The 144,179-nt window shown below is 37.6% G+C and overlaps 2 protein-coding genes, 2 long non-coding RNA genes and 1 other non-coding gene across 15 annotated transcripts; 3 read left to right on the top strand and 2 right to left on the bottom strand.

The window, feature by feature from the left end:
• Positions 1–4,815: 4,815 nt before the first annotated feature.
• Positions 4,816–19,927, top strand: ERCC4 (ERCC excision repair 4, endonuclease catalytic subunit). Of its 3 annotated transcripts, XM_035339656.1 has the most exons (11): positions 4,816–5,136; positions 5,640–5,820; positions 8,605–8,800; positions 10,103–10,310; positions 11,298–11,478; positions 11,820–11,960; positions 12,560–12,670; positions 13,910–14,498; positions 15,227–15,319; positions 16,003–16,115; positions 17,182–19,927. In XM_035339656.1, the coding sequence occupies exons 1-11, from the start codon at positions 4,816–4,818 to the stop codon at positions 17,913–17,915; spliced, it is 2,868 nt and encodes a 955-aa protein (XP_035195547.1). In that variant the 3' UTR covers positions 17,916–19,927. The 3 variants fall into 3 exon arrangements, with proteins under 3 accessions (XP_035195547.1, XP_035195549.1, XP_035195548.1); XM_035339658.1 differs by lacking the exon at positions 16,003–16,115 and having other exon boundaries at positions 17,182–17,388; XM_035339657.1 differs by lacking the exons at positions 8,605–8,800; positions 10,103–10,310 and having other exon boundaries at positions 5,640–5,777.
• On the bottom strand, positions 5,186–11,216 carry LOC118174366. The gene is made up of 3 exons (XR_004754630.1): positions 11,151–11,216; positions 9,815–9,886; positions 5,186–5,284 (listed from the first exon to the last, which is right to left on the bottom strand). It is a non-coding gene; the product is annotated as an uncharacterized LOC118174366 (long non-coding RNA).
• A 16,107-nt stretch (positions 19,928–36,034) lies between the features above and the next one.
• Positions 36,035–40,100, bottom strand: LOC118174367. The gene is made up of 3 exons (XR_004754631.1): positions 40,012–40,100; positions 37,933–38,036; positions 36,035–36,926 (listed from the first exon to the last, which is right to left on the bottom strand). It is a non-coding gene; the product is annotated as an uncharacterized LOC118174367 (long non-coding RNA).
• Positions 39,562–128,125, top strand: MRTFB (myocardin related transcription factor B). 9 transcript variants are annotated; one of them, XM_035339652.1, is made up of 18 exons: positions 39,563–39,681; positions 42,021–42,065; positions 47,079–47,218; positions 59,818–59,985; positions 88,902–88,967; positions 96,714–96,769; positions 97,338–97,413; positions 98,467–98,628; positions 99,141–99,325; positions 107,015–107,155; positions 108,705–108,952; positions 110,571–110,724; positions 112,846–113,853; positions 115,987–116,142; positions 118,981–119,139; positions 119,437–119,574; positions 120,673–120,733; positions 122,697–128,125. In XM_035339652.1, the coding sequence occupies exons 4-18, from the start codon at positions 59,832–59,834 to the stop codon at positions 123,233–123,235; spliced, it is 3,303 nt and encodes a 1,100-aa protein (XP_035195543.1). In that variant the 5' UTR covers positions 39,563–39,681; positions 42,021–42,065; positions 47,079–47,218; positions 59,818–59,831; the 3' UTR covers positions 123,236–128,125. The 9 variants fall into 9 exon arrangements, with proteins under 9 accessions (XP_035195544.1, XP_035195543.1, XP_035195542.1 ...); XM_035339651.1 differs by having other exon boundaries at positions 59,768–59,985; XM_035339653.1 differs by lacking the exon at positions 47,079–47,218 and having other exon boundaries at positions 39,562–39,681; positions 59,768–59,985; positions 99,144–99,325.
• A 5,666-nt stretch (positions 128,126–133,791) lies between these two features.
• On the top strand, positions 133,792–133,863 carry TRNAT-CGU. The gene has a single exon. It is a non-coding gene; the product is annotated as a tRNA-Thr (tRNA).
• Positions 133,864–144,179: the final 10,316 nt, after the last annotated feature.

Genomic DNA, 144,179 nt, shown 5'->3' with positions numbered 1-144,179 from the left:
GTCCTTCAAACCCTCTGTTTACACAAATTGCTGGACCCTTCATTTGCATGATACAAGAACTATGTACACTAATCACTCTGTTTTTCTTAAATGGAAGGTTATATTTCATCATGCGGCCCTAGCATTGTTCCATACTGACACAAATCAAATTAAGACATTTCACACTAAGGAGATGTTCCAGGTACCTTTTACTAATTAGAAGGTTCCTTTTCCTGATGTGTTTCTTGGAAATACAATTCATTCAAACTAGGATATAAAAGCCAACAATCACTGAAATAAAGGAAAGAGAGAGTAAAACAATCCCTGAACTTTTACCTTTGGAAAATAACACTGACAGGAGATAGCATTGTTTCTCACTTTTCAGCTGCCCCAAATGAAAACATTGTAAGAAAACAGTGATGTTGTACTGTCAAGGATCTATATCTCATGTTTTGAATTGGACACCTAGTTTTTCTTTCCTTAAGCTGTTAACCACCCTCCTTACTTCACTGGCATAGGACAGCTAGGCAGACAGCCATTCAATTTATTTATAAGTCCTGTTTTATGTGGCACAATCGAAGAAGGGATGAGCCTTTTTCTCTGACCAGTCTCTAATTTAAAAAGACTTAATACAGTTAATACAGAGTTTAGTTCATAGTTCCACGAGGAAAAAAAAAAAAAAGGGAACCTAACTTCCCTTACTAATGTGCCCTAACCATCAGACCATAGACAGATCAGTTCTTTAACTGGTGGTAATTTTTAAGCCAGCAAAGCAGCATGTCACATTTAATTTTTAAAATAGTTTCATTGGAAAAAAAATATATATATATTTTATGGGGGAAAGTTTTTTTGTGTTTTTGTTTGTTTGCTTGCTTTTAATCTGTAAGGAGTGTTCTGTATGTAGACTGCTGGAAAAAGATCTATTTCAGTCCATCACAAATTATAGAAAGTGCCCACCGTAGAAGTAAATGTTCTAAGAACATGAAGAGATGTGGCTACAAGATGGCTTATAATAAATCTCAAAAATACTTTTTTTTTTTTCCAATTTTGAATGTATTTTTATATGTACAGATAAACATAAGTATTTCTATTTTTATTGTTTTCCTCAGAAAATAAATTTGTTCATATTTTTAAAAAACTAAATATATTTCCTTGGTAACCTGGATAATAAAACCATGCATTGATTTAGAGAATTCTGCTTCATAGTCTTATCTTTATAATTGTATCTCCAGCAGATCATTGTTTTTACTAAAACATGAAGAAGAACAAAGATGTATTCGGTGAGGTAATGATGCAAGGTAACAAACACCAGAACTATGGCTGTTAACCTCTTAAAATTCATCAGCTAGTGAGTTTGGGGGGATAGCTGGTAAACTATCAAGTCTTGAAGAGAGGCTGAGGGAGCTGGGATTGTTCAGTCTGGAAAAGAGGAGGCTCAGGGGTGACCTTATCACACTCTACAGGTACCTTAAAGGAGGCTGTAGCGAGGTGGGGGTTGGTCTATTCTCCCACGTTCCTGGTGACACGACGAGGGGGAATGGGCTAAAGTTGTGCCACGGGAGGTTTAGGTTGGATAGTAGGGAGAACTTCTTTACTGAAAGGGTTGTTAGGCATTGGTTGTTAGGCTGGCCAGGGAAGTGGTTGTGTCACCATCCCTGGAGGTCTTTAAAAGATGTTTAGATGTAGAGTTTAGTGATATGGTTTAGTGGAGGATTTGTTAGTGTTAGGTCTGAGGTTGGACTAGATCATCTTGGAGGTCTCTTCCAACCTAGGTGATTCTGTGATTCTGTGAAACCTAATCAGAGATAATGCATCAAATTGTATGTAGAATTTTAGATAAATAAATATAGTAGATTTTATTTATGATGAAGTTGGTTCTGTGGGAAATTGTGAAATGCAAGAATTTTTAGGCCATTTCAAAGAAATTGGCTATAGTCTTGTTAGTTGGATAGCACAACTGAGGCTTAAAACACCCCCTAAACCAGATAGAGATTTTTCTCAGTTGATAAAGGGGTCAGTCAGGCTAAAATCCAAACTACAGACCAGGCCAAATATACACTAAAAAATCCACAAAATGGAAAATCTCACCATGTTTTCATGGCTGAAAATACTGAACTTTTCTTAAATACGAAAACAGGATGGAAGACAAAATGTCACTGTTTTAAAAAAAACATAAAGTAAGCTTCACAGAAGTTATCTAAATACAGGTTTTCTTCTCACAGGTACTTCTCCTCAGCTCTTTACATTATAAGTAACAAAAGTTTGTTAACATAATACACAAGAACAGTCAGTCATTTTCATACAAGGCTGTTGTCATTACACAGATGGATAGATTAATGACTTAGTCATGGCTTCTTGCATTTTCTTCTCTAGTAATGATTAATAATAACTTGTCAAAATTATAATTTTTAAAACAATTGGTGTCAAAAGCATAGCGTACCAAGAAGATTCATATTAATATCTTAATATATTATTATAATATATATTTTTAATATATTATAATATATTTTAATATGCTTTAATTAATTTTAATTAATTTATTTAATTATATTTTAATATATTTTAATATATTATTATAGTATATATATTATATTCATATTAATATTTTATTACATTCATGACTGAAACAAGTAATAAGCCTAAGTCCAATGATTTGTTGTATTGCTCTACCATAGAATTAATCTGCCTCTCATATAGCATTAATATTATGAAGTAAATAGGTCATTTGATGCATTGTTAAAATGTGCAAGTACATTTAATCCTTGTGAGGCTGGTAACAGGCTGTACCAACTATTTATCAGCATGAAAATAGCCTACAGTTTGTTTTTTATTTTTATAAATAAAATACAAACCATTTTATATGGTATGGCCCTCCTACAGTTATTCATGTTTACTGCAAATATAAGTTTTGTTTAAAATTAAAAATAAGCCTTCATTGTTGAATACAGAAATACATTGTTCTCCTAACCTGTTATTGCCAACTTAAAAGTTATACATCACTCCTAATTCTTAGCATTTTATTTATCCTGTACCTGTACAACTTATTTCTTGTGTTTTCATGGAGACTTTTTAAAATATTATTCTGTTTCATGAAGGAAGGGAGGAAGGGAGGAGGGACTGCAAGACTTTTTAAGTCTTAAATTCTGCTCTCCCAATATAACCCTGAGAAATGACAGCCCTCTACTGGTTAATGAATATATAAACACAAGTACATCTCACAACAATTGTACATTAGTATTATATTTAGCCAAAGTAAAAACATATATATATATATATATATATACATACAATATGAGGGGTAAGGGGGCAGGGGGGAAGGGCTACTAAACTGCCTGAATTATTACATTTTATTTGGACTGCTTAAAAATCACTATTTCTAATTCAGGTAAGAAACATTTGTTTAAGGAAATGGTTGGCTCCTAAATTATGTGGACATCTCAACAGAGTATTGTAATTCTTCAAAGTAGCAGCCTTCTTGGACAACAGCTTTTCATAAAATATCAAAAAATAGTAATAAATGTTAATAATAATAATAATAATGTTTTTGTGTAAATGTTTTGGCCAGTAAAATCATAGAACATCCTGAGCTGGAACAGGCCCATGAGGATCACCAAGTGCACCTCCTGACTGAAGGCATGGAAACAACAAAAATGAAACATTGCCCAAGTAAAAATACTATTTTTCTGACTTTTTTTACAGTCTAAAATAAGGTTAAATGTGAACATCAGAGAGCTGAGTACCAGCCAGCTAAAAATGAGAACCAAATTATGGTACTTGGCACAAGAATTGACAATGCCACCGAATTTATAAAGAAAAAATTGTTCAGGTATCAACATACCTGAAATGGTACAAGTGTGTGAAAAACAAACAAACAAACAAACAAACAAACACTCAAGAATAGTCCCAATAATTCATTAATTTATGTCCATTTTTAAACATTTTTCTGCTTTGCCCTGAATGTTTGCCTGTTAAAATGCAAATGACTTCTAAAATAATTTGAAAACGTCCTATATTAAATGACCACATTCAACAGCTAAATTTGCTAGCATGTGGCCCAACCAAAGCAGCACCCGTCTGCCCTGTGGCAGGCCCAGAAAACATCCAGGTTTATCGTTTTATTTTATATTTATGTATTGGCAGCCATTTTGGGAGCAGGACACTGCCAAGCTGAGATGCTGGTACCTCATGGTGGTGAGAGAGGGAGTTAGGAGAATCTTATCAAGTAGAAATAGAGCGCTGACACCATTAAACTAGGATGCTACTTAGTGGCTTTGCTAACTATGGTGCATTGTGCAAATTAACTAAAGCAAGAAGCCTTGGGCCCCTTACCAAGGTCAGTCTCTTAATAAGAGTATGAGCCTGTCTTAAGAAACTGGCAGAAACTGGTCCTGCAGATGGACAAGAGCCAAGGAGCAACTGAGTCTGTGCAAAGACAAGAGGTCAACTATCTGTGACAAGGAAGAGTCATCAACCTTCATCCCCACGACCCCCGACGACCACCACCAGGAGACACTGCACAAGCGCAGATGGGTGGAGTTTGTGGAAAGGACTCCGTGGAACTAATCTGAAGGGCGACATCTTATGAATAGGCGTATTGTAAACTTCATGCATATGTAACTCTTTACTGCATATAACCAAGGCAATTTGCAGCGTCAGGTGCACACAACTTTGGTGGGACTACCCCCCCGTGCTGCCCAGTGCTGAATAAACATACCTACTTTACAATCTTACTGATTGTGGAGTCCGTTTTCCGCAAGTCAGTGGAGCGCAGCCTGAGATCAGCCAGCTTCCTTGGTCTCTAGTCTGTGACTAAAAATGAACCTTTTGTAATAAAAAATGACCGCTGTACCTAACCCCTGCTCTCAGACCAACTACGAGTGGAGGCAGCGCCTCCAGCCGCCTGAGGGCGCTGCTCCCGCAGCCGCGGCGAGGCCGAGGCGGGCCGGGCGCAGGCGCCGCTGTGGCGGGCTGGGGCCGGCGGCAATGGCGGCGCTGCTGGAGCACGAGAGCCAGATCTTCCTGGACCTCTTCCACCAGGACGGGCTGGTGGTGTGCGCCCGCGGGCTCGGCATCGACCGCCTGCTGCTGCGCTTCCTCCGCCTCTACAGCGAGCCCGCCAGCCTGGTGCTGGTGCTGAACACGAGCCCCGCCGAGGAGGTGAGGGGAGGAGGAGGAGGAGGAAGGAGGGATGGAGGCGGCTGCCCGGGAGATGGGGTTTGGCGGCTGGGGGCTCTTCCGCGGCGGTTTGGCGGGCCGCCACGGGTCGTTGTCGCTTTTCGGGCCTTAAGTTAGTATTGCCTGCTCCCTGAAAAAAAGAGCTGTTAAAATACTGTGAAAAATGCAAGATAAAATTTTCAGGGTACTTAAGATCCATCGAGTGTCAGAGGCTTGTACTTTCTTAAATATTGTCTAACTGCTATTGAAAATACTAATGTTTCTAAGTCACCTGAAAGGGTTTGAAACTTAGCAAAGTAAAACATCAAAATAAAACATCACCATAATTCTGACTTCTTTACGTAGTATCTTACACTGACATGTTTTTATGTGGTTGTGGACAGCTCTGCAAAACTAATGAAATAGGATTGATTGCGATTCTTTTTGTATCCATTTCAACAGTTGTCAGAATGAAGTCTGTTGTGGTTTTACTGCATTTGTTTTAGGAGTATTTTATTGATGAACTGAGGTCAGACGGAGTTGTTCATCTTCCTCGACGTGTTACCAATGAGGTTGCAAGTAACACTCGCTATGAATTTTACATGCAAGGAGGAGTTCTCTTTGCAACAAGTCGAATCCTCGTGGTAGATTTCCTTACTGACAGAATTCCTGCAAACCTCATTACTGGTAAGAGCTTAATGACGTCAAGCCATGACTGAAAATAAATAACAAGTACTTTTGTTGAAAGAGTCCGACTGATGTTGAGGTTGAAGAATTATTATTATTATTATTATTTTTTACAAAGACTGAGGTAAAAGGAACAAATATGTCTTTTTTTTTTTTTTTAAAATGGTCATCTTTGCTCTAAACTTGTTTGCTTTATTTAACCACACAATTTGAAAACATCCACATTCTTTTTAGGTAGTGGATAATATCCCTGTATGGCTTTCTGATATCAATAATAAACTGGAAAACTATCAGCAGTTAAACTATGCCATGACATAAGAAACATGAAAATTCAGAGTGGCTGTGTTGCTTTCCAAGGAAAATAACTGATTATACTTGAGAAAATAGTGTCCAGAATACTCTCAGTAAATGGCCTGTGATTGAAACTGATTTTAGTTGCATATTTGTCAACCATGCACACTTGCTGGTTTTTGCATTATGATTTTTCCCATCAAATAACACAATGTCTTACTAATCTTGTAACATCTCAGATGCTGTCTAAATAGCAGTATTATGAAATAATGTTGTTAAAACTTCTCAAAGATTTTTGTCCATAGCTTGTGACTTTATTTGTTGTTGTATAGAAGTTACACATGAAAGATGTTCCAATTGTTTTGTTTTCTGATGTTCTGCTCCCCTTCTCCTCCTGACCTCAGTTGTTTTTATGTTCTTGTCTAAGCTGGAAACCCTCTTACAGCCTGGAGAGCAAGTTAAACAGATGCCTGAGAGTATAGGAATATTTTACTTGTATATAAATATTAACATCTTTATAATGTTTAAATGCAACAGAATACTAACTGTGTAGAAGAAAGTTTTTGCTTCATAAGCTGTATCTCCATCCTTTTAGTCAACTTTTAAAACCTCCAATCTGTGAAACATATTGAACAGCTTCATGCTGAGGCAAAAGGACGCTAGACTTGTTAATTCTGTTTTTTCCAACTTTTAAAAAAAAAAAAAAAAAAAAAGTAAACAGTTTCTGGGCACCTCCTTCAATTTCTGTTCTTCCCTTTGGCTCCTTCCTTTTCACCTTTCCCCCTTATCCTGAGGAAAAATACAAAACAAAATAAAACACATCTTTGGGGTTTGTGTGGATGAAAGGAATAAATGCACGAAGATTTTTTTAAAAATTACTGACCTGAAATGACAGAGTTGTTACACTTGTCATAATGCCACTGGAGGTCAGTGTGACAGCAGTTTTTACAGACATGGTGCTTCATTTAAAGCTTGAGTAACACGCGTTTCTATTGGAAACGTACCACATGTGTGTGAAATTGTACGACAAAACCAGCAAAAGCTTGTAATAGTGTTTCTTGAGGAACTGACATAGAAAAAATACAGTAAAGTGTTGGTAAGTGTTAGAAATGTTGTTTATAAAATCACTGAAGAATCACATGTGAATGAGCAGCTCATGAACTCATAAATTCAGCTGAATGAAAATAAGAAAGTATCACAGCAATACACAAGTACTCCTGGTGGTTTGGGCCAAATAGAAATGCTGTAGCAAATAGTATAGTCTCATTGGCCTGTAACAAACTCTGTGTCTCCTGTAATGTCCATTCAGTCACATCTTGAGAAACTTGACAATATTCAGAAATGAGTGCTATTGTTACTATATCCTGAAAAAAATGACTTTGTGAGAGAAATATATGAATGTTTTATCCATCTTTCAGTGGATTATTCCGTGACTTGATCATGAATGGTTAGCTGTTGAATGAAAATCCTTTTCATATAGATGCTTTCTAATTTGCAAAACCTATTCAGACATAGCAAAATCAATGGCTAGATGCTGAGTTGAAGAAACTTGCTGTAGAAATTAGATGCACTGTAAGTTTGTCAGCTTATCAAGGTACATAATGAAGCCTTTGTTTGATGTTTTTTGCTTCCATTTTCGAAAGGCATTTATTATTCCATTGAAGCTGTGAACAGATAAGTGTCACATAGGCCTTGTCACTGGGGGCAGAGTGGAAAAAATACAATGTGCTATTTTACACAGTTAAGTATGAGGAAGAGTAAGCCTTGGTTTTAAAAGGTTTTGGCTGAGTGAAGTGTAAATCCCAAAAGTGTTTACCTCAGCTTAATGTAGTTCAACTATTGTTTAATTTCTCTGTACTAAAATGTATACGATAAATCTTTATTTCCTAATACCCATAGCCATGAAGAAAAATATTGGTGTAATCACTCAATTTAAGGTCCCTTCTGTCCTCAAGTGGGAATATGTTCATAGAAGGGGGGAAAAAGCACCTGAAATGTTTTCAGAAGTTCTTTGAATATCACAAATACTTGACCTATTATCAAAAAAAGCATATTTGACAACTCTAACTACAGAACTTGTGTAATAAAAGAATTCAAAACTCACGGTCTTGAACTTATCAAACTTGCTTTGCAGAAATACTGTTACATCATGCATTCACTCTTCTCCCTTTCAAAAAGCATGAGTTCAAGTGTTCAAGTTTTTCTTTAAGAGTAAATAATTTTCGAAGCTGTTAGGTCCTGCCATTTCAGTGCAAGCTTTTTTTGGCTCAAGATGCATCATTAACCCATCTGTGTTACTGGGAGATTCCATGGTACTGAAACTGAGGAATCACTTGGTTTGAACCCTTAAAAGTTTGTTCAGTGTCATTTCAGAAGATTGAAATTCTTATTGTACTTTAACAAAAACAGAAGAGTAAGACAGACTTGGAAAATGTATACAGTATTCAAGTTCTCTTTACTACTTTGTAACTTGGAAACCTTTTATTTTGCCAGGCATTTTGGTATACAAGGCACACAGAATCATTGAGTCCTGTCAGGAAGCATTTATCTTGCGGCTTTATCGCCAGAAGAACAAGCAAGGCTTCATTAAAGCTTTTACAGATAATGCGGTTGCATTTAACACTGGCTTTTGCCATGTGGAAAGAGTGATGCGAAATCTTTTTGTCAGGAAACTTTACCTGTGGCCAAGGTAAGATACTTCTTTATTTAATTGAAATCTTATAATTATTAAGGTTGCTACCATGAATTCCTAACAAAATGAGGTTTATGTAGTCAAACTGCTTATCTCCGTTCCCTATTTGTATTCTGAAACTATTTTCATTCAATTTGTGACAGAATAAATGATCTTAAAGACGTAAATTTCTCTAAGTATTTTTGAAAATAGACTTGAATTAAATCTTTAAGAGTCTGAACCTTATGATATAGCTGTGCTTTTAGACAGTAGAAATCACAGCAAAAAGTGATAATCTAAATAGCTTAAGAAAAACACTATTGAACAGATAATTTAAACCACGAAGTAACAGGAACACAGTCTAACAAGTTTCACTGTTCATGGAAGTATTTTTTTTTTCGATTGTGATGAAACTCTATGGATATTTATTTCTTTGTGTCAGGTTGTGTTTTGTTTTGTTTTGTTTTAATTTTCCTTTTCATGTATGTGATATATAAAGAATATTTCTTGATGACTGATGGAAACCAAGCTGCCAAGTCTGTGGCATGCATTAAGTCTTCCAGGAGCAGAGCCTGAAATGGAACTGGGCAGGAGGTCTGCCTACTTTTTTTTCTGTCCAGTCTAGAATGAACATCTTGTGTACTCACACTGTGTTTATAAACTCTACCTTTTGGTATTACAAAGATGCAGAAATGAACAACACAAAGCTCTCTGAAATTTCTTTCTTGCTTTCTGAAAGACCTGGGGGTGCAGCACAAATTAAGGAAAATGCTCATTGAGTTTCAGAGTTCTTCAGACATAGTGTTCTTCTCTGTGCCTTATTCTGTTTGTAAAATCAGCTGGCACCTTTTTAACTGTGTGGTCAGATTGGCTTATAGAGGCTGTGTTGGAACAAGGACCTGCTGCTTATCCAAAGCTGGGGATGTTAAATTATCTGCCAGCAGATGCATGTGACTTCACGGGATTTGTGAGCCCATTACAGTTTCTTCCTTATGAAATTTTTGTTGTTGTTTATCTTTTGAGGTTTGTTACTTGTAATGATGATGTGAAATCTAGTGCAGTAGTTCTCCACGGATCAGTCATTAGAGCTACAGGCTCACATGCCTAGAATGGGAACAGTCATAATCGTGAAATCATCAGATGGTTTTATGAGACCATTCATAAGACTGCAGTCTTTCCATCTGTAGAAGTGGATTCATCTTGCATTTATCTTACTTTACATTTAAATCGTTTGTAACTTTAGTTTATATGAACTTCTTTATAATTACAGTATCAAGCAAAACATTCATGTGAATCCTAATAAGCTGTTTTTCCTCATAGATTTCATATAGCAGTGAACTCATTTTTAGAGAAGCATAAGCCTGAAGTGGTGGAAATACATGTGTCGATGACCCCTGCTATGCTTGCTATCCAGACTTCAATCCTGGACATTTTGAATGCATGTTTGAGAGAACTCAAACGCTACAATCCAGCTCTTGAAGTAGAAGATCTATCTTTAGAAAATGCTATTGGTAAACCTTTTGACAAGGTAACCATTTTGATTGTTTTGATATGCCTAATTATAAAGGGATGTAGATCTTCAAATTATCCATCATGCAAACAAAAATATTATTTATAAAATAAGTAACCAACAGGTGATATTACGGTTATTAGTTGGATTTTTCGTGAATTAGTATGATTGTTTGCCTTTCATTTGAAAAGTCTCTATATCAAGAACATCCTGATCTGTTGTTGTTGTAATAATATAATAATAATATTATTTAGAGATAGGTGTGTATTATTCCCTCCCCCCCTTCATTTGAATTTCATACCTGTATTTTCTATTTTCTTTGTTAGGAGAAGCACTGTAAAGCACATTTGTTGTATTTTTAACCATCGTATATGTCCATTAGCTGTGTGTGCAGTGTTATAATGGACAGATCTGCAACATGTTTAGCATGTATATGCTTTCTGTAGGGTAAAATCATAAATTTCAAGCCATCATAGCGAAACACTTATCTGATACTTACTGTTGATGTGAAGCCTTCTGTACTTGAAAAAATCTGGAGGCTTTTATTCTTCTGGCTTTCTACATTGTGTATCTGCATCATACTCATTTTAATTTGTAAATTAAATTGCATTTTGATGTTTTCTACTTTAGCTAAATAAAGAATGCTAAACACTAAAGGCATAGGCCAGTACCTGTAAAGATTTTTCCTTTTTTTTTTTTTTTCTTAATATAGAAAGGAAAATATGTACTGTAAGCATTAAATTATATATAGTTGCTAATTGTTGAATTGCATGTATTTGTTGAATTTAGGACTTTACATAATGCCATCTATATTGTAACTTTACAAAAAATGGTTACTCATCAAAATAAATGTCTCACCATCACATCTTGACTTGGCTATTTTTTATCCCAGTTGGGATTAAAAAGTGGCAAGTGGCATCTCCTATAAAGGAAAAAAAAGGCATTTCTATCTTGATTAGTATAATAGAAATCTGGCATCCTGAATTTTCCAATTTATATTTCTAGACAATACGTCACTACTTAGATCCTCTCTGGCATCAACTTGGAGCTAAGACAAAATCTTTGGTCCAGGATTTGAAAATACTGCGTACTTTGCTACAGTATCTAACCCAGTATGATTGCGTCACTTTCCTCAATCTCCTGGAGTCACTGAAAGCAAGCGAAAAAGCTTTTGGTGAGAATTCAGGTAAACACTGAATAACCATACAAGTTAATGCATGAAACAGAGAAATGATGATATTTTTAATTAACATTCCTAAACATATGAAGGTATCTAATTAGGTTTTATATAACCAGCCATACAGGCGTAGGTTTTTATTGACAGATAATGCTTTCATCTTCCCACTTAACTGCTGTTACTTAACAGCGTGAGATTTGCATCACATTTCTGTCTTTTATTAAGCTAGTAATTACATAGTAAGCAGGTAGCACAGGTAATCCAGATGGAGATGTGAGGCTATTATTGGAAATGTCTGAAGCATGTACACTTCAAATGTCAAACAATTAATGTTTTCTTTTTCTCTCTAGGTTGGCTGTTTCTTGACTCCAGTACTTCGATGTTTGTAAATGCTCGAGCAAGAGTTTATCGCATTGCAGATGAGAAACTGAATCAGAAACTGAATCAGAAAGGCAAAATCTCTGGAAACAGTGATGTAAAGAAGGAAAATGGTACTGATCACTCCTAATTTTAAGTTTGAGAGTGTAACATGATTTCAAACATTCTATATATTATTACTTGTGCTGTGGTTTGTTACAGGATCTTACACAGCTTTAGACCTCAGTCTGGTAGCTGGGATATATTAAGACATAATCTTTGTTCAAAAAGCATATAATAAACAACATAAAACAGTCACGAACAAGTAAGGCATTCTTCTCAGCATACTCAGCTGATCACTGGGAGAGCTTTTATGGATTGTTCTTGAATTACATAGATTTCAGATAGATGTTTTGCATTTTATATGAAGCAATAAGAAGCTGCCATTACTTTAAATATATATATATATATATATATATATATATATAATTCAAGAGTTTCAGAATTGAAGAACAAGTCAATACTTTAACTTTTTGCTTCATGAGAGCGTTTTTCCCCATTTCTAAATGATTCTGTAGGAGTGCTCTCCATCAGCAAAACAAATCACATATGTAGGCTATTGAATATTGTATTTGCCAACAACCATCACACTATTGACATGAACCACTAACTTAAAGTTCTGAAGGGTATTTTGGCTGTAAAATCTGCTATGTTTAATCTTACTTTGTTTCAGAACTGAAAAGGGAATTGGTTCTAGAAAGTAACCCAAAATGGGAAGCTTTGAGAGAAGTACTGAATGAGATTGAAAATGAGAATAAGAACAGTGAAGACTTCGGTGGTCCAGGTGAGAAAATAGTAAATGAAGTAAATTTTCACAGTACATCTGATTTTCTCTTCTATTTGACATTTGAGAGGGATAGCTCTAATTCTTTACTGTGATTATACTAAAGAGCTGGTTTTAAACAGTAACTTATAGACTTAAGACAAAGCATTTTATATATTCTCACCGGTAGGATAGATAGTTATAAGATAATTATCTATTCAGTTTATCCCAGTGCAAATCAAAAGATCTCATCTGCTGTGGTCTTTGTTCTAAATAACAAGGCAACTTGTATATGTTCCAGCATTCTACAGCAATTAAAGTAATGCAGAAATAGAACTGTTTCATAGCTTTACAAGCTGTATCAGTCTGTTATGCAGTCTTCCCTGAACTGTTCAGACATAGTCCCCTTGCTTGGATTGCAGAGGGGCATGGAGCTGCAGAGGGCTAGAACTATAGTAATTGAGGTATTGCTTGGTTCAGGTTCAAAGAAATAGAGGTTCCATCTTTTGCCCATTCTGTCTCATACGTTTTCTTGGGCACCTAAATATTGCTTCTCCAGGAGGTGCAGCTTCTTGGGAAGAGAGAAGAAGGTGAGTGTGTTTCTAAATAACTGTATGCTGCCTTTCCTAATTTAGGACTTTTCATCCCCTTAAATTTCACCAAGTTTTATTTTAGGAAATGGTAAGGGTAAAATAGTGCTCTTTTCTCCCACCCACAGTGTTCTGACTATGGATAAGAACTGTCTCTCTAACCTAGTGTTGTAGGAGTTTATCTGAGTCAGTTTGAAGAGAATTGTTATTCAAGGCCCACAAACGTCAATAATACTGTGTGAAACATGCATTTTTTGGACTCCTTAACAGAACTGACAAAGGCTGAAAACTAGAACAGTCTCAGTTGAGTTCTGTCTTATCCCACATTTAAAAAAAAATAAATAAAACAGAAAGCATCTGAGTATGTTTCAGCCCATGCTGTATCTGCTTCATTTCAAATGGTCAAAAGAAAAACCTTACTGTTTTAGATGGTGTAAGAATAAGGAATGCTGAACTTTTATTAACCTTCTCTAATCTTGGTTCAATACAAAATATGATGCAATTTATACTCCCTGGAAGTCCAGAACAACTGTGACCACCAAGTGTAAAAGGCATTTGGCAGGCACACTTCTAGGATCATTAAAAACAGTTTGCTCAAGATGTCTTGTAGCTGGATTAAAAGAAGTACATCATAACAGATCATAAAAATGATATTGTTTCTTGACTGCAGGGCAAGTGCTTATTTGTGCCAGTGATGACCGAGCTTGTGCACAGCTCAGGGAGTATATTACTGATGGAGCAGAAACCTTTTTAACAAGACTGTATAATAAAACCTTTGGAAAGGATGAGAAAGCTGGAGATGTGTGGATTAAGGACAGAAAAGCCATCAAGTCCAAAGGAAATGCCAGACAAGACACAGGGCCTCAAGCAAAAAAAAACAAACTCACAATTTCTCCAAAACAAAACAAACACAAGAAGCAGCAAGACCGGACTATAATCCAAATGATAGGGAAAACTGAGGAGGAAAATAAAGACTTGGATGTGGAAGATAACAAAGAGTTAAACAGTAGCCAAGAAGGCAGTATCAATGAGACCATTCCTGAAGATTTCCCTGTGAACTTACCTTCAGATGCTTACTACGGTATTTTCAAAAACCCACTCACAATTATTCATCCGTTGCAGGGTTGCAGTGATCCCTATGCTCTCACCAGGGTACTGCATGAAGTAGAACCAAGATATGTTGTGTTGTATGATGCAGAGCTAACTTTTGTTCGGCAGCTGGAAATCTACAAGGCAAGCAGGCCTGGAAAGCCTCTGAGGCAAGTGAACTTGGTGATAATCAAGACTGTTCTTGGTCTAATTTTAGTCTTAAAAGAAAAAAAAAATCTATTGTGCACTTCTGACAATCAAGGCACAAAATGCATCTAGTGATTTTCTTAAGCTACCTTTTAATTCCTGTTTAGCTTTCTTTTTAATTTTAAACAAAACTGACAAATGTAATTGCAAGATAATTTTTACTGCCCACTGGGTATTTAATCCCTTAATAACAAACACAGCTGTAATAAAATGTCCATTCTATAAAAGGCAGTTTGTTCTATGTAGAAGATAGATACACTAATACAAATGCACAATTTGAAGTCTTATATGTTTTGGTGTTTTGTGTGTTATTTTTTTTTTTTTTCCTAAATCACGACACTTGCAGATTGTAGTTTGTTATACAGAGTCTTCTGGGAAGATTTTAAAAATAGTAAGAAAGTACCTTCTCCATTATATTTGCTTTGTGTCTGACTAAAATCTGAGTCCACCCTGGTTGAATCCCTAAATTTCAGTAAGCCTATTTCTTCTTAAGAGGGGAAAATGGATATAAGTTTTTTTGTTGCTGATTCTGGAGTATCTTTGCAGAAAAAAAAGATGTTTTCAGCTTACCCTTTTAAGGCAAATATCAACTTTTCAGGCACCTACTGCTACTAATTTTAAATACCCTTTTTTGGTGTCTTTTTTAATTTTCTAAATAGTTTGGTGGATTTTTTCCCCTCTAAACATACAGGGTGTATTTCCTCATATATGGAAGCTCAACAGAAGAACAGCGCTATCTGACAGCTCTGAGAAAAGAGAAGGAAGCCTTTGAAAAACTCATTCGGTAACAAAATTAACCTTTGTTATTAATTTCTTACGTAATTCCCTTAAGTGCTCACATTTCAAATGGTGAAGTTCTTAACTGTGTGAAGGCTTTAAGTAAACTCCTAATTCAATTGCTTCTTAGATTCTTAAAGAGAATTTTCTTATCGATTGGAAAAAACCAAAACCTTTTCAGAGTACGTGATATTTTGGCTTTTTAATATGAAAGTTCAAAGACTACCCAGTATTACTGGTATTTTTACTTGATTGTTTAAGATTCTTCTTTTGAGAAACTTCAGAAAATGTGTTTTAGTCTGCAGGTAGTCTATGTTGTAAGGTATTTCGAAGGCTTTCATGACTTAAGTAGTTTTTAGGACCAAACCAATTATTTTCTTAGACTGCGTGAGATAATGTCTTCTCACCAGGTTATACTGCTGGTACTAGTCATTAGTTCTTTTGTTTTATGTGCTCTGTGAAATTCAAAAAATATAAAGAGATGCTCAGAAGTACTACAAATTGAAAATAAAAGTTCAGAATCTAGCCCAAACAATCTGGAAATCCTAATGAATTCTGTTTCTAGTCGGGTTTGCAATTAGTATTCAACTACATGTAATTTTACATCTCAGTGACAGTAAATTAGTGTTATGAAGTATTTGTCATACATAATTGCAACTTTTCAGTGATTCTTTGTTTGTGGTTCATTAGAGAAAGGGCCACTATGGTTGTTCCTGAAGAAAGAGAAGGAAGAGATGAAACAAACTTAGACCTTCTGAGAGATGCTAAAACTGCCTCTGTTTCCACTGACACACGCAAATCAGGTGAGTGGTTTCTGAAGCTGGGCTTGCAGCTCTGAGGTGAGGCTTGTAACCTATTTTGTTTAAATCCTGTCCAAAGCATCTGCGTGGTAGAGGCACGTGGATTCTGCAATCCTGATGGAAAAGAAGCATTATCTACAATAATGCATCTCTTGCTGTCATTCTGAAACAGCAGGAAAGTATGTTTTTCCCTGAAAAGAAATTATAGATTAAGGAAGTATTTTACCATTAAGACAGATACCATTTGGATTGTTTCTGGGCAGCCTGTTGCCTTTAGTGAGGTGAAAAGAAACTAAAACATTAAAACTGAAGTCTACAGATAGTCGTATGTGTTTTTTTCTTGAACTAGTCAATGTTTGGGACTACTTCTCATCTTGGCAAAACAGATTGCCTGAGTGAACAACTGCGCATCATGTATTTGTCTTTCTTTCCAATAAAGCATCTTTTTTTTTCTTTTGTTGCATTTCTGACCGTATTTTTGTTCCTTCTTCTGATGTGTACTGTCTTCATCTTTACAGCTCTGCCTCTATTTTTCTTAGCTGTCATTATTTGAAATCTTGCTCTTCTTTACCATATGCTCTCTAATCGTTGCTGTGACGTCTTCAGTCACCTAAATGTTGCGATCTTTTCGTGTGTCCTTTTACAGATAGATCTATAGAAGTTAAATATATCTTCTACAATGAAATGCCATATTTCTGTGGGAAACATCTGGAAATAAAAAGCAGCAGCTTCATTATCTGATTTTGCAGGAAACATTTTAGACATTTTCTTCACACGTTTAAGTAATTTTCTGCTACAGTTTAATATATCTCGTTGTCACTACACAGCGTGTAGAAGGTAACATGATAGTTCTATTAAACTGCAGAGTATACTCCATAAACTACAGTATATAATGTGGCAACTCATTTGTCTTTAACGTTTAAATAAAGTCTAGATTTATTATACTGCTGAATTTGAGGTATAATGTGAAAGGTGAAGTTCATCCATTATGGAAGTGTTGGCATCACATGGGATAGCTAGAGTTGGCGGTCATATGTTAGTTTGGTTAACTCTTTATTTTGCTCTTCAGGTGGACAGGAACAGAAGAGTATTCAACAAACTGTAATAGTAGACATGCGGGAATTCCGTAGTGAGCTTCCATCACTGATTCATCGTCGTGGTATTGACATTGAGCCTGTTACTTTGGAAGTTGGAGATTATATCTTAACTCCTGATGTCTGTGTAGAGCGGAAAAGTATCAGTGATCTTATTGGTTCCTTAAACAATGGAAGACTGTATACACAATGCATTTCGATGTCCCGTTACTATAAGCGACCAATTCTTCTGATTGAATTTGATCCTAACAAACCTTTCTCCTTGATTCCGCGAGGTTCTCTACATCAGGAGATTTCCAGTAGTGACGTTACTTCAAAACTAACTCTTCTTACACTCCATTTCCCAAAGTTACGTATCCTGTGGTGTCCTTCTCCCCATGCTACTGCTGAACTGTTTGAAGAGTTAAAACAAAACCATCCACAACCTGATGCAGAAATAGCAATGGCTGTAACAGCAGATTCTGAAACTCTTCCTGAGTCAGACAAGTATAACCCTGGCCCTCAGGACTTTCTACTAAAAATGCCAGGTATTAATGCAAAAAACTGCCGTGCCTTAATGAACCACGTAAAAAGCATTGCAGAACTAGTGACTCTGTCAAAGGATAAACTCTCTGAAATTTTGAGTAATACCATCAATGCCACACAACTCTATGACTTTATTCACGTGACCTACAAAGAGGCAATATCTAAAGAAAAACACAAAAGATGACTAAAGGAACTGAACAACGTTAAGTTATAGATGAGCTTTTCTCACACAGGACTTTGGCAAGGCACATGAAATATTTTAACAAATGCCCTCTAAGTTAACCAGCTATTTCCTGCTAATGCTGTTCCATCAGTTTTAATATTTAAGTTAATTATTACTGTAGGCAAGCTATATGAAGAAAATAAAGTTTTAATAGAGAAACACAAATACTTTTTATTCTTTCTATAGCACTTTAATAAATTCTATATTAGCACTGAATTAAATAAAATTCTTCATCAAGCCCATTAAAATTAAATGCTAAGACTAATTGACAGAGGTGTTTTCTTTTGAAAGCTATGTCTTGTTAAAGCAAAAAAATTACGTTTTGATTAATTGTGTCACCTTATGCATCATATATCACTTTGCTTTTGCCATTTTTATTATCAACATCTTGCTTTTTTGAAACTGCCAGTTTTCCTCTGACAGTGGTGGAGCTGTTTGAAACACATCATAATCACTTGCCAGGAGTTTAACTACTTTAGAAGAACATACTTGTAATTAGTCATGAGTTTTAGAACTTAATCATAAACATTCGTCACAAACTGTAATTGTATGGTATGTTGTCCATTATATTTGCTTACTTTACTAGAAGTTATAGTCATTTTTGACATTCCAAAATTGATACAGCTCTGTCTTACTACATCTTGTAAAGTGCATTCCTTTGGTCTTGATTGGACACTGTGGCATGTCCATGGTGGCACAATAACATTCTCAATGTGCCTTATTTATACTTATAATTTACTTTTCAGTCAGTTTTGATAGCTCTTTCACCGCATTGACTTGAAAGCAGAAATACAGGTATACAATTGGGACAATTCTTTTATACCAGAGAATATTTCCTCTTGTATAATGCAGTAGTTTTTTGAACGTATTAACAGTTCTTCCAATACTGTCTTATTCCTACGTCCTATTGCACTTGCATTTTAATATCTTAAATAGACCATCTGTCAATAAATTCAGTAAAGCTATTGTCACTAGGAAGATATCTTTTAGCATTCTATGTAGCATAAAGCAGGAAGAAAACATGATTTTTTTAAAATAGTTTGTGAATATGTATGTTGTTAAAAACGTATTATGCACTGAGCTTTGATTTGATGATTTGACAGCTATATAACAAACTGTGATTGCTAAAAGATGGGTCATTACCAATTTCTCTAATGTATTCTCATTGGCTGTTTACAAAATCTTTGTCTGTTATGACTTGCATATATATATATTTTTAAGATTCTAATTCTAATGACACATACGATTTCTATAGTTAAAGGAGAAAGCATTACTTTTTTGTATTCAAGTTCAGTAAAAACTGTATTGTGCACTTTAAGATTTAAAGTATGCTGTGCATTTTAAGTGGGAATTAGTCTTGAGGTGTGACAGATTTCTAAAGTGAACATTATTCTGCAGGTGCAAATTTCAGTATTAAATAGATCAATAACAAAATTTAAATTAATTACTTTAAACAAATGTAATTTAAAATTATGGTAATTGTACATACGTCTTGTTTCTGATTTGTTTGTATTGAGATCTGAACATGTTAATGTTTAATTTGTAGCTAAGATGAGGGTTTCTGTTGCCCTATATTCTAATTTATTTCATTTAATGTAGAAGGAAGTCTTTCCATGAGATTTTCTTATTCAAAGCAGTAAGCTCAGAAATGTTCGGTGTTGAGAATGCCATTAAAGTGGTGCTAAGAAAACAGAAAATGGTACTAAAAGCGTAACTATCTTGAATGCATGTCCTATAGAGCTTGGTACAAAAAAAGGTGCTGAACAACCTTTCCAAACATGTATTGTTCATTAAGATATTAACTGTTTGTTTTTGTTTTGTTTTGTTTTCCAGATGTATTGCATGTCAGCTTTGTCATGCAATGTTGTTTTTTTTCCCCTTGTATGTGAAGAGGTTAAAAATGTTGTAGCTTTGTTTTGTATGCTAGATCAAAGTCATATAAGGCAATCGAGAAATAATTAGATTAAATTTCATTTTGTTTGTGTAGAAATATTGTGATTTTTTTTTTCTGTTGCATGATTTTTTTCTTTAAAACATACTGCAATTATTGTGTGGCTTTATTACTTGTGAGTGGGTATCTTATGTTACAACGTTAGATTACAGTTTAGGTTATAGTAATCTCTAAATGCAAGTCAGTGGTTTGTCCTTCTGGGGCAGTGGGTACTAATTGTGAACAGATGGGGGAGATACCTTGTGTTGTGAAACTCCTTAATGCTGAAATAACCAAACTTCACCTATATGCAGACACAACAAAGTATTTTGGGTAAATGATGAAAATCCATATGATGTCTTCCCTGGCCTTACAGTGTTCTTTAGCTTGCTTTCATCAAAAGTAAAGAAATTTTGCATATGTTGTCATTGCTTGACTCTAAATTTGTGCTATCTAAAAACAAATAAACACTTAATACATGAAACTGGGGTGTTTTATGCACCATTTGGAAGTAAGTTAGCAAGCTATTTGTTTCTGAGCTTTCTCTTAGGCTTTGCTTGCTCAATGTTTCTTGTAACAATAAAAACAAAATCTCTTTGGAACAAATGCAGCTTATATTGGCAAACATTATTTTGCACAGTATAGGTTGTGTTGTAGTTCATACGTTTAAGTTATCTGGATACTATTTCCAGTAGTGGTGACACTTGCAGTTTCTAGCTACAACTGCCAAGAAGGCCTTTTGCTTGCCCTGTTGTCTGAGCAGTTCCCTAACCAAAACAAACTTTATCTTCAAAATGACTTTTTCTGCATGAACATGTAGGGCATTTCTAGTGCCAGCTATATTAATTGCTTTCAAATTTATGTTTGCAAAAGTTAAATATAAGCCAGCTGCAGAGAAATCCACGCTGCTTATAAAACATACAGCCATACTGTGGAAAAGCAGCGACCTCTGAAAGAAGTGCAAAAACTTGAATGTGTTTTTATGATTGTGAGGCTTTCTCATTTGCAGAGTGACAGCACAACTACAAATATTTTTTTAAAATAAAAACATCTGTCTCTGAAACTTTCCTTAGTCATCCAGAATCCCACTTCTGTGACTGCAGAATAGAATCCAAAAGCTGCCATAAAAGTTACTGAATTAATACATTTTTGTTGTGCCAAACAGCATAAAGAAATGTAACAGAGGATTGTTAAAGAAACTTGTCATGCATTGCTTAACCAAATGACAGTCTTTATTTCAGGCTCCATAAACTGTGTGCTACCAAGGTTTACGATCCTTTTGTAAGTGCTATTTTAGGGAGAAGTTCTCTTTAGCTCTTACACAAAGATAGTCTAAATTAAATTAATATTCAGTTGATCTGTTTTCTACAGTATGTGGTTTTAAGAAATGCACGTAGGGTTATAATCTTAAAAAAATGAGAAATTACTGCTACAGGACTTCCTAATACTTTGTAATTATATCACATTTACTCTTTCTGTATATAATAGCAAGAATCCCGGATGTTTGCAGAATCAACACAAGCATATACCCATTGTTTTGTCATTGTTGTTTTTGATATAAAGTCCTTAACATCTACTTGACTGATCTACCTTCTTAACTTGAAAATATAATCACTACCAATATATGCAGTAATTGTTCATATCTTTGCATACACTTTTTCCTCACAGTTGTTTTTTTTTCCTTTAAGTCATCCTCTCCAAAACTTATATTCTTGAATAGTATTTCTTAATATTCTGTTCCATGGTTGGCTAGCAACCTAGTCAAAAATAGGAAGGCTCTGCAGGAGGATCTGGATAGGCTGGACCAATGGGCCGAGGCCAACTGTATGAAGTTCAACAAGGCCAAGTGCCAGGTTCTGCACCTGGGGCACAACAACCCCAAACAGAGCTACAGGCTGGGAGATGTGTGGTTAGAAAGCTGCCTGTCAGAGAAGGACCTGGGAGTATTGGTTAATAGTCGGCTGAATATGAGCCTGAAGTATGCTCAGGCGGCCAAGAAGGCCAGCAGCATCCTGGCTTGCATAAGAAACAGCATGGCCAGCAGGTCCAGGGAAGTGATTGTCCCCCTGTACTCAGCTCTGGTGAGGCTGCACCTCGAGTACTGCGTTCAGTTTTGGGCCCCTGGCTACAAGAAGGACATGGAGGTGCTTGAGTGAGTCCAGAGAAGGGCTACAAAGCTGGTGAAGGGTCTGGAGAACAAGTCTTAGGAGGAGCGGCTGAGGGAGCTGGGACGGTTTAGCCTGGAGAAGAGGAGGCTCAGGGGTGACCTTATTGCACTCTACAGGTACCTGAAAGGAGGCTGTAGCGAGGTGGGGGTTGGTCTATTCTCCCACGTGCCTGGTGACAGGACGAGGGGGAATGGGCTAAAGTTGCGCCAGGGGAGGTTTAGGTTGGATATTAGGAAGAACTTCTTTACTGAAAGGGTTGTTAGTCACTGGAATAGGCTGGCCAGGGAAGTGGTTGAGTCCCCATCCCTGGAGGTCTTTAAAATATGTTTAGATGTAGAGCTTAGGGTATGGTTTAGTGGAAGATTTGTTAGCGTTAGGTCAGAGGTTGGACTCGGTGATCTTGGAGGTCTCTTCCAACCTAGATGATTCTGTGATTCTGTGATTCTTTGAAGAATAATCCATAAATGATGAATGCATTTGCCAGTCACGTTTCTCATTTCTGTTATTTTCTAGCTTGTTCTAAAGTTAGCATGAGAAATAATATCCCTCATCTACAAGATATGGGGGAAGAATTAAATACAAAGAATCTTAATGTTTATCGGTTAAAAATGACATAACTGCTAACAGTAAGTTTGGTGAGACTAGTAGAATCATAGAATCATAGAATATTCTGAGTTGGAAGGGACCCATAAGGATCATCAAGTCCAACTCCTTGCACTGCGCAGGTCTACCCAAAAGTTTAGACCATGTGACTTAGTGCACAGTCCAAACGTTTCTTAAATTCATACAGGCTTAGTGCAGTGGCTACTTCACTGGGAAGCCTGTTCCAGTGCGCAACCACCCCCTCAGTAAAAAATCTCCTGGTATCTAGTCTGAACTTCCCCTGCCTCAACTTCACCCCGTTCCCGTGGGTCCTATCACTGGTGTTTATGGAGAATAGGTCACCCGTCTCTCCACACCCCCTCGCGAGGAAGTTGTAGACTGCGATAAGGTCCCCCCTCAGCCTCCTCTCTAGGCTGAACAGGCCCAGTGACCTCAGCCGCTCTTCATACGTCATCCCCTCCAGGCCCTTCACCATCTTCGTCGCCCTCCTCTGGACACTCTCCAACAGTTGAATGTCCTTTTTGTACTGTGGTGCCCAGAACTGCACACAGTACCCAAGGTGAGGCTGCACTAGTGCAGAGTAGAGCGGGATGATCACTTCACTTGCCCTACTAGCGATGCCGTGCTTGATGCACCCCAGGATACGGTTGGCCCTCCTGGCTGCCAGGGCACACTGCTGGCTCATATTTAACTTGCTGTCAACCATGTCCCCCAGATACCTCTCTGCGGGGCTGCACTCTAGTGTCTCGTCGCCCAGTCTGTATGTACGGCCAGGATTGCCTCGTCCCAGGTGCAGGACCCGGCACTTGCTTTTGTAAAACTTCATGCGGTTGGTGATCGCCCAGTTCTCCAACCTGTCCAGATCTCTCTGCAAGGCCTTTCCACCCTCGTCCGAGTCTACAACTCCTCCAAGTTTGTTGTCATCAGCAAATTTGCTCAAAACACCCTCCAGCCTTACATCCAAATCATTTATAAAGACATTGAAGAGGACTGGCCTTAAGACAGAGCCTTGAGGGACGCCACTAGAGACCTTCCGCCAGCCTGATGTGGCCCCGTTCACCACAACCCTTTGAGCCCTGCCCATCAGCCAATTGCTCACCCATCCGGATCCTATGGGAAACCGTGTTGAAAGCCTTGCTGAAGTCCAAAAAGATCACATCAGCTGGTTTCCCTTGGTCAACTAGATGGGTGATATTATCATAAAAGGAAATCAAATTTGTTAGGCAGGACCTGCCCCTTACGAACCCATGTTGGCTGGGACCAATGACTGCATTGTCCCCCAGGTGCACTTCAATAGCCTCAAGAATCATCTTCTTCATAATTTTACCAGGCACTGACGTGAGACTGACAGGCCTGTAGTTGCCAGGGTCTTCTCTTACCCTTCTTGAAAATTGGCACAACATTTGCCAGCTTCCAGTCTACCGGGACCTCTCCAGATTCCCAAGATCCTTGAAAAATAATTGAGAGAGGCCCCGTGATGACATCAGCCAGCTCTTTAAGCACCCTGGGATGAATCCCATCCGGATCCATGGACTTGTAGGGATCCAGGTGGAGCAACAAATCCTGCACACGTTCAGGGTCGGTTGGGAGTTTGTTATTCCCACCATCAAGGTCCTCCAGCACAGGGCACCCAGGGTCCCAAAGCCCATCATCAGCATTGAAGACAGAGGCAAAGAAGGCATTAAACATCTCTGCTTTGCCTACGTCATTGTCTGTGAGTTGACCTTCCCCATCAAGCAGTGGACCTATGTTTTCTTTGGTTCTCCTTTTTCTGTTCACATATCTGAAAAAAACTTTCTAATTGTTTCCCACAGACATGGCCAGCTTCAACTCTAGTTGGGCTTTGGCCACACGAATTTTCTCCCTACAAACATGAACAGCATCCCTGTATTCCTTCCTTGTCGCCCGACCTTCCTTCCAGCAGCTACACTTTCTTTTTTCGCCTAAGCTCCAGTAGAAGATCCCTGGTCAGCCAGGCCGGCCTGCTGCCCCGCCTGCCTGACTTCCGATATTTTGGAATTGTCCGATCTTGTGCTTTTAGGAGGCAGTGCTTAAAGACTGACCAGCACTGATGGACACCCATGCCTTCAAATGTAGTTTCCCAGGGGACCTTGCCGACTAGTTCCCTGAGCAGCCTGAAGTCCGCTCTCCCCATATCCAGGGCTGAAGTTTTGGTGGCAGTTTTCCTTCTGTCACCATAAATTCTAAATTCAACCACTTCATGGTCACTATGACCGAGACAGCCGCCAATTGCCACATCTCCCACAAGACCCTCTCTGTTCTCCAGCAACAGATCCAAGAGGGCACCGTTCCTAGTTGGCTCCCTTAGCACCTGCACCAAGAAGTTACAATCAAGGTGCTTTATGAACCTCCTGGACTTGCTCGTGTCAGCAGTGTGGTGATCCCAGTTGACGTCTGGTAGGTTGAAGTCCCCCATAAGGACAAGGGGAGTTGATCTTGAGGCATCTCTCAGTTCTGCAAAGAATAATTCATCGGCATTGTTGTCCTGGCCAGGCAGTCTGTAATAGACTCCCACAACGACATCCCCTTTATTTGTTTGTCCCTTAATCCTTACCCAGAGGTCCTCAACTTTGCCATTGCCAACCTGAAGTTCCACACAAGCCAACCCATGCTTCACATATATCACCATCCCCCCACGTCGCCTACCCTGCCTGTCCCTCCTGAAGAGCCTGTAACCATCTATTTCAGCACACCAGCTACAGGACTCATCCCACCAGGTTTCAGTTATGCCGATGACGTCGTAGCTGTCGGACTGGGCCAAGACTTCTAGCTCATCCATTTTATTCCTCATACTGCATACATTTGTGTAGAAGCATTTCAGATGAGCCTCCCTATATGCAGCATCTTGTGGAGCTGACCAAAGGTCCTCAATGGCACACAGTCCCTCTGATTCTAGTGCACCATCCCTTAGTTCGTCACCGGCATGCCTGGTTTTATCCCCTTCCCCCTCTGACTCTAGTTTAAAGCCCTATCTATCAGCCCTGCCATCTCCTGACCAAAAATCCTCACCCCTCTCTGAAAGAGGCGCATCCCATCTGGTGCCAGCAGGCCTGGTGTAACACAGACCTTCCCGTGATCGAAGAACCCAAAGTTCTGCAGGTTACACCAGTCCCAAAGCCATGTGTTAATGTGATGAGGCTGCCTGTCAGCATTGAGCCCCCCTATCGGAAGGACATAGGCAAACACAACCTGTGCCCCTGATCCTTTAAGTAGTCGCCCCAAAGCCTCTTTTTTGATCTCTTTTGATCAAAAAAGAGGCTTGATCTTTTTTGGTCTCTTTTGATCGCTCTTGAACTTCTCGTTGTTACCTCGTCATTACCAGTCTGAAAGACCAGTACTGGTTAATAGTCACTGGGCCATACCAGGTGCTTCACTTTCTCAGCAAAGTCTCTCACCCGAGCCCCAGGGAGGCAACAGACTTCCCTGTGGGTTGGGTCCAGTCGGCACATCGGGCCCTCTGTCCCTTTCAGAAGGGAGTCCTCCAGGACAATAACCCTTCTTTCCTTTTTGACAGATGACGTAGTAGTGTGTAATTGTTAGGTAAATCTCTTGTAATCTGTAGTTGGTTTGGTCTGTTTATTTTAAATCAAGATGTAAGTTCTAAAGTATAAATTTGAAAGGTTGCCTGACATGTGGCACAGAAAAATAGCGAAAACTCTTAAAGATACTCTATTAGCAAATATTAAACCTTCCTGCTTCCCTCCACTGGCCATTAAAAATCATGTTCAGACACAGTCATGCTGAAATTTGACCCAGAAAGTAGTTGAGTGATAATTCAGAGCCACAGTTCTCTCTTTAGCTTCAATAGATGAAACATTGTGATTTGAGGTTGTTTGTTCCTTATCTTTAGCTTCTCTTCAGGCTCTTCAAGGGAAGCAGAAGACTAATTACTGAACATAAACAAACTCTTAGCTCTTTTCCCTACTAACGTGATGCAGCTCATTTTATGTATACATTGGAAAGCTCAGAAAAACAGATACTAAATAAAAAGGGACTAGGAGAATTCTCTAGAAAACAAACTTTCTAGAACCATTAACTTCCCTTTTATCCTTGAAATCAGCTAGTAGAGTCTGAGGGAGAAAAAAAGTTACTCCATTTGTAAAAAAGCCAGAGAGAGAGAGAATGTACATGACTAAACGTTTTGATGAGGTTGTACAAGGAAATATTCAAGTATGTTTTAAAGCTTCAGTGCCTCTTATTTTGAGTACAAAATGTTAAGAATTCATCTCCCAGATATTTCAATATGAGTAGGATAGTCATTTTTACTTTACTTTTTTGATCTGTTATTTACAATCTTCTCTGCAAGAGATGTTCTCAGCAGCACTGTCTTGAAAACCTGGAAGAAATGTTCAATAGCTTGGCTAGCCAACGGTTACCTAAGGGACGAGTTCTTTAGTTTTACAGAACTTAGTGAGTGTAACCAGGGCTACTGCACTGCTGTGGTGATTTGTTGTCTAAACAGAAGATGTTGCAGCAATACATCAAAATGGGCCTGCACGTGTACTAATCCTAGTGTGATTTTTAGAGCATGGCAAAATGATCTTAATCCACAACTGCTATAAAAGAGTATTCCCTGGAATATTAAATTATGGTTAAATAGATACTGGTTTTTGGCATTTACCAGTTCTGTTTGCAAAAGCTTCCCTCTGTAAATAAAAAGGTGATTTCATTTCATTAACTAGGTTAAAAGAAATTACTTGGTTCTGAACTAGATTTCAGAAATGACTAAGTTAGCAACCCCAACAGGGAATATTAATCAAAGGTTTTTAGATAGGAGCCTTACAGGAGGACTTTTGGAAATGCCAGAATAAAATGTATACTTTTTGATGGTAAACTTTTCAGAATAAGTACAAATATATAGTGCAAATGTAGTATAAATTTGTAAGTTTTATTTTAAAATCACTATTCCCAACTGCTTCACCTTCCCTTCGATAACTAGTTAACTGAATTCAAATTCCATAAGCCTGTACTCAGAAAGCTCACACATATGTGCTGGAATAATACATAATTGGATTAGTAAGAACAGAAATTTACAGAGTAGATTCAGTGAAACAAGTCTGTAATCTCTCTTCAGCAACAATTGCATGTTGTCCACAGAAACACACAGGAACTGGCTTTATGGCTTCCTTGAAACTTTTTTCTTACAATTGCTGTATTTGCATTATTCTCAGGTTCTCCATTTAACTTCTAAATTTCATACACTTTTCCTATGTTTTTTTTTTTTTTTTTTTTTTTAATGTTCTTTTATCCTAACTGTATTGTCCACTTGTTTGCCTTTCAGCAGTGCTGCTGCTGTACTGCTGCAGTTTGTGATGTGTACTGAGCAGAAGTAACACCGAGCTCTTTGTAAGACCGGCTGCACTGGAGCCTTGTCCAGTTCTGAACATCAAAGGGCTTGTATCAGAAATGTATTGTGCTTCGTTTTCATGTTGGTCTCAGACTCAAGGCATGTCACGCTTGGAAAATTGACATGTAGAGAAAACACAGAGCAGCCTCTTGGCAGTTCTTGCAAGATGCAACCTTTGTGTTTTGGATATTATTTTGTCTGGAAATGAACTAAAAAGACCAAATACAGATACAATTATAAAATTATAATCAGTTGATAGTATAAAATATTCTTAATCCTGGAAATAATGAAATGTTTAGCTGCGACAAAATTCTTAGAATTTTAGGCATAAATAGCAGAAGTTGCAAATTTTCTTGTGGCATTTATATCACAGGACCCTTTTAACAAATTACAGTAATATAATTGTCAAATATTCAGAGCCTGTGATAACTTGTATTCCGTGCATAATCATTTGTATCAGGACTTTGGAGATCTGCAACAGCTAAGAATATTAACGCTGACTACGTCTCCTGCTTCCATTTAATTTTTTTCCACCAAATCCCCCTACCTGGATCTTCTGGTTGCCAAGGTACACTTTGTTCTTGCTTCATCTTTAAAATCTGCAAATGTTCAGAGTTGGAAAAAACTACAGACTTAAAAATTCACTGTATGTTTCTGTTAAACTGTTATGTGAGTCTAACTGCTAAAGCATATGCATTCTCAAGTATATCGATCCACTTTTTTGTAACTTACAGAATGTTATACTGTATTTATAATTCTTGCAGTCTGAAAGTATTGTGCTATGGCTACTAGTTGGATGCCAAGAGATGCTCCTAATGGACATGTAAATGTTTCAGATCATCTTCAGCTACACCACAACAGCAAAAATTGAGAGATCCTTCAAGAAACCCATGCCAAATACAGAAAACACCTAGAAACATTTGAGGCATGTTCTACTGCAAATCTTGATGCATGAGATGCTGTCTATAAAGTCTTTCAGAAAGTGAAAATATTTCAACCAATGCCCTGAACTGCAGCAATAAATCTGCTGCATTATACTTCCTTTAACCATTACAGTAAACTATTATATATATATTTTTAATAATAGAAGGCATTATATTGTGCATCACCCACTGACAAGTCCAAAATCACGATTTTCTTTTTGACTTGTATTTACTTGATGGGAAGGTTTGAATGATCAAGTAATTGTGATCTTAATCTTCCACAAAGATTTACTACCACTAAAATGTGATTAATTTTTTCTTCTTTGGCTCCAGCAGCTTCTTAGGGATTCTTGCCATGTTTCTGGTGCTTTGAATAACATGTGCTACCCCTGACAGAGGAGTTTCAACTCACATCCACTGGGAATCTCTGACTTTCCTTCCTTCGTTATCAACTTCTCCAGTAGTGTGTAACTGCACACATATGCATTTGCACATGCACACACATGCAGATTGTGTGCTGTGTTGGGTAATACGAGCCTGCACATCTTCAGTGTCTGTCTCTGAAAATGGCCCTGAAAAAGTAAGCTAAGCCCATTCCTGTTTCTATATATAAAACTGTTTGTTTAATTGGTGGACTACATCAAGAATAAATAATGAGGTAATTCTGAAGATCATTCCCAGAACAGTCAGCTAGGATAGTTGCTGCAAATCAGAGCTATCTTCTATTCCTTTTTAATGGTTTCGTGGTCTGAAGACGAACAGCCTCTTATCTAAATGCAAGTTTATGAACAGCACAATGTTTCAAGAATGAAGTATTCATGCTCTTAAGTGGGGGGTTAGAGTGTTTGTTTACTGAATGTAAAAACTTAAATTGCAGGCCCTGACAACACTTCTATACTCCTCCCAAGAGGACAGGCCCTTTTTCCATATTTCATAGACTTTCTTCTTCCATTTGATCTTATCAATGAGCTCCTTGCACATCCAAGCAGGTTTCCTGGCCCCTTCTCCGATTTCCTACTCTTAGGGATGCACCAATCCTGAGCTTGGAAGAAGTGCTGTTTAAATGTTGCCCAGGCAAAAAAAGGCAAAGGGAAATGAGAAAGTTGATAAAGCAAGTCTATGATGAAGCATGAAACTGAAATTACAAAATGACTCATAGATGAGTTCATACCTTATTAGTCTTATTTTTTTATCCCTCTCTATGCTTCTTCAATTCTGAGATAGGGTTATTTATTACCACTTTCAGGTAAAAGTCTTAATATTCCTTTGACTAGCGTACACTGAAGAATTTCTCTTGATTCCTATCACTGCTGCATCAATTCACCTTGAGCGTGCCTCAGCCACAAAAGAAACATTCTGCCACCTCCAGTGTGGCAGCTAGCTGTGATACTGCTAGCTCACCAGGAAAACCTTTCCAGAGTCAGCCTCTTCTTACCTTCTGGGTAGTCTCTAACCATACCCCATAGAGAGAACTGACAGGTATTAAGTAGTGGCATGGAGTCAGGAGCCAAGACATTACTGTTCAGCTATAACAGCAGCAGTTCCAGCCCTTGTTCAAGGCCTCAGTTTCAAACACTACAGAGAAATTCAGGCTGGCAGGTGGGATCTAGCTCAGACCTAGAAAATCTACAGCTCTTAGCAACTGTAATTAACTTGGCCCTTATTGTTAGGGTTACAGTGCTTAAACCAGCAGATTCCAAAACAGGATCAAGGCCAAATCAGTTATGAAATGTTTTCATTTATCTAAAAAGCTCGTGTGGACTCAATTTGTTATTGTGTGTTAAGAAATAATAAGTACAAAGGATTACCAACATATGTTTGGCCTAGAGAAGAAGGAGAATGCAGTCAATGCTTCAATTTTGAAACGTCTTATTTCATCATAAGCTTAATTTTCAAAGCTGACACTGGGATTTTGGTAAATAAGGCCTCATTTTCAACTAATTGTGCCTTAACAAAACATCTAAACCTTCAATTTGGAAACTCAGATTAGCAGTCAGGTATATAATGTTTTTTTTCTTCACATATGCAGATGCCAACTAGGCATAAGTACTGCATAAAATAGATTGAAATAGAAATGAGAACTCTTTATTTAACATTAGCAAAAGAAAAAGGGAAAACATGGGGAAGAAGTGGTTATGCAACACAGGAAAGGAGAGAGTCTACCTCTCTTTTAGCAGAGAAGACGTGTCCTATCCCCTCTCCTTACTTAACACTTTTGCTTTATCACTCTGTATTTGAAAAACTTATGCTTCCTGCACTTGTGATCTAATATTCGTGATCACATCTCTCTGAATCACATCTTACACTAGGAAGGTGCTTACTATTAGCTCTTATGGGTCATTAGAGCTGGAGAAGCAATGGCTTTGTGCTTTTGGTAGGGCACACCTGAAGCCTAAAAGCCTAACAAATTGTTTTTCATTTAATAATAAAAATGCTCACCTGGAACCAGTGAGCTAACTGCTGACTTTAGATTGAGTATGGTTGTGAAAAACATACAGCCACCAGAAGAACTATATAGCAAAGCCTTTTGAACATTTTTACAGGCAGCATTTTTTTTTTTGTATTTTTGTAAGATTTCTTTACCTAAATTAATAATTTGTGGTAATGACAGAAACCTTAAATTTGCAAAAGCATAAATTGTAACTCGTGATCTAGTCCACCTTTACTTTTATTAGCTAATTAGGACATTGGAGAATTAATATATAAGTAACCACAAAAAAAAAAAAAAAAAAAAAGTCATTATTTAGCAGTTACTGTATTGTAACTTTTTAGGAGCCAAAAATAGTATCATATATCACTTTGCAAATGCACTTGTACATCAGACTTGTACATCAGAAGGTATTCCTATCAAGAGTACCCCAGATTTTACAGTTATAAATCCACCTTAGTTCCCAGTAAATGATATGCCAAGGTGGTCTAAAACTCTTAAGATGGACCTATATGATCTCCAAGACAAGAACATGGGGTTCCTTCCTCTACTGAACCAACAGTAGATCATGAACAGCTGACAACACCATACACCACTTGTCCACTTGAGTCTTGTTTCAGGGCTAAAAAGAAACTACGAAAATGGTAAATTAAAAAAAAAAAAAAAAAAAAAAAAAAAAAAAAAAAAAAAACCTCCTATGCTACATTGTGTCAAAACTACAATTTAAAGTTGAAATTCACCCGAGTAAATTTCTGTGAATTCCCCAATACAAGCATCCCTTTAAAGTATTTGAATTGAATGATTCGAATTTGAAGAATGAATTCTTCACTTGGGTATGAGGTACTTGTATTCTAAGCCTGGCAAAGTGATTACTGTAAGTCTTGATTCACATGGAAAGCGTCTGCAGATTAAAAAATCAAACACTAGCCAAATTATAACAGTGTATTTATGCCTTCCACTCTTGTGCATGCTGAATGATGGCTGTGGCAAGTGAATCAAAGGGGCACTTTACAGGTTCCCAAATGCCCCAATCAGAGAGTAACTAATTGGCAACATTTCTAAAATATTTTTTTCAACCTGAGGTCCAAATTATTTCCTAAAGAAAATCAAACCTAGAAACAAAAGCAACCTTGTGCTTTTGAAGTCCCACAAAAAGACACATGAAGCCAATGTGTTTGGACTTTGGTGTCCAAAAGGAGGTGTGAGAAGCTGCTGAGGAAGAGTTATAGCAAGGGGTGCTGAGTGCTCCTGGTTAGGACTAAGTATGTGCTTCATAGAACAGCCATCTATAGAAGCTGCAGTCTCTGGTCTCCATCCTCCTTAGGACCCATTTATGTCTTGGTCCATGAGGATAAGGACACGTGTGCAGCAGCATGGGACAGAGAAGAAAAGAAGCCTGAGCTGAATCACAGCTGCCTCGGCATGAGCATTTGTGACGGTAAGGCTGGGTTACACCCCTTCACCTGTTACATCGTTCCAATCCCAAGGAGCAAGCAGAACAGGAACATGCAAAGGATGGTGCTGGAAAGGTAGGATGAACATGAATAATTAATTTTCAGGGAGTGCAAGATGACGTGATCACCTTCAGATTTCCCCCCTTTGTTGCTAAGCAGCATTCCTTAGTCACAAGCTCTGACTTACAAAATGAACAGCAGCCTCCACACATTTTGCTATTTTTACATTTTAAACTGTTTTTTGCCAAGCTCTCATTATAACCATATTTCAAAATGCTCTATAATGAAATAAGATGGCACCGAGATATTTGCATCCCTTGGGAAAAGGTCTTAATTACTGCCTGGGACAAGTAGACCATGAACTCTCCAGTCTCCAATGAGGAATGAGCAGAGCCTTCATCTCCTGCGTACCATAGAAAGGGCTTTTTGCATCTCCAACCAGAGCTTTACATGAGAAACTGAACTCACATCAAACAAAAGGCAAGAGCATCATATGGTTGGTTCTGTATTTTCATCATCAGTTTCAATTTGCACTAAAAATATCCCAGCTTTTTCCTGTGGTGGTGGTGAACTAATTGTAATAATTCTTCCAATCTATATTAAGGATGTTGTTCCAATGATCAGACCCCATTCAATGGTCTGGGCATTCTGACAAAAATGAAAATTAAATTAACTACCTCTTTGTGCGAGGAATTCTCTCATTTAGACATAAACAGCTGGCTGCCAGTGTTCCAAAACTGAATAACAAACATCCCCTCTAAAATATCCTCTCCTCAAATGCTTTGGAGCACAACCAAGCATTTCAGAAATCCTAATTCTCAAAGACCAAGAGAAGCAATTGACAAAGAGTTCAGGATCTTTCAAGGGCAGAAGGTTCTTTCAAGGTCAGCTAAACGGGCACCAAGATGATAAATAATACTAATTCTTGGTAGACCCTTTACTGAAGACCAATAAATAAGTAATATCATTAGATTATTTTTTTTCCCATTGGCAAGAAGACTTAATGGAGATTCCACTACCTAAACAAAGAATCCATCATTAGCTCCATAGAAAACCATTTCCCCAAGGGATGCCCAGAAAGCTCCCCAAGTCTCCTCAGCTAACTGCAGCAGCCTTTCGAGAAACACAGCTAACAACCACTTCTCATACCACTGTCCTGACACCGCACACATCTGTCTACATCTTCTACACCTTTTTGTGCTCCTTCAGATGCTTCAGCACTCACAGAAGCAACAGTTGTGGCCGCACAGAGCACAGCCACCCCTCCACACTCCAAGCAACTGAATTGTTCTGCCACTGACCAGGCCATTGCTATTTAGGGTAGAAAGTATTGCCTGCTGAAGAAGTTTTTGGTTTCATATAACCTTTCAGATATTTCATAAGGTGCAAGATCACTTTAACAACATGGGCATTTATAGTCACCTGCTTCCTGGGAATAGCTGTGGGTCTATGCTTCACACCTACAGAGCAAGGATATGTCCCAAGCCAATTTTTTTACAGCAGTGAGAGTCAGCAGTGCCTGCCTCCCTGTTTTTTGGTATACCTGGAGGAAAGAGAAGCAGAGAATGTTTTATTTATCCCTTCTTCCCCACCAGCTGTAAGTAAAAGAACAAGAAGCAGGCAACAATAACTGCAGCCTACGGGTAGGCAACTCCAGTCTCATCCCTGCACGCTTCAAACTTCTGCAAATCTGCAGGACTAGGGCTGGGATGTGAAAGAACAGGGGGCTCTGGCATGCTTTCTGTTGCTCAAAGGAAGAGGCAGTGGAGGAGAGAAGAGGCATGAGGTGGCAGACGTGGAATATGCATGTGTTCTGAGGTGGGGCTGTACCCACACAAGAGGAAAAACAGGTAGAAAAGCCTAATGCAGACACAATGGGATGATATAGGGGATTCATGTACTGCATAGGAAGAAATTATGAAACAAGGAAGCTATGAATAGGATTAGAGGAAAGGAAAGAGTGGAAAGATCTAGATAAACTGTATTCAGACTACACGGACAGCTGGCACATTGTAACAAACCGTTTTTGTTGAGCCATACTTGATTCCTGGTTTCTGCTTTTTAGGAGATAACCTATAACATCCCATTTACATAGCAAATCAAAAACTCAGTTCAAAAAGAAGATATAACTGTGTACGGTACTAATTCAAACCATAAATACATGCCTGCATGTGCTACAGAAGAAGCTAGCTACAGGAAAAGTTTAGGCAACTTGGTTATAATCAATGACAACGACTGCTTCTTAAAGAAAACACTGTCATAACAACCTGTGCATCACTATTACTGCTGAAGGCATGCAACACGCAGAACTCAGTATTTTTCATATGTTAAGAAAAAGCTTAAGATGACTATTTATATCATATTTCTTGTAGTTGCATATATTTCTACTTTTAACTTTGAATTTCAAAAGGTTATAAATATTTTCATTTTTTTCAGAAACAAAACTATTTAGTGAAGGTTCTCGTGCTGGTTGGTTTGCTTGCTCTGTTATCTGGAGAAAATAGAAATGCTGAAGCTTTTAGTGTTTAGCATCATTAACATTCAACTGTCAAACAAATTAAAATATAGAATTTAAATAAATAAATATCTAATTCTATGACAGACTACTCCAGCTTCAGTGCAAGACTGAATTCACAGTTAATATCTGTAACTGCTGTGTTTGTTACTGCTACAACCTCAGGCATTAACATCCAACCTCTGCTTACTAATGTAACCAGTTATCTGCTGGGGGTTTCCTTTGCTTCACTCTTGACTATTCTGCTGACAAATGTTGTCTTTTTCTGTTTCAGTATCCTTATCATATAGAAATAAGCGCTGCTGCTGCAGCTTGGACCAGATCCACCCCTGGACTAACGTCCTCCCTCTGAGAGCAGCCACGGTAGGACACATCACAGAAACACCCCTGTCCTTTGTGTCCTGGTGAGAACCATCCATTTTTAACTATGCTTACTTTTTGTTACAGGCTTTGAATAAAACTGTTAAAAGCTTATTCAAGTCCAAACACTGTATCAACAAGTCATCTTATCCACCTTCCCCTCAATTATTTCAAATTACTCATAAAGGTATTAGACCTCTTACAAAAGCTCCGCTAACTCCTCTAAACTATATCCTATACTAATGTATGTACTATTTTTTTCATTCTTATCTTATCTCAGGCCTTTAAGGAATATTTTGGAATATAATAATTACTATTCATTTGAGAGTGACAGAAGACAGAGTTATTATCTGCCCCTTAAAGACCTAGCCAAATAAATGTGGATTTATTTCTCTGGAAAGTGAAAATAAAGTAACTACATCTGTGATGTGACCAGAAAGTTTCCTTCTAGCTTGGACACGATCAAAATTTCCTACCAAGCAGTTTCTGCAGACATACCCTGTATGTGAAGTACTCTTGGGCTTCAGTGGTCTTCCTTTTAGGACTGAGTATTCTCTGTAGATATGCTGGAGAAACTGGTCTTTCTGACAAAAATGCTTGCAGCAATGAAGAAGTATTATAAAATGTTTTTCTCATCTGATGGATTCTAATAACACATAATTAATCTCCTTACAGTTAATCATTCAATAAACGTTCAATTTGAGCCAAGATCTCAAACCCTATATACTAACTGAAACCAGAGCAGAAAAAAAATAAAAATGCTGTGGTTCAGTGGTGCTCCTGGGTAAAGACAGATTTACAGAAATACTCTGAAATGCATAGGTTTTCATCGTACATGCAGAAATTGATTTTATGGATGTGGATATATTGTTCCCAGTGCTTCAGTGGAGGTATATTTTCAACACGTTCTGCAACAGCATTTAAAGAAGTCCTAACAGCTTCAAGATACTCTTATGATGAGAAAAAAATGAGAAAACTATTTTTATGGTTAGCATAATTCATTTGTATGGCATTTCTGTTTGTAAAGAGGTGTAGCTGTATGATACACTTCATCTGGAGTGGGTGCTAATTGTGGTTGGCAAGGTAACCCATGAATAAAGCTTGTCTCTAAAGCAGCATAAATTTGGGTACGTTTTAAACCAAGTACTTCAGTTATTTGTGTTAGGAGATGCAGGCTTCAAGTGCTTTCTTGAGAGTGATGTTACAAATGAACATCACAATGCCTGAAGGAAAAAAAAATACTTGAAAATGTACACTAACATTTTTAAAAACTCCTTGCTAGAGTTTACAAAGAATGTGGTTTTATTGAGTGGTACACATGAATTTCCTTCCCAGAAAGCCAATGTGATTCTTCCATATATTTAAAAAATACTTATATGCAGATACAGAAAAATATAATTGAAGACCTGCTGGATACAGGTAAGACCATGTGTTTCGATAAACAGCAGTAGGAAGTTATTAATTTAATTAGTCAGTCAGATGCACTGGTTGCTGTATTGGCAGCAGTGAAATTCCACATTCATATTTAGACGAGGAATGACAGCAAGACATACTTAATATTTCAGGACAACTGAATATGCTTCTTCTCTATATCAACTCATATATGGATTTCTTGCCTGAAAGACCCATAATAAAACCACTCCTGTCTGGTATGCTTGAGAAAAGAACTGCATGGAAGCTTTTGGAAAAGACAGCACTCTGAGCGCCACGTTGCATGTAAGGTTTTTACAGGCACACCTCAGACAAATACACTGATAATTGTACTAGCACAGATTGTGTTTGATATGACTTTTAAATGTGTAAAATTACACAAAACTGTAGGAGTGAATTTGGTAATTTTGTGCTAATTTAACATTAATTACAGAATATATATATGGCGTGCTTTAATGAATTTTCTTTCATTAATAAAACTGATCAGTGTCTACATTTCTACAACAAATTTTTCACATAATGCTTGTACTAGAACTGAAAAGCATATATAGTTTCTGATTTTTTTTTTGCATTTTTCTTTAAATGCTATCCTCTAAAATATACAGCTTACAATCTCACAATGAAATAAATACTTGTTATAAATCATAACAAATACTGAATTTATGCCATATTTTGGATTTTGAAATACTGACATCATATAATTTGTCTGCTTTTTGTGTTTAGCAGTTTATAGCACAAGAACTCAAAAGCAGCACAGCAAAAATAGGCCCACCTTTCCTTTCAACAGCATTACTCTACCTGTTCAGATTGTTCCACCTCTGTTTACAAGCATTGCAAGTAAGGGCATACAGGGCTCATTGATAATCTTGGAGGCAAGTGCTGAGTTCTGTGGTTGAACTTTCCTGTACAGAGAAGGAAGTTTTGTAAAAGTTCATGCCTAAGACAGGAAAGGTGGTGCTCAAATAGAAGAGCTATTGTGTTGGACATTTCCAGCGAGCAATTATAAGTCAGAAATTGTTTTCAAGTAGTTATTTGCTTGTTTAAATGCATTTTCCTTTTCATGCACTGTCTAGTGTCACTCAGTTGTTTAAAAAAAGTCCAAATACCCTCAAGAGATACCTTTGTGCGTTAAACTCATCTTCAGTACCAGTTCCAGCCAAACTTCTTTACTAGAACATAAATACATCAGTTTCCTCTATTACTGTAGATTTTGTGTGCACTGTTGAATATGTAGGTGGGGATTTTTTAATTGTTGTTTAATTATCAGTTTTCCTAGAACTGCCTTGAGCAAGTTTTTACTCCAAAACAGTGAAAAAAAATAGATTTGAATATTTAGTCATTTTGAAGGATGATGTACATGTTCTAGGCATGGTCATTGGGATGACTTGATGAAGCCTCTTTTATTTGTCCATAGAAACTAAACGTTAGAGACAGAGATGTAGCCACGTTCAGCTGAATCCTTGGATTGTGTTAAAATGTAAATACTGTTGAATAAACGTCAGTTTGTAAACGTCTTTCCTTTATCATTACAAATTTCTGACGACATTAAAAGCATCTTTTCATGGAAAAAGGCATTGAAATAAAGGAACTGGAGTTTTTTTAACCACAAGTCTTCCTACTTCCCTGTTAGGCACACCACCTCTGCTACTCTTTGTGCTGTTTCTGTTAACGATAGCTGTTTGGTTGGATGTTATAACCAGCCCTGAGTTCAGCCTGTCATTTCTCTCAGTGTGAGATGGTAACATTTGGGCACAATGGACACTCACTTGAAATAATGGCTTTTATCATTTTCTCTGTTTTAGAAGTTTTAGGATCGTCTACAAATAGCATAATGGCAAAGCAGGAGTAAGATCTTAACCTCCGTGCCATTATACAGCCTTTTCCCCATTTTCTTAGAAATATGCAATTTGAGATACAAATTGATTTTGTTGAATTTCACCATAATTGCTCTGGAACCATAATTTGATTTATTAAATGTGTCACACTGAGTACTTAGCTGAAGTTGTTTGCAGCACTGCTTCTAACGGTGGCCACACATCTGAACTATTTTACTCAAAGGGTGGCAGAAATAAATCTGGAGTGAATCACAAGTTTTAACGAGATCTGCACACAGCTCACTGCTTAGTATCTGGGTCATTGCTGTTCTTACGTTGTTTCTGAAAGTGGTTAAAATCTGTTTAGCTAACTGTAATGTAGAGGAAGGTAAAAGATACATATCCTATTTTAAAAGGAACATAAGTAATACCACTTCTCAGCCCGCTAAACGAGCCAAAGAACTCCTTAAATGCCCAAGCGCCGACCCCCCCGCACCTCCAACCCGTTCTCATCCCTGCGCCGATCAACCGTCCCGCCGGAGTTGTGGGAGGGGCTGAGCTGCGCCATCCGGGCACTTACCGCCCCCTCCTTCCCCACGCGTGAGGCTGCTGAACAGCCCAGACGCGCGCGCACGCCGCCCTCCCCGCTCGCGGGCAACGGCCGGGGCGCGCGCCCGAGGGCGGTCTCAGCCGCAGAGCTCGCGAGAGGACATGGCAGCGGCCGCGAGCGGGGGTGAGCGGCGCTGAGGGGAGCCGGCGAGGCGAGGCTTGGGGGGGGAGGGGGCGAGAAGCTGCGGGGCCTGCGGGCTGAGGGCCCAGCTCAGCTCGGCCAGGCCCAGCCCGGCGGGGAGCGGGCTGCCGTTAGCGCCTCGCTTCTGCGTCAACCGGCGGGGCCCGGCCTGCACCGCCCGATGGTGCTCCGAGCTGGGGCGGGCTCTCGGTGGGTCGGGAGGGAGGCGGGTGTGTGCTCGTCGCTCTGGAGAGGAAGCTGCCTGCAGCAGCTGTACGGGCACGGGCGGAAAATAGTGGGGTGAGGCTCTGCAGAAGGGAGGGAGCAGTGTACCTGTGTGTGCCTTGGGTGCCATAAACGTCTGCCTTTATTCTGACCCTGGAGTTGGTGCTGTGTCCGAGTACAGAGAGGTGCTATTGGGGCTTCTGCAGCTGCAGCACAAAATCTTAAAGTGAACAATTTGTTAAATTAGGAAGTAAATGTTATAAAATCACCTTTTTTGTACATATTTGACAAACAGCACTTCACTGTCAGTGTCTAAAAGATCGAGACTGACTGTGCTCTGAGACTGCTGTATTCTAAAGTTCACCTTTATGGGAAGGTGATTGCACCCTTCCTCATGCCACTTCTTTCACCTTATGGTGGAAGAATGCCCAGGTTTTGAATTAATTGTTGTTTTAGATCTCTCAAAGGCACAGCTGGCATTTCAATAAGTTATTTTCTTAATGTTTGACATGTTATCTAGTTCCTTCCTGAAGTTTTCCTTCCCATGTAATTAGCTGCGGCTAATTATGATTTGGTGGTATAACTTGTGTTTAAAACTTGACGTTATCAGTGCTATCTGGTAATCACACTGTTTTTTAAGAAAATAAAAACACATGGAAGCTGAAAATTCATAGTATGTTACTGGAAGCTCAGGGCAACTTTCACAACTTTTTCACAATTTGGAGAAAAGTAAGAGATGGGACTTGGTGAATTTTTAGGAGCAGTTACGCAGTAACGTGAAAATCATGTAAAAATATGTACCATTTTTAATTTGTGGGATTCTGCTGAATTATTTTTTTTAAAAAAACAAACCTCTAAAGGTGGAGGTTAATACACAGATATTCAGCCAAATTTAATTTTTATACACATAAGCCATTGCTTGTCAGCCTAGAAATCAACATAGGTAATTCATAGATAATTAATTTGTTGTTGGATATGGAATGTAGTTGGCAGTATATGCTTTTTAAAAAATAAAAAGACATTTAGATTACTGAATAATTAATTATTGAAAGGAAAATGGGATACCTCTTAGTATTAGACTATTTCCCCCTGTCGTCCATTTTGGTATTTGTCTTTTAACCCCTTCCTCTTGCATGTATGTTTTTTTATGTGTTGTAACCTCTGTCATTGATATATATAGAAACCATAACGTCAGCTTCAGCCTTTGGGCATGCAAACCTTTACAAGAAGTAAAACCCTATCTATAGGACTCATCTCTCAGAACAAGAACCACTCTGCGAAGTTGAGTTGTCTGGGATATTTTGATACCAATGGGATCAAAGCCAAAATTGGAAGAACTCATTCATGTTGTATGAAATGGCATTTAATAAATGCCAACTCAGAAGATAACTATGATTTCTGAACTTTCCTAAATTCAGTACGCAGTAGGTTTCTGCTGACATAATCATATATGTGTGTAAAGAATCACAGAGTCATTCAGGTTGGAAAAGACCTCTAAGATCACCTATGTACAGACATATTCTAAAATGTACAAATAAATTAAGGGTTGATGATTGAGGAAATATGTCTGTGTTGTCATAGCAAAAAGACAAACTTTGTGAACAGTTTCCTTTTTCTTCATAAAGGTTCCTTCATATTGGAATCTATACATAACTAAATATATATTTTTGTTAGTAAATGAAGTTCAAGTGAATAGATACAAAGAGCATTTAAACTTTCAAGTGTGGAGACATTCCAGCTGTAAGTGCAAGTGGGACTTGAAGGAGCTAGAACTTGTCTTTTGTACTGCACTTGAGTTAAAAGGGGTGGGTAATGCACCTCTAGCACTGTTATTCTTGCCAGAGGTAACTAGAAAGACAAAATTAGCGTGTTAGTTTGAGCAGTAATGTGAAAGGTGCTAAAGAATGAGTCTAGAGCATATTGAAATTAGTTTACCTTCAGTGTTTTTAAACCAAGAAGATACTTCAACGTCAAAAGTGCAAAAGCTAAGAAAGAGCAACTTGTATTAATGTATTAATTTCCTAGCCAAAATAGCATATGTAATTTTTAAAATAAAGAATCTTTGTGACATTTTTTGTAACTTTTGTTTTTCTTATATTTACTTTCCCTTTGACCAGAAATGTGCTGAAACAGACACTATAAAAGGAGGATAAAAATACAAGGTAAGTGCTATATCTTAAACCTATTAAAACTTTTAAATTGTGTTTTTTATTATTATTATTTAATGAAACTATTATGTAGCTGTTATTTTTTTAATGAGCAGTGTATCACTTTAAATTATGCTGGTTTTATACTACTGTCAGAAAGGGAAGGTTTTCCAAGAGATATGTTCTCTTACAAGGAGGAATTTGGGGATACATATTACCCATGATATATAAGCTAAAAGCAAATAATTGTGATACTTCTGCTTAGTTGTTGGTTATGAGTGTTTTTTAATCATCTCTTAGAATTTTGCTTTAAATACTCTTATGCTGATTAAATCATATTTTCTATTTTTTAGAGGACTGTCATGCTTGCAAGCCTTTGCAGATTTTGTTAGACTTTTTCTAAATGTTAATTTTGATATTAGCAATTGAAACTTTGGCCAATACAGCATTCTGTTTATTTTAACAATTATTTTACAGCGACTCAGGCTAGTTCCAGCAGGGCATGTTACAGTACAGCACTTCCATAGTACTACCAGACCGATGCATTTTGATTAAATAAATCCAGTTATAAATGAGGAAACTTCTTTCTCAAAGGGAGTAATTAAGAATGTTTAATGGCTGCTGTTAGAATTGTACTTCAGTAAGCGTTAGGGTAAGACTAGGGGCTTATGTAGCTTCATAAAATAAGGATGTAAGTTATATCAACTTAAATGTTTGCAGTTTTGAAACAGCACGCTTCTGATGTCCAGCTACTACAGAATTGGTGAAAACTCTGATCCTGTCCCCTCCCTCCCCATTGTTTTGCATGGGAAGAAGAAAGGGCTTTGTTTTGGGGAACTAGGAAGGGATGCTTTTATTTTCAGAATTACCAAGGCAGAGCACCAAGCTTAAAGCCTCCTTGATAATTTCCACTGAGGCCCTTCTAAGATGTTACAGAGTATTGGCTCCACCTCTACTGAAAAAGCCAGACACTGCGCACAAGTTTGATGGCTAAGAACTGCTCCAGAGACTGGAAGAAGAGCAAGAAGTACAAAACCTTCTGGATGTATGCAGAAGGTACAATGTATCTGGAGCACTGATGTGTTCCAGCAAATCTGCTTACAAACTGAGACAGACCAGAATCTACAACCAGAGTATCCAGGCTAGGGAGTGTGATGTAGTAAAGATAAGCAAATGTACAGTCTGACTTTAAAAAACAAAGACAATTTCAGTTTTTAGTAAGAATTGTTAAGCAAGGCTCTAAGAGTGTGGTGATCAGCCTTCATGCAGAATTACCATATGTGTAAACATACTAACTAATGGGGTAAGTTTGACTTTCCTGGTTTTTAAACGTTACTGGATACTTCATCGACTCATTTATTCCATTGTCTTAAGATGCAGTGAATGCTACCAATAATGCACTTAGAAATGCTCAACATGTCATTTTTCTATGCTACACCTAATCACTTGTGAAAGACTACTGAAAAGCTGTTCCTTTGAAGAGCACCAAAGATGTGACTTGGATAGCTTCTAGATGGTTTTGAGTTGGGTGGCACTATCTGCTGCCTTGCTTATACATTGCCTTCTCTTGTAATTTTTGTAGAGGTCTTACACAAGTAGCTTTAATCACATTTCTAAGAAAATTATCTCAAACAACTAATTTCTTAATAATATTCACAAGGTTGAAGTTATTAGAGAAAGCCCCCAGCAGCCTCATCAGGGAAAGGCAGATGGAGTTCAGCAGTTATTTACTGTGGTTGGCAGCAGCTGGCTGGACTGTCAAAATACATTTACTCCGGACTACCCACATAGCACAAGTGAGGCACAGCTGGGAACTGGAGTTACAGATAAATATTTAGAAGACAGAGAACATAAGCTTATAGGAAACTAAACTTCATAATTTCCACTGTACTTGGAACAGATTTGTCGGTGTTTGACCTTACAAAACATTAATACATTCATCTCAGAGTTCAAAAAAAGTCCTGACAATTATTTGGTATTGTATGAAGAGTAATATAATATAAAATATAATAATATTTTTTCCAGTAAGACTTTTATATACTTTGGGTATATGTCAGTGACAAGAGAATCGATCAAGTAGTTGTTAGGGATGAATGAGATCGGAGTCTAAACTGTTGGAGGAAACAAGAGAAGAAATCATTCAATTGCATGTACTTGGAAGAAAATTGTGGAAGATTGAACTGTTAACAAATCACTGTTTTTCAAAGCCTAATTGTATTTGGTGATAAGCACTCACCTCTAAAATCAGTAAGAAATGAGGAAACAGACTAATTAAAAATAGTATTTCAGTTGCTGTTGTATCAGTATCATGTCAAATCACTTTTAAACTCTTAGCTGTTGTATTAAAAAAGGCAAATGTAGCATGAGAAATGAATAAATGATGTTCTTAGTAAACAGGAAGGTGCCAAAATGGAAATGTAATCATAGTCCACTTCAATATTCTATAATTACACTGCTGGATTTGTTAACTTACTGTCTCTTTCTAATCACAGTATAGTAAGTTGCAGTTTATCTGCATACTAAAGGTAAATATGAAAAGTCCTCTCAATTTTGTAGCTGTGCCAAATCTTGTTCTGTGTTGATTAATAATCATTCATTATAGATGTATTATTAATCTCTCATGATAACCAAAAATACAGACTTAGGTGGTATGTAGGAACAGCCAGTATGCCATTCTGCTGGCAGCGTGTGTGTGGGGGAGGGGCGGTTGAGGGGAGGATGACAATGACTTTTTCTGCTAAAGTAAATACAATACTTTGTAGGTTTCTGTTGCTGCTGAAAAAGAGTGGCCCAAGTGTTGCTATATCTGTGATCTTTTGATCTCTTTTCTATGCAGTGAGAGCCACATAGTGGGTCAGATTAAGGAGCTGATCTGATGGAAAATTAAATCCTGTTTCTAAAAAAAAATATATATATATATTTTTTTTGCAATTCTAGTCCTCGAAATTGGTAGTGGTATGTGAGTGCCAGTACCAGAAGCAAAACAGAGGGCAGAGCCAGAAACAGTATTGGTGAAACTGGGGGGAAGAAACATCTCACCTTAAGTCGGTTCAAATACTTGTAAATCAGCACCCTGCAACTGTAGTGTTAGGCAAAAAAATTAGCAACTGGAAACACTTAAAGATGGAGGAACTTGTTTTAATCTGAAGATTAGGTGTGGTTTTGGGATGCATTCAGGCTATTTGTAGAAGAGGAGGTTGATTGGCTTACATTTGGCAAACCACTTCATGTTCTGGTTTAGTGTATCTGCAGCCTTTGATTCTTACAGTGAATCTACCTGCTACTTTTTTAGCAGCATGCCTAAAAAGATCAAGAACTGAAATTAAGCCTATTTGCACATCACAACCATGAACATTTCATGTTTGCATCTTTAAATGAAATTATTCTCTGCTGCATTAAGCACAGTGAACCCGTCTTCCTGGCATGAATTTGTAAGCAGTATTCATCATCTGAAGTTCGAGAGCCTAAATTCCATAATAATTCACTTTGGAACAAAGCTTTTTCAAACTCTTCTTCTGTGGTAAAGATTGACAGCTGCTGTAAAACTACTCTTCAGTGTTGTTGAGGCTCTGTCTAAGCTACTACCACAAAGATCTTCCACATCCTGAATCTCCAAAGCAAATTCACTTCACAGAATTTATTAAACAGTGTTCAGATTACTTTTATTAAATCCAGGTGTTAATAGAATAGTTGTGCACTTGTGCAGTAAGCTGAATCTCTGTGATCGTTGACTCAGTATTTTAAGATTTCATATTTAGGTACTTGGCTAAAGTCATTATTTAAATGTTTGAAAACTGGCTTAAACCTGGGCATGATGCCAAAAGCAACAAAATGAGAGAGAAGTCATAGCTGAGCTCCTTCTTGATCTTCACAGTGAATGTAACACGAATGAACCAAACATTAAAAAAAAAATGAATAAAAAAAGACAACATCCCTGTTTTTCTTCCTTTAATAAACTATGAATTTATAAAGTAATCAGCCCTATATTATAGCCTTGAAAAGTGTGGGCAATGGCATTTTCATTTCTAGATTTTGTTTCTAATGTTAGAAGCCTACTAGAAGGCTAGTAAACATTTGATTTAAAAATTTGATTTAAAAAAATGTAAAAAGCAGGTTTGATTTTTATACGTAAGTAACTTTGCACATGTGAAAGCAAAGGGGTGTGTTTGTATTTTATTTATTTGGTGCTTATGCAGTGGAAAAGGGACTTGGAATGTGTGTATTTTGAAAATTGAGCTTGCCAAATATGCTAAAATGACAGAAATGAATGGGATCTTTACATTGATTACAGTTGAACTGTACTATTTGTGTATTATTTAAGGAGTTTTTGAATGGACTAATAAATCTCTTTGGCTATTTTGGAGCATTTGGTTATTCATTATGATATCATGTCACTTGGTAGGAGATACTTTTATAGCATATTTTTAGGGCAGCTTCTTTAAAAAATATCACAAAAACATATCTGTGGGAAATACAACTCAAAACAGGTAACCAAAAGGAATTCCCTAATGATTATCTACTTTTTTTTTTTTCATTATGTAAGCTGTACTCTTTGTATAGCTATCCTCTACATAAATATATTCAGTGTAAGATTTTTGTTAAAGATTTATATGCTATGTGACTTGGAAAATATAATTTTAGAAATCTTTTTGAAGCAGCTCTTGACACCATCGATTAGTGATGTTTGATTTTGTATTATTTCAAATCTGTACCATAATTTTCTTGGATGGCAATATGATTTTTTACACACTGTCACTCTTAGTTATCCTTGCGCTTACTTCAGCTCCTGTTTTATAGCTTTGTGTCCAACAACAGAAGGAAGTGTGTTCGCACCTATTAAGACGGTTCTAAAGACAGACAAATTCAGATAATCATTGACTTAATACTCCTGTGCAACAGCACCATTGAATGCAAAATTGACAATAATGTCTTTGCATGTTAGTTCTCTGTTTTAAAGTTTATCTTCACTTTTAAGAGTGTTTGTTTGTTTGTTTAGTAAAATTGTGGGTTTTAATGCTTTTATTCTAGGGCAGTAGTTGAATTTGTACTGATGAATGTATTCTTGAGAATTCTGCAGTAAGATATAAATAACTGCAAGTGGTGAGAGTGACAGCAATACTTGCTAACGTGTAATACCGGGGAACAGGACCAAAAGCAAAATTGATCAGGTCATTTGTTTGAGACTTGCTGTTATTTCTTTAAACAATTCCAATGTTTCTGGAGTTCGGCAATAGTTTAGGTAAATAATGAATATAATCACCACATCAGACAATTATGTGAATTTATAGGAATAATGGAAAACCTCGTTGATATCTGGTTAACATATGAAACACTACAATTTCATCTGGGGTTTCTGTACAGCAGAAAAAAATAAGTATCTTGTTTGAGTGTACTAGTCACCTTGCTTCTAGTAAATATTTGATTCAAGAGAAGTTGCTGCTTACACAGTCTTTCTTTTTTCTGAATTTGTATGGGTTATTTATATTAATGCTCCTTTGCGTCAATGTCAGTATAGCAGTACTTACTCTTTCACTTGGTGCGATATAAAGGTTTTAGCAAATGCTATCAGTTTGTGCAAAATGTAAACCAGACTTATTGCTACAGGAATTACAAATCTTCCAAGGTGAAACAAGCTTCAAATAATTCACTCTACGTCTGTAGACAGTTTAAACCAACTCTCTCTGCTTCAATTAATAACTGCGTAATGGGTGATTTCTCCTGGAATCAGATCAGCATGGTGAGGCAAACTGTTCTGGCTGCGGTAGTTCCTAGCTGAGTGGTTAATGACTCCCTCTTTCCTCTGCCAGATGTTCCACCCTTCCTCTGTTCTGCCAGCATAACCATTTGACTGCTCTCTTACCAGGTCCTGTAAAATGAGCCTAATCTTATAAAAGCATTGCATAAAACTGGGTAATACAGAAAGGTCGACTCTGGGAAGGGTTGAAATGCAGATGGTAGCAACCTACTTCAGTGCATCTTTTTCTGCCCTGAGGAAGCTTTGAGCAGAAGTAAACATGGACAATAAGGAGAGAAACTAGAAATCTGAAATGGAGGATAGAAAAGACAGTGTACAATACATACCATTCTTTCTTTTTTTTTTTTTTTTTTTTTTTTTTCAGACTAAGACAGATCAACTAACTGAAAGGAGACTTCTGAGCCTAGGCACAGTTCTAAATTTACAGTTTCTTAAATATTTGGGGGCAGTAGTAGGACCAGAAGATAATCCAAAAGATGGAGTTCTGTAGCAGTACGTGGATGTAGTCAAGAGAGTTGGTTTCCAGATAATCTCTCTCTCTCTCTGAGGCACGTGCTCATGAGAAGAAAAGATATAGCCAGGAAACACACAGAGCACTTTTGATGGGTAAAGTGGAATCTGAGATAGCTGTGATATGAGAGCTGATTTAGTGATACATGGAGGACAGAAGAAATAGCAAATACAGGAAGAGGAATTGAGAAGCAAAGCAGTTACTGAATTGATCAAGGGAAGCAAAGAATTGTGATCTGTTGCCAGAAAAAAAGTAATTAAATAAAGCCACAAGAAAAAAACTGGGGCTTAGAGATTATATGGTCTAGAGATTATCTTTAGCAGACAATGCTTGATAAATGAATTGTTTTGATCAGATCATCAGTAGTTTCCCAACAGGGTCTCAAACAAAGCTTTGTTTTTTTGCAAGAACAGTTTTAATGGGGTTCAAAACCATGTGTGTTTCAGGAAGGAGTGGCACTGGATACGTTTTTCAGCCTTTTTGACTGATATATTCATGATTAAATACTATGTTTCAGAGTTAGTAAATTGCACTAGCCAAAGTGTTCTAGAACATACCATGATAAATTACATTTGATGGCTATTACATGATGGAAATGTCTTACATGTCAGAAGGAATATTAAAGCAAGTACATTTTTTGTTGTGCTGCTGGAAGACCAACAATGTCTATTGCATGAATAAAATTTAAATTACTGTGTAGAAGAGAAATTATGGCTTGAAGTATTTTTCAGACTTAAGAGTTTGTAAATTGTCGCCCTAGTTTTGATGTCTTCTTGAAATGTTCAGTAAGAGCTTTTTCTCCATCATGCAGAAGGATACTAGTAAAATGTAATAATATTTTTTTTTGGTCTGTGTTTTAAGGGTTTTTCTGCTGACTCAGCAGTTCAGACAGGGTCATAATAACTAGAAATAGGATGGCGCATGTCATCTGACAAGTGGATAATTTGACCATCCAGCATAACTGCGGATGAACTTGGTGCTTCTAACAAAAATTACCTGTGTTTAGTCATCAGACCTACTTAGGCAATAACTATAGTTTAAATTATTCGAACATTTGAAGTAGATGTTCTCGTGGTAGCAGGCGTTCATTAGGAAATGACCTTTAGTAAGCTGTTTAAGTTTGGTAATAATAAGGCAGTGTTGCACTTTTTATATTAGTATAACAGAATTCATTAACAGTGATTTCCTTTTTTATTTTAGAAATACTCTGTTCTTTACTGGGGGACAGTTTACAGACAGTTTGTCTTTCACACTCATATGAGTGTTAAGTTGTTTCTTTGTGTTATCACTTTAATTGGTAAGTTTATAAATATTATTTTCCTTTGGAAGTAATCAGTCTTAATTGACTGAGTGAAATAATTTGTTGCAGTCAGGGTTTCTCAGTTTTCAGACTACACCTGTAAAATTTTTATCTTCAAGAGGCCTTCCTTCTGTGTTTATTAACTTGCTGTTGAATGGTTTTGAAGTATTTCTGAAGGCTGATATGTCCCTCTCTGTATCAGCTTATTCTTGGATATGGCCATTTCTGCATAAATGGAGGACCTTTTCTGCTTAATTTAAAATGGAAGGGCACGAGAATGATAATTGTTTTACAAGGAGAAGGTTGAAGGCTTTGCAAGGGGAATTGTTTTACACAGGAAAGGCTTTTCTCATTTGAAGTTCTAATCAGAGAAAATCCCAAGAAATAGAGAATTTAGATGTGTTACAGCTGCTAAGTGTAACAATTCATGCAGAAATCTATAGTAAACAGTTTTATAGTTACCATCTATTATTTATTTTAATCAAGCAGCTTTGTAAAGAATGAAATATTGGAACATACAATAGTTTAACAGATAAGACTTATTTTAAAGCGGCCTTAGGCAACATAAACTCTCCTGACCCAAAGTTTCTGCCCTATTAGTCTTTAGCTAATTTCAGTATGGAAAATGGAATTCCAGTTCATTTTAGTCTTGGAGATCGTGAGAAATTGCTTCTTAAAGCAGTAAGGGCATGGACTGTGGATTACAGCATTAAACTGTGTAGAACATCAGACTTTTCAGGCACCATACTAATAACATACTTCTTCTGGTTATTTTAGAGTATGGGTGTTGATCTGGGGATTAAGCTTGATCTACTCATAATCATTGTTCAGTACTTATAAAGAAACAATGTGATAGGATTTCCCTTCCTGTGGTCTTGCCTTGGTAGCAGGGAGTAGAGCAGAGGTCTTCTTAGATGCATTATAGATTAGAGAAGTAAAAAGGTTGGATTTATAAAAAGTATCGTTTTATTTTTAAAGCCAAAATACTCTTTCTGATATATCTTCATGCTTAATTTCCAGTGTTTAGTAAGTTCAGTAAGTTTAGTAAGTTGTGGTTTTGTTTTATTTTATTTTTTTTTACTTGAAAGCCTCTGATTATATATAGATTTATATAATCTGATTATACAGAGAGATTTAGTGTTCTCTTGGTATACTTCATGACTGTATCTATGGAAAAAAAGGACTTCAGGTCTTGGGAGGATGCTGTGAGGTCTAAATCTATTACAGCTGATATAATTGAATCCACATTCTGCTTTTTGTCTCTGCAGTGTAAAAAATGAGGTCACTTCATACGATGTGGGATGTGAGCTGTACACTGTTAAACTGTTCACTGTTCTGGTTCACTGTTACCAAATTTAATATGACACTTTGTACTGTTTGCTTCTAGGTAAGGTGTAATAATTGTTCTTTGGCTCTGCTGTATTAGTAGATAAAACTTGGAGAAAACAGGAGTTGAAGACTGGGGAGGAAAGAGGTTGTCTTCCTAAAGCCATGATCTAAATAACAGTTGATAAATGAGTGATGAAAACAGTGTGCTGTCTACCTTTTAATTGTGTTCTAAAGTTCGTAGTAGACTTGGTAAGCCCTGATTAATACTTCTAAGCCAAACAGATAGCCATATTTGTCCAGTTCCAGTAACAGTTTTGGCTAACTGGAGTAGGAAATGCAAGAAGTATATTGACTATTGATCTCATTCTGATTAATAATGGTAAATACAATGGAGAATAATTCACGTATTTAGTAGAAGAGTAGAAAATAGAATGAAGTGGGACCAGGACTGCCAAAACTTTGTGTCACTGCCTCAGGTTAGCTGAGAAAGATGTGCATTTATATCCACACAGCAATCATGTGATGAATACATGCATATAACGTATGTATCTGTGCGTTATCCTAGGGTAACAAACCCTGTGAGTCTTCAAAATCTTCCAGTTGTAGATCATTGAATGATTTTGTGTGATCAGGACTGCAGCACTATAAACATTATCTCTAAAAACTTATGGTTTAATTATCTTTGCTTGTACTTTTGTTGCTACTTAAAATGTTACATTGTCTATTGTAAACTAAGTTGTTAAAAAGAAGAGCTGATCCCTTGAACTTTTAAGTCAGATGTTAATCTTTTGGTACTAGGCCTCTATTTTATTTCTAGTTAAAAGAAACAGAATGGAGGAGATTAAATACTTCCAATAACTTTCAAAGAAAGCCCAGTTGTTTGGGACAATTAAAGACATAGAATGCTCTGCCATGCTTTTTACAGGGAGGTTATATGATCATAAATGAGAGGAGGCCAGAAAAGACATCCTTATTTTAGAAGAACTTTAAGCACTTAGCATAAATCATATGAAGAAATCATGGTAAATAGCTGCTACTTAGGTTTTACAGAATGTTGATTTTTTTCACGCATTTATCTGTCACTTTCTACGTTTTTCTTTTGTCCACTAGTGGGTTAAATTGGACACATTTTAGAAATTAAGAATAACAAGTTGACTAGTTTCCATGCTAATTCAAGTTATTGTTTGCATTGTTAATATCTGAAAGTAGTTATGGTGGCACAAGTTAACAGGCAACAATAGGTTTGTGAAAGAAATTTTCTGTGCTGTCTTCAGGTTATGAATAGGGATTGCTTAACGGCATCATCTGCCTATGTGCATTGAGTTGCAGTTCAGACATACTCGTTCTGATATGTGCAAAATCTCTTATATTAAAGTTGCTAACAAGCCCTAATTATGCAACATGATTTTGAATTCATGTCAAATTAGTATTTAGTTAATTGTTCAATGTAATAATAATTGAAGTTCTGTCCTGTAGAAGTTTAATGCATTTTTAAAGGTTAAATATTACTCTTTTGGTATTGAAATAGCGTATTTTGCTAATCTCTGTAACTGTGTAGAAATAAAAAGAAGCAAAGTATATCTTTTTCAAGGAATTTCATTTTACATAAATCATTCTGTGACATTCAGTCATGCTCGTGAAGGAAGGTAGAAAGTAGCATGTTTAACAGGAAACAGTCCTGCAGTTCCTTCCTCTTTGACTTGAACTGTAATGCTTTCCTTGCTTTGTTCAATTCAAGGGCTTGGATTACAGGCACTAAAGTAAACAGAACAGCACCTGCAGCTTAATCATAAATGGGAACATCTTGAAGTAACTAAGCAAACAAATGAAATCATGGAGTTGTTTAACCTTTTCTGAAATGCCTTGGAAGTTCTACCAACACTGTTTTTTAAAATTGAGCAACAGTTTGGCTATAAAAAGACTTAACATGGTAAAGAGTTTGATCCAATATATTGATAAGTGTTACTTTCTGAACTGTCAGAACTCTTCTTTTAAAAAGCTCTCTCTCTCAAATAAGTGCACACTTCTAGGACAGGACATGACACTAAAATATCTAGCAATCATATGATGTGTTCATATATATTTGACCCTTGCTCTGGACTTGAGCTATCAAGTGCTTTTATAGTACCAAAATGAACATTTGTGTTTTGATTTTTATAGGTTGTCAACTTCAATTACATAAATACATTCTGCTAGCTACATTATTTATGTTTCCTAGCCACAGAAAATCATGGGGCACATTATCTTATTAAGTCCTTCCACAGAGTTCTACCATAGTCCACAGGAACTGAACTTGCTTTTTGGCAGGTAAATTGGAGTTGATCTTGCAGTTACATTTTCTTGTTGTGCTAAGATATTAAAAAACTGACTTTGTGTAGTTTTCTAAGTTGAGTATAAATTTACTTGCCGCTTGCGTTAACACAGACATTTTAAATTTTGGTACAGTACTAAAGCAAATGCAAAGAAAATGGTGATCAACATTGTTGTCTTAGACTGACAAATAGGAATGTCACATCTGGATTTCTCTGACCATTTACATAGGGCATATTTCCATCCCCTGTACTATGTATGTGTGTGCATCTGTGTGTCATATCTAAACAAGATACTATTTCATGTTTTACCTGTCTATTTTAAGGTATTTTTATGAAGCTGATTGTTTTTGTAGAACTAGTGAAGGTGTGCTATAACAGCCTTACATGTATTTATAAAGTTGATTCAGCTGAATGACTTAGCCAACAATGCCCATATTGAGACAATACTAAGAATATCCACAAAAATGATAAGATGAAATTGTCTGTTCATAAGATGATCAAAAGTAATAAAATATGAAAGACTGTATCTGGATATCCTTTCCTAATGACAAGCCTTTAAAGTGTTGTTGCCGTAATTCTTGCTGTTACTGAATGCTTAGGTAGCAGCTGTTAGGAGGGATGGACTTACTAGTTGTAAATGAAATAACAAATCTTCATATCCTGATCTGGGGTGTTCAACGTGAGTTAAATCTTCATGAACTTACTGGATTTCTGCTACAAATAGTACTGTACTAGAAGTTAAGCATAGTGTAGCTTCTAGTTAAAAAGGACTGCCTCAGCAGAAGTTACATTAAAAGATGTTCTGGGTTATCAGAATGGGTTAATAGATGCTAGCATCGATGCTTAATTTTAAATAGCTTGCACAACTGCCTAGGTGACCATATCTCCCTTTCACACGATAGATAGACTAGCAAAGCAGTTCATACCCTTCTTTGAAGAAAGTTGTTAACTGTACGCTATCTTTGAGAGGCAGCTAATCCTAGACTCAGCTTTTTTGTTTGGTCTGTCAGACCATCTATTCATGGATTTTGGTGCACACTGCATTATTTTTGTAACTGTTTCTTGAAGGAAGTTCTGAAAAGTTCTATAGTCAGTAAGCAATTCAAACATCAATTCCATCTTGAGGGATTAGTTTGGTTTCAGTGACTTGTATGTTATGCATATTGAACCCTGTCTTGTTTTACTTGAAATATTTGTTAGAAGTTTAGGATCTTGGGAAAATTTTATTATTAATTACCATTTTAAAGTCCACTAATGGTAAACACAGACTTTTTTTTTGTAATAGACCTAATTACTTAAAAAAAATTTCATGAGACCTTGAAGTATTTAAATACTAAGCTTCACAACATTGCCGTGAACTACATCCTTTCTGCTGAAGGTTTATGGGAGACCTAGAAGGTTCTACCAAATGATATTCAAATAGATGAGTGTTGAGGGGTCAATAACGTGAAAAATCATCTGTGTTGCTCTACATGACAACTGGGTAAGCTACCAGCTTTGGGGTTAAGCGGAGCTGTGGGAGGCTGCCATTACAGCCTCAAGCTCTCTGCCTGATAATTAATTTACACTACTTAGAGCAAGCCACATCTCCCATTACATACCAGGTGCCTTTGGTCTGGAGATGGTTCAGGGAGGAATGCATCACCCAGTGTTCTGTTGACTCATTCCCTGCTTCTGTCCAGATACAAGTAACTTTCAGTTCCTTACACAGTTAGCTACTGTAGCACATTGATTTTCAGACTTCAATTGATCATAATACTTAAGATTTCAGGATTTCCATAAAGATAAACTCAGCTTAGCATTGTCATTGTAATATGCAAAAGTGGTGAAGTTTCTGGAGGTCTTGTAGTGTCTGTTCAGTTGTATTCATATAGGTAGAGTAGGCAGATATAAAAAACTAATCTCAATAATTTCCCATCCACTATGGAATTATGTGAAACGAGGGATATAAATCTTAACAGATAACAGAGTGAGCATTGTTCTTGCAACAGAGGCAAACTCAATTTGAAGCAATGTGTTCTCTAATCAGTAAAAGTATGAATGTTAAAAATTAATTAGATGAATCAGTTGATTTACTGATAATGGTTATTAATACCAAGTACTTTACATGTCTATGTTCATTTTGTACTCAGTCATGTACGTTCAGCTTTGCTGGTTCTAAAAGCTGTTTCATTAAGTGGATTTGAAACCTACAGGGAGAAGAGGGGGCAACTTTTCTGTAACAGTTTATTGTTAGAATTATAATGCCACATGCAAAAGGATTTGTTGTTTTTTGCTGTTAGTTTTTATTGTTTGGTTGGTTTACGTCTTCACTATTTTTAAAACACCAATATATTAGAATATGTATAAAAGATGCAGGCTAGTGATTTCACAGAATAGGTCTAAGTGTCTTTTAGATAAGTATTTCCAAAGGTTTTTTGTTATTGTTTATCTTTTGATTTTGTAAGTCTTCAGAATTTGGGGAAAAAAAACTGTATACACATGCAGAAAAAGGTATTCAGAATAAGTATAAAGGGAGGCCTAATAGCTTTTCATGTAGGAATTTAGTATCTCAGAAGCATAACAGGATGTAAGCACAGCTGAAATAAAATTGTACATAGAGGTGCTAATGTCTTCTAAATAGAACACATCATAGAACATTTTAGAGGTCATAGTGAAATCATTATGTAGTAGCCTGAAGAGCACTGCCATGTAAATGCATTATTTGTTTTGATAGTAGACACCTGGATCTTGTATTTCTTCAGAATCACATAATTGTAATGGTTGGAAGGAACCATGAGAGATCATCGGGTCCAACCGCTTGCCAAAGCAGGTTCCCTAGAGCAAATTACACAGGTAAACTGACTTGAGATGGATTTCAGCAGCCCAGCCTTACTTCTTTCTTAATTTTCTTTTCTTAAGGGGTGCCTTGCTGATAAGATAGCATGCCATGAGGAGTCATTTTTAAAAAAAATATTGCATCTTTTACTCTCCTTGAAGTGGGTAGTTAATCCCCAGCTCTTCTTTCTGGGAAATCACTCTTAGCTCACTGAACCCTATGGCAGACATTAGCTACAAATACTCCTCTGTATCTTGAATATTTATGTCAAAGTGCTGTCTGTATTGACTCTGTGGAAGAAGGGAGGTACTGAGAACCTTCCAAGAGTCCGACCGCTGGGACTCAGCTAATTTGAGGATTAGAGAGGAAATATATTGTAGGCAGATCTACACACTTGATAGGGCCAGCTGCATTGTGAAAGCATTGTTCTTGCCCATAAAAGAATGGAAAGAGGAATTGGCAAATTAGTCTTATATTGTGACTAAGCACATTATCACAGATACAAAATGATAATGCTTGCTGGACAAACTGAAATGATATTTGAAACTGTAGCTGTCCTCTAGATGCTTATTACCACCCTAGAATTAGAGACCATTGTCCTCAGTATGCAGATTTTTGATTCTTCCAAGGCGCAGACAAGGAGATCAGAGAGCATAATGGAAACAACCTGTGTTGGCAGTTGTTACACTAACCTCCTGGATATGGTGCTTGAGCTTTTAAGAGTCTTTTTTAGTGTTTCCTGAAATATTGAAAAACTAACAAAAAACCACACCCATTTGCAATTCTAGTATTTTTCCCACTGTGAATTCTGGTGTATTATAAACTGATAGCTGCATCATTTAAATTTTAAGTTTTATACATGGAGAAACTGGAAGTGACCTAAGTTCCTTGCCGGTGTAAATGAGTGAAACTGTTAAAAACCAGCCATTTGACTTAGCCAGTTAAAATGCACAGTGATTCTTGAGCTATTTTTTACAGCCAATTTTGTATAACGCAAGCTGACTTAACTACCTAATACCATCCACATTTCACAGGTTATGCTGAATAAAATACCAGCTCTGGTGACCCAAGAGTCAGAGAAGTATGCATTTTTCCCCCTTCTGAAGGTTTTTCTAAGGAAATATACTTTGTCTTTTTAAGATAAAATGTTTAAAAAGAAAAGAAGCGTTTGTCTTCGGCAGTTAAGAAAGATAGCAACCACCTACAATCTGCGGGAACTTGCATAAGATGGGTACACTGTACAGCGGCTCCTTGCCAACACTGGCACATTGCTTCTGCGTGGCTGTCACATAAATGGAAACTGAAGCCTTGCTTGCAGGGTTGGTGCATATTCTATTTTGATAATCTATTCTGAAGGTTAAGTAGGAAAATAATTTTGTTCTAGTTTTCACTTTACTACTCTTACCCATTTTGCCTAATTCTGTGGGGCATTTGCTCTTGCACGCTACAGCCTCTTTTGGTTTTGCTTCATAGAGTTCTGTTGCTGTGAAATTTTGTACTGTTAAAGGATGGTACACCAATAAATAGTTGATGTTTAGGCTTAGTGTTTATTTAATTATTTTTTAATTTTACTTTTAGTGGTTAAAATGGTGCACATTTTTAGCTAAGGTTTTTCCAAAGTTTTTAAGACAAGGAACCTGCAATATCTGAGGCTTTGCTTACCTTTCAAATTACGGTTAGAGTTCTGAATTGGAGAACTTTTGTTTTTAGAGGCTTCCTAATAATCTAACCGAGTATGGATACTGTATGAAACCATAGCAGTAACTCAGATTTGAGATGCACAAACAGCAGTATCATCCTGTGTTACAGCAAATCAGCAAGACACAGCAGTCATAGGTAGCAGCAGGAGAAGTTGTTTTCAAAGAGGGGGATGCAGTTGGAGAATTCTCGTGAGGTTCCCTGAAGGTTTCATTTTCAGAACTTAACAAGACAAGATAGTGAGCAGTTGGTAGCCCTGCTCTGGGGCAGAGGCTCATTAGGTGACATCCAAAAGGGCTGTTCTCAGCTGACTCAGTCAGATTCGAGCTGCTTTTGTGTAAGAAGTCACTTTGGGTTATAACATAGTGCAATGAGGGATATCATATGACATGGGTTGTAATTCAGGCCTGCCTTGTGCTCAGTTGAATCAGGGTAACTGAGCCACTTTTATACACAATCCTGGAACTAAAATTAATGAATGGACATTTAAGCTAATTTATCTGCGTGTTGTAGAAGTGATAAAAGTTATATTGGCTTAACTTAAAGCAAGATATTTAGTTATCTGTCATAGGGAATAGAGTTGAGAGCTAACATGCAGCATATAACAGATGTTAAACCTTTCATACAAGGTGTTTTATTAATTTTCATATGGATTTAAATTAATGAATACAGCTAATGTGGTTTGATCTCTTTGAAAAGTGACTCCAATATGTAACTCATAGCCAATACACCGTGGATAAAATGCCACGATTACAGGCAGATAAGCAGCTAAATTTTCACTTAAATTCTGCTCTGAAAAAACTTGCTTGGTTAATAATGTACTTAATTTGTACGTGTGAGTGGGAGTTTGAGGAGAGTGTAATGTCAGTAAATCAAGTGGGAGCTGGGTAAATTATTCTTCTAAAAGCTAAGAACAAAGAAAAAAATCTTGCGTAACAGTAAGTTAATGTGTCTTCATTTAATGTGAAAACACCAATTGGTAACTATGGAAAATAATGAAAAATATGCACTTAACTATCATAATTGTTCTACTGAAGTACATATCAAGCAGTACTGGTTATATTGCTTACTTTCAAATTGGTGCTTTCAGCAACAAGGTTTTTACCCCTTTCTGTAGTGTAGACCATTCTTTTTGTCATCTTTATTTTTTTTTTAAATGTCACTTGATATAAGAAGGTTGTGGTCATTGAAACATGGATTGCATGTTAAAAGCCTTTAAATGTACACCCGAACACATAAGGTATTTATATTGTGCAGACCTGAAGTTTGAAGTTTAAGGCTGAGTATGGGCAGCAGTGGTGATTCTGAAGAAAAATAACTATAACTAAACACAATAGTAAGACATTTCTTTGGCTTTATGTATCTTCATGAATTTTCCTTATTATGTATTGCGTATGTTTCCAAGAATCCAGGGATGAACTTTTTTGAAGTCCGTAGTGATTCTAATGATTTTTTAATGATTTGATAGAGTTCTGTGAGCTATGAAAAGCCTGTACCAGTAATCTTTGCTTCTGTATTTTCTCACTGCAGACTAAGTACTACATGAATGATAGAAAGGAAATAAATAATAAATTAGGACATATATTCCAGTCTGTAGATTATTTTACAATGAGTGACTAGTATGAAGTACAATTAATTTGAAAATTTTCATGGCAACAACCATTCCTTGTTAGAGGGATTAAATGTTAACAAATCCTTATATAGCTCTTTGGTGGTATCAAGTCCTGAATTAATACCAAAATTGATTATTAAACTTAAAGAAAGTTGTGGAGTGTCTTCTGTATAGCCAGCAGAGGAACTGTCCTCCTTCTCAGAACCAAAAGACTGTAGAATTGCATGTAAATACGTTGCTTAACTGCATTTCTGCAAACCTGTGATCTGTGTGGAAAAGTTTTAGATAATTTATTTATCATTTTAAAGAAGAATTGTGTGCAGAGGAACTGACCAGAAGCCAGCAGTAACATGTCTACATTATTATTTTTTTTCTTCATTAGTTTTTATCAACTGTAGCGTGATTGAGACCACTTGCTCTCCCTGTCTTCAGACCATTTTAACACAATGGATCACCTGGGGACAGCAGATGCTGAGGATGACTCTGGTTCCCTAACCCGGCTTGCTCCTAGTCCTCACAGCGAAGCAGTTGCGCATGAGTTCAAGGAACTCTCCTTGCAACCCAGTCAGTACTTACCTCCCCTCAATGAACGGAAGAATGGTGAGTGCAAAAGTGACTGTTCTCCTTTACTCTGGGGTGCTTAAATGTATGCAATGGGAATAATGCAGTTTGCTTTCTTTGAATAATGTTACTGCCTGCCTTCGCTTGCTTTTCCCAACCCACATTATATAAAGTGCTACAGTGATTGTTTGCTATAAAATCTGTCCTGATCGGCTTCACCTGTCATGAGTTTAAAACTCCATCTGGAGTACTTTGCTGAGGCATATAGAATAGAGAAGTTCGTATTTTTTAATATTTTTTTTAAGCCACAGATAGTATATAAGAGACATATTAATAGGATATTTTTGAAAGGAGTTGTGTTAATACCAGACAAAAAGGGAAAATTACCAAGAACAGATTTTTCTGCAAAAATAATACAGAATTTAAGTTTCACATTGTATCCTAGAAAGTTTGAGATTGAACCACATAGTTTGAGATGGAACAGTGAAAGAAAAATAACATTTACATTTTGGGAATCTTTCCAGTATCTGTTCTCATTGTTGATGTTGGCATGGCAACTTTGAAAAAAGGCATTACAGTAGGTATCGGTAAGAATTATCTAAATGTAGGCTCATTTTTATTGGGAAGAAGGCAGGAACCTTTTTTGTTGTGTTTGCTTTCTCAGACTAGTATCTTATGATGATGAAGATGTGTTTTGTAATATTTATAGTAAGTATTGGGAACGTTGAACATATGTAAATGCAGTATTTAGTTTTTTATTAAATCAGTTTAGCTACAGTAAGTTATTAAAGAATTTAGTTGTAATGGTACAAGCATTAGTTCATAAGAAGGACAGCTATCTGAATATCCCCACTCACTTTAAAGCAGAAAAAAATGGGATATATGTTAGAGGGCTGCATGTATATCGAATAGCTAGGGACAGGTATTCTCCATTTCAGAACGACACAGAATGGTCTGTGATCAAGATGCCTCTAATTATGCAAGTCTGTGGTGCTTTCTGTTGTCTTATTATTTGATGTCCAACTGATAAACTGTTTTTCTGTACCAAAAGCTTGTTATGAGGTGGCTCACAACCTTTTACCATTTTGTCAAGGAAGCACCACAAATACATATTTAAAGAAAGCTATTCCATAATGAGACTAAACATGCCAACATTTAATTCATAAACCTCATGAAGAAGAGAATGTAGTGGGTTTATGCATTCCCTGTGTGTAATTATAAACCTGGGAAATTTGTTTAGTTTTTCAAATTGCCTGTAAAATTGAAATGGATGACTCAAAGTGACATGATGGGTAGATGAGGGAAAGGCTGTGGATGTTGTCTCCCTTGACTTCAGTAAGGCTTTTGACACTGTTTCCCAGAGCATTCACATCAAGAAAGTGGCTGCTCTTGGCTTGGACTGGCGTACACTTCGTAGGGTTAGAAACTGGCTGGGTAGCTGGGCCCAAAGAGTCGTGGTGAATGGAGTTAAATCTAGCTGGAGGCTGGTCACTAGTGGAGTCCCCCAGGGCTCAGTACTGTGGCTAGCCCTCTTTAATATCTTTATCAATGATCTGGATGAGGGGATCGAGTGCACCCTCAGAAAGTTTGCAGACAACACCAAGTTAGGTGCTTGTTGATCTGCTTGAGGGTAGGAAGGCTCTGCAGGAAGGTCTGGATAGGCTGGACCAATGGGCTGAGACCAACTGTATGAAGTTCAACAAGGCCAAATGCCAGGTCCTGCACCTGGGGCACAACAACCCTAAGCAGCGCTACAGGTGGGAGATGTGTGGTTGGAAAGCTGCCTGTCAGAGAAGGACCTGGGAGTATTGGTTGATAGTTGGCTGAATATGAGCCAGAAGTATGCTGAGGCATCCAAGAAGGCCAACAGCATCCTGGCTTGTATAAGAAACAGCGTGGCCAGCAGGTCCAGGGAAGTGATTGTCCCCCTGTACTCGGCTCTGGTGAGGCCGCACCTCGAGTACTGCGTTCAGTTTTGGGCCCCTGGCTACAAGGACATGGAGGTGCTTGAGTGAGTCCAGAGAAGGGCAACGAAGCTGGTGAAGGGTCTGGAGAACAAGTCTTAGGAGGAGCGGCTGAGGGAGCTGGGACTATTTAGCCTGGAGAAGAGGAGGCTCAGGGGTGACCTTATTGCACTCTACAGGTACCTGAAAGGAGGCTGTAGCGAGGTGGGGGTTGGTCTATTCTCCCATGTGCCTGGTGACAGGACAAGGGGGAATGGGCTAAAATTGTGCTAGAGGAAGTTTAGGTTGGATATTAGGAAGAACTTCTTTACTGAAAGGGTTGTTAGTCACTGGAATAGGCTGGCCAGGGAAGCGGTTGAGTCCCCATCCCTGGAGGTCTTTAAAATATGTTTAGATGTAGAGCTTAGGGATATGGTTTAGTGGAGGACTTGTTAGGTCGGAGGTTGGAGTCAGTGATCATGGAGGTTTCTTCCAACCTAGATGATTCTGTGACTCAGATGTGTATATTGACTCTGAAGTCAAACCTTGTGTTTTCTGAAGGCTAATAATACAAGATTTCACCATTTGACCATTTTCAGGCTGACAGCTGTGGGGAATACTGAATTGCTGATTAAATTTGAGTTTCTCATTAGTCTGCATCTATTTCTGGATAATTAGTCAATACACACAACGCATTGATTGTGTAAACTTGTACTCAGTTGATTGCAGTGAATTATCATGCCTGTTCTCTGGAAGCCAGTTCTTGTTCAACTTGTCAGAAAGCAGCAAAAGTTACCTTTTCAGTGCTTCTGATTTTCATCCCTGGTGAGTGGACACTGAAGATGTACCTGTAATTCTGGCAGTCTTAACAGCAGCCACTGGCATATAGTCCATGGCTGTGGCATAGTAGTTGGACTGCTCACGTAAATGGAGAATGGGAAGCAGGGTGCTGTAGTCTTAAGAGGCTCCTGGTTTGCATTCCTGCCTGCAGGATACTTGATTGTGTACAGTTCACCTGTGCTTGAAGCTGGAAGGGCTCGTCTGTGTCAGGCTGCTATGTCCTTAGGAAGGCCAGTGGCTGAGGGAGGAGAAAAGTGACACAGATGAGGCTCTTTGGGAGTGGGAGGAAGAAAATTGATGACTAGGTGTTGTGTAGCTGGACTGCAGTGGAGGAAGAATTACAAAAGTGGCAGGCAGGCAGCATGGCACAGCTGAAGTACTAGTCAGAACAATGTGCTGCCCACACACTGTACCACACTTTCACAAGCATCTGTCTGAGAGCCAGGAGGTGGCAAGGGAGGGAAGGACAGGTTGTCTGCTCCTGACAGCAGGAGGGTGGATGGGGATGGTGCTGCATGCAGCCTTCCAACCTGCTGTTTGAGAGCCAAAGGGTGGGAAGGGATTGCACATATGGATACAATCAAAGTAAAGCAGCACTGCCAGAGCAAAGCCTTCTGCATGCTGAATTAGTACTTTTGCAGCACTGGTGAGCATGCCATTTGGGCTGGGAGAGGTAGGTGTGAAGGTCTTACTGTCAGGAGCTGTGCAATCAGAGTTGTTTGAAGGTTACCACCAGAGTTTCTAGCTTCTGCCTTTAATAGCAAACTCTCTTGGCTTTCCAGTGGCTTCCTAACCTATCCCATTGTGCCAGAATTGCCTTCATGTGACAATGGCTACTGGTTTCTGAAAGACAGTAAATTACTTTTGTGCAGTCATTATCTGCAGATGAGTACTCAGGTATGTTCTTGTAAAATGAGTAATTGGTTGGATCCTGTACAGGCCATTGACTATCCTTTACCACTTTATCGGCCCACTTTAGCTCTTGGTCTTGTCTATAAACAGGTTGTGCACATGCACATGTTCTCTCCCTTGCGTTGTGTGGCAAAAGAGTTTTGCCCCGTGTTGCTCATGGGTGTCTGCTTCTTGGAGTAGCTGCATACAGGGTTGCATGCGGTTCTGTGTCGAATTGTCTAGTTTGTACTGGAGGAGGGTAGAAGAGGTGGTGATGTGCCTACCATGTCTGTCTGCTAGATCTTGTGCATTAATCTTTAATGGCCAGCAGCTAATGTTTTACAGGAGAATTGAGCTAATTGAGAAGAGGTAAGAATGTTGGATAGTTTGTCAGGAAAAAAAGCCTTGAGGGACATTGAACATCTTTATGTAAAAGGCAAGACTGGAAAAATCCCTATTAAAAGAAATTAATCTTATGAAATTAGTGCCTTAGGCTGCATAAGAACAAGAGCATTCAGGAACCAAGACCTTAAGGTATTGAGTCACATTAGAATGACAGCTTCCTATAGGCCACTATAGCTCCAATAGGAATTGGGGGAACTGTAGTGAATTACTGTAAGAATAATAAAAAAATCCAAGTGGTGTGTATTGTATAGTCCTAAAAGATCAGTGGAGCCAGCTGTGATACAGACAGCTCTCAAAATAACTAAATGAAATCTATATTGCACTTAACCTAATGATACTGTTTAGATAAACTTGATGCACCAGGGGAAATTTTCTGGCATCTAAAAGAGTTGTGGGCATACTGTTTTTCCTGTTATCTCTTATCTTTCACTCCCTCGTTAAGTAACACTGGTGTCATACATTCTTGGCATAGCTTTACGGCTTCTGAGCAAATTCTTAATCCTCTCTGCACTTAATAGATTCAAGCTGCAAATTTAATGCTAGGGAATCAGGTCAAATTTAGGATATTCTCCTTGTGTTCATCTACGTCAGTTTTTCCCACTTTAAGTACTCTGATTATGCATGTTTTTTTTTTTCTCCTAATGGTACAGAGTAGGCTACTGTGCATAGAAGTTACTTTCTTGAGACAGTTTGGAGAGACAAAAGTAGAGAAAAATGGATAGTGGGAACAACAAATGGAAAACTTAGTTCTGATTAAAGTAATAGAGTGGCACAGAAAATAATTGGAAATGTTACCTTAAATTAAAAGCTTCACAGTCACTAAGCTGTAAGCAATGAGATCTGGAAAATAGCATACAGATGTGATTAAAGCCCTCCTGCAAAGAAAGTAAACAACAACAACAACAGAATGACGTGCATTGTGAAAAGACAAATCTAGATAAAGAAGTATACGATTTATGAAAGTACACTCTAGAGGTGTATGTATGTAATACCGTAGATTGTGTGTGCATATGTGTATGCTTCTGTATATAGTATGTACCAAATAGATGTATACAGTAAGTTATAAATGAAGAATGGTTGCCCAGGAAGCTTGTAGGATCCGTAAAAACCCGACTGGGCACAGGTCTGAGCAACCTGTTTCAGCTGACCCTGCTAGAACAGGGAGGTTGGATGAGTTGATCTCAAGATCTCAGGTGTTCTGTGATTTCTCTCTCCTTTAAGTTTTAATAGTCTATGAAATATCCAGTACAAATATTGTACTAAAGAATCTGTTGTAAGAACACACAATGTTGTAATTAATATATATTTGTATGTTTCTTTGTTTTTTTTTTAAAAGACGTGTCAGCAGAAAGAACAAATGATTTTGTGAGGATTCTGTTGCCTCCCCCTTCCCCCAATAAAATTTGAATGTTGTCTTATCTGAGAGAGCAAAATGAGTAGGTACTGATTTCCCAGTAAGTCTGTCTTTGTCATTGGTACTGCCAGTTCCCACAATCCTAGCATTCCCAGGGCATCAGTCACTGTCTACAAGGAACAATTTTCAAATATTAAAGCATGTGAAAAGACAAACTGGCCAAAACTCAGAGCTCCCTAGGGACTGTGACCTCTTAAATGGAATATATTCTGACATTTTCACAGGCCGCATGAAAGAATTCCAGCAGGGTCATTCCATTTGGTAAACTTCTAAACAAACATTCTGTCGTTTTAGCTTGATTTATAGATTTTTATTTTAATTGTCTGCTTATTGTGAAGAGATTAAGATGGGAGACATGACCTGTGACTGACTCAATTTAAGGCATCTGGTATATATGAAAAAAAATCCTGTTAGAGGGCTTGGCATTTGACTGATTACAGGAGATATGGAAAGTATGCTTTCTTTTAAAGAGATCTTTTGATCAAACTGACTTATTCTGACTTTTTTTTTTTCCTGAAATTCCTTGTGGATAACTACATGCATAGCTAGAAAATAATGTTAATTTTAAATTCTACTGTATAGTAGTTCTGGCAATGTAAAATTGCTAGAACTAAATCCTAGCTGCCTATGTTATCATTGAAATATTAGCTTGTGATATAGCCACTACAAGATGGTAAGGTGGTTCAAACAAACTGGTACGTGATGTGCAGAACTTGTTAAATGAGCCCTTAGCAAATCATAGATGGCATAGTGGGTGACTGAATATTGGCCTTAAAAAGTTATGTTATGTATAATATACTTTTATATAGGTATATAAATTTATATGCTGTTAAATGTGTATATGTGCAGTTAAAACTGCATATAAATGGCATTTATCTAAAAATAGTTATATTTTTATGTATTTTTTACATATATACTTTTATATATGTATTTATCTAGATGTATGTACATGGGTGCAAAATGGTGGGGAATCTTTCATTTAGACAGTGAACATTGCCAACCTTTTTTTTTTTTTTGTCCACTTCAAACCACTTCAAAATCTCATGGTAGTGAAATAGCTTAAATGCCTACCTCTGCTCTTACTTATTTATTTATTTGTCTAGAGTTTAAATTCATCTGTAGCGGGTTTTCCATGTTAATGCAGATGAATGAATTCCATATGATGTGACAACTTGGAATGTACTTTTAAAGCAGTTGTTGCTTAGTTTTTTGTTTAACGAGGTTAAAGTTGCACACTGTTAGTGCTTGGCTCACCAGGCCACTGATGCATAAAAAGGTACCAGGGCTATGCCAAGTGGCAGGCAGGCGCTGTGGGGAACCCGGTGTAGATGCATTGTTTCCTCCTGTACCTTGTGATTTTGGAGAACCTCAAGCAGGCAATTCCTCTTTCTAAAATAATGCTTTTTCTATAGGCTGAAGGTTGGGAGAGCACTTGCAAGTTTGTGTTGCAGGAGGATGGGAAGAAACAATACCACTTTGCTTAGATTAAAAGCAAACAAGTGTGTATGAAAACACTATGCAATACATTGTTATTAAATTAGATGTTGTTTGGTTTTCGTTTAACTGACAGAGACATTCCATTCTGAAGCCTTTATTCTTCATTTCACCCACGTATATGCAATCTATACAACTTAAATTGAAATTAAAAGGAGAGGTACTTCTACCCTCTGAATATAACGCAAATTCTAAGAGTTGTATTTTATATCAAAACAAAAAGCACCTCATGTATCTTTTACTTCAGCTTCCATTTGGATATTAGGAAGAACTTCTTTACTGAAAGGGTTGTTAGTCACTGGAATAGGCTGCCCAGAGAAGTGGTTGAGTCACCATCCCTGGAGGTCTTTAAAAGACATTTAGATGTAGAGCTTAGGGATATGGTTTAGTGGAAGATTTGTTAGCGTTAGGTCAGAGGTTGGACTCGGTGATCTTGGAGGTCTCTTCCAACCTAGACTATTCTGTGATTCTGTGATTTTTGATCCACTGATGTTCTTTGTACCCCAGTTTAAACCTGCAATTGATAGCTACAATACACATGGCTTAAGATCGTCTTTTAGCTGTAAGAGATGGTTGTGTTTTGGTGTTTGATAGAAACTGGTGTTTTAGCCACAGTGTTGTTTCTAGCTCGTTATGGTTTTTGTATGATCCTCAGTGAGATCCAGCTGTTTGTACTGCTGAAAATATTTCTTTTGAAACAAGTACGTGTTTAGATCAGAGAGGTTATATGCTCAACGTTTACTTTGGAAATGAGTAGTTCTCTTTCAGATATTACAAATCATTCTGTATTTAAGTACAGTCAGCAGCAAAAAGATGAGATGAAAATTTAGCTATTTGAAAAAGGGTTTTGGCTATTGAAATGTCAGTACAGAAGAAAATCTGTTAGTACTCATTTAGCTTGAAGCTACTTTACCGCTGTTACTGAAATGTGAGGATGGTCATTTGAAATGAAACTTAAAAACAGTTGATAGTTCCACAAAAAGTAGAGGTCCCTAATCTTACCTTCTTTTCCACTCCTCATTTGTTCAGTGCATTTATTTGATGGGCTTCTGTGTACATCCAGTTACAGGATTAGCCAATGCAACTGCTTAATGGCATAATTTCCTAGCAAGAAAATGAATGTGTTTTTGGTTTTGTTTTTTGGCAGGCCAACTATTTGAATTGGGTTATTGTGAGATTAGACCAGCGCCAGTACAAAGGAGGCGAGAGGATTGTGTGGTTAGAGCTGGGGGTGGAACACGGACAGAGAGGAGGGAGAAGGAGAAATGGAGAGAAGTTGGAAACGTCTCCTTTGGCAGTGGTAAAGGTGTAATTTGGCATTAGAATGAAACTACACTTTTGCATTATTCTTAAAAGCTGGGTTACCACTTGCATATAGAACACAATAAATATTCCAAGTAGTAGTCACTTTAGGAGATGACAATGTAATGAAGAATTTTTTAAAAAATAAAAATAAATGCCATCTGCAATGATTTAAGAATCAAAATGGGAAATGAAGGTAGTATCATAGAGCAGTAACAGTTTGTGGTATGTCCTTCCTGTAGATGAGCAGTAGGTTGTTTTTGGGACACTATCCACAGTCCTATATGAGTCTTTAGCTCTTTTGTACTCAAGAAGTTGGATATTGTCCTAGGTTATAATAATACAATATACAAAATAATAAGGTTGAGCTGGACCTGTGGAAATCATCTAATTAGACTCTCTAATGTACATGAACACAAATCAACTTGATGCAAATTAAAACAGCGTGTTTTTTTACTTAAAATACAGCATGTACAGGGAATAGTAGTAGTTCTTCCAAGCAAAACTGCTTCGCTTTTTTTTTTGTTATTGTTCATATGAGATTCCCTGAGATACAAAGGTATCGTGAAGTGTCTAGTTACCTTTTTTCTTCCAATCATTCTTTCCCCTTCACTCTTTTCTATTGGTAGCAGATTATTCTTCTGCCACTTTTGTGGCAAAAGAAATTTGCCACTTTAAGATTTGTTCCCTCTAGTCCGCTCAAACTTTCAGTTTCTATTGTGCTGTATAAAACACAACACATAAGATGTGTATCCACGTAAGCTGTTCTTCAGAGATAATCTGTGCATCTTTGCACTGTACTGTACCATGGAGATCCAGCCTGTGAATCTTTTTTTATTTTATTTACTCAGACTTCTTATTTACTTAGCCTCAAGGTTTCTCTATCTCTCTGTAAGCCAGGAATTTTCTGCACTAAGCCTCTGCTACTTGCAAACACAGGAAAAAATTGGTCTAGATACATCTGGATGTCTGCCCCTGCACAAATCTGTACAGCTATAAAAATGACTTGCATCTGTACCTGGTCTGGGGTTAGACTATAGCCATAGGAATAGATTTTTTTATTTTTTTTTAATGTATTGCTACTGTGTGAATCTGCAGTCTACTGGCATATCCTCCAAAATGTCTTTCTCTGCAGTTGTGTGGGTTGAGCCTTTCGAATAGAATGAATGGGAAACCTCTATCACCTTAATCACTTCTTAAATGTTATTTGGTATATAGTAGGACTAAATGACATTTGGCAATTTTGAACAGATATATAACATTTGGTAATTGTGTTATTCAGTGAATATTTAATAAAACAGCCTAATTATGTTTCCTTTTTGTAACTTCTCATTGGTAAGACTTGTAAGACTGTTTTGTAAGAAACAGGTGATAGTGGAAAATAAACACTGACCTTACGAAGAGATAGTGGGTGAATCCTGCATTCTCTGAACTCTGAAATTTACTAGGATTTCAACAAAAGCATTATTATCAAGTGGCACAGTCCTATATATATTTATTTTATTTTTAATATGACCAACCTTTTCAGATAGAACTTTTTTAAATTTGTGGATTCATTTCATTTGTTCTGCTTATTTTTTTCATCTGCTGTTTGAGGAGGTTCTTCTCCTATACAAGATAACTCTCCTGAAATCTTTAGCAGCTGTGGTGTCAATACTTCTTGCATACTGGATTCTACCGCAAAGTCTTGAGGTGATAGGTACTCTCTTAAAATTGTAGAAGACACTTAAATAGTTCTTCAAATGCTGTTCAACTGGGAAAATCCATTAAAAAAAATAAATAAAAATGTCAAACTGTAGATTAGATTGTATTGTTTCTTTTCTCGAGAGCAGTGTGACTCACTGCTCTCAGGTAACATGGTATTACTAAAAATAACAAAACATACTTGTGGTAGAGAAGCAAAACGACTCCACTTCTGCTTGTGATGTCTGTACTTGGCCGTTGAATAAAATTTTAAATCCTGGAGTAAAATGCCATTCAATGTGAATAAGAATGGCAGGAAAGGGTTTTAAATTAAGATGTTTGTATATCAGATCAACTATTTTCTAAGTCAGATTCCAATGGATCTGTGTCCAGCTTTACTTGCAGTAGTAGGGTCTTTCCTGTATTAACCTAATGCAAGAGAGACATTTTTCAAGTTCTGGGCTTGGCTGATAGCACTGTGGAATATCCTGCTCTTAAAGAAATCTTTTAGTTTTGGATTGGATGAAAATTGATTGTCCTCTAATATTTTTTAAAATTCAGTTTTTACTCAATTATTACTGAGGGCTAGCAATTTTTTTTCCAAGGCAAAAAAAAAAAAAAAGTACTTATTTGCATTCTAGAAAGAAACCTTTAGATTATCTAGACTGTTATATTTACAGCTACAAAATTGCAGCAGATTTAATTTAAATTTTAAAATTTCATTAAAATGTGCATAAACACAGAAGTGCTGTGAAGAATCTTTACAATATGCCTAATGATTTAAGTTCTAAATGTAGAACTTTTAAACTACTGGACATTAAGATACTTTTGTTTCAATTTTTCTCAGTTTGTAATTTTCAGTATTGGAAAATGACAAACTCTTCATTGCGACACTAAGAAAAGATGCGACTGTCAATCTAGTGTAATAATATGAATTGTGTGGAATGTGAAAGATGGCACTAACTCCCATACTTCTGTTGCTTTGAAGAGTAACTATGAATAAAGCCGTTAGCTGTTGCATATTTTCCTTTGAAAACAGTATTTTGTGTGCCTGAGAAAGCCGTTTATTTGCCTTTTGCCTCATGGTCACCTTACTTACCGTGCCATCACCAGCCATTTGTCAGCAGCTTTCTTGAATCTTTATCTTACACTCACTTTTGCATGTAGTATTTTCTTTCCTTTTGTCCACAAAGCAAATTTCCACTAAAATTTTGCATTAATACCAATTTACATGTTGAGAATCTACTACAAGAATTTGAAAATAAAAAAAGTGACCAAAACCTGAACCCCAATTTTATATTTTGCTTGGAATTTATTTTCTGGATATGTGGAGTTTCTCAACAGTAGTTTTGTTTCTTATGGTTAATATTTGGCTGGAGGCAGTGAGGAAGTTCATTTGATTTATGATGAGTTCTTCCATAGTAATTATTCTTCTTGTGTTTGAGAAAAATCACAGCAAAAACAGATGTAAAAAAAATCATCTATAATTAGTATTTAAGCAAACTGTAGTTTAAGCTGATAAATTTTAAATACGCAATGTGCAAACAATAAACCTTTAGGCTGGGAAAGCTGCCTCAAATCATTTATGCTGCAGGAATTTTTCTTTTGCCTGTAAGCTCACACCTCCTTCCCATCCGCAGATGGGAGCAGTTCTGGCATTCCTCCTCCCAGCAACAGGAAGACAGTGGAAGAGAGACTTTCAAATGGTGCTCCTTGTTGTGCAGCCCCACCACAAGTGCCTGGGAGTTCGCTGTTCAGGCAAAGAACCTTTGCACTTCTCTGTGTTGAATGATTCTAGTCGTGCAGAAAGATCCAAAGAGGCAAAATGATTTTTCTCTAGTCTCCAGTTCTCCAGTTCTGAATCAGGAGTTTGTTGTTGCATGTAGATCTGTTCAAATCTGATGCTGAAAGAGTGAAATGTGTTTTCTGAGTGGAGATGTCCTTCAGAATTTCATGCTGAAGGATTTAAAATATAAAGTAGGGATATGGAAAGTCTGCATAATGATGTTTTTAGGCCAAAGGGAAGGGAAAATGCATCTGCTGTAGTTAATTTTGACATACTGTGACTATTTAAAATGATGTGTAGTTTTTTTGCTCTAGGTAGGTGAAATGTGAGTTAGTCTTCTGTTCCTGTATGGCAGGTAATTTGAGGGAGATCCCTTTCTCCAAACCTTCCTGATTGACATTGAAATTGATGACTCTTGTGAGATGAGTGTAAAATGCTGGAGAGAATGGCAGATCAGAAGCTGTGTGAGGAAATACTCCTAAAACTGCTGGGAACAATGAGAAGTGTAACTGTAATACAGAAAGGAAAATAACAAAATACTTGTTTTTTCAGTATTTACAAAAAGGAATAGAATCTCTCTTAGATTGCAAGGAAGCACATGGGAATCATGAATGGCTTTTCCCACTTAGGTCTGCTAGATAAATCTCTGAAACAAGGCCGGGGGTGGCAGGGAGGAGGTTCCTCAACATAATTTTTTCAAATGCTAATAGGCAGCTTTGTTTACTGATAAAACTTAATAAGTAATGAATGTGCCAGTTAGGCAAAGATCAAGTATTTCTGCTGCCCGCAGCAGCGTGTAGAGCAGCGGGGGAAGGGAGAGAGTCCACACAACTAGTTTGTCTTAGGTATCAGCGAATGCTGCTCCTTCAGCAACTGCTGGATTTATTTTTAACTGCTTGACTCATTCTTTGTCAGATGATTGACCATCAAGCTGCATATCGAAACACGAATGTGCAGAGGAAGCAAGCATAACTAAAGGAAAAGGGGGAGTGGTTGTCTGGGAAGAGAGGTGGGGATTTGGGAGTTGTGCTTCACATGCTCTGTGCCTGGTGTCTGAGGGAGTTACAGGCTCCAAAGCAGACCGAGCGTATTGCAGGTCAACCTCGAAAGTGAAGGATGATGGCTGTTTCTGCCTGCGTGAAGATGCAATTGCTCATTTGTTAGGAGAAAGAAACTTGAAGCAGCGTTTGGGGCAAAAGTGTACTGCTTGGTGACTTATTAGTATTTTTTCCTATGCTGGATGTTGCCATTCTAAAGGATTCTCATCATGATTGATAGCTCCAAGAAGCAGCAACAGGGTTTTTCTGAGATTTTACCTGCAGGAGATGTTAAGCCACTGAAGGAGAAGGAATGCCTTGAGGTAAACAGCCAGAAAAGTCTCAAGGAAGGTTAGTCACTTGCTGCTTCGGGACGGGAGATGCAGAAGTACTGTGCATATTCAGTTCGAGTATTTGTGGTGTCATAATGTATGTCAAAAAGTATTTTTGTTCATCAAATTAGGTATTGTTTACCCTCGAAAAGCTAAATTTAGAAATTACCTGAGACTGTTAAAATAATGATGGTAATACCTTGATAGAAATTGTATGAAGAAAAATGAGTAATTACTCTCTTCAGAGTAAAATGTAGTGCTAAATTCATGAAGGACTCTGAAATTTTCTGTAAATATTGCACACAGTGCTTCAAAATGGCACTGTTGAAAAAAATACAATGAAACAATGATCATAAAATATAACACTACTAAAAATAAAGCCCCACAAGCCATTAGTTTTAGACATATATTGCTATCTTACTGTCAACACTGCACTGCTTTTCTCAGCTACTGTCTTTTGAAGAATACCCTCCTCCCCCCGACACATTAGATTTGAGCCTGCTTTCCAGACACCTGTTTATCAAATTAATTTGTCTCCTTATATGATTGCTTTTAGATTGTGCATGAAATTGACACAATACACAAGCATTAGTTTGCAAAATGTCAATAGTTTGAGGATACTTGGAGCTTTATTGAAAGCTGACAAACATACATTTAAAGTATTTGATAGGCTGTGGCAGTAATAGTGCTGAGACATGGAAGTTGTCTCATTCCTTCTAGCTCGAGGTATTCATCTAGCTGGCCTGTGTTAAGGGGGAGAGGGAAGAGACCTCTGGAAGTCAGCTGGCAGCCCTGCAGAGGACACTTTGTTAGCTGGTACATGTTAACATACCAGGCTCTTAGCAGATCAAGACTCAAACTCCAGCTTTGTAATAAGCCAAAACCAACCTGTATTATGTAGCAGACAAAATTCCTTCACCCCCTTCACCCCTTTTCCAGCACTTTGCCTTAGCTTTTGCTCCAGAAATCATTGGGTTGTCTGGTGATGCTGAGATTTTTTCCTCATTCTTGTGACAAGACTGCTTTCCCCCCCTACCCCTGCTATGCAGGATGCCTTTCTCAGAATTTCAGCACTGGGTTTGGTTTTGTTTTTAATTTGGAAATTAATAACAATTAAGATAGTGAAAAGATACCCTGTATTCCATACAGAATTTAGTAACTGACTGTTTAAACAGGAAAAAAAAAAAAAAGCGTTAGGGCCGGAGAAACACTGATCAAAAAGATATATAGAATGAGTACAGCACTGATCCATGTAACTGTCTGTGGCTGAGAGCATAACAGTTCTGCTTCCCTTACAGCATGAAAGTACTGCCTGAGAGACAGTGATTGAGAGAAAGGGCAAACAGTGGCTTCTTTTTCATGGTGGATGCCTTGTTGACCCCAAGCAGGTTCACTCAAACTTGCGGCTACCTCTGAAGCTGTGTGGGGCAGCAGGAACAAAGAAAGGCGAGGAAGTTTGGAGAGGGACAGAGGAATAAGCATACAATTCTGGAAAAAAAGTAGGGAAAATGCTAACAAATGCAAACTAATAAGAAAAAAGGGGAGAAATAAGTAAAATAAAAAAAATCACTAGCATGATGTATAGTGTAGGTGGGCTGTAACCACATTAATTTTTGTCTTCAGTCTTTTTTGACTGTTTCAGTTACATAGGAAGTGGCTGAAAGAATGTACATTACAACAACGACGGTCTGTCAGAGTAGGAAAAAAAACTACAATTAGGGGACACTTGTACAGTCTAAATTCATGACTGTTCTGGAGTTTATCCAATGCGTGAAAGAATATGTGATTGTTTTCCACAATCACTATTTTTGCTTCATTTTCTCTATTTTAGTACCTATTCACTGCTTTCACTTTTCACAAGAGAATATTCCTAATTCTTTTATCTTTCCCGAATTTTGCAACCTAATAATTAAAATAATGAACCTCTTTATAAGAGTAGGAATGGACTACAGGATCTCCTATTCCAGCCTTTCTTCTTTCTACAGCTAAGCAAAACCAAGCATTTTCTTTATTGTAGAATGAATTATTGAAGGCATAGCAAATGTGACTGGTTTTAAACAAGAGACACTAAAGCAGACCTTCACCTTTTCAGTTTATAATACACATATGTAGTTTACATATTTTGCAGATTTAGAAAAATTCAATTGCAGTTAATTTTAATAAATTATTTAAATAACAACATAAATAGTTTTAAAACACTTCTCATTTTACAGAATATATTAAATTAGCTAATGGTGGGATTCTTTCTTTTTTTTTTTTAAATTCAAGTTAAGTTGTGACTGTTTTTAGCACCTGAATCATCATCTGAATCATCATCCCTTTCTTGTTCTGAAACAACAATGCATATGAATACCATCTGTATGGTTAAAATAAAAAATAAAAATAAATTTAAAAAAAAAAATTGGGGGGGAGTCTTGGATTAAATATGTAGAGGTCTGTGTAATTCAGAAGGTGGCATAACCTTTGCTTCCTAATCTATTTTGCACAGATTTGATAAATATAAAAATCCTGAGATGATAGTTTGCTTATTTCAGCAATTAGTATTGTTAGGTGCAGCCCTTTTTTTGCTTGGTATTTCTTTACAGGGAAGAAGAGTTTTGGTGGAAACACAAATCCCGACTCTGACTTCAGCAAATTCATACTAAATGCATTGGAAGGTTACATTACAAAGATGATTTTTTCTTTGCTTATTCTAATGACTTATCTCTCTCTCTTTCTCTCTCTCTCTCTCTCTCCCTCTCAAAGTATCTGATAGCATTGGAAGAAATCCTCTTACTTATCTTACTTTCTTGTAAAAAAGATAAAAGTAAAAAATCTTACATATTGTCTGTTTTGTGAAAACAGAATTTCTTAATAAGATTTTCTTGATTTCTTAATTAGATTTCTTAATAAAGTTACCTTTTGCATGAGCAAGGAATAAAAAAGACTTCCTCTCTAAGGCTTACTATACAATGATAGCTAAATAACTCTCTTAAATTCCTAAAGCATTGACTTCTAATGTTAAGTGAGCAGCCATAATATTTAGAAAATTCAGGTGAAAAGAAAAGCTTTGGATGAAATAGGACATCTTTGTGCATACTGTTAGTAAGAAAGAGGTAGTGATCAACAATGTGTCTATTAGGAATATGTTTTGGCTACAGATTAGGTTTCTAACTGAGGAGTGAAGTGAATGTTGGCAATTTTACCTTGTACCCTAAATTGTTTTGATACAGAGATTGCTGAGCTCATGCAAGAGCGTATGAACATGCAGGAAAATTGTTGAAGAGACTATAAAATTGATGAAACAAATCAGTATGGTCCTATCTTTCATATATTAATCTGAGCTTCAGAGTTACTAGTTGCCTGCAGATTACTGTAAGAAAAAAAGAAACAAACCAGGAAGGATTTTTCTTTTTCGACCTTAAAGCATAATTTATTTCCTGTATTTGTATTTCTTTTTCATTTTATGGCCTTAGGAGGAACCAGAGACTGGTAGGTGCTAGAAACAGGATACAGGGTAGAATGAGTGAAGTACAGGGGCTTCTCAGGTGCTTGCTGGAAATATCTTCATGCTATCTGGTTAACAGATTACCACGTTTAGGCAGGAGTGGTTTCTTTCCTTCCTCCCATGCAAACAAATCAATATTGAATGAGAATTGTTTTTTAACAGATTTCCTAATATTGATGGCATGTTGCATATTGGTGGTACTCTTGACCTCTACTGCTCTCCTGCGGTAGTATGTAATACTTAAGGATTTTGCTGGTATTAAAAAAAAAAAAAAAAAAAAAGCTCTAAGTTTTCTTTTTTTTTTTGAGGTGTTTTATGTCCTCGCTCATCAGTGGCATTCTATCAGATGTACTTCTCAAGACACGGATGAGTAAAATGCTGAAAAAATAGTATGCCTGTTGACTTAGTATAAATGCAAATATCCTGATCCTGTGAGGCTGTATCGAAATTCTTAACTTTATCTACCATAAGCAGTTTCTTTGATAATGGGAGAATTGTATGTCTTACAAGTAAATCAATTCTTATTCCACTTTTCTTTTCTTCAGTATAACACTTTAACAGACAATAAGTATATGGTAGTGCTATTATAATAGATACTTGCTTAAATACTTTAATAAATCAAGGTCACAGTGTATTAATTTGATTTTGTATGTAATCTATATACAATTAGAGGATATGAGGGATAACCAGGAATTGTAAGGAAACTTGCTGTGGCAATTCCAGTCATGCCAAGATTTCTTAAAGCTTTCACAGAATTTAGGCCTAAAACTGCTGCTGCCAGAAGTGGGCATAGTGTCATCCATCCCTGCCAGCCTCTTCCTTACGTTCGTATTAGTGACTATGTAACCCTGAAGTGAGCTGGATCATTGAGTAAGTATCACTGAAGACTGTTTATTTCTGCAGTCTTAGATTTCAGCCAGATTGCACTGACCTGGCAGCCTGCACCTTTGCCAGTATTGATGCAAGAGAAGCAGCTGTGGTTGTAGAGAGGAAAAGACCATTCAATGTATTTTCATCAGCATTGTGGTCTTAGATCACATTAAGATATGCAACCACTGTCTGTTTTGTTGCTGTGCTGGAGGGTTTTTTCTTTACTTTCTCAACACATCCAACAATGCATGTATACACCTCAGCCTTTTTAATGCAATGTTCTTTTTAATGTAGTGACTTCACTGTCACTGCAAGCAATCTGAGTCACCCACAGAAACCGGATGTTGTCTACATAGTAGAGTTGACACAATGCCATAGCTTAGATCTCAGTTTGCGATCAGGCACTTAAGTGTAAACCCACTTTCTTCATTGTTTTAAATTGATGTGTAATCTTGTGACCTGGATGATCTACTTGGGTATGTGTTTTGTTTGCTGGCTCTTCTGTGCCTCGGAAGAGCCTGGAAAATGGAAGTAGCACCTTCTCTCAAGAGGGCTTGCCTGGAAATCATGTAACATCATTCAAAGTAATATGCTCCAAACTATCACAGAGCAAGTCTGTACTAGATGTAGAATTTGAACCCAGCTTTCATGAGTCCCTTCACTCATGTTGACCCATTTCTTGGCTAACAGCAGTATTGGAGGAAATGTCAAATAAGTTTTAAAAAAATAAAATCAGAAGCCTGTACTAAGCAGAGGAATATTGCAGATTTAGAATATGTACTTATTGTTAATGTACTGAATATATGCAATTTTACAAAGTGCTTGAAATGAAAGCTTCAGTTTATATAGACTTTCTACCCAAGATGGTAGTGATGTTTTTTCATTTTTAAAGAATTGTGAAAATAGAGGTTTTGCTTTTTAGATAATACACATCTATATATATGTATATATTAATCCCAGCAGACCTTCCAGTAATTTGTTTGGAGGCTTTTGCATGTTCTGACTTGTTTCTAAGCAACATATTCCATAGCAATAAGATATGATACAGAGTGTTCTGTTCCCTAGTCATTTAAGCTTCTCAACTGATGATGATAAGTTATTCTTCATATTTTTGTTTTAAATGTTAAGTTTACATCTAGCTATCTTTCCCATCTAGCTTTTTGTTTTCTATTTTCAGTCTGATAATGCTACTTCTAGAAACAGTTATCTGTACAATATTACCGGCTCACAGACAAAGCTTAAGTCACTGTGGTATCGTTTAAAAGATCTGGAGGCCCTGCAGGATTTCCCTCCAAAGCTGTGATGAGATTATCTGAAATGGCCCTCACTGCTATAATTTATATGCCGAAATGAAGTATGACTGAGTAACTGCTTAAAATGAGTATGAACAAGGGACAGTTTTACTCTTCTTAAATTCTGTTGGATATAGCCTTAGCAGAAATTCACATACAAAATAATAGAAAAAAAAATACATTAAAATATGAAAGAAGGAGTAAGGATTATTTTTTTTTTGTAAATATAAACAGAAGAGACTTTTGTTTTTTAAATGGCTCGTTAGCATACAAGAGGATTTTGAAAGTTTTTGAAACTGAGTTACACATTCACAGGTTTAGGTAATGTCAGATTTATTTTAATTATTTATTTAAAATTATTTAACATTAAATTACCATCTTCAGGCAGGTGGGAGGTGAGTACAAAAAATTTAATGTGTTTCGTGTACAATTTTAATACATTTGTGTGTAATGCTGTACAACTTAGAATCGCTTCCAACAAATTACAGGTAGCAAATATTTTCATAGCTTTTCCCTCACCTTTCTTCCTTCTTTGACGTGCCATACAAATGAAAAGAACACTACATAATCAAATTTTGGGGTTTGGACACATACAAAATGAGTAATACTGGGTGCAAACTAGTTACCATATTTTGTAACCTTCCTCAAATGTGCACACTGTATAACCTGTTCTTTATGTTACTTAGTGTATAAAACATTCAGTTTATTACATTTTTCAGTTTTATTCACAGAACAATTAAAATTACTTGAAAGGTTTAACTGTTTTTGTCTCAATTAAGCATTTAATGAGTTATTTAATATAAACATAGCACAACGCCATATAGAGTTCAGAGAGAAACATTTATGACTTAAGAGAATGCAAAATATTTGCCTCTGCAAAATTAACTTAGTATAAATTACGTTCTGTTTAGAAAATGCCATGTAAACCTGAAAGTGTAAGCAGATGCTGTTTGGGGTTGCAAGGGTAAAGAGTTGTGTAGTTAAGCAGCTGATGCTTGATTTTAGTAATTCTGTAATCTGTTGTGAGGTCAGTCCAGAATTCTAATACAAATCTGATGCTTTGATTGCTTGTGTAGTCCACCTGCCATCTGATAAAATACTCTCTCCTACTGTACTGCCACCCTGTCACTCCTATACTTGTATTAATCTTACAGTTCTGGTGCCAAATAACTAGTTACAAATAACTTCTGATTGAGGATTGTATTTTACAATATACACAATACAATAGATAGAATTATCTTCTGCAGCAGTCATTCACTGCAACCAGAACATCTGTTGTTAATATCTATTGCTCTGTGCTTCAAGCCCAACATGTTAGAGACTTGGGCTGCATAAAAGCTGTTCTAAGCTGGCAAAAAGAAATCGAGGCTTTCTGTTTAACAGATTTTAATTTAAAGGAAATGGCCCTGTTTCCAGCACTGTCTGTTTCCATGGCAGCCAGCCTAGCAGCCCACATTGGAGTTCCTACCACTCTTGGAAATTTCCAAGGGAGTATACAGGAATGTTGGGGATGGCTTTTTCCCACTTTTACTTGCAGTTTTAAGGACTTAAATAGCTCGTATCGGCTGGATTTTAACTTTGAAAGAAATAATGAGTTGATTGCATAAAGAACATTTTTGAGAAGTCGGTACATGATTTTTCTTCTTGCTGTCATTTGAAAGAACTGTACACTGTCTAATGAAGACCTCAGTGATTTGGTCTTTCATCTCTAATGGTTAAATGTCAACAATTATTTCAGTGCTTTCACAGTACCTCTGTAAAAAGGACAATTTAAATGTGATTAGAAATTAATAGGATACATAATTTTTTGTGGAATTAGGGCTAGAATTACTGCACACAGTATGAGTTGTGGTATTTTTTCAAGACAAGAAGCAGTGGTGAAAGCTTGCCAGTCAGTGTAGATAGTGTTGTTCCTGCTGGACAACTATCAATTTATTTTTGGCCTCTACATTCCAGTGCTTGTGATTATATAGTACTACTTTGAGACACCTTTTCAATAGGATACAAATTAGAGATTTGTAACAGAGTGATGGCTGCAGATCATAAGCAAACTTTGTTTGCTCTTTAGTAATACACTTAATTTTCACTTATTCTGCTGTTCACACTGAGTAAGACCTGACTGGACTATTCTAAATTTCTACTTTCTTCAGAGGATCTTTTACAGAATGGGATGTATACTTAATTAAGTGCCTATTTATTTGGGTTTTCTTGCATTGAAACCAGCATAGCAAGGTATTGAGGATCTGCTTGGTTTGCCCCTTTAGGCCTTAGTATTTGTGAACTTGAACAGTAGTCAGTGTTTGAAAACAGAGGCCATTAACCTGGTAAAATTTACTACTGTATGAAAATATCTTTCAAGATAAGACTTCTCCTTTTCGTACCATCCTCTCCATTCCCGTGGGTATAGAAGGTAGTTCCCTGGTATGCTAACATGGGAAGAAATGGTAAGCCTCTGGCACTTGTGGTTTTTCAGATAGAGAAAAACCTATAGTTCCCATGAGGTCAGAAGACTTTTACTGACTTTGTGAGTCAGATAACCTGGTCTCCTTACTCTGAGGAAGGATTATGCATCATCTTTCTGTCATTAAGTTATAAATAAACTATGTAAGTTTGAATGATAATTGCATTGCCCAGAGAAAACATACAGACATTTTGAAATCATGTGGCTTGATGCTAAAGTGTTCATCTTGAAATCATACATTGACTTGAAAATAAAACAAAATGCCCTCCTTTCCCTGACAAAACAGGAGTTTGGCTGACCTCTCTGTGCATGTTTTTTATTCAGAAGCAGTTCGAAGACAATTCTGTAGCATGGCAGTGGTGTGAAAGGATGTTCCTGCCAGATAGTGTAAAGTGCAAAATATTTGTTCTGTCTTTTAGCAACTATATTTGCTCAGTGGTGTTAACATACCCTTTCTTTTGTACATGCATTTTAAAAATGAGGAATGATATTACTGAGGTTTGCAGCATATTAACATATTTAAACCTTTGTCAGTTCTGGGCCTTTATTTTGGAGATCTGTCTATGATTTTAGATATTATGTAGGTAACTGATTTTAAAAGTGTGAAAGTGAGAAGCAATCAATCAGGCAACAAGCTGAATGGGTGCAGCCAGATAATAATAATTTGTTAAATACTGTGTCTGAGTAAGAAGCACCCCAGGGGGACTTTCTTTTATAATACCTTGTGTCTTTTGAATTCTCCCTTCCCCAGATGTCACTGTTTTATCTGTAAATGCTTATTGAAAATTAATAAAAAATACCATATAATAACTCTGTCTAATGCCTCAATAGATTTGGAATTGGAAGCTCTATTCTCCTGTCTCAACCATCATTATTGAATTTACCTTGTTATGTGCTACTGACTGTTACAGAAATATTTTGCTGTATGGATTTCTACATCTCTATATAGTAACCAAGGTCTGTATTAGATTTAATTACCAACCTGCAATCTATTGTACAGAGAGTTTCTCACTGAAATACATCAGCAATTCTTTGCCAAAATTGCAAAGCTGAGCTCCCTTCTCACATCTTTCATTCATCTTTGAATATAATTTCATCACATTTTCCTTATTAGAAACTTGTGATTTAGTTTACATGACTGCCTTCTTCCATACAGTTCTGGCTGTTATTTCAGCTGCTTTGTGGGTTCCCATTTCCTTTCTAGCTTTTTCACAAACTTCATTCTTAGTTCCTGTCCTTTATACCTGTTACAGGCTCATCTCCATTATAACGATATTAGTCTGTCTAAAATGTGTGTCTGCTCGGTTGTAGGGCTCACTCTGTATAACTACAATGACAATATAAAGGTCATTACTACCTGTACCATGACCATCTGCTTTGGCACTCAGACCTAGGTCAAATATACTCTTTGACTGGACTTTTGTCTAGATGTAGTTATTCAACTCCTGTGAAGATATTGCCATTTCTTCCTTAGAAACATCTCTGCTTCCTGATTTTTGTCTCCGTGTGGCTAAAATTATTTTAGTTCCTTACATCTTATTGATGTATGAATACTAGTTTTGATCCTGGTTTGCTTGCTTTGGAAAAGTAAACTTTTCTTTCCTTCTTAATTTGAGTTGATTGCAAAAGCAAACATCTGGTTTTCATCCAACATTGTTTCTGTTGAACCTCCTTGCTCTGATCAAGTCAAAATATGCAATGATTATCTTCTGATCCTACATTTGAGTCATCTTTTCTTCAGTGTTCTTCCTGCAGCGCTTCCCTATTAGTCATGCTACAGGCTGTCCTTTCTTTACTGTGTAATACATACGTTCCTCTTATTTAGTGAGTGAGTAACATCAATTTTTGATAGCTTTCGAAATCCACAGTTTTTATGACTGGTCCAGATAGATATGCATGGGACAACTTCAAAAACATATGTGATGTCCAGTGTAGGTTAACAGGTGATGGGTGTGCAAGTAGTATTATCAGAAACCATAAATATTTGTTAAACATATTTCTGCTAAAAAAATGCTAGAACTTAACATCTATGCACATACAGTTTATGTGCAGCTACATACCTACAGCTTTTCTCATCCTTCTGCTATAGTACACTACATACTATCTTCTGAGACTACATTGTTGAGGATATAGATCACTCATTCTGCAAAGCTTAAGCCAAATATCTGATCATAATTGAAGCTAAAACCATAGATAGAATACATTCATAAATTATATAGCAGGATTTCCCATCATCTACATTTGTAGTAAATAAACGTTCATGAAAGAACTGGTTGAATTCAGGTGGGAAATAAGAGATGAGCTTCCCACATTCTTAGTGTTATTTTTTGCTGAGTAGATCTACTCTCTGTCTCTCCTTTCCCTATTTCCTGTGTGAATGCTGCCAATCATAGCCATGGCCAAGCTACATTAATTTTGAGAACTGACACATTCCATCAGCCACAAATACAAGTAACGCATCCACTGTGTATGTTTTTGCTGTGTTGATGCTTCTGTGGTGTAGGGCCACGTGCAGTTGCATGTAAGAGGGAGTTGGTCGGAGCCTTTCCCTGTTCCTGACTCCCACCATGCAGAAACAGAAAGCTGCAGGAACTGCAGCACATGTAACAAATCACAACAGCTCACAGCAGTGGGCTTACAGCATTCTAAGTGTGTTCCTCCTTGCCAATGTACCGGTGCTGCCATGTGGTACCTTCCTACAGCTTGCACGTTCCTAGTGCTGGTTCAAAACAGCACTTTGACACAGAGACTTTGATGCCCTGTGTGTTTTTTTTTGTTTTTTTTTTTTTCTCCCAGAGAAATCTCAGCAGCTGAATGCACATCAGGCAAACATTCAAAAATATGTTTCAGACGAATACAAGGAAGTATGTATTGAAGCACTGGAGTAGTTAATTAGCTTAATTGTATTGGCAGTCTGCAGTGTGAGGCCTTTTCAACTTGCTAGTGAAAAATTAAAATGTAATAACTGCTAAATGCTGAGATGGTAGGATGTGTTTAGACTGTGCAATGCAATCACATGACATAATAATGGTAAGCATCTGTGTTAGTGCAGTAGAATGCCAAATAGAAATCTGATCCTTTTCATATGAAAGATGGAAAAGCATTAGTCTGAGAGTCATGTTGATATCTGGGGCAGGTAGGTCTAGGATTAATAGAAAAAAAACAAAATACTGATAAATCTCCACTCCTCTTAGTTAAACTAATTTCTTAGGAAAAAAAAAAAAAAAATCTGTCAAGCTAAGTAAAAAGCATTCCGCGTACCACAAATGCTTTTTTTTTTTTTTTTTTTTTAATGTCTTTCCTATTATGTGTTGGTAGGTGACTCACATCAATGATAGTATTCTAATGCTGGTTGTAATTCTGCTTGCATTTCCTACTTGACTCACTGCATTGTAGGTAATGGAATTCTTCAACTAAATACTAGTTGATTTACTTGCTGTGTCTGATTAGATGTATCAGCTCCACCCTGAACACAACTTATGGTAGAGGAGATAATTTTGCATGAAGACCTTGAGCCTGCAATAAAGAAGCATGTGTTTCAAAATTACCTTGTAACTAACTAGGTAAAAGGTTTGGTAGACAATCTGGGTTTGCAGTATGTTTAGTATTCCAGGAAAGTTAAATCTAAGTATGGTGTAAATGTGGACTAAATACAGCTGCATAGCGAGAATGTGAGTCCTGCCCAAAGCAGGACATGCTTTTCAGCTGCTTTTCACTGCTTCATAGTAGTATAAGAGAAAGCATAGCCATAAGCAAAGAAAGAAGAAACTCAAGTTTTAGTCTATTCAAGACCACAAATATTGGGTCTGAAATAATACAGTAGTCTTGGTATGCTGGTTATAAATTGTCTCGTGTCATTTAGGTAGGTAAAATTTATTTAAGGTTTTAAAGGGATTCCCCATCTAGTCTTAAGACTAGCTCTCAGTTTCAAGCAGGAGAATCCAAACCAAGAGTGTACCAGAGTGTTTTGTTTTCCTGTAAATACTACAACTGCTAGTGAATTTCTCAGTGCTTTGTGATAACGCAATACAAAAATGCTAGAGAACTAGTTCCGGGGACAGAAGTGTGACATTGCAACATTACACTGTGTGCTTAAAATGTATTTCAATTGAAATGTGCATTTCTTTAAGTTTTTTCTAATAATGTGCTAAGATGTACAGTAATAATGTGCTAATAATGTATGTTATTTTTCTTAACTCACATATACTTGTATAAACTTTGTGGACTTTTAAAGTTGAGCGTACAGTTGCATAAGAATGTGTTTGCACATGATTATACTCCGTTTTTTTGGGGTCAGATTAGACTTCTCTAAAAACAAAACAAAACAAACAAACAAAAAAAAAGCAGCTTCCTGCAGAACGATGTCAAGAAAGATGCTGCCAAGCCCATCCTAAGAAGCAGCCTTGTAAGGAGTGTGCTACCAGCACCATTTGAGTACTTTAGTTGGTTCAAGACTACGGGCAGCACAAGTTTGCTTCTCCTAATAGAAGACACCATCTGAAGAGGTCACAATTTACATGGAGCCACATGAATTAAGGAAGATCAAAAATCAATCAATCTATTATAAAATAATTCTGCAGTTAACTTCTTATAGCCATTTAATATTACTTGGAAAATACAAAAACTTAAAGCAGGTGTTTTTAAGTTTCCACAGGAATGCAGGAAATTTTGAATAACTTTCCATCAATTTACTTTCTGCTGCTGTTGCTTTCATGTTCTCTCATTTCTGTCCTTTGTAATTCTTGTGTAATAATATTGTGAACTCTGAACACAACTGCTGTGGCACAGCCCTGAAATGTTTGTATTTAAATTCTCAATGTTTGTGTCTCATAAGAAAATAATTGCCCTGTTTTCAGGATTTGCCTTGCTATTCCTGGTAGTAACGCTTAAGGCAGAGGAGTATCCTTCCTGTACTGCAGAACAGGAAATAAGCTGGTTCCTTTCAAATTCTGAAAACAATGAAGTTTGTCCTTAGCCTGATTTTTTTAGAAATTGCATTCATTTTGATGTTCTGGACAACGCATTAGTTTGTTTTGCTTCCTTGTGAAATACAAAGGAAACAGCATGTCATAATTATACATCCATAATAAATTATCAAGGCAGTATTTGAGAATGTAAATGTTGCATATTCCATGTATTTTTTTCTTGACCAAGCATTTGACCCTCTCTTGAACAAGAGATGAAATTTCACATTAGGGTAACAGCTATACATGAAGTCCTGTGTAAATCTATACAAGCACAAGGGAAAGTGAACAGTAGAATAATTTTTTTTTTTTTTTTTTTTTCTGGGAAGATTTACAACAAAATGTGATAGTTTTGGAAAGTGTGGGGCCTTTATGTCTAAGCAATGTCATGGAATGGTTTGGGTGGGTTGGAAGGGACCTTAAAGGTCATCTAATTCCAACCCCTCTGCCATGGGCAGGGACACCTCCCCCAGCCCAGGCTGCCCAAATCCCATCCAGCTTGGCCTTGGGCACAGCCAAGGATGGGGCACCCTCGGCTCCTCTGGGCAGCCTGGGCCAGGGCCTTAGCACCCTCATATTAAAGATTTTTTTCTTTAGATCTCATCTAAACCTACCCTCTTTAAGTTTAAAGCCATTCCTCCTTGTCCTATCCCTACACCCCCTGACAGAGGCCCTCCACAGCTTTCCTGCAGACCCCTTTAGGCACTGGCAGGCCACTGCGAGGTCTACCCAGAACCTTCTCTTCTCCAGACTGAACAACCCCAACTCCCTCAGCCTGCCTTCACTTTGATCATTTTTGTGGCCCTCTTCTGGACTGGTTCTACTAACTCATCCTTTACTACAGCAATGGCTTGCTTAAAGATACAGTGTTGTAAGGCATCGCTCACTTCAATAGCACTATAGAATGAGTGGTGTTAATTTAGGCCCTTGTTGAGTCCTCTTTTTTAGTGAATGTACAGAACTTGGAAATGGCTTTAGTTATACGTGGGTATTATGGCAGATTCAAGTACATAACAAAGAAACAAAATACTTTAAATGTTTCAGTGGTTCACGTGCACAGAAATGCCTAATTCTTTGGGCCTGTCAAATATAAGACCCTGTTCATCTCAAACTGTGCTCGTCTCTGAAGCAGGGATAATTAAAGGCAAAATAAACAATGCCCCAAGTAAGAGTTGGTGATATCCTGGAGAAGGCTACTGAGGTGCAATAGCTGGAAGGGCTCAGTTTCACTCCTGTTATTTCTGTGTTCAGATAGGAGTAGCTCTTCCTATTTACATAGCTAAAAATAGGTATTGTCAGACGCAAAAAAATGCAGTGTGTTATTAACTTCTGATGATGTTGCCAGTATAAACAGGAAAAGAAGAGGAAGAATATTTTTAACAAAAATATTTTTTCAGATTTACTGGTCTTTTACTGAAAATTTTTGTCTTCTAGATTATGGTGTGGTTTTCACCCTAAATAGTTGAAATTATATAGCTCAAGTGGAGACACTTATTAATCAGCAAAGTCTCAGTCTGTTTCCCTTTCCTGTCTGTGGCATGTACAATTCATAATTATTTACACTAAGAGGCTTTAACCAGACTTGTTTTGAATAAGGTACAACATGAAGTGACACTTCATCTAAGCCTTAACCCTAGGATTTGTATTCTCTAAAAGCAAAACACAGTATAATAGTTTCTAAGATTATGTCTATGACTAGATATGTTATTTTAATTTTTTATCTTTTTTTAAATGGGCAGCTTTCAGGATTTAACATTTTAGATGTTGAAATTCATGCTATCTACTGAACAAAAAGTCTGAATCAGTTTAGATCCATTTGTCTCATTACAAACATTTAAAATCATTTCAACTGGTCAAGCTAAGTTTTGGGCCACTCCTGCCCTTCCCCACAGTTTTTGTGTGGTTTTTGGTCTAGTATTTAGTGTGTTGTGTTGGTCATACTTAGAGTAGCAACAACAAAGTTTGTACATTTTGTTAAATGTAACAAACATAAATTATCTCTGAAAGTGTAACCTGTTTTTCCAAATTTGACAATATTGGGTTTAATTGGTCCTTAAATTATTATGATAACAACATGTCTCTGAATCAGGAAAACAACATTTTCTGATGTTTAGAGAGAAGATAAGGACTCTTCCTGATTGTATCACTTTTTTTTTTTTTTTATGTCAGCTAAAATCTATCTTCAGTTCCTTGCATTTCAGCAAGATTGATTTACATGTACAATAAACCTTCATTTTTTAAAAATAAAATCTGTAAGGATCAACTAAATGTATACAGCTTTTCTTTTTTAAATCCCTGCAAACATCATCTCTATCTCAGCATAGTGCAGTCATGTAGGATTGGTTTAAAGCTCTATAATCATTGCACGATGCAGTTTATGGTATGAACTCTTTATACCTCACTATGTTTTCTGGAATCTATTATCTAATAAAAGTGTTACAAGGAAAAAGATCTAACACTTAATACCTGTTATGAGACCTAAGTGATAGGAGGAGTGGACGTATGTATAAAATAGTCCCTTTATCAGATGTGACTAAAAAGCAGCAAAAACCATTATAAATAGGGATTGGAAGCAATTCTTCCAAATTATGTTAATAGCAGTTGATCCTTAATGACAGTTGTCTTAGAGGTACTATCAGGTTACTGAATGTATATAGCAAAAATATTTCTAAAGTTGAAATACTTGGCATCTTTTGAAATTTAGTTTTACACTTTATGAGGTATGCTTACATACGAATGTTGTCTTTTTTTCAGTACTTCAGCTGAGGCTACAACAAAGACGGACACGAGAACAGCTGGTGGACCAGGGCATCATGCCACGTAAGACTTGCTTTATGTCTAGTAATTTTATTACTATACTCTATTTATTATGAACTCAGTATATAAAATAACAGAGGTTAGCACTTCCCTGAGAATCATTAAAAAATAGCTTTATCATTTGAAAGGACTAGTGGGATCTTTTTGGTAATCTAAATGAGTGTTCAGTTAAAACAGCCATTGTGATGAAAATGCAAGGATTTGCAGAAATCTCATTTTTATTTTCTCTTTTCAAATTGTGACTAATCTTACTGAAATAAATTGAATTTTATGAATGAGTAGACATCAATATCAAAGCTAGCAGTCTTTTAAGAGTAGGATGGCAAGGATTCCAAACAAAAACAAAGGACACGCAGAAGTTATGACTCGCATACCAACAAACGTCTTCTGTGTTAAATCTTGTATGGCCATAGCTGTGGTGCTACAGGACATGAGGCAGTGACTTCGGCTGGGTATTGTACTCTGGATCATATGACCTAATGCACAAGATGCTATGCATCGGCCTTTTTAGCCTTCACCTTTCTTGCTGTCACTGAGTATGAATACAATTCCAGGGTTTTTTTTTTAGAAGATAATTTTAGAACATTCTTTCCAGTTGCCAAAAGTTCCTGGTCTATTTTCCACATCTGGCAAATCATCTAAGTTGGTGTAAGAGTTTGGTATTCTTCTCTTCCAAAACAAATTATGTACTGGTAGACATTCAATGAGTGCCTTTAGATGCCATCTTTGAAGAATTAAGATACTGCTGATCACTTTTAGGGTGAAGTGTCTTGCTAAGGCAGCAACGTCATGAAGTTCATAAATACAGCTGGATTGCTGTTAGGGTTCTGTAATGCTGAGCTCCTGACTCTTTGACCTGGCTACCTGCCATCCTTGACAGTTGTACAAGAACTTAGCAGTTATTCAGTAAACCATTTTTCTCTCTCAGTTCCACCATTTGAATTTAACTGCAGTTTATAGTACTTTGACAAGCTAATAATGTTTGTCAGTCTGGATATTTGTTACATTTGGATGTCTGAACTCACAGCACTTGTATTTTGAAAGTAATTGGCATGCTTCATGTAATTGCACTTTATTGTCAGAATCTATATTCTCACTTATTGCTTTCAGTCTGCTAGAGATGGTGGTTGTTTCAGCAGCACTACGATACCTAAAATCAATTTAGGAATCATAAGAGGGTCCTCCTAAATAAAGAAATCCAGTAGCCTAGAAGTCAACTGCATTTAACCCTTCCGTTTTATATCTTTTGGTGTTTCTCTACTTGGGATCCCAGTGACTATGCTGATTGTTTTGTACAATGTCTTCTAAGTTGTTTTGGAGAGCAGCCTGGCCTCAGAATGAGAGGTGCACAGAGAACATTGAGCATCCATCAGTGGACAGTGGGGCATGAGACTGGGCTCCAGATAACAGATCCAAGTGTAGAAAACATTCATAGAATCACAGAATCACAGAATAGTCTAGGTTGGAAGAGACCTCCAAGATTATCGAGTCCAACCTCTGACCTAATGCTAACAAGTCCTCCACTAAACAATATCCCTAAGCTCTACATCTAAACGTCTTTTAAAGACCTCCAGGGATGGGGACTCAACCGCTTCCCTGGCCAGCCTATTCCAGTGACTAACAACCCTTTCAGTAAAGAAGTTCTTCCTAATATCCAACCTAAACTTCCCCTAGCACAATTTTAGCCCATTCCCCCTTGTCCTGTCACCAGGCACGTGGGAGAATAGACCAACCCCCACCTCGCTACAGCCTCCTTTCAGGTACCTGTAGAGTGCAATAAGGTCACCCCTGAGCCTCCTCTTCTCCAGGCTAAATAGTCCCAGCTCCCTCAGCCGCTCCTCCTAAGACTTGTTCTCCAGACCCTTCACCAGCTTTGTAGCCCTTCTCTGGACTTGCTCAAGCACCTCCATGTCCTTGTAGCCAGGGGCCCAAAACTGAACGCAGTACTCGAGGTGCAGCCTCACCAGAGCTGAGTACAGGGGGACAATCACTTCCCTGGACCTGCTGGCCATGCTGTTTCTTATGCAAGCCAGGATGCTGTTGGCCTTCTTGGCTGCCTGAGCATACTTCTGGCTCATATTCAGCCAACTATCAACCAATACTCCCAGGTCCTTCTCTGACAGGCAGCTTTCTAACCACTCATCTTCCACCTGTAGCGCTGTTTGGGGTTGTTGTGCCCCAGATGCAGGACCCGGCACTTGGCCATGTTGAACTTCGTACAGTTGGCCTCAGCCCATTGGTCCAGCCTATCCAGACCTTCCTGCAGAGCCTTCCTACCCTCGAGCCGATCGACACACACACCTAACTTGCTGTCATCTGTAAACTTTCTGAGGGTACACTCAATCCCCTCATCCAGATCATTGATAAAGATGTTAAAGAGGACTGGTCCCAGTACCGAGCCCTGGGGGACTCCACTAGTGACCGGCCTCCAACTGGATTTGACTCCATTCACCACAACTCTCTGGGCCCAGCCATCCAGCCAGCTCTTAACCCAACGAAGCGTACGCTAGTCCAAGCCATGAGCACCCAGTTTCCTGAGGAGAATGCTGTGGGAAATGGTGTTAAAAGCCTTACTGAAGTCAAGGTAGACCACGTCCACAGCCTTTCCCTCATCCACTAAGCGTGTCGCCTTGTCATAGAAGGAGATCAGGTTCGTCAAGCAGGACCTGCCCTTCATAAACCCATGCTGACTGGGCCTGATTGCCTGCTTGCCCTGCAAGTGCCGCATGATGACACTCAAGATAATCTGCTCCATGAGCTTTCCTGGCACTGAGGTCAAATTAACAGGCCTATAGTTCCCTGGGTCTACCCTCCGTCCCTTCTTGTAGATGGGCGTCACGTTTGCTAGCCGCCAGTCAAGTGGGACCTCCCCTGATATCCAGGACTGCCGATAAATGATGGAAAGCGGCTTGGCCTGCTCTTATGCCAGTTCTCTCAATACCCTCGGGTGGATCCCATCCGGCCCCATTGACTTGCATACATCCAAATGCTGTAGCAGGTCGCCAACCATTTCCTCGTGGATTGTGGGGGCCACATTCTGCTCCACATCCCCTTCCACCAGCTCAGGGTACTGGGCATCCAGAGAACAACTGGTTTTGCTGCTACAGACTGAGGCAAAGAAGGCATTAAGCACCTCAGCTTTTTCCTCATCTATGGTGACTAAGTTTCCCCCCCACATCCAGTAAAAGATGGAGATTCTAGTCCTCCTAGATTAGTCCTCCCTTTGTGTGAATGTACTTATAAAAACATTTTCTGTTATCTTTAACAGCAGTAGCCAGATTGAGCTCCAGATGAGCTTTGGCTTTTCTAATTTTGTCCCTGCACCGCCTCACAACATCCTTGTAGTCCCCCTGAGTGGCCCGCCCTCTTTTCCAAAGATTATAAACCCTCTTTTTTCTCCTAAGCTCAAGCCACAGCTCTCTGTTCAGCCAGGCCAGTCTTCTTCCGCACCAGCTCGTCTTTGGGCATGTGGGGACAGACTGCTCCTGAGCCATTAAGATGTCTTTCTTGAAGAGCGCCCAGCCTTCCTGGGCTCCTCTGTCCTTCAGAACTGCCTCCCAAGGGACTCTGCCAACCAGTGTCCTGAACAGCACAAAGTCAGCCCTCCAGGAGTCCAAGACAGCGGTTTTACTGGTCCCCTTCCTGACTTCGCCAAGTATCGAGAACTCTACCATTTCATGGTCACTCTGCCCAAGACAGCCCCTGACCACTACATCTCCTACCAGTCCTTCTCTGTTAGTGAACAGAAGGTCTAGCGGGGCACCTCCCCTGGTAGGCTCGCCAGCCAGCTGTGTCAGGAAGCTATCTTCCATGCTCTTCAGAAACCTCCTAGACTGCTTTCTCTGGGCTGTGTTATACTTCCAGGATATGTCTGGAAAGTTAAAGTCCCCCACAAGAACAAACACTGACGATTTTGCAACTTCTGCCAGCTGCCTGTAGAACTCCTCATCCGTCCCCTCGTCCTGGTTTGGCAGTCTATAACAGACCCCCATCAGGATGCTTCCCTTGTTGGCCTTTCCGCTGATCCTAACCCATAGCGACTCAACCTTATCATTCCCAGCCTCAAGTTCAACGACATCAAAACATTCTCTAATATAGAGAACCACTCCACCACCCCTTCCATGCTGCCTGTCCCTTCTGAAGAGCCTATAGCCAGACATTGCAGCACTCCAGTCATGAGAGTGGTCCCACCACATCTCCGTGATGGCAACCAAGTCATAGCCTGCCTGCTGCGCAATGTCTTCCAGCTCCTTCTGCTTGTTGCCCATGCTGTGTGCATTAGTGTAGATGCACTTCAGTTGAGCCTTTGCCTTCTCCCCCAGCCTTGCCATTGTTCCCCCTGGCACACCTCCAACAAGCTTTGTTTCATCCCCGTCCCCCTTCTTACCTAGTTTAAAGCCCTCTCAATGAGCCCTGCCAGCTCCTGGGCTAGGATCCGTTTTCCCCTTGGAGACGGTTGGGACTTGTCTGCAGCCATCAGGCCAGGTGCCGAGTAAAGCGCCCCCTGGTCGAAGAACCCAAAATTCCTCTGTTGGCACCAGCCTCTGAGCCACGTGTTTATCAGGTGGGCTTTTCGTGTCCTCTCTGAACCCCTCCCTGTCACTGTAGGGATGGACAAAAACACCACCTGTATTCCCACTCCGTCCACTAACAGTCCCAGCCCCCTGAAGTCACGTTTTATAGCCATCAGGCTTCTCTCATCAATGTTATCACTGCCAGCCTGGACTTTCAGTAGTGGGTAGTAATTGGAGGGGAGAACCAGGTTGGGAAGCTTTCTGGCAACGTCCCTGACCTTGGCCCCAGGGAGGCAGCAGGCTTCCTTACGGGTCAGGACGACAAATAGGGCCCTCTGTTCCCCTGAGAAGGGAGTCGCCCACAACGATCACCCTTCTTTCTTTCTTGGTGGAAGCAGTCTCGAGGCATGGAGCAGACTTCCTCGCCCTAGGCTTCCTGGGTAAACTTTCTACCACATCCTCATCCACCGCTCTCTCAAGCTCCAGGGCCTCAAATCTGTTGCATAAGGGCACCTGGGAAGGTGGGGCAGGTAGGAGGGGGCATTTCCTGCAACGTCGAGCAGAGACCTGTCTCCATTCTTCCTCCACTCCTGGGTCCCCTCCCTCTGCCCGATAGCGACCGGGCAGGGGGTCCACCCCCATTTGGGGCCTCTCCTTCAGGTCTTGCAGGGAGTTGTTCCACCAGTCTATCTCCCACTCGCACTCCCTGATGGCCCTCAACCTCTCCACCTCCTCCTTGAGTTCTGCAACCAGATGGACAAGGTCATCCACCTGCTTGCACCTCACGGACACAGTATCTCTGCCTCCCTCAGATGGCAGCAGCAGGCTCTGACACTCCCTGCATCCAGAGACCTGAACTGCCGCATTTTTGAGTGGGTAGTCTGTCTGGGTGGCTACGGACTTTCTAGAGGGAGCTCTCTGCCTAGCGTGGACCATTGCAGCCTAGCTAGTGGTAGAAAGCTGTCAGATGAGTTGTTCTTAGGGGCAGGGGGGATCGCTCTGCCCTCCCTGCTCACCCTGCCTGCGCGAACTGCCTCGCAAACTGCTGCACCCCGCGCAAAGTGATTTTTCTTGTTAAAAATATATTTAATTATAAATAGCTCGGTGTGAACTGGTGAATTCTAGCTTGAAAGTACAGTATCTTAAAGCTAATCTCATGTTGAATGTTTCTGAGTACTCATAAGGCTTCAGATTGCTTTGCTAAAGCATCTTCACCTTCTCAGGTCTGTAGTGGTGATTATCTTCAGGAACTGAATGATAAGTTTCATTCAAACAGTGGGTGCCCTCCTACTGGTCTTGCTTCAGCTTCACCTGAAGAATTACCAGGCTTTGTTCTCAAGTTAAAAGTTCAAGTCATTGCTTTTCCATTTTTTTCCCAAATAACAGCCTCTGTTGTACCCTACAGTTAATGAAGACTCCATCAGAGTATATGCCCTTTTGGGACCTAATCTGTGGTGAGACTTGAATCCCATGATATGGACTCTAATGGGTACTCCTGGCCTCCTGCTCACTTTTGTCCTTGATGGTAGCTCTTCTGGTTGCTTTTAATTCTGCTCCAAGAGAAGGAGAAATGTATATATTTAAGAAACATTCCCCATAATGTCCTCCAGACCCTATTGTAAGATGATGTTGGTGTTACACTGTAACCAGAAAATAAGCCTGCCATCTTTCTTCTCTAAGCCTCATGTTTTAGGGCAGACTCCATACTTCACACTCAGTGTAAGGATGGCTTTCTAAATCTTTGACTGGCCCAGATTCTTTTTGAGCTGTTTGTATCCACCACTAAGAAATGCAGGATATGGGCTTTTTGCATGCAGCTGCTGTTAAAGCAGATAGTGAGCTGTAGGCAGACCATCCGCACAGAGCACAGTCTGCCAGAGCTGAGGAGCTTTCAGTTGCTATGGCAGGGCTGCTGCTGTTTGTGGCTGCCTGCACCCTCAGCTGTACCAGCACAGAACATGCAGAACATGCCGAGGGTTGGTGCAGTGTCCCACCAACCAGTACCAATCACTGATTGCAGAAAGGACACTGAAATATTCCTCCTAGCTGGAGAGGTTTATTGATTATTTACCTTTCACCACTTGCTATAACGTGCTTACCCACTTGGAAAAAGATTATTTGCTGTAACTGATATTCCGCACCTAGCAAAGGTTCTCCTTTCCCTCATAGTTCCTCAAGATTACAGCACTATGGGTGAGAGCAATTAAATAGCACCATCTGCACTCCAACTTCTTTGCTAAGCATCAAGAAGAGTGAGAATTTGTCCTCTGTGGATAATGTTCTAATCTCCTTTAGTAAATCACAGATACACTTACTGTTGGACTGTACACATGGGCTGTATATCATAGAAATCACCACTTACTGTTAAGTAAGCTTGCATTGTCTCTGAGGTAGATGTCTGTGCTGCAAAGAAGCAGTGGATTTAAATCATAGCAAGGAGGAGTCGGAACTGTGCAACACAGCCATATCTTCCTTGGAAATGTCTCTGCAAGTTTTGAAAGATGATATAGATGGCTATCGGTCAGCAGTGTCTGCCAGAGTGGGTTGTGAGTCTGGGACAGAGAAGAGCTAGGTGATTCCTCGAGGTCCTTTCCAGCTGTACCGTTCCAGTGATTTACCTGTCTTCTTATTTCAGAAGTACACATTTTTTTTTGTAGTACAAAGGCTTTCTGCTGCTGTTGCATGATTTTCATAGTAGGGGAACAGGCTTTCTGAATACAACCTGTCTTCTTGAATATTGCTTTGAAATGATATATGATGTAAGACCATCCTGTTTTCAAATCTGAACATTTAAGGCTTCTACAAAATTCTTAAAAAAAAAAAAAATCAGCACAAATAGTTCTTAAAGGACAATTCATCTCTCCCTAGCAACAGGGAGGATGAGGTATAGACAGATAGTAATACAGTGGAATAAATGAAACACTGTTGACACTCTAAACCCCACCTCATACAATTTCTGCTGTGGAACCATTTTGGTAAGCAGATCCCAGTACATAGTGAAAAATTTAACTGTTATGTGGTGATTTCTGTTAAAATAATATATTCCGTGTGCTCTGTACAGGATACTCCTCTCTGTTAAATATAATTGAATATAATTGTCATGAATCGAATGTATGCCTGGTCAGATGCAAACACAGATCTGAGATGGTGTTAAACAGCCATGCAATCCTACTGACTACAGTATTACTTTTGGAAATCACATCCTGGTAACTTAACCTTTACTTTTCCTTCACAGCTTTGAAAAGTCCAGCTGCATTCCATGAGCAGATAAAGAGCCTGGAGCGAGCCAGGGTAAACCACTTTCTGTAAACTTGCTATTAACATCTGAAAATGGACAGTTTACAGGATATTAATTCTCAAATTGCTTGAAAAAAATAAATCCTACCATTACAGTAATAATATGTGCTTGTATCTTAGAAGAATCTGTTAACATCCTGGTGACAAATCTCAGGGGAAGTTTCTTAATCCTTCACACATTAAGCAGGTGTGCAGGATAAACTATGGTCAAATTGTAACATGTATCTACCTGTAGTCTAAGGAAAGGATCCTTGGGTTAAATTGTGTTTGTGTTGTATTTCTGTAGCAAATATCAGTTCTATAGCATTACTATTTAGTGTGGGGGGATCAAACTGAGAAGTGTTTCCAACTTGTTTTGGAAAGATTCATTAACACTGCTTGACTGAGAAACAAAAACATAGCAAAGCAAAATCCTCTCTAGTATCCCTGTTCTAACAGCGATGTCTACCTGTCTGACTGCAACTGCAAATATTCACTGTTGGACATCAGTGAATTATAAATGTACCAACTTCTTTGTGCTTTTTCTGATAAATACTAGTAACATTTTTTCATTTCTTTGAAGACTGAAAATTTTTTGAAGCACAAGATTCGCAGCAGACCAGACCGGTCTGAGCTGGTCAGAATGCACATCCTTGAAGGTACGTACCCAGATGTATGTCCCTTTTCAGCTGCTGTTAGGAGGAACTTCTGTTAGACACTCAGCTTTCTAACTGAATTAGGCTTTGATGTGAATTATTGCTAAATATTTATATGCTCTGTTTCTCTGCTTTTGCAGAGTCTGTTGTAAACTGTATTCTCTATCAGTATAATAGATATAACTGTGGCAGTGAAAGTATTCTCAACTGTATATTTGTTGGCAAGCGCATATTGTTCTTATTCTATAATGGTAATTATACCATTGTGTATGTACATACATATATTGCTTCAAGTTCTACTCATTACCCTAAAGTAACCTGGCAGTTTTGTACATTAAAAAAAAAAAAAAACACCACTCAATCTTTAATAAACTTGACTTTTTGCTTGCCTTATTATTTTCCTTGCTGCTCAGGTCATTAGAAACAATAGTCTCTTTTACAAATGGGGCTGGATTACTGTTTCACCATAATCTCACCAAATAAAGGCATTACCAAATAACCATAATCCAAGTCAGTTTCATATCCATTAGTTTTCAAAACGTGCATTTGGATGCTAAACCCAGAGAGGAATCTCCATATGGACAGACTATCTCCATCTTTTCATGACATACAATTTTGAAGATTCTCTAATTGAAAAATCAGTTATCAGTTAAATCTTTACCATAGCTCACACTGGTAAACGTTAGAGCGGCAACTGCTATCTTCAGATTATAATTAGCATTTGCTATTTTATATTCCCTGCTTTACACTTGGACATGTTTACCAAAAGTATTACCACTTCTAAAGAAGAGGCTATATTTATTTATTTATTTATTTTTTAAAAAGGCATGATAATGTGGTGGAAAACATACTCATAATACATATTTATGATCTTGCTATTAGTTGGAGAATTTTTAAAATAATTCTTAAATGCTTTTAATACAAGTACAATGGTTGTAGTAAAGATATATAAATATAGGTACAAATAGAAAGATTATTGCAAAGATGAGACAATGCTGGTTGTCTTGAAACTGGAGAAGGGATGGAACAGAGTATTTAAATCAACATATCTTTTAGAGACCTTTGCAGAGCCTTCACTACAAGCCACTCAGATGAAATTGAAAAGAGCTCGTCTGGCAGATGATCTGAATGAGAAGATCGCTCAGAGGCCTGGCCCTATGGAGCTGGTAGAAAAAAATATTCTGCCTGTAGATTCCAGTGTTAAAGAAGCAATTATAGGCAAGTAGAAGAGACGCAGCTTACATTAACTCTTGAGAGTAAAGTTCACTAGAAGAAAACATACTTAAAAGTTTACTAGTTCTTATTTCTCTGTAATGAATGATGACTGTCATCATTTAATTGAACATAGTTTTTTTTTTATTCAAAACTAAGTTAGAAATACAGAGTATAATACCCTAAAAATACTTCTTAATAAAAATTCTAACAATAATGAAATAAGCATGGCCATTATTCTGTCATAGTTGTCTGTGTGCACTGCAAATATGTTGAACATACCTTTTTGTCTCTTACTAAAGGGAACTTCTGCTATGCATTCGGTTTTATTGATTCTTTTAATATGATTTATATGGCTGTAATTATTATTAAAAATACAATTAATACTTAAATACATTATGCTCAGACTGTCCTGAAAACTGATCAGGAACTAGCTAATTCTGCCACCAATGTCTAAATTAAATTTGTATAAGTAAAAAAAAAAATTTTAAATTGTTTTGCTTGTTTCTTTGTTCTAGCAGTTGGACAAGAGAATTATCCTCAAGGGTTGGATGATTATTCATTTGATGAAGACAGCAGTGATGCTTTATCACCAGATCAGCCAGCCAGCCAAGAATCCCAGGGTTCTGCAGCTTCCCCTGGTGAGCCAAAAACAAGGGACACACCATCACCAGTAACACAAAATGCCACTACTTCAACACAGGTACAGTTTTAAAATATTGAAGCAAAATCTCCACAGTATATTTTATTGGTCTGGCACTATAGATATGGGGCATAGTTTCATATGAAATGAATACCTTCATTGTTGCAAAGGAGTGTCTGGGACTCCATTTTTCTGTTAAGCTTTTATAAACTAGTGTCCTGGTTTGGTTGTTGGCAGTGAGGAAATTCCCATTCCATAAATTCACTGAAATTCAGTATGGCTAGTAAGACATCTATGGCTTTCCCAACAATTGCTTAAAGGGTCATATCCATGGTTTACTCCAGCTGTTAATGATTACTTAATGTCTGTCTTCATTCTGGACAAGGTCTTGAACTTACTTTAGAAGTATACTTAGCTGAAACAACAACAGTTGATGTCAATTCCATTATCTCCAGGACAGTCCATAAATAAAATTTCCCATATTATTTACGTGTTCTCTCCTATAGATGTTCTATACTTAAGTAATTTACTATTTAACAAATGAAAGTAACCTTCATGTTGATTTTTCAAAGAGGTTTTTAGTATTTTCTTTAGTAACTTACAAGCAAAGGAAAGTAAACGTTCCATGGCATACGAAATATTGTCTTTATAGTAGAGCATTTAAATGTTTAAGGTTTTAAAGAACAGTATATTCATGGAATCTAAGTTTGATTTAGTGTTTTAAAAGTTAAATTTACTGTCCACTGAACAGTGAGAGAGATCTTGAGTTGAACAACACCTGACTGTTTTTAACAAGACTTCCAAAAGTCAGTTTTGAAAGAGAACTAAATTTAATTTTGTGATCTGAATTGGACATTAAATATTGCCTACTCTACCTTAAACACATTATAAAAATACTGACATGAAGTAATTTGCCAAAACAGTAATGAAACAAACATCATGCTACAAATGAATTTCTTTAATGTTCTGTTAACTACTGAAAGCACATGGTTATGCGTGTAGTCAGTTACTTGCATGCTTTCTTGAATATATTGCAAGGCACTTGCTATGCATATCTTTGTCTTCAGCTTTGAGCTAATCACTAAATTTATTCATTAATAAAGAGATGGATGTATCTATTTACAGGGTACTGTTTAGCTGAAGAAGATGAAGCTTGTGCTGTTTTCTGTCGTGCCTCAGCTAATAATTTTAAGTTCACTGACTAACTTAAGCCCGGTTTGAAAGAGGTGAAGTCTTTGCTTTTAACTAGATTTCTGCAACTTTATGGAACTTTTTGTCTGGATACAGAGATGCAAATTAAGACTTCAGAGGAGGGAAAGGTAGCAAAGCTGTTACATGTTGTCTGATAGCATCTCGCACTTGCCTCTTGTGGATGACATGGAACAACTAAACCAAAGTAAACTTCCAGTTGACTTGTGACTGAATCTGAATGTTTTCTAATGAATTCACATCACAACACCCTCCCTCCTTCTGTATTTCACCTGAGTTTTTTTGAATTTTTAGTTCCCCTCTTTTGCATCTTACTAACACATTAAGCATTCAGTTCATTGTCTTGCTATCTGTGTGTGTTATTCTTACAATAATTATTACATGTAGTAAATATGCATTGAATAGTAACTGACATTAAGAGTTAGGATCTATGGATGTGTATACTCATCCTGTCCTTTATGAAGTGCTTGAAGATATTTTTAGAGACTATTTTTTATTGCCAGTTCTACTTTTCTTAGGATTGTTAGGTTAGATGATGATAGAGCTTCCTCCAGAAGTGTGGGTTTTCTAGGTGCAATCTTCTGTAAGGCACTCTTAAGACTTTCCTGAGCTAGATGCACATGGGAAGATTCAACAGCATTCATCTCCACTCATTTGTTTGTTTATTTGAGTGTTATTTAAAACTGACATTTAAACAACCGACAAATTTATATTTTGAGTTCTACTTGCCTAGAGCAACCACAAGTTTGTATATATGTGCTGAAATTAATATTAACAAAAATTTTGCTTTGTATCAATGCGTAATTAGTTACTGAATCAAATACACATCTGCTGAGCAATTGTGTATGCTAGAAAAAACTCCTTGATCCTGAACTATTTCTCCCAGTAAGCCCATCTTCCTGTTATGCATTTAAAAAGCAGCTAAAATATCACAGAATTATTATTTATATTTTAGATTGATGTGTTTTACTATATTTACACTTTGGTGATTTCCTTGATGGAAAAACTTAAGTTTTCATCACCTAAGTGGCTTCTAAATGAAGTGAAGTGATTAGGTGATTTATAATCACCTGGTGAAGTGATTTTTAAATGAGATCAGTTCAATAATATTGCAATCAGTTTTGTGTACTTGATACCAATGTGCCACACAGTGTATATAGAAGTACAGAAAATTTAGTAATGTTGTAAATTTTGTTTAATTAGCAAAAATGCTTTCCATTAAATACAGTAGTATTTTTTTAGTAGAAAGTGTGAATAGGATGTAAATTCAAAAGCTTTAGCACTTAAGCTTGCTTAATTTTATGCACATCTGTACCCAGTACAAACAAGTTGGTTTAGCTTGTGTAGCACAAATATTAAATTTTATTTTTGAAAAATTTAAGAATGTATCACAATTTGACCAATAGATGAATGATACATCTTCTTAGGTTACTGCTGATCAACTATAATCTGTACTGGATTTTTTTCAGAGGGACTTCCTAAGTGGGATCCTTCATCACTTTCTTAATTGTGTGAAGGAAAAAAGAAGCATAATGTTGTACTTTATGTTATTTTCATGCTTGTCCTTTTAATAAGCATGCTTTTGGAAAATGTGCCTATGTATTTAAACTGCCAGAGGATTTGTAGCAAAGCCAGGGCTCTGCATAGGGAACTATGCTGCAATTTTTAAAATAAGGCAAAACAAAATATATGATAGAACTAAATATTGAGTTCTTACTGTACAAAGTAAATTAAACAGCTATATATGAGAAAGATACTGTCTGTCCTCTAAGGACTTTATCGTGCAATTGTTTTAATGGCCATGGACAACTCAGTACTCTCTCCTTGGTTTTCTTACTACTGCAGTAATTCAAAAAGTATTGCAAAATTCATATTCAAAAACAATGCTGGACACAAAGTATGGCACATCTGTTCTATTCCATTGTTCCCTAACATACAAATTAAGACATGAATTGAGTTTCATGTCAAGAGAATGTAATTTGTGTTGAATAAACTGAAAACAAACCACATGAAATTAGATTCCTAAATAAAGAGTTGGGTTCCTAATGGAGAGTTAAATAAAAATACTCAAAGCAATAGATGCCAAAAACTTTTCAAGTAGGAAGCACAAGATAAATATGCGATTGCACCAACAGAGTAACAGAGCACTTGAAGCTGATTGGAAAAGCACTTCAAATAGAAGTGCAATCCTCTGCTTATGGATTTGATAACACATTACAGCCACTTCTGTGTACAGATCTAAAACACAAAGCTGTTCCTCTGCAGAATAAAGCAGATGCTTACCTTATCATTACCTTATTTGCTTTCAAATAAAGAATAAGAGCACAGCATGTCTCTACAGGAGATGCATCTGGGAAATTGATCCTTCATTCTTTTAATTTCCTCTGACAAATTTTACATTTCATTGTAACAAAAAGTACAAAGAATATTTTGAAAATAGCAGAGTACAGCCAGCATTGTTTTAAAAGCTTCCTCCTCCACACATTTACAGGCCTGAGAGAACATAACATAACTTTGAGAACCTTTAGGTGTCATTGACTGATGACCTGAAACTTGACTGATGTATTTGCATCTGGTAAGGATTAGGTGCTTAATCACACCACTCTAAACAGATCAGATTCTTGTGTTCACAATTCTGAAGACATTAAAAAGTTATCTTCAAAACACTAATCTTTAAAACAGCTGAAAAAATTTGCTGGATAAGAAACAATGTAGTAACTGTTTAACTGTTTTTGTAATAGATTCACTGCTAAATGACTGCAATATATTGACCTGCAAACTGCTTGTTTGCAGTTAGAAGAAAATGTCTAGAAATAATATAATCAGTAATTGGAAATAGAAGATCTGTTCGTAAGAAGTAATCTTTACATTACTTTATGATGTTAATTTTTTAAAAACTAAGATTCAAAATATAAGTAAATGATATGCACGGTTCATTGCTTTATCTGGCACTTGCAGTAAAATGGGGAAGTCTGTAAAAAGCTTTGTGTTTCATGTAGTCAATTATTCTTCGTAGTTTAAAATAACAATGTAGGGAAAAAGTAATTTACTCTATGGCAATGAGATTGTTTAACACCATGAGTTTCAAGCAATAGAATTTAAGAGATCGTTTTTAGAAAGACACCAACTTTGCCATTTTAAATGTTTTATTGTGTTTTTATTGTATTATCATTATGCAGTTGTTCTTGTAGGCTATTCTCCTGTTTAGGGTAAACTGGTATGTGACATTTTGATTCAAAGACCAACTAGGTGTTTTTTTTTTAAACATTACTGCTATATTTTCAATAGGCCTTTAAAAATTGATACCAACAGGAATATAATATGTTAGAATACAACATCCACACACCTTTTTTAAAGGGTAAGTTCTTCTAAAGTCCCCTGCCAATTCTTATGCAAGTCCAGCAAATAACAGATATTGTGTAGATCAGGGATGCTTTTCAGAGCAAACACTTTGAAAGTTGGTTATAAAAATAGAGGCATTTATATCTTTAACCTGATACCAGAAACTGGCATGGCAGCAAGATAGACATGTGTGCAATGTTTCAGTGACTAGGCATGGCATACTGAATCTTGCAGTTCAGTAAAACAGTATCAGAAGTTACTCCTCTGGATGGCTGGCATATATTTTGCTTTTTCACCCAGTGGTAAGAGACAGAGCTGGTTTCTTGCAAATACACTGTACTGCAATTGCAACTGTCTGTGCTTCAGTCACATAAGTTTAGAAATCACAGACATCTCACAGACACTGCTGTTAAGAAAGTGGGAAAAATATTACCAGAAATAAAGTTCTGTCTTATGGACAAAGTGAAAATTGCCAGGAATTTAGCTGATTGAGACTTTGGAAAATATTTAGCTAAAAAAAAGTGGAAAGAAGAATCAAAAGCACTATATAGTTTAGATAGGTTAAGACAAGATAGATATAGCTGACTGTTTGCAGCTGGCAGTTGGAGTTTCTTAACCAAAGGAAATTAACTATGTCATCTGTCTGGATAAACACAGTATAATATTAAACACTAGCAGAAGTGTTAATAGAACAGAAGAATAGAAGTGTAGAATAGAAGTGTTAATATTAATCTCTGGAGAAGATGGAGATTAGAAGAAATAAGACAGAAAGAGGAACTACTGGGCTGAAAGGAGGTTGATGATAGCAGTCTGTAGGAGTTGATTTTGGGACAGGCTGATTTCATATTACCATTACCAATTTTGACATTACTTTTAAGGATGGGCCACATAGCAAAAGTTGGAAGGCTTGTTCAGCAAAGAGTTGGATTGTTATGCAGAAAAAAAAACATTTGATTTGTTTTTTAGGGGTAATAAAAATGGCATAATTTTTAAAAAGAAATGTATACCACATTTCCTTCCCATGAAAAATAAATGTGGAAACCTGAGGACTCTGACTTAAAGAAGACTGAGGAGGAAATTAGGGGACAGCAGAGTGACTGTGAGCTACAGCGTCCACCCTCTGTAAAAATGCAAGTGCATTAGAAGAGAGGATCCCAGTAGAAGTTTTAATCCCACTGTATCAGGATCCAGTGAGACTTAATGTGGAATATTCTGTATGTTTCCAGTTACTAATATCCAAGAGAGGCTAAGGAAAACTGTAACAAACAGGACAGGATCAACAGAGAATGGAAAATCTCTTTTATGAGAAAAGAATAAAACTAAGTTTAGCTAGAAAAACAAGGTCTGAGATTTGTTCATGATTCTGTATCCCATCAAATGGATATTCACTAGCCAGGGAAATAGGTTTTAAATCAGAAAAATATTTCAGCACAGAATGAATAGATATGACAAAGGGAAGCTCATTGAAACTTTATTACTATGTAAGAAAACATTTGGGAATTTTCTGGCAGGAGCAGTGGCGCCAGGAGAATAAATTTTTTTAAAAAAATCATAAGCCTATATGGAATGCAGTGAGTTTACAGAAGGAATTATATGTTTAATGCTTGTAACAGCAAGTGAACAAACCCAGTGAAGTCCAGGCTACTGGGTTATACCTGCATAGTAGCATAATACTGTTGGAAGTCAAATACAAAATAAATGCACCTCCTGCCACAGTCAGAACTGTACTTGCTGTGAAACTACTATAGAACAGTATCCCTTCGAATTACATGTCTGCTTAGCTGCTGTGTGATCATTCTGAACCAAGAAGTTCATTTTCTTGTGTTGATGTTGACCTTCATGAAGGATTTTCCTGAGAATAATAGCTTGGGAGAGAAGATTCTCTTTGCTTGCACACAATTCTGACTTTACAGATTGAAAACTGTGAAGGCCTCAACTGTGCAAGTACTAAAGTAGTGTTTTTCTAAATACTGTGTTTTCTTTAACTTCAGTAGGCACCTTCACTATAAGTGCAGTGTGTAGTGTACCCAGGGTCAAATTTTAATGTTGTATTATAAATGCTGCTTCAAGCAGAGTATTAACAAATGGTGGTAGCTCTGGTCACAATTAGTAACAATGCATTCCATTCTTCCTTCTGTTATCTTTAACTTTTCTCTCTCCTTTTATATTAGTAAATTATGTAATTAATAGAATTTCCTACACAGTTCTGTATAAAACAATAGGAACTTTTTACATCCTTAAAGTCTGTAATTCTCTGGTTGTAGAAGCCTTCATATACAAGTGTTCGGTAACAATACTAAGGAAAGAAACGTACAGCTTTTCCTGTAATTCTGACAAAGTTAAAGACATGATTTCTTCTTTTGTCATTATCTTCTTTTATCATTACAATGCTAGGTACTTCAGTGATAGCTGTCAGTTCTTGAAGAATTTTGCAATTACAAAGTTAAGAAGTAGCATCAATTTGTTGATTTAATTCTGGGGCTACCCACCAGAGACAAATATATGGTAGGAGTAGTTTTGGCAAAATGTTCCTGACTTAAATGGATGAGGTTACTTCTGAAGGTCCTTCTAGCTCTTTTTTTATGAATGTGTAAGAGAGACAGGGTAGTAATTTTTTTACTGAAATAAAATTTTCTTGTGATGTTTCCTGTTTATTTGATTTTCATGTATGTTAAGAGAAGAAGAAGCAAAGCAAACAACAATGTATAGGTTATGAAAAAGCCTTTTTGGAGGGCTTTTTTTGGTATGCTTTATAAATCCTTTTGGGTTATCATGCTTTTTACTTTAAAAAAATAATACTAATTAAGAAAAAATGTTTGTTGTAAAATATTATGATATACTATAAAAATTGGTATTAAAATCAATTACTATTTTGCTTTGGTGAGACAAGAAGTAAATCCTGTATTAGTAAAAGCAGATTTTGGATACGTTTAAGATGCAACGGTTAAAATGCAAATAAGAAGTAAAGGTAAGAAAACAGTTTCTTACTTGCTATATTTGAAATGTGCCAAAATGTGCATTTATAGCAAACTTGTGTACATACACATGAAAAAGTCCTATTTTTGCCATTCCTTCTAAAGTTATTTTTCAAATTTGACGTGATAATAAATTGTCTTAACCTTTTCACAGTTTTTTGATTGTTCAGATGGTGGATGTTTTTAATGTTTCTCTTTTTCCTTATATTTTTTTTAATACTAGTATCCACCTTTAACCTCTCCAGTTCCTGAATTCCTCAAAACTCCCCCTACAATCGAACAACAGGTTACATGGTCTACAGCTACAACCACCGTGACCACAAATACTGTATCTGCAGCAAAGCCTGGGCCAACATTAGTGAAGGTACATATCTAATAGAATGGCATCTGAAGACTTTTCTTAATCTGTTTTGTTTTCTAATGCTATATTTAATGAAAAAAAGTGAATAATGTTACAGTGCCTATAACCAGCAACAACTGCTGTCAGTGTTCAGGAGAGCATACTGTGCTGTTGACTGAAAGATTTGGTATGCTAAGATCAGCTATTAACCACGTGTAAGGACTGGCTCATTATTTCAGGAGGTCTTACAATACAGTTGACCAAAATTTTCGAGCAGAATTATGTGCTACATAAATACTGAAGTTTTTCAAAACGCATAGAGAAATACAAAGAATAGATTTTTGCAATGTTGATTTTCTATTGGAGAAATTCATATTCTAATCTAGTTTTGTACAGGGAATACTTTAACAGGAACAGAGGCAACTACATTGATAAGCTATGTGTAGCCATACTAGTGAACAGCATTGTTCCTTTTCCACAACTATTTTCATAGTTCATTTACTGTATGAGCATAAAGCCCCATTAAGTTACTGTATCCTTGCATTTGAAGATCGGAAAAGTGCACTTAATTCTTTCTTTTGAACTGACTTAGCTAGCAGCATGGAAAACATTTCAAATACAATTAGAAAATGGTTTATGTTGAACAATGTCTATTATTTCCATTCAGCAACTTTGCCAAAGGTCTTCGGCTGTGTAGTGATTATATATATGTATATGTAGACTTCTACCTAACTACATGGAACTAATTCTCAGTTAAATTTATGAGGATGGCTTGTAATAGGCAATTTGTAGTATAAATTTGGAGTTACCTAGTGGAATCTTTGGATTTATCTAAGCTTATGCCAGCTTACCTAATTGCAGGACCTTAATGAAAAATTTAGATATCCCCAAAACAGGCTACCTTTGTAATAACTCTGCATGGATCAATGCAGGATTTCTGCTTTGATACCTTCTGTATGACTAGGTAACTGCCTTTAACTTTTCACTCAAAATAATTTCAAAGAGCTTTAAAGGAAGAGGGTTTTACCATATGTGCAGGTATTGCTGATAAAAGGGTGCTGAAAGTTCCATTAAAGTAATACTGTAATATTTAGGACTGTCTGTCTGTGCTTTTAATCTAGACCTGTAGGTACTGACCTGCAATCCAGGCGGAGTTTAAGGTAGTAGCTTTTCCGTGTATGACGTGCTAAGTGGCTTTGGACTTCAATCTTTAAGAAGAATGTCTCTTTATAATGACAGGTCATGATTAGCAGAATCCTTTAGCTTCATTTGTGCCATCTGTTAACAGAATGTTCACATATTATGATAAGTATATTTAGAACACATATATATCCAATTATTATCATATTTCACATATTAGAACAACTAATTTCTGATAGCCCCCTTCTTGTGCACACAGTATAAAACAGCTCGAGTACATTAACTCTTCAAGGATGGTGAGAAATGCTTTTCATTGGGGTTGCAGATGTATTTGGCAACTCTCTTTGAAACAAACACATTGCTGTATACTTTATATCTTGAATAACTGCTTGCTGCTGTGATAGTTGTTTCAATCTTTTCCATCCATAAATAGCAAAGCCACCCAAAGAACCCAAATGATAAGTATCGGAGCAAGAAATGTAAGGAACCTAAGCCAAGGGTGAAAAAATTGAAGTATCATCAATATATTCCACCTGATCAGAAAGGTGAGAAGAACGAGCCACAGATGGACTCCAACTATGCTCGTTTGCTACAACAGCAGCAACTGTTTTTGCAGCTGCAGATCCTGAGCCAACAACAACAACACTACAACTACCAGGCAATTCTACCTGCACCGCTGAAGTATGCGAAGCTCTGTTTGTATTTTCTAAGTGTCCTTTAACAAAGATTATATATATAGTAGTTGCAGACTTTTTGCCTTAAAAGTAGATGTGTTTTGCAAATGTTAATCGACAGTTGGAATCCAAGAAAACTTAAATGGCATCAGTGTGGTTATTATTTAACCTCATTTAACAGCAAAGTGATGAGGTAGTTCTCTTCTTAAAATACTCTTGAAGTCTGATAAGCCTATAACAGTCCAAGTTATTTTTAGTTTGATGTGGAAATCAAATCTCCTACCTGTCAGATGCATGTTTTCCAACCAGAGGCATATGTGAAAGAAGCTCAAAGGCATTTATGTGAAAGCCAGAAAAAAATGTCACCGTTTTCTTTCAAATTTGATAGAGGTATGCAGAGCAGAAGAGAAACATATAGAGACAGTGGCTTTTACAAAGACAGGTACTATTTCAGTGTTTTTATTGTCTTCTTACATCAATTGCATAAGCCACCTTTGCTGCTTTCAAGTAAAAAGTCTTTACATTAGGTGAAATTGCCTATTCTCTATAGCCTCATTGCTAATGCTTATATGAACTCTGTCAGTGTTGATCTTAAGCACTTTCAACTCTGAGAAGTGTACTCTCTGATTTATAGCTAGAAGCAGTCAGAAAAATAATTATTAGCAAAAGAGAAGCTGACTGTCTGCAGAGTTTCATTCTTGCCATCTAAGACCAGCATTTTTTTCCTAGAAGTGCTCCTAGTGTAACATGCCAGAGTTAGTCACAACCTTAAATTCAAGTGGCTTTCAACTTTTTTTAAATTGAGTTCTTGCTGAGTTATTTTTCCTCAGCAAGTGAGGCTAGAAAAGTAGAAGATACCATCTGTGGTTATATTTATAATTACCATGTATCCTAACATTTGGACTAGAGATATTTGTGCCTGCTTCCCCACGCTTCTTATGTTCCATTTACTGACATTTCAGAAATGTTTCCTCATAAATCACTTGAAAGAAATAAAGAGCTGATTTATGGTATCCAATGTAAATGGTGGCATTTTTAAGTTTTTTACAATTATTTTGAGATCCTTGTATGAGATTCTTTTTATGGGAGTACAGCTGACTCAAAACGCATCATCTTCAGAGGAAACTGCCTTCCAATTGGTCCTTATTCTGTCTCTATGGACACTGGACCTGTATGTAGGGTTGATCCATACAGTTCAACATTTTTTTTATTATTATTTTTTTTTTAAGCTGACACAAACAAAAAAGTAACTGTTTGCCCTAGTTGATGATGAATTTGTATAAACTGATCTTGCAGTCCACGGTATCCTTCGGGGATAGCGTGATAATAGTAAGAACTATGAAGCTTAAATTTGTATGTTTAACTACAAATAAAATATCAACATAATATTCTCTATATGTTTTATTTTCTCTGTGCTGTTCTATTAAAAATGTTTTATGTTAGTCATGTTAAATGTGTATTTATGAATAATATTTAATATGTAATAAATATGTATTTTATATATTAAGTTGATAGATGCTAGATTCAGAATCACAGCTTCCTTATTGAAAACAATATATAAATATATATATGTAATATATATTTAGCACTAACATTATTGTCCCCATTTTTCTTATCACTTGAAGGCCACTGAATGACAAACAGAATAACAATGGGAATACGCCACTGAATACTTTGAACAACAATACACAAACATCAGCTGCCAACTCACCAAGACAAAACAGTAATATTCCTAGCAGGAAACCAGGACCTCTACCATCAAGCTTGGATGACTTGAAGGTAATAAATAAATAAATAAATAAATGTCTATTCTTAAACATCAGTAGAGGTCATTTCATGGAAATTGTTATTGTCAAGAATAAGCCTGGATATTATTTAACAAGGAAAAGTGTATTTTTCTCTTAACTGCTTAGAATAGAGCTGTGAAGTTTTCATACCTCTTCTGGACTTAAAATATTTGTTTTGATTTAGCCTCCTCACAAGCGCATACTCTGACAATGACATCTCTTTCCCAAAGAATTAGAAGAGGACAAAGAATTTCAGACATTGTATAAGTATGTAATTTGATGGTAGCTTTGTTAAACTGTGAGGTGTACTTCATGTCAAATTTCCCTCTGGTGGATTTTAACAGTGGGACAGTAATTTTAGTATATCAGTGAAGAGGTTTAGTTAAGCAATAAAATTGAAAAGATGTTCTAATAAATATTAGAGGGCTTACTGGTATAAAGCCTACGTGCAAATAACACTACTAAGAGAGAAGAGAAAATAGAGATTTTCTCATCAGAGTTCAGCACATTATCTGAAAATGAATACTAAATTTCAGAAAAGCTTGAAGTTATGAATAACTGTAGACTCTTTTTAAATTCTAGTGTGAATGTACCGCATACAATTCTTCCTTCCAAAAAACTTTAACAAGGATTAATACTGTGAGGGACCTAGTGAAAATGAAATCTGAAGAAAATTGGGGGCAGGAGTGAGGTTAGATTCAGATACTTTTCAATAGCTAGTACTCGTATGAGCTAAACTTGAGGAGTAGGGACATCTAGTGGGCAGTTCATTTCTCTATTCCTTTACCAAGGCGTTGGGTTATTGAGAGGTGGTTATTTTTTAAAAACTTGAAGGAATAAAAGATGAGGTTTTCTGGAGAAGAGACTCTCAGGACAGTAATGCATTTTTATAAGATAAAGCTAATAATTCCATATTAAATAAGTCTACAAGATGCAATTCAAACTACAGTGTTTGAAATACGCTTTGGAATCTTTAAGTTACTAACTATTAAAGTATTAAGCCATGTCAGTTAATGCCTGATTTTTTTCTTTGCAAAGATTAAAGTTCTTCTCTCATCATTTCTGCATAATTTATTGGTACTCCTGCTAATGTGATAACAGTAACCTAAGCAATACCTGCTGCTGGTGGTGTTTTTAATACTGAGTCATCTAAATCAGTTCTGATAATTTAGAATTTAGAAATGCACTGCAGAAAAACTGAAAAGTTGGAATGCTATCTCAAGCAAGTCTGTAGGGAATACTAGATGGGGGCAGCCCAGAGGGAAGTTGATTATCATTGTTAGGTGGACAGATACTTAATATAAAATTGATGTGGTTCTTAGAAACTTGTTATGCACAGATATTTCCATGACTTTACTTCATTTCCTAATCATGAAGATCTTCAAAATTACAGACCAGCAAAGCACTGAAAGATTACTGAGATCACTCTACCTTAATTTCTTTTAGAGATAGGTGTTTATAACATATTTGAAGAATGGGATTAATTTACACTCAACACATTTGCACTCTATGTTGTCTGTAAGGATTGAAGATATTTTTCTATCAGAAATTAGATTAATTTTGACTGCTTCTGCTTTTTATATCTGTGAAAGAAACCCATTTAGCACACAGCTGTAACCATTCAATTGCTAATTAGAAAGAAAGCCTTTTGTGTTTGATATGTCTACTGAGCCATGCAAATGACCAGATAAATTTCAGGTAAAACACATCTACCTGTCTTGGTAGTGTGATAAAAGCGTTCAGCATGCTAGTATTCAGAGTTTTTATTTGTACTGCTGCCACCTTCTGCAGCTTTTCTTCAGAAGTTTTTAGCCCACAATTGAAGTTGTGCTTTCATTTTCAAATTTGTAATAGGTATGAAAATTCAGCGTAACTCTGCAACTATTCATTGTACAGCAACTGAACACTACTAAGGTTTTGGCCAGGTAACGACTGAAAGTAAGTTGCTGGTTGTGGAAATGTGCTCATGATCATGTACACTGTCAGAACCCAGAGGTGGAATAACTAGTGAATATGCTGAAAAATATATTTTCTTACTAAAATGTAATAAGGTAAAATATATATAAACAAATTTTATTTATTTATTTTACTATCAAACTTTATTTTATCTCAGGTAGCAGAGCTTAAAATGGAGTTGAAATTGAGGGGATTACCAGTGTCTGGAACAAAAACAGATCTTATTGAGCGTCTGAAACCATATCAAGATCTTAATAACAATGGAGTCACTACTACTAGCTCTGTTACAGTAACTACTACTACTGGGGCCACAGGTATCACTGGGGAAGTGGCTGTAGCATTTCCTGTTGCAACACTAAATAAAACAGTGGCTAATACGGTATCCAGCTTTCCTTCAGAAAAAACAACTACTGGACCTGGCTGCAAAGTGGTAAATGCTGAAAACATTAGCTCTCCTTTGCCTATATCTCCCTCTCCTTCAGAACAATCTAATCTAAGCACAGATGATACAAGTATGGCAGATACTTTCACAGAAGTGATGACCATGATGTCTCCATCCCAGTTCTTAAGTACTTCACCACTAAGAGCAAATACAAGTGATGATAATCAGAATCGCAGCAGTGGAAGCATCTCAAGCATGGAGTTTGATGTAGCAGAAAAGGACCGCAAGCTTCAAGAGAAAGAAAAACAGATTGAAGAGCTCAAAAGGAAACTGGAACAAGAGCAAAAACTTGTGGAGGTACTGAAAATGCAACTTGAGGTTGAAAAGAGGGGACAACAGCAACACTCTCAGACTTCTGGTAACTCAGCTGCTTTGGAACAGAAGCAATTCAGTGCTGCTGTCAAGGATGAAAATGCTCTTACTGACTGCTTGAGCACAAGCCAATCTGTATCTGCAGCTAGTCATTCTTTAGGACAATCGGTATACACTAGTGGCCAGAATCCAATTGCCAAAAAGGCAGTTGTTATCAAGCAGGAGATACCCGTGGCTAAAGCTGAACCTCAGAATGCCATTTCTCAATTTTATGTTAATCCCCAGAGGCAGCCACAAACTGCAGCTTTACTGACTACCCAAGGAACTGCACAACTACTCCTTCCACTATCTATCCAGGGACCGAATTCTACCACTTCAGTGCAGCTACCAGTTGGAAATATAAAGTTACAGGTATGAGTGTTTTCATTTTTCATCCTGCAAACTACATGTCAATATTTATCTATATTAATTTAATATAGATAGATAAATGTGCTGTTTGTAAGATTCACCGGTAATAATTAGTCTTGTTTTTGCTTTAGATAAAAGCTTAGTAACATTTATTAGCCAACCTGTTTATAACTTCTTCTAGTACTTGCTTTCTTTGTAATCTTGCAAAGAGTTTAGGCTTCCCAGACTCTCTTTCTTGAATAGTATTTGTCTTACTGTTGTGGTGGTTTTACCATGCTAGGCAGCTGAACACCACAACCGCTCTCTCACTCCCCCTCCTCAGATGAGGAGGGGAAGAAGTAAAGGAAAGAACAACTCATGGGTTGAGATAAGGATAATTTAATTAAAAAGGAAAAATATATATATATATATATTATTAAGGAAATATTATTATTAATTAAACAATTCAACTAAAGGGAAAAAAGGGAAAGGGGAAGAGGGAGGGGGGAAGGGAATAACTAAACGAAATAAGTAAAGGCTATGTGGAAGTGCAGAGGAAAGAAATTACTCTCTACTTCCCACAAATGAGCGATGCTTGACCACGTCCTTGAAGCAGGGCCTCAATGCACGTAGCTGGTGTTCAAGAGGAGGACAGACATTTTCACAACAAGCACCCACCCCCTCCCCTCTTCTTCCTTTTTCCACCTTTTATTGCTGAGTGTGGCATCATATGGTATGGAATATCCCTTTGGTTGATTTAGGTCAGCTGCCCTGGTGATGTTTCTCTCTCACTTTTTTGCCCACCCCCTAGGAGGGTCATGGAGAGTCCTGATGCTGTGCCAGCACTTCTCAGCAGCAGACACAACACTGGTGTGATATCACTGCTGCTCTAGCTACGAGTGCAGAGCACAGCACTGTATGGGCTGCTGCAGGGAAAGTTAACATCCCAGCCAGACCCAGTACAACTGTATACTGCTACTGCCTCTGTGCATGTGGTTTTAGATTTATACTTCCAAATTCCACCACTTTACGTCCAAAAGAAACAGCTTAAAAATCAGCATTTTATTTTGAGATATACCTATTTTCAAAATGTGTTCAAACTTCCTTGTGTGGTGAGGGCTCATTACATTTAAAAATGGGAATGCTAGATTATAGCGCTCCAGTGGAGTTATAAACAGAAACCATGGTTACACAAATATTATTACTAGGCTGATTATAAGGTAGTATCACTGAGAATAAATACAGCATAAACCCAAATAGGATATAAATGCAGAGCTATAAGATATCTGTCCAGGTTGAAACAGTTTAACATCGTGACCTGTGGTAGAATGAAGGATATACCTCCTCGTGGCACTGATATTGCCTGCTAACTGGATGAAATCCCCTGCAATCCTCATGGTTACTGTGCCAGCAAAGCACTTCTTCAGTGCCAGCGTGTGCTTGCTTTGGCATGTTGTGAGTCAGGGATTTGTGTTAGCATGTGTGCCATCACATTTAGCAACACATGTGAGGGCTCTAAAGTTCTGATTGGGCTGGACCCTACCATCTACAGTGTAAGAGCTACTCCTGGTAACTGCCCACCCAGACAGATCTTTGTCTAAATTGTTCTAGAATCCTGCTAGAATTCTCTAACAACCTTAAGCAGCTTGTTCCAGTATTTCACTTCACTGCTATTGCAGAAAGTTTTCCTAGCTTCCAATGCAAATGCTCTTTCTTAAAGTCAGACACGTCTTGCCTTTAAAAACTGCAGTGGTCACTAAAAGTACAACGATCTTCTTAAAACAACTTATATATGTGATGGAAGTCTTGTCATGTTGCATCATCAGTTTTGTCTTTCAGGTTACTGAAACACAGTTAATTCTTTCTTACTGGCTGTGCTCTCTGCATCTCCAGCTATTTTCATTGCTCTCTGCTGGACCCTCTCCAGTTTGTCTTTATCTTTTTTAAACTCTGGTACCAAAATAAACACTACCCTCTAGCTGGGAACTCCCCAGGACTAGACAGAATAAAAATATTTTGTCTCCTGTACACAGTTCTCATTGATACCTCTTAGAATAAATGCTACAGATATTCTGCATAACCTATAGAATAGCTTTTTACATCACGTAATTTACTGTGAGATACAAATAATGCAAATATTTTATCTTCGCCCTTTAGGCTCAATCACAAGCTGGAATACAGACCCCATCACAAATACCTGCTCCTATTCCTTCCTCTGGCCTGGGCCAGACAGCACCTCAGATGCATACTCCACAATCAAAACCAAACACCATCACGCAGCATGCACTTGGTCAGACCCAACAAATCAGAAAGGTTTGTGGATAGCAATAAGCATTAAGCGATGTACTGTTGTGTATTCTAATTCTAGGCAGTGTTTTTACAGTCTTTTTGGTCATGTGTGTCACATACAAATGATCAAGTCACTCAAGATCTCTGCACCATGTTTTTCTTGTGATAACATGGGCTAATAACTCATTCTCTTTCCAAAATTTCAATCCTTGTAGGACTGCATTTTCAGCTGCACATAAATATACAAGACTAAAGACTTTTTTTTTTTTTTGGTCTTAATGGTATTCTTAAGGCACACGCTCACTTTATTCTTCCTTATGCTTGGCACAAGCAATATACTAGCTATTCCAGTCAGTTTCTCCTATTCGCCACCAGCTCAAAATGGAAGATTCTGGTAGGCAGCTCTTCAGAGGAAGCTTTTATCTGTAACTACAGATCTTCGTTCATTTTCAGGAGTTCCTTCTAGTGCTCCTCCTTTCCTTGTTGATTTCATCCTTACTGATGAAGAAAGCTATGGAGTCAGATACTGGGGACAGCAAGTCCAGTGAGTCAAAAACCCACTATACCTAGGATACTTCTCTTAGAGAAATGCAGGGAACGATGCAGAGAGAGATCCTGCTCTTCCTCTATATCCAATACTATCAGCCCTGAAAGTTCCCATTCCAAAATGGATGTTTATCAGCACTAGATGCACAGCTCTGAGTGCCAATCCAGTCATGTTCCTATGGTAACTGATACCAGCACCAACCACCACAAAAGAAATAGCTTTCTCTTCCTTTGAGCCACATCCAGAAACCAAGAGATTGGTTTGGCTTCGTTATCAGTGCTGTGGTCTCTATGGCTTCTATGACTTCAGAGAACAAGGTTTTCCTGACTGCCCCAAAGAAAGATAATTTAGAAACTATTAAAATTTCAAAATGAGGAGGGTAATTTTGATGGTAATTTATATAACTGCCACTCTCTAGACAGCTTGCTAGTAAAGGGGAACACAGCTAAATGAGCATCATCATTCTCCAGGCTGCTGGGTAAAGCTGTTTAATGGGCAATGAGGTTACCCTACTGAAGTCAAAACTGACTGACACATACCCAAAAAGCAGACTTCCTCCAGCCTGTCTGGCATTTGGTAAGGGGCTAACCTTATTTTGGTAATTTGACAGTTCCCCTATAGAAAATTTCCAGTCATCCTCAGGCATATACTTGGGCCAGAGACTGGCAGTTTGCTTCACTTGCTATGAAGGACTTCGTGGAAGTGATTGCAGGAGATACCCAGGAGTTGTACCCTCTGTTTTTTCCCCGTTCAGTACAGTTGCCATGGAGAACACCGTGCTGGATCACTCCAGCAGGCTTCAGCCTGCATCTGGTGGTGCTAGAGCTGAGCAGCCGGCCTGTCCTGCTGGTCTGCTCACATTTACTGCAGTTCCTTACACAGGAAACCAGACAGTGTAACTGCATGATTTTTTACATCAGAATGGAAAACACCAATGTAGTACAATAGATCAAGACAGTTGTAATATGCATTCAGCATTAGTTCTACCTGATCGCTGTTTGCGTTTCTGAGTCTTAGGTGTTTCAGCAAGCAGACTGGGCCATTCCAGCTAATGAACTGTGAGTAATGCTGTTTGTTAACTTAACATTTTTAAGTGAAGTTAGTCTTCCTGATAACGATCACCTCCATCAACAGTTGTTTTCTAGAATTAGTTTCCCTCAAATTCCTCCAGACTTTCTCAGGCAGCTCAGATTTTTATGCAAGCCAGCTGATTATTCCACTTGGATGCTGCTACATACTTGCGGTGTCTCTCCACATTCTAGCTACCAAGTGGCCCTGGTTCCTGGGTTAATTCAGGAATAAGGAGATCCTTCCACAGTTTTCACACAGGTGATCCACATGGCCAACAAACTGTGTTAATCCCTCTCAGACCAGACCTCATTTGGTATTCAGGCTGCACTCCACAGAGCTTTTCCTAACCTTATCTCCATCCCTGATAACAGATTTGTCACACCTTTGTCACAAAGGTATCTGGGAATGAAACTGAATTAACAGTCATGCACTCAGATTGCCTCATACAAAAGGACTGAAGGCATGTTCTGTGAGGAGAGGCTGAAGGCACATGGGTTGCCCGGTCAGGAGGAGAGGAAGCTGAGCAGCGGCTTCATGGCTCCACAGCTCCCTGAGGAGGGGAAGCGCAGAGGGAGGTGTTGGTCTCTTCTGGGAACCAGCAATGAGACACAGGGCATGGCTCAGACCTGTGCATGGGGAGGGTCAGACTGGGCACCAGGAAATACTTCTTGCCTGGGAGGGTGGGCTTCCTAGGGGGTGGTTGGTGCCCCATGGCCATCAGTGGTCACAAGGCACATGGATAATGCCCTCAGGAACATGCTTGAACCTTTGGTCAGCCCTGAAGTGCTCAGGCAGTTGGACTTGGTGATCTTTGTAGGTCCCTTCCAACTGAACTACTCTATTCTCATTTTTATCGGGCTATAAGGTGGTTCATTGTAGTGACTACCCACTAGGTGGGGAAGTTATGCACAATGTATTAAACTGTTCCATACTCTTTTGAATGTATATCAGAAAAATTAAATTACACTACATCATGCTTCCTGGAAGATCACAGGAGAATATTTTACTTATCAGGGATGACTAAAGCATGCCATGGCACAAAGTTTCTTTAAAAGAATAATAGCTCTAGATTTACATATTAATCCACTGGAGGGAAGAACAGGTACAGATAACATCCCCTTAACAGGGAATTTAAGCAAGGATTTTAAAAAAAAAAAAAAAAAGTCTTAAACTTCATTAAATGTCATTTACCCAATATTATTAACTATTAAAAATACTAAGACTGATATATTAATCCTTTACAGGTTTTTCCACCTACCACATCCAATACAGTATTTTCCTATCAGACTGCACCAGTTACAACACCTTCACAATCTTTTATTAATAAAACATCAAATTCTAACATTCATACTGGCAGCAATCAGGCTCCGTCTGTGCAGAATGGACCTGCTACTCCTAGTAAGGTAAGATCAGTCCAGCTACACTCCATGAAGTTCACTTTTATATTAATCATCTTAATGTGTGACTGTATATATTGCAGTTCTCTCAAGGAGGAGTAATGTTTTGTATGTTTTAATGATACACGTGTTTATGTATCATGTGTGAGAAAGTAAAAACTTGTTTTATCCCTCATGTTATACTATTGTTGTTTGTAAATATTTAGATTGGTATGGCAGAATACTATAGTCTGTACAACATGATACATCTCAATTCCATTAAAATGTATGTTTAGACTTTTTTTTTTTTTTAATTTTATGCAGCCTGGCTCTCCTTCTCAAGCCCAGCCTTATATCGTTCAGCAATCTCTCTTCAACAACACAGTATCCAAGACAAAAGACCCCCCCCGTTATGAAGAGGCTATAAAACAGACCCGAAATATTCAGACATCTCACCGTGAGGTAGTTACTTTTGCTTGTTTAGTTGATTAAAAGTATTTTGTTTCTTCAGAATTATCAAACTCTTAGTTTATTGCAGTTTTTTCTTTGGCATCAAGATTTTCTAATGTACTCTTAATATTCTCATAACTGTATTTAACTGCAGGATTCATGGTTTTTTGATGAAATTAACAGATATGTAAGTAAGTCTTAGGTTATCCAGCTGATGATAAATATAATCGGGATAACACTGCTATTGCTACTAAACAATAACTGACATTCAGTGGAATTATTTCAAGGATGTATGATACCCAGATTTCAGACTTAGAAAGTACATTGAAAAGTACTTTCCCAAACTAAGGAACCTTGAGGAAAATGCGTGCATGAGTGTGTTTATACGTACATACAGAAACATATACACAGTTGAACACACATGCTTGCTTGAAAGGAGGCTTTATTTAGTGAGCTTGGTGAATAATCCTACAGGGTGCTTTGTCAGTTTACTGTGATATCCTTCAGGTTGGAAGAAAGTTGCAAACAAAGCTAATGAGCATCCCTAACTTCATGCATTTCAGAATTATCCCAAAAGAGATAACTTCATATTGACTTTGTATTGTGTGCTATTTTTGTGGTGGCAAGCACTCAGACAGAAGCATGAATATCTAATGTCATTTAATATGTTACTGGCATGTAAAAAGAAAAAAAAAAAGGTACAAACTGTATCGTATATGATGGTTATTCACAAGTTGTCTCTTAGAGAAAACAGTTCAGGGTGTACCCCTATAGTCTAGTTGCTATTCTGAATATTCCCCTTCTGCAAAACAGGGCTAGCAATTCCCCTTCTTATCCCTAGTTCTCTGCATGTCTCTTTTAGGTTACCTTCATGAAAGTGTTGCTTTTCATATTTTTTTTTTTTCCTATTCCTTTGTACTGAAACCAACCAGAGGAATTCTACAAGTATCTCTCCAAACTCTTTCTCTATTATCTAGACTGACAATTTCATAAGAAGAATTTTGGGCTTGATCATAGGTTAGTACTTAGGTACTACTTAGAGAGGCTAGGATCAATCAGCTTAGAAAAATACTACATGAAAAAGAATAACCCTTTTCTCCTGCACTACAGATTTCCAGTGCACACAGTCAGCAGATGGATGATCTTTTTGATATTCTCATCAAGAGTGGAGGTAAGCCAAGTAACATCTGTGTGATAGAGAGATTTAAAACCTCATAATAAAAACTCAGTACTGTAATCAATAGATTGAAAGGAAAGAATTCTGCCAGTGACAGGAGGTATCCAGTCTGAATGAAGTGATTATTCCTGAAAGTTTGTGTTAATTACCTATAAACGAAAACATTTGCTAAAACACATACAGTCAAGCAGCTGTGGAACTTCTCTTCTTGCAAATTAGCCCAGGCAGACTTTCTCTGTAATCCACGCAGTATTCAAGTGATTAAAATAGGACCTTGCATTAGCAGAGACATACTTTATAAAGATTGAAAAAGTTGCACAAGTCTATATTATACTGATATTATACCATAAAAACAATAAGGGAAGAACAAAAGCATGTTGATACTACTTGTTTTCCAGTAGTCTATCTTTGATATTTAGAGCTGGTAACACAGGGTTATATTTAATGAAATGTTATGTATGAACTACATAGAGACATTAATGAGCAACATCTTTCTATGTTAGTTAAAATAAGACAGTTATCAGTAAGGAAGTGAAATAACCAAAGCAATATATAAAGTAGCTTTGCAGTTTATACAGGAGGCTTTTAGGCATAATTAGGCTTTGTAGACTAAGATGCCATTAAATACTGGGAAAAGTTCTGGTGCGAAGCAATTCAATTAACTTAATGTTTTGTACTACTGTCTTGTAAAGATCTTGACAGCAGTGAATGCCAGGACATAAGTGATTTGATTGTAGGCTATGAGGAGATTTTAGCCATATTCTAAACATCCAAGTATTTTTCTCTTTTTCAAAGCAAATTGCAAAGTCAGCTGAAGAAAATAGAGTAGACAGTGACAGTGTAAGATAAGTGGCTTGCGCAGTGAGCAACTCATACTAAGTTTACAAATGCTTTCAGTGCTCTTATTAAAACATTGCATCAGTAGTTCGAAGAAGCTGTACCTCTGAAACAGAGGATGTATGAAACATTAGCATGCTTATTTAAGTATTTGCTTCAAATACAGCATTACTAAACCTATTTGATTTTAAGGTAGCATCTGCTCTGTATTTGCCAAGTTGCCACAAAAAGCAAAAACATTTTCTGATTGTCCTTATGAAAAAGGAAATAAGTATTCAGGGCTATTGCACTTACATTGCAAGTTCTACATTGAAAAATTTTTAGTTTATTAATGTACTTTAGGAGATTGAGAAGGTTAATTTCCTAATGTTTTGCCTTTACTAAGCAATCATTTTATAGATGCTCTCACACAGATATAAGAAATGTACATTTTCCTTGGAAAATGTTACAAAATATATGGTCAAGTGCATTTTTGTTGGCAGAAACATCATCTGTGCTAGAGGATTTATTCACATATTTTTGTCTATCAAACATTCTAGACCTAATCTTATTTTTGGACTCCATTCACATGTAAGAATTAATTGGAACTTACCGTGCTTTATTTCCTTTTACTGTTATTACCACTAAATTACTCTTCTAGACAGAAGAGTAGTTTTCAAATTCTAGAATCAGTTATGAATACATCCTAATCACATTAAATGATCTCTTAGACTAATTCATCACAGCAGACACAGTATTAAACAGGTATGGAATTGAAAATTGGTTCAGATACTCTTTCCTATGTAGGGAAATAGATGGTTCTCTAATTATCCTAGTTAGAAGAACTATAAACATGAAGGATGTAAAGCTGCTAGAGAACTATTCCGTTTCTCATTGATACAAGTATTCTCATCAGCTGGAGTATTACTTGAAAGCAGAACTCCAGAATTGGTTTTAAAATATTTTGTTGTTCACAGAGTATCTGATGTATACATAGTGTTTGTACTATCAGAACAGCAAAATGAGTCTTACTCCATTGAATTTACTGCAGGTACATCTCAAAATGGGCAAAAAAGGTGTAGAAGTTGTAAAATATATGTCAATATCTTTTTTGAATTCTGGTTTGTTTGTTTTATTACAGAGATTTCCCTTCCAATAAAGGAGGAACCATCTCCCATTTCGAAAATGAGACCAGTAACAGCCAACATCACTACAATGCCAGTGAACACAGTGATATCCCGCCCCCCACCCCAAATCCAAATGGCCCCTCCTCCTGTGTCCTTAGAGCCAACAACCAGCTTGTCTATAAGTCTGGAAAATCAGCTTGAAGCCCTCTTGGATGGAACTTTAACTTCAGGTAATGAAATTCCTCAATTGACAAGCAGCAGTGAAGATAGAGAGTCATTTTCTTTAATTGAAGACCTCCAGAATGATCTGCTTAATCACTCCAGCATTTTAGATCACTCTCATTCACCCATGGAAACATCTGACCCACATTTTACCACTAATAATTCTTGTTTATCTCTTGACCTTCCTGATACAAATTTAGACAATATGGAATGGCTAGACATTACAATGCCCAGCTCCTCGTCTGGACTCACCCCTCTCAGTTCTACTGCTCCCAGTGTGTTTTCGACCGACTTTCTAGATCCACAAGACCTGCAGTTGCACTGGGATTAAGCTATAGCCAATGAGAATGTGACCTGCAAATCTCTTTACAGCAGAGGTCCACTATAACACTATTCTGATTGCAGTTAAGATAATTAAGATAGCAGTGTTTGGAAGAACAAATGCTTGAAAGTAATTCCTTATTGATGTTCAAGTTTACAATGGTGAATTACTTTATGTTCCTATCATTAATGCAGATCAGGGCCCTCTGAAAGCTGTATTTCACAAGTCAAGAAAGGATGATTGTGCTTACTGATTAGAAGTACCCCATGGGAAACTCATCACAAATATATATGAAAAGTTATGTCTCTGAATTTGTAATGCTTAAATGAACAACAATGTGGATAATCTTAGAGAAGAAAAAGTGAGACTCAGATGTCTCTATTGACCCAGTGAGATGTCGTTTGAAGGAGGGTGAGGTATCACTGCACTTCATTGTTCCTGTGGATAGCCTGAGCCAGGTTCAAAATGAATTGTGAGGGCAAAGGCAAGTAGAAGCACTGGCTGGTTCAGTGAAATTTCATATCTCTAGTCTCTAAATTTGTTCAAGTTTTTTTATATTTTGGTTTTGTGGTTTTTAAAACTCTTCCCCCATTCGTTATTCACGAGGGAAGAATTTAACTGCATCCAAAGGGATATTAAGTGTAACTGCAAGAAATCCGCTGTAGCTAGGCCAGGTAATATTGAGAACACTGAATTTTCTATTGCAATGTTCTGGATTTAATAGCTAGGCTTTAATGTGTATATCAGACAGTTGTTTGTGTACTCTTTTAAACTTTGTATAGCTTATTTATGTGAACAGAGGGGAACAGTGGTCTGTAAGCAACAGATTACCATAATGAAAATAATAAATATCCTAATTTAATTTGTCATTGAGGATATTTGTTAGTTCATTGAATACAGTATCTCAGCATATTAGAAGATTTGGAGGAAGTAGAAAAGTTTAATTAATGCGGTTATGCTCTATGATCCTGCAAACATCTGTGCAAGAACAGTCCCAATGCCCTCAGTGAAGGATATTTGTAGGATCAGGCCAAGCTGCAGGACAGTACTGACAGGACAACCATCATTTCTAACAATCTGTATCTATTGAATAGCCTTGTCTACCACTACATAGCATCAGGGAGGCTAAACAGAAGTTGCTCAGTAAGAATCCTAAATAGCACACACTTACAGAAAATTATAAAAGGAAAATAAGCAGTATCAGGATATACTCTTTTGGGACGAGAAGGCATATTTCATACATATAGACAACAGTGGAAATAAAGTTCTTACCTCATAGCACAGCACGTAGAAATACACTTTTAAGCTCTGAGTTGTTGTTTCTCAGTCTATTATGAAAGTAGTCAGGAAAAAAAATAATAAAAAAGCTAGTATAAGCAAAATACTTCAGAATTCCATAGTTGTGTCTCAGGTGATAGCTGTTAAATGTTGTCATGGATGACGTAGGCTTATAATCAAATACAATCTGAATTATTCCATGAAGGAATTTCTAAATTAAGAGAAAAGGAAACAGTCCCCTATTTCATGAACAATTGAAAGGAAGTATGTATTCAAGTGTGAAAACTGATCTTATTTCAGAACACTTTCCTCAACACCAAACTTCAAAAGCCAAAGTTCTGTAGGAACAAAATTAGAAATGGCATGAAGCTTTTGCTTACTTATTGGAGAAACAAAATGTATCAAACAGTACCAAAACAAAAAGTACCTTTTAACTGCTTAGTAATCTGTAACAGATAAGAAAAAAAAAAATCATGTTAATATCAAAGTAAATACTTTTGTCATAAAATTTTGTGGAATTATCTGCAAGTTCTGTGTCTCCAGATAACCAGTGTGGTCTGTTTTACCGATGTTAGAAAATTCCATTGACTTCAGATAAATTACTGAATTATATCAATGATTGAGGGTTTCAAGTGGCATCCCATCAGCCACCTGCACTTTATATCATTATATATCTTCAGTAGTTTTACTGGCCAGGATTTACTTTAAGGACAGAAAAACAATCTATCAAGATTTCAACTACAAAAGCTGAAAGACTTTTGTCTTTCATTGTCTTGTCCATTCTTGCTGTGCCTACTATACTTGAGTACAATATCATGTGTGGACTGTCTGCCTTAAATTTTGATGCTGTATGATTCTTTAATAACATTAGACATATAGATCCAACTTTTTGCATTCCTTTTCATCATATTATCTAGGGAGCTAATACTCTGAGATACTAAGTGCCCTCAGCTGTTACTAAAATAAGAATTAAAGACTCTTGGTCTGATAGGAACAACTCTGAATGAAATTTATATTGTTCTACAGTACCATCAATGTATTACATGTATGTATGGTTAGAATGACCCCTTTTTGACCCTGCCTCCTGTTTAAATAAGAGGCAAGTAAATTTATTGCTAGAGGATAAATTAACCTAGAGCAACTGTACTGTCATTTTTTAAGTGCATGTAAATATTGCTTAAAACTGGCAAAGTCATCTTGCTACAAAACTATCCTCACTTGGCAGTGTAGAATGTTAATTAATCCATAGGAATCTATGTGCAGAAATAAACTAAAACAGCTGAGATGTGTTGTTACCAGTACAATATAGCTTTCTTACTCTAAAAGTGAATTTGCAAAAATAATAATAATAATTAAAAAAATTAAGGGATCATTTTAGTTTTTAAAGTACAAATACTCTAGTGTAGGGAATGTGTGATTTTTTTTTTTCTTTTTTTGTATATTTCAGGGTTATGTATTAAAAACTTATATATAATGGTTTGCTGTAGACTTTGTTCTGGAATGTGATATATTTGCCATAGTTATATACGCTGGTTATGGCAGAAATAGATTTTGCTTAGATCTCTGTGTGTGCATGTTTTACATGACAGTTTTTGTAATACAAATACAATACATCTTAGAAATGTAATCATGACTGTGCAGTTTGACTGTACAGAAGTGAATATTTCTCATTAAGAGAACAGTTGCAAAGGAATGCACTGGCATTAAATTTGCCATAAAATGGCTGCAATATGCTAACAGAGGATGTAATATTAAATGTGCTGTTAGTAAATGCTTTCAAAGTAATTAAGAATACCGTTTTATCAGTGTGAAATTCAAAAGTTGGTGTTTACACTTCTAGACATGGAGAAAGCTTGGCCATGTTTTGCAGGGCTAATGTTAATCAAGAAGAATAGCATTCTGCATTTAATACAGAAATGGTATTTGTTACGCACATTTAGTGCCATACAGAATTAGTTAAGGCAACTAAGTTTACAGTCAAAATTTTATTTAACGTTACAAATAGTTAAGGAATAGTTGACGTAAATTTAGCAGTTGCATTTGAGAATAAAATCAGTTTATGCAGTTGTTCTTTACAGAAATATAGGGTCTATTCCAGCAGTATGGGCTTGCAGAATTCGCCCGTTAAAAAACTGAGGCCACAGCTTTTAGAAGCAATCAATACTTAATACTGAAATTTCTTTTAAAGGTAATTCACCAACAGGGTTTATCTGCAGGGAAGCAGGTGATCAAAACAGAAGTTTCAGTTACATAATCTCAAACATTCAGTTGCCTGAAAAGTGTAGGCACCATAATTGGAAACCAAGCACAAGCTGTTGAACTGTTTTCAAGGCAGAGAAAATGCAATCACAGAATACAATTAACTGGAAGGGCATTATGTAATCAAAACACAATAAAGCTCACTGATGTATACAATTATTTGGATGGCATCTTCAGTATATTATAAACTTAGAGCAAATTCTATTAAAACTGGAAAAAAAGATCTTCCACTTATCTCTAGTAAACATTTTGTTGAATCTCTTTATTTTGTGGTCTCTTAAATTGCCTTTTGATGATTTCTAGGCCACAGTACAGGTTTTTATTTTGCATGAGATACGTGGAATGTACATGCATATAGTATATACATGGCCAATAAAGAGTATCCTTTAAAACCTGAAATAATCTCAAATACTCCTTTTACTTGCTAAAAAAAAATATATATAAAGTGTAAAAGAGAGACACCTACATCATTCTGTAGTGTCTAATACTGAATATATAGACATTTAACTTAAAAGCGCATGAATGCATTTTTAGAAATCTAGCCAAAAAAGCCATTCTAGCTATGAGAGCAAATTCTCACTAAGAGGCAGGGAATGGTTAACAACTATATAATCACACTATTTTTATATATATATATATAAAAAAAAACAGTTCAGATATTCAAAAGATGGTCTAAATTAAATTATACTAATATAAAAATTTAAATAGGAACCAAAGCATTGCCATTTATATTGCCAAAGGAGTCACTTTGTATTTTGAAGCATAGGAAAGTAAATCCCCGGAAGTATTACCCATACTTTTTTTTAAATTAAGGATGTAGATAATTTTCAAAGCTGTTTTTGATGTTTAACAGTACAGATCTGTTTTTGTTGTTTGAGAAATTTGTATTAAGTACTAGCACAGGCTTTTTTTCCAGATAGGATTTTCTTCACAGTACTGCTTGCAGTAGAAATAACGCTAACCCTAGTAGGTGTTTCTCTTCTTATTTTCATAGTCATAACTATGTCTTAGCATCTCATTTTGTGAAAAGAAGAAGATAGATACCTGTTTCTAGGGCCATATTCATTTAAGCACTACTTTACTAAATGCAAATTATGGCAATCAGGGCATCAGTTTATGTATTGCCTTTCTATAAGAAACCACGATGCCTTCATATTTGCTGTTTGCACCCCTAAAATCAATTCCATATGTTTGAATGCCATATGTTTTGCACATTGTACTGTATATATGTAATGCATACTGTATTTTTATATGTGTAGTACATTTATCAAATATTTTGTACATAGTGGCAATATTGTAGCTACTGAGGAAATGTTTGATATTTCAGCATTTTTGCTAAGTGTCTCAAATAAAAAATGAAAACTCTGTCTGTGCTTACTTACTAAAAGCAAAAAATGCCATTTTAATAATTACTGAAATTTTGATTCTTGTGAGTCAAAAACATTTTGACTATGCTTCCCAGTACCTTTCTCACAGAAAGGAATGAGAATGGAATCTGGACTCGAAGTCCACAAACTTAGACAACAAACTCCAAAAGCCTGACAGCTTGTCTTTAAAGTCAGACAAAATCTGTAAGAATAAAGATGTCTTGAACTTCCAAAGTTTATGTTTATTTTCAAAAATCAATACCAGTATGTTAACTCCTTCTCTGTTTTATTCTTGTCTCAATAAAATGTAAGGTAAGAACCCTGCTGCAGATACCCTGATTTATAGAGATATTAACTTCCTTCAAACAGATCAGGACAAAAGCAATAGGCAAAGCTTTTTTACCTTCAGTAAGTGTTTTATTCAGTATTTCTGTCATGAAAAAAAAATCCCAATTTATGTATGAGTTCCAAACTATCTTATGTAATGCATACATTGGACCTGTGCTATTCTTCAATATATTTGAAATGAAGTGGCTTCATAAAAATTAAAACAATTGTAAACAATGACCTTTTATACAGCTTCTGCGCCATACAGTCCTTACTGTCATCTCACTTTCATGATGTGCACCTGCTGAGGTTCACCATCCCCCAGACCTCATCTACTTACTAGTTCACTAAAAAATGACTTTTTCTTTGGCTCAATCCAGTCTTCAAAAAATAAGTTTTCAAAAAATATTCCAACATTTACACAGTAATTTTTAGAAGGTAAGTACAGTTTGGAACAAATGACATTTCCTGGGCTATCCAAAGAGTAACCATTTGGTAATTGCTCTGACAGCATACTAACTGCAGATGTATGGAATAATTTTGTATGTTTCCTATTTTTTTTGTTTTCCATTATGAGCCAAATAGCCTTTCATGTAAGTCCTCTGAAGTCTAGCACCAGAGCAGACTTTAAAATTACATAATGTATGCATTGACTGTTTGTGGGAGTACTAAAAAGATCACTGAACAAGCACTAGTTTAAACACATCCCATAAAAAGAAAAATCCATCAAAAGTCAGGAAGCTGTGGTAAGACTAGGAAAAAAGTAGAATGGGTAATGATTCTAGTACATGTGTTTGTCAGCTACTGAGAGTCAAGTCTCTTGCAAAATTCTCTTGAAGATAATCTTGGATTAGTCCACATCCTTTTCTGGTAGAGAGGGAAACAATATGCCATGCATCTTAAACCTGCCACGCACCTTAAACACATTTTAAATCTGACTTTGAGTCAGGTGTAAAAGCTAGAGCAAAAGTGAGAAGACACTGATACCGCTCTGCCTCACAGTGCCAGGGTGAAAAAGGAAGGAAAAACCTACAGCTTCTTCCTCCAAGTGAGGCTTTTCAGGGAAGAAAAAGGACAACTCAAAATACAGAACAAAGGAGGCATTAGATCGGTGCCCATTCCTTTTGTGAATGATTGCTGCCTCGGGCATGTCACTGCCCTGGAGCAGAGGGATTGGTTCCAATGACCTGCTTAGATCAGGCCACAGCACTGTCTCTTACAAAGCTGTGCCTGTGAGACCGGACGAGCTTATGAACATTCCCCAGGTAGGCTGCTGTGTGTGTTTGACTGTTAGTGTAACCTTAGCTGTTACTGCAACATTTTGCTTACATATGCAAATGAACCTTTAAAGCCTCATAGAATTAAGTCAAAAGCTGTTAAAATAAATATAACTGCAGATTACTGGATTGTATGTCACCTGTAGCACAGACTTCTGCTCCCAACTGAGTCATAGTGTCACTGATAGAAATAATGCCCAAGTAAGTTTACAGGGGTGTTCTCATCAGCTACAAGACACTTTATAGTACTAGTATTGGATTAAACAAGAATAGAATAGTGTTTGGACCATTCTTCTGGTTAGGACCTACCTGTAATTCTTGAACAACATAAAAGAATTTCTAAAACCCAAGTAAGTACAAAGTGTAAGTCTATCCTATGAGAAAATAAGGGATATTTCAAAACGGTAAGTCACAGGAAAGATTAGAAAGTGTTCCATGATGTAGACAGGCCTATACCAACTTTCATTCATGACTTTCCTGAAATGTTCCAAAGTTTTTGAGATGTGCTAGATTGTGGGATTTCATATTTGCATTTTGTATTCTGCTCAGCTTATGTTTTAGAACAAACAGCCCTATGCATTTATTCAGGAGAAAGTGCTATGAGCTTTTCAATCTGCACACAATTATTTTCATCATGAAGCTGCTTCATTTTTTGCTATGATATTTCCATGTGGCAATCTCCATAACAGATCACCCACCATTTCTTTTTTTACAGGCTGTTTGATGCTGATGACATTAGGATTTATTACACAACCACATCTACTATCAGTATGGAAGTAATCCATAAAAATGAACAATATGCCCTGTAAGTTTTGTAAAATACCTTTTCTGTATGAACTTAAATCACTCAAAGTTTTTAGGCTATATGTGCCACAAATTCACCTTCAGGTATCACACTCCAAACACAAACACTGGAAAACAAGAGCAGCAGTTTTTCATTACGCCTTTGTGCATTGGAGAATTAGTAGTAAAATAGTTTGAGTGTATTGGTGATAAATCTCTTGTTGGGTCCCAACTGGCAATTTAGTATTTTGATAATGTTACAGAGATCTGTAAACACATAACCCTCCCCCACAAACTGTGCTCCTTTTAGTGTTACAGAGTAAACACCAACATGGGGAGGGCTGATGAAGTTTGCAATCACGCTGAATTGACTTCTTCCACAAGCTAAAGCCTGGCTTTCATTGTTAGAACTGAATATATTAGACCATGCTCTACAAATGGCTGTCAACACAAGAACCTTTCCTCTGTACAACTTCAAATGCAATCTACTTCTGCCTATTAGCTGGTTGTGTATTATAAAAATAGTGCTTAAAAATTATGGATTTCTTAGAACATTTGTACTGTCTCAAGTTGGGATTTTTCCTTGATAGGAAAGAAATCACACACGTTACCCCATGCGCCACAATGTAGTCTACAACCTAGTCTACAACCCCATTGAGAACATCCTAAAAGAGAATCGAAGAAATAAAGGGGAAAATCTAAGATGTAGCTTTTTTTTTTTTTTTTTTTTTTTTTTTCCCTTTAACTGTTGCGTGAGCTCAGCAATATTGTCATTCTAGAGCAAGACAGGAAACAACCAAATTTACCCACAAATTACCTGGCAATGAGTCTCCAGCCTTCTCTGCAGAACTGGGACTGCTGGATTACTGTGCCATAGCACTTCATTGTTCTTAAATTCCTCCAAGACAACAGATGTTGATTAAAAGTGAAAATAGTGTAAAGAAACATTCTTTTATAAAGCGAGGACAAAGTCTGACCTCCACTAATTGATAACTGAGTAGCATAGCAGCACCTCCCACAGCGTATAAACACAGTTATACAGTTGCACAAATACTGCGTGACTGTTGTCCCCTGTCTCCTTGGAACAGGGAGATTTTTCAGAAAGCCCTAGTCTTGTACAGTAAAATAGACAACAAAGATCTGTCCTAAAGCAACATCTTCATTTCATAAGAATGAGGCTTAGGAAGGATAAGGAAAAAAAAAAAAAAAAAAAAAAAAAAAAAAACTGCTGTTTTCTCTTTTTTTGCAAAATCTCTGACATTATCTTTTCAGTGTCAGAGCCTTCTAAAGACTTTTAAAGACTTTCTTTTAGTAAATTTGGGTTATGTTTTAAAGCAGCTTTTATCAGAACAGTAAGCGCCCCAAGGAGGATCCAGCATAGATAATAAGGGCTTTCAACACAGAGCTCAAACAAGGGTAATGACCAGCATAAATGACACTTTCAAATAGAAGTATAAAGTGATTCAGTCTTTTAACTTCTGTATTAAGGTAGCTGGAATTAAGCAAAAATTAGATAATATCTGTCACCGAAGAGATCCTGTATCAAAATCCTGAGAAACACTACAATAGTGTGCTGGGCAAAACCCTCCAAAAAGTATAAATGAGACATGAGCAGAAACCACTTACAAGAGAACTTTCCAAAATTAATCAAATATTCTCTATCCTAAAGATATGATAGCCCAAGATAACAGACAACAAAGACTGGAGTAAGTAGACAATAATCTATCTAGTCCTCTGCCAACTATTCACCTCAAGTACTTGTAGCTATGTATTGGAACACCAAGAACAGAAATAAATAAATAAATAATAATAAAAAAGATGAGTCAGACAGAAACCATACATACAGCAGAATGAATGAAGAATCAGAAATCTCTTATCTGACAGATCCAAAGCACGTGAGTCCTCTCGATTAATCTCTAATGTGAGCAGGTCTGTCTCAGCAAGCCCCCTGCCCTAGAAGGTAATTCTAAGAACATCGTTCTAGGATGTCCCACTCTGTCTCCTCTTGAAGGGGGTGAAGTCATGAAGCCACAGTGTCCAAAGAACCCAGAAGGTAAAGCACTGACACAGGAACGCTGTGTCAAATGCTCTGGTCTCAAGGACTCTCCCAAAGAGAGATCTCACTCTCGCTTTCAGACATACTGGTTTTTGTTAAGGCATCACTATCCACGGGGGAGAAATACGAGGCCTGTGTTTTGCTTAAGTCTGCACCAACCCACTGCAAAACTGCCAGGGTGGGCTCAGCAACAGTTATTCCAGAGCCAGAGTGGAGACAAACCCCACACCTGTTGGTACTTCCTGCCACCACTGAAAGGTTGCCAATAGAGAAAGAGGCTTGGGAATAATGTTAGGGATCTAGCTTAACCATATCAAAAGTGCCACACAACCCCCCAGGTTCTTTTAAAAATAAAGTGGGCTGTTTTTTTTTTGTTGTTGTTTTTGTTTTTTTTTTGTGTGTGTGTGTGTGTGTGTGTGCGTGGCTTTTCTGTGTTTTGTTTGTTTGTTTGTTTGCTTGCTTCTTTTTCTTGTTTTTGGGGTGATGGTGTGCTTTTCTTAATTGATATCTAGGAGCTACCCAGACTACAACATAAAAACTTCATTTGGATTTTAAAATGTGTAATTGTCTGTGGTATAAGTGATAAAAAACTATTGTTCCTAAAAATTGTCCTTAAGCAGCACTTTGTTTAGATAGATACTAATATTCTTCTTTCTAGAAGCACTGAGGAAGTTACACTCATGAAGAACAGAAGCTTTCTTTAAACCCAATCAAGTATTTCTTCTTAGTCTACTGAAAAGATCATTATGATTTCTTCTTGAATGTCCCATCTCCCGATTTACCGTTTAATTATGCTAATGTTTGCATTTATGCTTATTTTCTCGGCGGAGGAACGTTTTAGTCCCGCTTTTTCTTCCTCCTCTCCAAGCTCCTTTATTCGGGCCGAGGACGACTACTGACTTCTAAACTAACTAATACGAGAGTGCCATCTCCCGGCAGAGGAAAATAATAATAAAATAAATAAAATTAAAAACAAACAAACAAACAAAAAACGGTTGCAGCACGGACCCGGCAGGTGCGGCCGTCCCAGGAGCCCTCTCAGGTCTCCTCACACCACCTCAGTTCCCAGTCCCCGGCTGTTCCCTCACGGTGCCTGACGGCACCGGCCGCGCGCACCCATTCGTGCAACGCTCAACAGTCGCCAGGTGCCCGCGCATGCGCACAGCTACGGAAGCGGCACCAGTGATAGAAAGGTGTCGGGTGAGCCTTCGCAACCCAGGCGCGGTGGCCAAGTGGTAAGGCGTCGGTCTCGTAAACCGAAGATCACGGGTTCGAACCCCGTCCGTGCCTCGGTGGGTCCGCGCCTTCCGGAGGGTTATTCCACCCGCTGATCATTTTGGGCGAAGGTGGCGGAGCCCGTCCCCATCACAAATTGTTCCGCGCCGAGCGAACTGCGGTTGTGCGGACGCTCCCGGAGCGGGCGAGGCGCTGAGGATCCGCCGTGGCCCTGGTCACGGCTGCCCAGCCCCGCAATGAATGAGGGAGGAGCTCGGCCGCACCTCAGCCCCCCGCACGGCCGACGCTCGCCCTCCCTCCACCCCCCCCAGCGCCTGCCGTTGGAAAGGCAGCAGCCCCCCGTGAGGCTACCAGCTCCGTCTGGCGTTAGCCGAGAACACTAAATGCTGCTGAGCTCCGGTACCCGGCCCAGCGCGACAGGGTTTTTTGCGTTTGTTTTTTTTTCCTCAGGTATTCTGCAGCACTGCTGTCTGGGATTAAAATTGTACCATTGTGAACGAACGCAGATGTTTTGATAACTATTTACATGAGATTTTGTGAAATCTTTTACATTTGGTGAATTCTGTTGGTAGGTCAAAATCATAATTCAGGTTGTATTTTGATTTAAATAAGGGTGGTGTCTCAGGCTTCTTTGTGTGGGCTTATTGTTAAGAAAACTATCAGACTATATTCATTACATGTAATTAAAATTTGAAATTTTTACGCTTAGCATACTGCCAGCATTCGCGAGCCCACAAGCAAATGGGGCCTCACGTGGATGACGCATCCACAAAGACAAAATCCTCGTGCACACTTTCCAGCTTGATTTTGAACTCTTCCACATGTACAACCAGGGACAACACTGCCCAGGCTCCCTGGAGAGAAGAAAAATGTAAATTGTTAATTTTCAGCAGTGACAATTACAGCACGCAGAACATGCAAAATTACAACCCAGCATGTTCTAAATCAGTTTCTGTTTTCTCAGATATTTATGCTCATGGATGTGAAGGACAGGGAGTGTCCCTGAAGCTGCTCTCATGGAGGGTTTTCAAATCCAGACAGGAAAATCAAACTCAAGGACAAAACACGTATCTGATAAATGCTGCTTTGTGTTACTGCAGCCTAAGGGATAAGCTGGGAGCAGAGCCACACACACAATACTTGCTTATTTCTTTAAATACATTTATGAGACTAAACCAGGTACGCACAAGAGCTACGGCTGCATCTCTGCAGCACAATGGCTTGAGGCCTGTGGTTCTGCACTACAGAGCACCTGTGTAGAAATTAGGGGATACATCGTGTCAAGATGAGCTTCCCTTCAATAACTGTGGCTTTTGTTGTACCCTGTTCTGCAAGTTCATTGATGACATCACCTCTGTTTCCAGATTGATCTGCAGTGTTTCTAACCTTAATAAACCCCCCCAATTAAAAAAATGCTAAAGATACCCCTGGAGTCCCTCAGAAATGGTGTCCTTAGTGTCCAGGAAGGCTGATGAGGTGTGGTAATCTAGGGTGCATAGCAGTGGTGACAACTCATGCCACACTGAAGCAATGTCGTCCCTCTGGTGGGTCCAGGGGCATCAGCATGGGTTTGTGGGTCCTCTGGCTGCACTGTTGGCCTCTGCTCACTACTCTGGGCTTGTGGTGAACCAACAGGGAGAAGAACACTGTTTCCACCTAGTGTGACTCACAGAAGGACACTGCCAGCAGCAAAGTGGGGAGTGGTATTATGTGTGCATCCCATCGCACCATGGTATGGGTGCCAACCACCCAAATTGGCACACAGTCTCATCGGTGAACATGGAAGGCAAAGCAAATTCAGTGTCATTTCATCACCCATGTTGTTTTAACAGTCTCGTGCTGCCTGAGTTAATTGAATTTACCTGTGACAACCAGTATGACCAACAGAGGACAGCACATCCATTTCTTTCAGTAATCAAAGATCCTGAGCTTGAAGCTGCCATTCACTTTTCACTCTGGAAATGAGAGTGACTGGCGGAGGAGAGCGGCGTGGCACAAATAAACCTGCCAGCTTAAAAAGGCCTTTTTGCAATTAACTGGAGCTGGTTTGAATTCCAAGAGATTGCTTCCAACAAATCTACCTCAACCCCATCCTTACAGCTACCTAAGCACCATGGGTATGCCTCTGCTCTCTGGGGCTGGGTTTTGACACGGTTGTTCAGGGCGCGCCAGGGAACTGGGTGAAACATCCTTGAGAGTCAAAGCGCATTTAGGACTGCTGGGTGACATCTGTTAATTCCCCTTCAAAACTGCAGACTGAAGGTGTCCATCACCAAGTTTTGATTAAATGTTTTCATAAAATAAAGACATAAAGACAAACTCAGGTGGTTTTATTGCATCTGATTCGGGGGCAGAGAAGACTTTGCCAGTAATAATGAAATTCAGAGAACAAAACCAAGAATTTTGCGTGGCTAAGGGGGATTTCATTACAGGAATTCAATTAACATGTAAGAGTTGCATATGCTGAAATCCATTATCTTTCCCCAAAAGCTGGCTATTGTGTTTTATATAGCAACCTTTTCTATAAAGGTTGCTGAATAAATAATGCTTTATTAGAAATGCATTGACATATTTATAGAATTAATAACAATTATTTTTTTATGTTAGTGCTTTGCAAACATTAATTACATTTCTGCTTCCTATGAAATGTAAGAAATTACTTTTTATTGAAATGATTAATAGGACTAAATAAGGATTGGGTGTTAGGCTCAAGCAGAAAGCAAATACAGAGCTTTAGGAGATATACAAGGAATAACAGAGGCTGGTGGACAGTATGCAGGTCTGCTGCAAGTACAGATCCACATTGTCACTCTTGGCCCAATCCTGTGAATTGCTGAGCAGAATTAATTAACAGACTAAGACAGCAGTAAGGCCACGGGGACTGACAGCGCTTGACAGTTCTTGGTATCGGGGCCTGTAAATAAAAGCCAGCCTGCAAAATTGTCATTCATGTGATCAGCGATATCGTACACATCTACTGCAGTCACATGAATTATTCACACTGGTGTAGCTTGAAAGATGTAACCCACAAAGCCTGTTTAAAATAACACAGGAGCATTAATTAGTGTTCCTGGGGCACATGGAGGTGTCATTTCCTTTTGGCCCATTTTTCACTCATACCCGTGTTTGTTTATTTGCTGTGTGCACAGGGCTGATACGGGGACACAGGGGAAAGGAAATACAGGAGATAGACATCTATAAACATTGGTCAAAAATGAGGAAAGGTGATTACTGATTAGCTTTCTTCCCATATAAAGCTCCTACATCTTATTGCAGAAAAGCGAGTTAACTCTTTTACCATTCTTCTTTTTTTAAAGCATTATCTGATCAGAGAAGCATGAAAAACACTTTATTGCTAACTTGATTTTTTTCTCCCTGTGCTGGGAGCCCTCTGCAGGAAGTGAAGCTGAATTTCACAAATCTTCCCTTTCTGACGTCTCCCGAATTTCTAGGAATGCCCCTTCCCTCTTACTATATTTGGAGGTAGTTTCTAGGAAAAAAAAAAAAAAAAAAAAAAAAAAAAAAAAAGACAATTTTCGGCCGGTGCCGGCCCCACCACCGCGGCTCGGGGAACCCGGGCCCGGCGGGTTTGGGGAGCCCTCAGCTGCTCGCCTTTGTGGCGGGGCTGCAGGAGCGAGCACGGGAGGAAGGGAAGGGGAGAGGTGTCTTTGTGGCAGCCAGGCGTGAACATCTCCTTTTATTCCTTTTTTTTTTTTTTTTTTTAAAAGGAAAAAGCGCTAGGGGAAAAATGAAAATAATAATAACAATCCCCCCAAGTCCCCACCTTCTGGATTTTTTGATTATTTTTTTCCCCGTCTGCTTCTCCCCCTCCCCTCTCTGTGGCCTCTTGTTTAGCTCGTGGCGTGACCGTGATGAAGAAATGTTTCTGGGCGCCTGGCAGAGGCGATCTTTTTTATGTAATGAGTCAGGATTTTGCCAACGGAAGAAGCCGGCCGCCGACCGAAGGGCTGCTGCCTCCCTGCCGAGCCCGGCACCCCGCCAGGCCGGGACCGGGGCCGGGGCCGGGGCCGCCCGCTCCCCCGGGACCCGCGGTAAGCTGCGCGCTCCTCCCGCGGGGCCCCGCTCTCCCCTCAGCCCTCAGGTGGGGCCAAGCTGCCGGGGCCGCGACCTGTCGCCGGCTTGGGGCCGCTCCCCGCCACCTGGGCCGCCGCTGGGGGCTGCAGCCCACCTGCCCCGGGCCGCTGGGGCCCGCCGTAGCTACAGGTGCCAGCGGCCCCGTGCCCGGCCTGAAGCAAGGCTGCAGCCCGCGCGGCGCGGCCCCGCCTCAGGGCAGCGGCGGGAGCGCGGCTGGGTTGCTCCTTCTCCTTCTCCTTCTCTTTCTCCTTCTCCTTCTCCTCTTCCTCCTCCTCATTCTTCTCCTCCAGTTCCCTCTCCCACCCGCCAGCGCTGCCTCTTTCCCTCAGGAGGTATCTCCGAGCACGCAGGGACAGAAGGGACGGACGGCGTTCCTCGGGATTATTGAAAGCAGCACAAATGTAATAGTGTTTTTGTTGTTGTTCAAGCGCGGCGATTGGTTTCTTTTGACGTGACTGACAGCATTTACCTGCCTCAGGTCTCCAAGTGGGTCTATAATGAATAAAACTCTGGCTTATTTAGAAGTTCGGTAGGGATTGTAAAGGAGGGATTTAGCAGTGTGTTCCTTTTGGCTGCAGATCTCTGCTTTTCTTTCTTTCTTTAAAAAAAAAAAAAAAAAAAAAAAAAAGTTCTTAAAGCTGGGCATAGTCAGATTTGGACACCCAGATGAATACTCTAAGCTGGCATCATCGGTAGGAAGCGATACGTTTTGGGTAAATCGAAAGTACCATAGTGTGCTATAAAATAGCAAAGATAGAATAATGTGACACATCTCTATAATGTTTCAGCTGTACTTTGAAATATGGAGGGACAGACAAACAAGTTGATACTTTGAAAAGATCTTAATAGATACTTTGAGTGCTGGGGCTAATAAATCCCTATGTTATTCTGGGTGAGTTCTGCATCATTTTATAGCCACTTGCAGAAGGTGCTGCTTAGCTAAACAAACAAATCATAAAATGGGAATAATAGCAAATAATAACTGCTAGCAACTCCTGCTGTCCAGTTAGTTGAAAGAGTGTATACCATGACTTGGCTACATCCTCTTTTATCAGTCCAAAAATCAGTTCCTTTGTAAGCACTGCTCCCTTCAGTTGATTGGGCATATCTTACAAAGATACTTTGCTTACAAATTGAATCTCAGAAGGTTGTGGTTCCAGAGTCGGGGTTTTGGGGGCGAGATGAGCTTATGTTTTATCCAACTGGCCCACAAAGTCCCGCTTTTGGTGGTCACTTTGTTCTGCAAAAGAAACCAGTGCATTATGGCTCTTACAGAGGATGCTAACCTTAGCACTAAACTACCGCTGTGCTCAGAAAGCTACTCACTACTGCACGCTTTAAATAAGTAGCAATATCCTAACTTTACCAGTGTCATCAGCAGTAAGAAGTGGACAGAAAATACTGGCATTCCCCAAAGTTAAAGAGAAATAGAACAGCAATAGTTTTCTAACTGTTGTTTCTAACTGTAAAACTTTATTTTTTTTTTCCTTAAAAACCCAGCAAAAGCAAAGACAAAATTATATTTCAAAGGGTGGTTATTTGACGTAAGTAAATTGGGAAAAAAAAAAAAAAAAAAAAAAAAAAAAAAAAAGACTTTCCTAGGAAAGAGGCAGCTTAAACCTTGAAACCAACATGCAGTCCTTAGGAACATATGTGGTGTCCCATCCTCGGGTCTTTTGCTCACAAAAGGTTGCAGTTTTGATGTCCCTCTCTCTTAAACTGGATTTATTGTTTTGTTTTGTTTTCATTTTTGGTTTGTGTGCCCGCGTGCCTACATGTGCATGGTCTGTATCTATAAATTTATGTCAAGATTACTAATTGTTGTGCTGAGAGGAGTTGTGCAGTATAGTTTATGAGTAAGTCTGAGGTTGGTAAATCTGTTCAATTCCATGCTATTTTTTGCTATCGATAGCCTGAAGAATCTCAGCATAGTATTTACTTCTAAATGATGTAGTTTTACTTTTTTACGGGATTCCAATAGATGTTTACAATTTAAAGGTAAGCTGAGCTTTCCTGAGGCTCCAAATATAACGTACATATATTTAAGACAGAATGAAACACATGCTAAGTGATATTGTGTGAGAGAGTATAATGGCTCATATACAGAGCAAGCACACACAGGAGCATCCTCTCAGTTGGTGTAAATGTGCCTGTCATAGCTTTGACATTTTATACTAGCTAATCACCTGCTTAAGTTACACGTGAATAACTAGACATGGTACTCACATTATGCTTGCGGTCAGATTCATTTTAAGTGCTGATCTACTCAAACTGAATAATTTTGATTACTTCAAAAAGGCCTGGAAATTCAGCTTGAGTTCCACAGCAGTGCTCTGCTAAAAAAGTTGTTGTTGGTATGTGATATCTCACGTGACTGTGTGCAGGATCTGTGTACTCAGGCAAATGGATATTGTGCTGAATTATCAGTATTTTTCTACGGAATTCTGGCCTTTTACAATTTATAGCTATATAATCACTATACATAGGAAATAGGGAATACCAAAACCTCAGTGCAACAAATTGCTCAATTGTTTAAAGCTGAGATCTACCCTGGGAGAGCTTAGGTCAGAATTGTGCTGCTAACCTTTTAGCCACTATTCTGCATGAAATAATGCAGCTCAAAAACAGCTTTTATGAGAAGGTTAAGTTGTCAGGAACCAACTGAGCTACAAATTTAACTATAGAAATATCTTTTTTTTTTTTTTTTTTTTTTTAATTATAGTACTTAGTTTGTGAATACACTACAGATATATCTAGTACTACAAACTGTCAGATTTGGACTGGTTTGACTCCTATGGCCTCTTCACTAGTCTACTGAGAATACTCTGCTCTGCTGCTTGTGAGCTTTTTCTTTAAATTTCTTAAATTGGAACATGTAATTATGTGCAGCTACCTTCAGTAAGAGGTGCTGGACACCCTGTTAACCAGCTGTGTTTAGAAATCTTTTCAGATAGGTTTTCTTTGATTCTTTATTGATGATACATAAAATTCACAGGTATTCAGTTGAGCACAATTTACATAGACATGGAATTAACTATTTAACTATTTAAATGACTACTGAGGTTAAGAATGTGGTTATAGTTCTGCAGGCCTTTCTCATCCAAAATTTTTAGTTATATTCCTTCCCATTACTAAGGCTACAGAAAGAACTCCTGTTTCTGTCTCGTGTGCGGTAAAATGGACTGTTTTCTGCTCAGATGGATGCCACACATATCTCTCAAGCTTTAAATGTATATTCACTTTATATGTGTTAACCAAATATTAATGATGATTGGACAAAATAGTGACTGATCCCCTACACACTTAGGCTGAGTGTGTACACAGAAAATAGTGTGATCTCTTTCCATCATGCTCGGTTTTCCCACAAAATTTGCTTGCAGGATGGGGTGGTGGCCTCACAGCTGTGACTCCTGGAGTGCACTGAGTACCCAGAGCATTAATAATTGATGCCTGGGATCAGTTTATTTGAAAAGAAAAAAAAAAAAAAAAATGTATAGAAGACAAAAAAATAGACAGTATGTTTGGAGTCAAAATTAATTTTCCTCAAGATAAAAATTGTCATGAATTATTGAAAAAATAATATTTTGAAAGATAACTCCAAATATGTATTGCATTCCTCATATATAAAATTTAAAGCCCTACTAGCTATGTTTTCTCTTTAAAAATATAGGTTTAAAATTATTTTAGAAAACTTTTTTTTTAAAAAAAAAAAAAAAAAGCTTATAAAACAGCTTATAAATACTGAATCAGCAGAGGATTATCAAGTGGCCTGATCTGTTTACTTTTGAAATCAGTGTACACATTTTACCAAAAGCAGTGAGATCAAGATCTCCACCAGAACGTGCTGGCATGGTTTTGGGGATTGCTCTGTGGTCTGAGTTTTCTGAAAGCAGGGCCTTAGCCTTTGACATTTCCTGACCTCGTGTTAAAACAGAACAATTTTGTGACTCTTCTCTGACACAGCCATAGAAAAGGAGACGGCAGTAATGACCCTGAGGTTGGAAACTCATGACCTGCAAAACTTAAGTTTTTGCCTTACTAAAGACTACAAGATCAGCTGTCCCTTCCTGTGAGGTTATCCAGAGTTTTTCCAGGGCAAGAACACAGATGTCCGAGGTGTGATTCTTACATTGTGCCTTGTTCTTCCGTTCCAGTTATAACATTGCACACCAGCAGTGCTGTGCCTGATGCCACACAGAAAATCAATGTGAACACATATTTAAAACATATCTTTCAAAGGTGTCATCCCCAAAGTCTTCCTTCTTTGCCTTAAAAATCATGTTTAACAGGCTGGGGAGGAAAAATATACATATATATTGCTATGACTTGAAAGCTGCACCTGTAGTGGAAGAAGTGGTAGAAAAGCGGTTATATTACATGCATAAAGACACTTCAGACCATGCAGCTTGACAATACAAACCTCCTGTTGAAATTATTGACTTTAATGAATTTAAACACTTGCCCTGTCCACAGTGCAAATCAGTAAACACAGACCTCATTGTTATGTCATATGCTTGTCTCTGTCAATATCAGGGAATTTATTAAGGCACAAGCATGGAAAAAAGAAACAAAGATTCAGCTTTCTTTGCCTGTTGTCACAACACCCAAATAGTTTCTGCTTATAAGGCTTCAGAGCAAGGGTGATGTTTATGTGGGTGACCTGCGAATGCAAAGGTGCCAACTCAGTTTGTGGATTTATTACATTGCAGATGCATGTTGATAAATTTAAGCAAAGCTATTTCCAACTTTTCTGTTAATACTGCTGTAATATTTTAATTTAGCTGTTAATGGGAGAGGCTGCAATTCCCCAGTATAATGTAATATTTATGCACTTTTGCTATTTTAAGTAGCTCAGCTTCAGTCAGACAGTCCAAATCCTTTTAGTGGATTTATGGCCTTTCTATGTGAAGTGACATAACACAGGAGCTAGACATCAGCTTTTGGAAGTAATAGTTTTCTTTTGTTTTGTAGATCAGGAGAATTAAAATAAAACAAGAAAGACAAATAAAATGTGTTCTGTCATCTACAAGACACATACAAATATATATATATATATATATTTTTGGAAAGGGTAAGAAAGTAAGGGCTGTTTTTGGAACAGCCTTTTCAGGATGTTCCAGCATTGGCCTACAAGGGTCAGTAAAAATAATGGAATGCAGTCATTTTACCAAAGGAGTATCTCTATTTCTTATTTATTGATATTGTTGAAAACATCTGACTTGAAGTCAGATGAATCTAGGTATTTGCTTTGCTGTCACTGCTGTTTGCATAGAAGCTTTCTTTTGTAACAAAAGGCCTGTCTCAAATCACACAAGCTGCACACACCTCTGGCAGGAGGTGCCAGGATGCTGGTGGAAGTCAGTAATATCTCCACTGAAATTGCTGGAGCTGCATCAACAACAACAACAAAAATCAATCAAAATCACAATAAAATTTCTGGAACCTGAGGAAAGAACAGGGTTCATTTGCTGCACTGAAACAGGAGCAAACAAAGAGCAAATGTGTTACAAAGAGCAACATATTAAATAATATATGAGGAATCGATTATTGTTTTTTCAACAATATTATATTTTGTGTGTTATGCTACAGGAATCCATTGAAGAATATGCCCATTAGGTGGTATTAGTGTGGATTACTTGAAAAGGGTAACTTTTCATTAGGCGTGTCAATTGGATAGGCATAACTAACAGCTCAAGTGTACTACCTGCTTTGCTTTAGAGGTGATAAATATGGAGTACTCAGTCTTTACTAAAGTGGCATTCCTCTTTGCTTTGTGCTCTGAGCAGTCTTTATGTATGGAACACCACCCACACGGTTGTTTTTTGAAATCCTTTAAAATGAAATGTAACAATGCTGTAGGATTTTATCATGTATTAGTTTTTCCCATAAAGTTAATTTTGGTCTGTCACTGAAGTAAATCTTTAAAAACAAGAGATGCAGGTCAACTGCTAATGATTATTATCCTGCTTTATTTTGTACTTTTTTGGTAGCCAAAGGAACAAAAATTGCCCTGCATTGTCTATGCTTTCTGCATAATGTTATAGCTTCCCAGTACTAACAGTATTTCTAAGAGAGGAGCTTCACAATTCACTCTGGTGGATGGACAGAACCATTTAATACAGCCAAAGCATATGAGCTAGGGACTGCTTGGAAAACTGCAGTTTTCCTATGGACTGGACTCACAGGAAATTATGAAATTCTGAAGTATTCTGAAGTATTGGAAAAGTGCTCTAACTCAAAAAAAAAATCTTTATAGTTTCATTCTTGATGTTCCA

Source organism: Oxyura jamaicensis, chromosome 14 (genome assembly GCF_011077185.1).
Source record: "Oxyura jamaicensis isolate SHBP4307 breed ruddy duck chromosome 14, BPBGC_Ojam_1.0, whole genome shotgun sequence".
NCBI lineage: Eukaryota > Metazoa > Chordata > Aves > Anseriformes > Anatidae > Oxyura > Oxyura jamaicensis.
The sequence above is the reverse complement of the archived record's forward strand: the minus strand, read 5'-3'. Positions and strand labels throughout refer to the sequence as shown.

Bases quoted from the DNA above. Each gene is read 5' to 3' on its own strand.
- MRTFB (XM_035339649.1), top strand. From the start codon at position 59,832: ATGGATCACCTGGGGACAGCAGATGCTGAGGATGACTCTGGTTCCCTA. The intron at 88,968-96,713 runs GTAAGACTTGCT...TTTCCTTCACAG, and splicing joins GGACCAGGGCATCATGCCAC to CTTTGAAAAGTCCAGCTGCA. The intron at 107,156-108,704 runs GTACATATCTAA...ATCCATAAATAG, and splicing joins CTGGGCCAACATTAGTGAAG to CAAAGCCACCCAAAGAACCC.
- ERCC4 (XM_035339656.1), top strand. From the start codon at position 4,816: ATGACCGCTGTACCTAACCCCTGCTCTCAGACCAACTACGAGTGGAGG. The intron at 11,961-12,559 runs GTACTGATCACT...ACTTTGTTTCAG, and splicing joins TGATGTAAAGAAGGAAAATG to AACTGAAAAGGGAATTGGTT. The intron at 15,320-16,002 runs GTAACAAAATTA...GTGGTTCATTAG, and splicing joins GCCTTTGAAAAACTCATTCG to AGAAAGGGCCACTATGGTTG.